General features: G+C 46.9%; 4 protein-coding genes across 4 annotated transcripts; 2 read left to right on the top strand and 2 right to left on the bottom strand.

Annotated features, from left to right (window-relative positions):
* Nucleotides 1–14,732: 14,732 nt before the first annotated feature.
* Nucleotides 14,733–30,876, bottom strand: LOC131577707 (TOG array regulator of axonemal microtubules protein 2-like). The gene is made up of 12 exons (XM_058835753.1): nt 30,798–30,876; nt 29,781–29,939; nt 28,123–28,255; nt 26,313–26,418; nt 25,351–25,586; nt 23,674–23,826; nt 22,375–22,492; nt 21,318–21,421; nt 19,742–19,946; nt 18,343–18,559; nt 17,171–17,257; nt 14,733–14,968 (listed from the first exon to the last, which is right to left on the bottom strand). The coding sequence occupies exons 1-12, from the start codon at nt 30,874–30,876 to the stop codon at nt 14,733–14,735; spliced, it is 1,833 nt and encodes a 610-aa protein (XP_058691736.1).
* A 25,055-nt stretch (nt 30,877–55,931) lies between these two features.
* Nucleotides 55,932–85,358, top strand: LOC131577706 (TOG array regulator of axonemal microtubules protein 2-like). Its single transcript, XM_058835752.1, has 18 exons — nt 55,932–55,936; nt 56,474–56,525; nt 61,097–61,243; nt 65,721–65,867; nt 66,558–66,639; nt 67,881–67,927; nt 69,770–69,920; nt 70,972–71,133; nt 73,270–73,402; nt 74,032–74,137; nt 74,739–74,974; nt 76,503–76,655; nt 77,809–77,926; nt 78,873–78,976; nt 80,171–80,375; nt 81,555–81,771; nt 82,857–82,943; nt 85,123–85,358. The coding sequence occupies exons 1-18, from the start codon at nt 55,932–55,934 to the stop codon at nt 85,356–85,358; spliced, it is 2,388 nt and encodes a 795-aa protein (XP_058691735.1).
* Nucleotides 85,359–87,961: 2,603 nt separating this feature from the next.
* LOC131577705 (uncharacterized) lies at nt 87,962–97,881 on the bottom strand. The gene is made up of 5 exons (XM_058835751.1): nt 96,924–97,881; nt 96,552–96,728; nt 96,215–96,336; nt 94,686–94,749; nt 87,962–88,161 (listed from the first exon to the last, which is right to left on the bottom strand). The coding sequence occupies exons 1-5, from the start codon at nt 97,879–97,881 to the stop codon at nt 87,962–87,964; spliced, it is 1,521 nt and encodes a 506-aa protein (XP_058691734.1).
* An 18,881-nt stretch (nt 97,882–116,762) lies between these two features.
* On the top strand, nt 116,763–138,628 carry LOC131577704 (TOG array regulator of axonemal microtubules protein 2-like). Its single transcript, XM_058835750.1, has 14 exons — nt 116,763–116,867; nt 117,411–117,494; nt 120,856–121,006; nt 122,107–122,268; nt 124,405–124,537; nt 126,230–126,335; nt 127,399–127,634; nt 128,946–129,098; nt 130,258–130,375; nt 131,319–131,422; nt 132,794–132,998; nt 134,821–135,037; nt 136,123–136,209; nt 138,393–138,628. Exons 1-14 carry the CDS (start codon nt 116,763–116,765, stop codon nt 138,626–138,628), a joined length of 2,097 nt encoding a protein of 698 aa, XP_058691733.1.
* The last annotated feature ends 2,731 nt before the right edge of the window (nt 138,629–141,359 follow it).

Here is a 141,359-nt window from a genome sequence, read left to right as displayed (position 1 = left end):
CTTTCGCCCCCTGTTCAATAGGTTTTTTCCCTGAGCAGATCCATTTTTCTTTGACAGAGCATTCTCCCAATAGTTTCTGTTTAAAATTCTCTATGTTTTCAGAAAGCCAATACGTGTTGCTGTCCTGAAGACAGGTGGTTATTTGTGAAAAGTTGATACAGGAGGGGTTTGGATTAGAATGTGTTCTGAGGACGGCTATCCACGAGTCTCCTGCATACAGGGGGCAGTAGCATCTATCACACAACACGGTCTCTCCTTGCCAGCTATTCATTAATAGGAGGACTGATATTAACGGGGGTCTGGTACAGGACTCTTTCCCACCCATATCCTTTACCTTTCTGAAGGTTCTGTGACTCTGTGGCAAAAGTGCTTCCTGACCCGGTCTTGCTCCCTGCAATACTTTTTTATTGGCTACTACTTCTTTTTCTGTTGCAGGAGCTCACTCCCCTCTTGTATCCACTTGTCTCGTTCCTCCTTTTGTAGCCTGATTGCTAAGTGCATGGAAAAATGCTCTATCCTCTTTCCAGACTCTTTGGATCTGTAACAAGGAATATCAGAAGTTAAGAACATATTTTTATACAACATCTTATAGTTAGTAACACTAAAAGCATTTAAATCACCTGAGGTTTTAAAAGTTATACAATTAAATAAGTCAATGCCTTTTAAATAAGCTGGGATAGCTCATTAAACATCATTGCAGCTTATGGTTCAAATCTAGCAATCTGTTATTCCGTTCCTCCTGATGGTTCAGCCAGTTTCTTCTTCTAAACCAGCTTAGTGTCCGTTTCTTTGATCGAGGTCCGTTCGGTGGAATCGGAGGGTTGCTGCATAGGGGCAGGGACAGGTCCTTTTACCCTTCAAACATGTGTCCATCCCTTCTGTGTGTGAACAGCTGTTTCCGTGATTAACAGGACCTGAAATGGACCTTCCCAACTTGGAATTAATGGTTGCTCTTTCCAGGTTTTAATCAAAACCCAGTCCCTGGGTTGGGACTTGTGGATTTTAAAATCGATAGGCAACCTCTGAGGGAGATATCCTTTCTGTCTTAATTCCTCTAAGGTGCTGGCTATAGTTTGGATATACTTTCTCACGCTCTGCTCTCCTTCCTCATGGTTTCCAATATTAGCCGGGGTAGTTAAGAAGGGTAAACCAAACATCATCTCGTAAAGGGGTGAAACCCCTAAGTCCATCCTAGGTTTAGTCCTCCCTCTCATTAGAGCTAAGAGAAGACACCTCAGCCAATTCATTTTCATCTCCTCGACTAACTTTCTAAGGGCCACCTTTACTGCATGGTTGTCATGGGGTTAGTTTACCTTTAAGGAAGTTAAAGTTGCTGGGGGCTCCTGGGAGTCTTTTCTCCTGACCAATTATCGGTCATTGCTGAGAATTGACAGCAGTTTTAGCCATTGAAAAGTAAAATCAACTTGTGAACCCCACTTTAAAGTGTACAACCAGAAGTCTGTGGTGTTCTTTGTTTCCTGACTGTGAAGGGTGGCGGAGCTCCGGCTGGCCTCCGGTTCTCTGCCCAGGCCATGCGGCCAGGCAGGGGCCGGGCCGGGCCCGCCGCGTCTCTCGTCTCCCGGCCAGGAGATGAGGCTTGCCTCGAGCTAGGTCGGGCTGGGCCGGGCCCGGCCCGATCTCTGGCTCGGCTGCAGGTTTTGCTGTAACTACATTCACTAGAAAACTGCCGAGTGAAGAAGGAGAAGAGCTCTGAACCTGCTGCAAGCAGAGATGGAGACCACGCTCTCTAAAAGCAGCTATAAAGAACTTTTCATCGCAAACGGCTCCAGCTCCTGTTCAGCAGAGATTATCGAGCCATCTACAAAAGCTTGGGCAAGATTTTAACTCTTTCTTATCCAGATGAGACTTGCGGATTAATCTTTTCATCCAGAGAGAGAAAAGGAGAGTGATCAACATGAAAAGAGACTTTATAAACTACTAGTGGCAAGAAAGAAAAGAAACTTCAAGAAAGGTAGAGAATTAAGAAGATGCTTTAATTAAGCTGAAATATCTTTCTGTTAAAACTATGGAGATGGACAATGAAGTCCTGAAAAGAACTCCTTTAATTCATAATAGAGTATGAGGAGGAATAAGGTGTTCAAAGTGTAAATTTGAGTAAAAAGTGGAGTAGTTGTGGTATAGTGAAGTGCTGAGAGATTTGAAGCCTTGAGAGGCAATGAGAAAACTGTTTTCTAGTGAAGCTCACAGAAACAGATGAAGAATACTTTTTTGCCTTTGACTAACTTATCCTTAAAAATGCTATCCTCAAACTCATGACCCATAACACATTTCAGAGTGATGTAAAATGGGAGGGGTGGGCTTTAATAACAGTAACTCTGAGCAGCTGATATCAGAGAAACGAGAAACTATAACAAAAATAGTTTTCTTGTGACAAACTCCATAAATTAACAGAAAGGAACTTCTGTTTCTTTACAGAAACTGATGGAAAGACTGTAAAGAGAATTGAGATTATTTAAACCATCAAAATTATAAAGTTTTTGTCTCTGTTATCATGTGAACAAAAGAATAGTAGGCAGTGAGAAATGAAAAGGTTTTTTTTTCTAAAAGTTTATTCTGGTGTTCTTATAGTTTGTCAATAAACTTTCTTTACTCCTTTTAAGTTTTATGCCTGGTTTGCTCTCATTTTAATCCATATCTCACAGCAAGAGATAAATAATTCTTTTTTTCCCCTTTTTGTTAATTACTGGTTCAAAACCACGACAATGGTTCACCAAACTGTTTGGTTTGACCCTTTCTGAGCTTTGTGGTCTCCAAGGAGTATGGAACTTCCAGCTGATGTTCAATGCATTTGTTGTTTGCTGTAAAATTCTTGCAAGAAAATGTGGGCCTCTATCCCAATCAACGATATTGACGATTCCACAGCTTGGTATAATGTTTTCTAATAGAATCTTACTGACCACCTCTGCTGTCACCTTGGTAGCTGGATATGCTTCAACCCAATGGGTTAGATGATCCACTATGACTAATAGGTATTTAAACCTTTGTATTTGAGGTAACTCTGTGAAATCAATTTGTACATTTTGAAAGGGTCTCCTAGCCAATCCTCTTCCTCCTTGAGGCAATTTTCACATAACTTTCTTTCATACCATTTCGGGTCAGCACTGTTGCAATTTCAAACATTCCAATACAAACATAAGTTTTCATAGAATGATCACAGACGGCTTGGGTTCCCCAATGGCTTGAAGCATGTAGATTTTCTAATATTTTCCTACTTAGTGCTTTATTCACCACTTGTCTGCCATCAGGCATTCTCCATTTCTCTTTCCCATCTTTATTAGCACCATGTTTTTGTAATTCCTCAATTCTTTTTCATTAAATACAGGATCTTCATCCTTTTCATCTCCATCATCTCTGCCTTTTAGATCTATTATTCTAAAGACTTTCTCAATACTGCCCAGAGCAGCTTTCTTTGCTATTTGATCTGCTAAGTGGGTCCCTTTGACCTCCACTGAGTCTCCCTTCTGGTGTCCTTTCACATGCACTGCTACCACTTCCAAAGGTCCTTTCAGAGCCTCTAATACTGCTTTAATTAGGCCCTCATGCAGCAATGCTTTCCCCTTTGAGTTTATAAAACCCTTCTCAATCCAAATCTTTCCAAACGTGTGTACTACCCCACAGGCGTATTTGGAGTCCATGTAGATGGTTCTGCTCTTTTGACTGAGCCATTGCAATCCTCTCAACAACGCGTAAATTTCACAACACTGCGCAGACCGTGCCGTAGGAAGTCTTCCCTCCTTGATAACTGTCATGTCTTGTCTGTTTACAACTGCATATCCCAATACCTGCTTCCCTTTTATGACCCTTGATGAACCGTCTATAAAAAGGACCTCTCCTTCAGTTAATGGGTGCCCTTGCAGATCCTCGCTAACTTTTGTCTGCAGGTCAATAACTCCAAGGCACCAATGTTCTAGCTCCCCCTCTGGTTCCCCATATAGGAACTGGACTGGATTTTGAACCTTCGTGGTAGCTAACTCCAAATTTTCCTTATTCCTCAGGATTAGCTCGTATTTTAAAAGCCTGTTCTCTGGGACCCACTGACTAGCCCTTTTATTCAGTATGCTTTTAAGATCATGTGGGGTATACACTTTAACTTTGTTTCCAAATGTTAATTTATAGCTTTTCTCCACTAGGGTTACAGTAGCAGCAACAGCTTGCAGGCAGGTCAGCCATCCTCTTACAACTGGGTCGAACAACTCGGACACCTACGCTACGGGTTTCTGACTCCATACCATTCTTGCACAAGGACGCCATAAGCTACTCCTTCTTCAATATTTACAAACAGTTCAAAGAATTGGTTTAAATTGGGTAGGCTTAACACTGGAGCTGTCACCAACTTCTCTTTCAATTCCATTAACTTTCTCTTGTCTGCTTTGTTCCAGTTTATGGGATCATCCCCTACTAAGTTTTCATCTAAAAATTTAACTAATTTTGTATGCCCATCTATCCTTAACTTACAATATCCAATTAATCCTAATAATTTCCTTATATCTGTTTTGGCTTTTGGTGCTGGTAGTAATAATATTCCAATTTGAATCTAACTTCTTGTAACCTTCTCCAATTAAATGACCCAAATACTTCAGATTCTACAAACTGTAATGTCTTTTTGGGTACTTTCAAACCCTTTTCTCCCTGACAGTTCAATAAATTAACAGTTGTTTCTTGAACCTCTTCCTTCATTTTTCCCAAAGCCAATAAATCATTCGCAAATTGCAAGACTTGTGTTTCCCCACTTGGTGTAAACTCCTTCATAATTTCTTCCAGGGCCTGGCCAAATAGATGGGGGAACTCTGTAAATCCCTGAGGTAATCTGGTCCATTGCAATTGTTGTCTTCTCCCAGTTTCCTCATCCTGCCATTTGAAAGCAAACAACCCCCAACTCTCCTCTAATGGACAGGACCAGAAGGCATCTTTCAAATCTATCATGCTGAACCATGCATGCTCTGATGGTACTTTATTTAATAGGTGGTATGGATTAGCCACGACCGGATAATGTGTAATGGTTTGTTTGTTCACCTCCCTTAGATCTTGCACTGATCTGTACCTGCCATCTGCCTTTTGAATGGGTAGTATAGGAGTATTGTGTGGAGACATGCACGGTTCCAAAATTCCATTTTCAATCAGTTCTTTAATTATAGGTGCTAATCCGTGTCTGCCCTCTGCCAAAATGGGATATTGCTTAAGTCTTATAGGAGGTGTATCTAGTTTTATTTTCATTTTTAGGGGGGGAATGATTAATAATCTGTGATTTCCTTTCTCTGCCCACACCTTTGGATTTATTCCTTTCTCATCCTCCTCCTTCAGCACTAACATTCTTACAACCACGTATCCCCCTTCTGGCACCACTCCTATATTTATTTGTACCTGGAGGTCCCAACCTAATAGATTGCACTCTAGCCCTAGTATAAACAACAAGTCTGCACATCCTTCTCTAAAATTTCCTTTTATTGACACTTTCTCTACAATAAAAGCATCAAAGGCATTGTTCTCAGCACCTTTCACTTTGCACTTGCTGTTACTCAACTTACATCCTTCGGGTCCTTCTGATATACTTGATTTATCAGCTACAGTATCTACCAAAAATTCATCTTCTTTGCTCTGGGGGCCTACTTCCAAATTTACCAGAAGCTCTCATTGGTGTCCTATTTCATTCCCCAGAGCATAGAGCCTCTCACAGCCCTAATCTTCACCTTTTAAGATCTTTTCCAATACATCCTGCTCATTTGCTATTACCTCATCCATTCTCCTTTTCTTATAGACTCTCCTGGTATGACCTTTCTCCTTGCAATAGAAACAAATCATGTCTGCCAATGGGTTTCATCCATCCTTGTCTGAATCTCTCCTCTCTTCTACCCCTTCTTATGGTCCACTACCTCCTGCTCCCGCCGACTCACTTTTCCCAGCTCTTATGCTTCCCTTTGCCACTGCTACCATAATTTTGGCCTTCGTTTTTGTCTTTTCCTCTTCCCTCCTTAAGTACACTCCCTGCGCTTCCTTCAACCATTCATTTAGACCTTTCTCCTGCCAGTCATCTAACTTCTCTTGCTTTCTTCTGATATCAGTCCAAGCCTTACTTACAAATTGAACTTGCACTAACACTTGGCCTTCTGGATTTTCCGGGTCCACGCTAGAAGGAAGTTGGAAATGTCTTTTTAACCTCTCGAGCCAAGTACTAGGGGACTCATCTTTCTCTTGCTGGCTGTCAAACGCTAGCTTAGCGTGGTTGGCTCTCGGTAATGCCTCCCTTATTCCTCTTATTATCAATGTCCTATCATCTCTCATGTTCCATCTTTTGGACTCATTTGGGTCCCCATTTGGCTGGACGAGCGGTACCTTTTCTTCTCCCCTTGGGCCTGCCCGATTTTCCCGTTCCCAGATTCTCACGGCAGCCTCAAATCAACCGTGTCTCTTCTGAACAGAAGAGCACGCCTAGTATCGAATTTAATTCTTCCCAAGTGAATATACTTGGGCCTAAAAATTGATCTAATTGATTTGATATTCCAGTTGGGTCCTCCAATAAATTTTTGATTTTCTTCCTAAAATTTCTTACCTCGGAGGCAGTTAATGGAGCATTAACAAAACCTATTCCCCCTTGAGCACCTCCCATCAGTATTTCCTTCAAGGGAAATAGTTTTTCAGCTCTCTCCTTTTCATTCTGACTCTTCTTGGCCTGGAACCTCGTGTTGTAACTGTGATATCTTGAGCCTTCATCTGGCCTCCCCTGCTCTGTTTCTATTTGATTTTCACAACACCAAGCTTTATCTGCTTTGTGCGTCCTTGCTATACACGCACTTTCCTTTTTACTACCTGTACTCAGGTTAGCTTCCTCTCCAGGGAGCTGGGACGTGGGGGAAAAATGAAGAGGGACATTTTGAAAGGGGCTTGGGGCAAGAATGGGTGTACAGTGAATCCCTGGGGTGTTACGTAGAGATCTGAGGGACTAAGCTGTGTTATGGGAGGCCCTGAAGGAGTGGGTACAGGGGTGACTGGTGAACTTTGGAGGCCTGAAGGGGCACTTAAGGGGGAAAGATGTGGTAGGAGGGAGGTTGGGGGCAAAGCGAGGTTCACGGAAGGGGTAGAAAGGGTAGGGATTGTAATGGTGAAAGAGTGAGAGATAGAGTGGGCTATGCTGGTAAAGGAATAGGTTGAATAGGTTGGGTTGAGGGAGGGGGTGGTGGAGAAGGAAGATGGGACTCGGGTGGAGTTGGACGAGGGGGGTGGTGGAAGATGGTCAAGGGGGTCCCATTTTTTCTCGGGTGGCTCAACCTCACTCCTCTCCTTTTCCTGCTCTTTGGATACCTTATACACTTTTGTCTTTACCCTTTGCTCTATTTCTTAACCAGCACGCTGCATACCTTATTTCCTCCTCATTTTGGATCTCCTTTAAATTAACATACCTGTTCAAAGCCATACGTGACCACTTTTCTTTGGACCCGTACCATGGCAAATATACAGGGCCCTTGGCTACGCTTTCTTTAGGCCATACTTCTATGGAATACTTTATCATTTTGATTTTATCTCGGTCCTTTGAAGTTTCCTCGTTTTCCCACTTCTCAAGCATCTCCCCCAAAGGACTGGTAGGGGAAATATCTTTGAGCAAAGCCTTCTCTTTCTTTGACCTATGAGCCCTATGGGCATTCTTTCCAGCACACTGCCCCATGGTCGAGCCACTCAAATATTAATTTGACACTTTCAATATTAATTCAAACTATTTGTATAATATTGCCCTATAAATTTTAATAAAATAGGCTAGGGAGCAGAAATTGAGAAGAAAAGAGTATGTTTCTATGTGAAATAATGTTATTTAATCTACAGGGGTTTGAGGGCTATAAAGGTGACTATTGGTGTGGGGGAATGAAAGAAAGACGGCGGAATTTATGAAATAAAATGGCAGATCCTAAATAAAAATGGTGTGGGAAACAAAAGAAAGGTGGCAGAATCTTAAATAAAGGTGGCGTGGGAAATGAGATAAAGATGGCGGCTACAGAATATAATAATTGTGGGAAGTGAAACAAAATTGCAGAAGCTAAGAAGCAGAATGAAATAAAATGGCTGGGTTTTAACTGAAATAATCGTGGGAGGACACACCCCTCCCCTAAGGAGATCCAGCCTCCTGCAAAATGGCCACTGCTCTTCACCGTCTAAGCTTCCCCTTCTTAATCCCTGAGATGGCGTCTCCTATAACAAAGGCATTACAAGATGGCAGATTCCTCTTTTTCTCCTGAGGAGCGGTCTGAGGACTCTTGGCTAGCCCTCGCCCCAGAACCTCACCCATCAGGGGCCCACTGCTTTGCAAACCAGAATCTTTATTGCTAAGAGCTAGCAATAAAAAGAAAGGGCTAGTTGAATTAAAACTAATATATGGCAAACAGACGATAGACACAAAACATTACCCAAACCAAAACTAGTTTTAAAACAAAAGCAACCTGTACAGCAAACCACCAACTGCTAAAAAAAGAATTCTATTTGAATTAAAACCAAAGCAAGGAATTCTATTTGAATTAAGTATCTTAAACAGACGATAGACATGAGATGCTACTTAGACCAAAACTAGTTTTGAAACAAAAGCAACCAGTAACACAAAAACCCGACACCACGCAAGTAACCATAAATCCCTATGATGATATGTTCTCTTCCCCCCCACCCTCCCCCCGTCCTAATGATTGAGAGGGCCCTCCCACAACAAGCAGCTTCCCTTTCCCCTACAAACCCCTCCAGCACCTTTTAAGCCCTCTGGGTTTCTGATTCAAGGCCCCACAAGTCACTGGTTTGTGAGGTATTCCGCCCTATGACCTCCTTTGGCACCTTTTAAGCCCCTGAGTTCCCAGCTCAGGGGGTCTCCCACTAGCCAGGGGTCCCCAGGGCTGCACTCACTCAGCTGTCCACACTTGCTTCGGGGGTCTGCACTGACAGTCCCCGTCTCATTCACACACACTCGCTTTGTACCGCCTTTTACCTTTAACCCCGCTCAAGACTTACCCTGAACACCTTGAGCCCCGCTCCCTCTCGGAGGCTCCGTACACTGCAGGCTGCTATGCCCTCTGTGCTTCTTCAGGCGTAGCCGGCACCTCCTTCCTCGGTCGAGAAGGAATTCAAGCCCAGGCAGCCAAAAAGAAAAACAGCTGGGTGTACACTTCCACGGGCTCTTCTTACCACGGGACCGCCTCTGGGCATGGCTGTCCCAGACTAGTGCCCAGAATTCTGGTAAATGAGGCTCAGATGTTCTTCAGAAGTCAACTCGTTTATTTAAAAACGAGCAACCACTGAGGGCTGAGGACGAGATAAGCCCGACCCCAAATAGCAGTCTGGATCAAGAGCTACAGCCGCACGACAGGCTGGGTGCTTCCTCCAGAAACAGAGTTCCTCAGGAAGAGCCGGTGCTGGGCACCCCAGAGGTTTTAAAGTCTCTCGCAATGTCGGATTGGTGCGTTTTTCAATCCGCAGTTTGATTGGTCTAAATACAGTCCTTTGATTGGTCTTTAAGATCACGCAACCTCCACCAATCATTTCCAAAACTCGACGCTCCATTGGTCCGTTCCTTCAGCCAATGAGGATGCACACGTCATCTGGGGTTGAGACTTCATTTTCCTAGAAGGTTCCATTCTGCTCTGCCTTCGTTAACCTCAAACCCCCCCTTCTATTGTTCAAAACCGGCTACCTCATGTTTCCGTACACCCGTACAATCATACGCAACAAACAAACATCGGTATAACTTTAACTTTCTTAACCAGCTAGGGAGTTGCATTATTTATAACATCCGAGACCAGGGACATCATGCTGGCACAAACCACGCTGCTCTCAGCCCAAGAGTCTGTGAGCTGATCCGTGCCAGGGAGAAAAGACACCGAGGGGCTCCAGCCCAGCTGCTTCACCTGCTGTGACTGTTCCGCAGAGCTCTGCCATTGGGAGAAACTCGATGCCAGAGGAGCCACGGAGCTTTCATCTGCCCCTTGAACAGCTCTGTGATAGCTCCTGTTTTTCCTGAGAGAGAACCTGGCTCCACTTTGTAATGCGTATCATGGGGGGATTTTCCTTTGGCATTTTGGGTCTTTGTTCCAGTGGGGGGACGATGAGGTCTGACAGTTTGATATCTAAAAGTTACTCACTTTTTTCCTTGCTTTGTTGGCATTCTGTTTGTTAGTAAACTGTTGGGTTTTTTCCACTTCCATCTCTTAGTATTCATTTCTTATTGCTGGAAAGGGATGGTTGGAACACTTTCAAGGAAATGACTTATTCCAGAGTCTGCTGTTTTCAGAGGTCTCAAACTGCGTGAGACAGGTGGCTTCACACAGGAAGATCCCCAAGGCTGCTGAGAAGAAGGCACAGAGGAAGACAAACCCAGTATTTCTGAGGGAAATTCCTTGACACCAAACCAACCTGAGTTGTCAAACAGCTGACCTGACGTTTCCAGCCATGGGCCAAAGGGGAAAGCTTTCAGTGTGTTTGGGCAAGGCCGGGTTATGCTCAAGGCAAAGGTGTGTCTGTCAGTGCACTTGGCTCCTTCTCTCCTCCTTGTGTCTGGCACACTCCGGAGCCCACAGCTCCTGCAGAAACCATCACAGCACTCAACGGGAGCAACCTTGTGTCCAGTCCTCACACAGAGCTGTGGTGTCCAGCACTCCACCTCCTTGGAATGAGGAACTGTTGCAGCCCCTTTAGAAGGAGCTGAGGAGGTTTGGCCTTCAGATCAGCTCCTTCCCACCTCTTGATTTGCTGCCCTGGCCAAGCTGCTGCTTGTGGCAGCACTTGTTTCACAGCTGAGAGCCCTGCTCTGCTGGCGTGCAGCCATTGCAGGAGCTTTTGCTAGGGACATTGAGCCTTTCAGATCCTCCTAGGGAAAGCTCGGGGCAGAATTTGTCAAAAGATCATTGCATGGGCGATGCTTTTGCCATTAAATCCTTTCTCTGTGCTCCATGCCTTGCACAGTTAATATTTGAGGAAACAAGTTTGCTGCTCCAGAAATTCCTCAGATCAGTCAGTTTGCCCATACAAGTACACAATTTTGGATGTGCAATTGTGGACAGGGCCCACAGTGGGCTGGGGGTCAGACTAAGGAGTTGACAGAAAGAGGAAGCCAGCAAGATTCCTGTGTGTCCATGAGAAGAAGAGAGTGAAGATAAAGGTAGAAGGAAACAAAGAACATCTATGCTGCAAAGAACACCATGGAAAAACAGGATTTATCTGTAATTTTGATTTTTGGGGATGCTTTCTCAAAACAGTGGTTAGATCAATGGACTTGAGGGGTGGTGTGATGATGGCCAATGAGATGGGATGCATTATGAGGTCAGAAGGCTATAAAAATGCTATGTATGAGCACAATTAAAAAATTTGGAAGAAGTTTCTTTGTGTCGTGTCTGCTCCGACAACGACATGTAATCTCACTTTAATTCATTGTGCAGAAAAACAGAAGAGCGCTTCTTGTGATCTGTGTGTCTAGCCTAAGCGACCTTGCTTCCAAGAACTTGGAAAAGTGGGGAGAGATGGAATCAGTAGCACAAGGATCTGCACAGTGATTCTCCCTCAGGCCTGAGGAAACAGCCCACTTCCACTGGGCCACGGCTTTTTACCCTACATCAAAACTTCATGCTTCAGGTTGTGGTGGTGAATCCCCCCAGCCTTGTCAGGCCACACTGTGATGACCTGAGAAACGCTGGTTAGTCCTTGGCCTTGCTGAACAGCCCTTGGGCTCAGCTCCTCTTGAGCTTATCAGAAACACTGAGCGCCGCCAGGAACTTGTGCTGTCTAACGAGCTCCTGGGGTTTTCTATGAACAGCCTGGGAAATTACTTTTCTTGCCTGAATGGCATAACATCCTTCTTCTCACACTTTCAAAGGCCGGCTGCTGACCCAAAGTGCGGCCACGATGAAGCATTTTATGACTGAGGCCCACTCTCTTGTGGCCCATGAACAGCGGTCCAAAGGAGGCCCTTGGAGCTCTCCTGGACCACAGTGGCTGCCAGCAGCAACCGCCCTCGGAGTGGGGCCTCTCAGAGCCAGCGAGCTCTGACGCTTGCTGCACTCGCAGGATCGCCCATCAACAATGGATCCTGGGCCAATACCCCCACTCCTGGAGGCTCCAGTTTAACTACTGTTAAGCTTGAGTGCTGTTAAGCTTTTAGGCCATGTTCCTTTTTATCCTTGTCCTTTATGTTCCTTTGTCAAACACACCTAAACACACCTAAACACACACACACACACACACAGACACACACACACACACAGAGATAGTTCTTGGTTCATTTCTGCTTTCATTGCCTGCATTTTGTTTGTTGCTTTTTTCCTTGTTTTCCTTACCTTAACTGATTCGTAAGTAAGAGTGTGAATGTTGCCAATGAATTTTGTTGAGCTATTGTTTCATATTCCATCTGGTTTTTACCAATAACCTTGCTGGAAAACTTTTAAGCAATCTCAAACACTTGTTTGTAACAAGCTGTGGGAGCATTAGGTACAACCTCGGTTGACACTGAAAAGCAGGAGAGTCATTCTAAAGTGACAAGTTTAATTGCCCATTTTATTACTCTTCTATTTCTTTGACTCTAGTAAGTGAGGCCAAGCTTTTCTTGGAGGCAGAATGTGTGTGAGATGCACTTTGGGATTATCCCATAGCTCTGGGCTGAATGGCACCCAGGAGTACAGACAGATTTGAGGAACCCTCATCACTGGTTGTTGGCCTCACATCCACTCATCCTTCTGCAAACAAGTAGCAAACAAGACTGTTGAACTGCTGTCCTGGATAAATATCCATTCAGATACTTTTCCAAAGCAGTGCATCTTTTCCCACGTGCTCTTCTTACCTATGAAATTGTGATTGAAGACACCTCTGAGCCAGATCGGTGTGAGATTGCAAAGGAGCAAAGCTTTGGGATTTGGGCACACTTCTCTTTGTTTCTTTGCTCAGGCCTTTTGTGAGCACAGAATACATGTAGGTCGAAAACTTTTGACTATACAGGATCTTTTGGGTCTATTGTCCCCTGTCTTAGTTTAGGGCAGATTTGGGAGAAAAGCTCCAAATGGGGGTTTCCCCAGGGAAAAAAATTCAAATGACCACTCCCCTCAACTGGTCCGGGAAAAATAATTTCCTTGGAGAGAAGTGGAAAAAGCTGTTTATTTAACAGAAATTGAGTAATATTAAACAATAAAACCTCTTGCTGTTCGATGGGATGGTGAATCTAGGAAGAAAAGTCCTTTTTATGTGGTGTAGTTTGGATTGCTCAGGTTCTTCTCAGTCCTTTTGGCGCTGGATAGTGCCAAGGCCCAGGCCCCGGTGGGCCAAGGGCTTGAGCTCCTGGGGTTTGTCTGGGTGTTTTTCAGTCCAAAGCAGGTTTGCACAGATCCAGGAAAAAAAGAAAAAAAAGGTCCAGGGAACTCCTCTGCCTCAGCTAGCTAAAACTAACTAAAAGCCAAAGAGAAGCTCTGTCCCGCTGTCTGTCCGTGCTGCAGAGAGCACAATCCAGGAGCAGGATGCACGGGGGGTGAGTTTTCTTTCAACACAAGCTGCGCGCTTCTTCTACCCCCCTTTGCTCTCAGAGCCAGTCTCAAAGGTGAGAGGCCCAGCGAGGAAAGAATGTGGTGAGTCACTGGGACATCAAGTGAGCTGTACTCCCATAACCTCAGCACATCTCCTCTAGCCTAGCAGGTCCTAGTCTCACATTCTCTGCTTGTTTTTTTAAAAATTTAACTTACATAACATTAAAAAAAACACTGTATCTACAAAAATATATATAAAGAATTAAAATATGTGATCACAATTTAAAAAATACAATCAAAATGTATCCTCAAATGTACATTAAAATATCAGAACACTTCATCCCTACTATACTATATCCCTATACTGTACTACTATCCCTATACTATATCCTACATAACTAATTCTAAAGCCTAAGGCATTAAACCTATTCTTCAACCACTCTTCGGAGAGGCAGAAGCTTCTTCCTCAGCTCCGGGGAAAGAGGGCTCTTCTGGATGGAAGGCAAGGACTTTATGGGTAGGAGCACACATGAAGCATGGAGAGAAAAATTCTTCGTAAGAGAGGAGCCTGTCAGGTCTGCAAAATGGAAACACAAAGTGTAACAGAGAATGCAGTGCAAACCTAAAGCATCTGGAGCTCCATATTTCATGGGAGAGACTTTCTGCAAACTACTAAATAGCTGCACAGGGAAACATGCTCCTCCCTGCAGCCACTTGAGGCAGGCCAGGGGACACCCTGCCCCACTTGCACACAGCTACCACAGGAACAGCCTGGCCTCTGGGCTGGCCTGGGACAGCAGGGAGCCCAGAGCCCTGGGCTGTGCAGCCATGGCTCAGCTGCACATGCAGCCTCCTGCTCCTGGCCCTGCCCCACAGCTGAGCAGCCCTACAGCTACACGGGGCACTGGCAGCAGCACAGCTCATTGCAGGGGGCACATGCAGGGCAGAACTGTTCCCTGGGGATGAGCACAGGCTCTCTAGGCTGGCACAAGACCCTTCCTCCTGCCAGAGAGTGGCCCAGCCCCACCCCTCACCTGTGTGTGAGGCTGAGCCCTGCTCAGCCTTCATCTTGTCCTCAGTTAGGAGTTGCTTCAGGCCCCCCATGCCTTGACTAGGAAGGGCAGTGGAGAGAGTGGGGGCGGATGCAAACCCTTCCTCAGGATTTTGTCGTTGTTGGCACAGCAAAAAAGTCACGTCCGGAGGTGTCCAACTCAGCTCTTTGTCAGCTTCCTGGAGAGCATCGGTTCCTCACCAGCCCAAGATGCTGGAGAGGTTTTCCCGCACATGTGGAGGCTGGCTGGCAGCACACTTCCTTAGCTTGGTGCCCATCACCTTGTAGAGGGCAGAGGCAAGCTTGGTGACCACAGTGCGGACATTGGCGCTTCGCACAGGCAGCGCCTTGTTCCCCAGGAAGGACCAGAGCACGGGCAGGGCGTAGCGCTGGACAACTTCAGGGCTCCTGGGATAAACCCATTCCACAAGCACTGCCGGGAGAGAGACACAAGCTTCTTAACCACCAACCTTAATGCAAACAAGGATCTATTTCTAAGTTTTGCCTCTTGGAAGCCTCTCTGGCTAAGATCAGAGAAAGAGCACACAGTCTCCCATGAGCCAGAAATGGGCAAAGCAGCTGATCCTCCCAGAAACAGAATCACCAACTCCCCAGGATTAATTTCTCCAAACAGGGCCTTGTAGCTGTGGCAGACTTTCTACTTCTACTAAACTACTTTATGATCTGTTTCTGCAGGGACAATGCCTGAATATGACAAATTGCCTTTTATTTCCATTAAGAACTTGTCTAAACCCACACTGAAAATCTGGACATGCACCGTAGAGAAGCAAATGTGGGATTCCTAGTAAAAAGGATGATTCCATTTTTGTGACCTCTAATGTCAAGTGCCAAAAGTCTAATCTGGCTCTTCCCTTAAGTCTAATCTGGCTCTTCCCTTTGCTCAGTGGCACACAGCAAAGGGCAGTATTAGACCACACTTCAAAACTCCAGCCCACCAGAGGTGGGTGCTGCTTGACACTTGGAGTAGAAACATCAGTGACTGGCTGGTGTCATTGGCAGAATGCTTTTGTGGCTTCCAACAAACAGCTGTTCCAAACCCCAGGGTGTCTTAGATAATGACCCAGACCCCATTGCCATGGCATCTGAACATCTCCACATTTTAATGGCATTTCCCCTCCCAAAGTTAATGGCATTTTTTCTTACAATGTGCCCAGAAATAGAGGAAGAGAGAGAGAAAACTGTTACCCAGGGGACTGCAATTTAACCAAAACATGAGTGTTTTCTCACATTGTGTCTGAAGCATCCTCTCTGCTCATTTTCTGAACTGAGCTATATCAAACACAGGCAAAAATTGACTACCAACAGGTTCCTTGCATGGAAGATATGTCTGAGAGATCAAAAACTGAAACGGTCTGGAGACCATTCTCATTTTCTAAACAGGCAAAATGTTGTGTAGGAGCCATTTATTATACTGTGGTGGAAGAGACTTCATTTTCTCTATGGTGTTAATTCACCAGTAGTCATCAGCATTTCAACAGCTCCTGGAAGTACCCAAAACCAATGCTTCTAAGTGGGAAAAGGGTTATGGTATCCATTTAAAAACGGGGGTTCACTTGAGTGTAAATGCAATTAAAGACCTTGGTCAGTATGGAAGTTGAGAAGAGAAAGAGCTGTGTGTTCCTGCTAAAACTCAGAGAGCGCATCTGCTCTTTCTAAAGTAGCCCTAATTTATGTTTAATTCCTTCATTTGAAAAAGAGATCAAAATAAATGCAAAACTAAACTCCCTATTCCTGGAGATCTACTTTATTCAACTGCTCTTTAACACGTCTTTGACATTCCCAATCGCTGAACATGCCCGTTTGAGATCCACAATGAAGACACAAAGTGTATTAAACCTTGCATTTAAAGATGCTGGCAGAATTAGTGGTGGATTTAGCCCCAGTTAAAGCAAGGCCATAAATCATCTTCTCTACTATATATTGAGATGATCATGTTTCCATTCCTTGTCTGTTGCTGCCATAGCAAGCTCCTCTGAGGAATCAATTAGCAGCTGCATTTGTAGCATTTTGGACAGCGCTGACATAGGAAGACACTGTTTGCACTCCCTGAAATGCTCAGCCCAAGGCCACTTTGACAGCACAGGCAGGGAGCCTCAGCACTCTGCTTCTGCCCCTCTGCCCACAAAGGCTACCCTTGCACTAAATCTGTGCCTCTAATATGTGTGTTGAGTTTTGAGCTAAGCTGAGAGCCCCAGGCCCTGCAGGGTTCAGCCTCAAAACCTTCCAAAAGCAAAACAAGGATTCTGTGAGGACAAAACAAACAGATCCCCTGAAACAGCATTTGCCACCACTTTCCCTCGAGGGTCACAGATGCCCCTGAACGTCCAAGAGAGGAGCCAGCTAGGGTATTTTTAGCCCTTCCCTTTCCTGAAGGTGGCTTCTGAGATGCCCCAGTGAGAGCTCAGCCACGAGGCCCAGCACTGCCCCCGTCTCAGATGCTGCACACCACGGCAGCAGCCAGGAAAACCTGCCCAATACACCTGCCATGGGTGTTGGGCAGGAGGGACAAGCTCAGCAGGTCCTGATTTGGAGGAGTTACTCTACTGTCTATTCACAGGCATTCCCTGTACATTCTTCCTTGGAAGACCTCTTGGCTTAGAAGGGTTGGCCATACCTGTGATACGCTCTGTGACATCCAGCAGAGCTTGGCCACTCAGTTGACTCCATCTGTGACCAAACTCTTTCATCAGTGATACTTTATCTACAAGAGAAACACACGTTTCTGCTCACTCTTTGGAGGTCATAGGAGAAAGGACATTGGGGTGGGAAAGGGCAGGGGCAAGCCCTTATTTTATAAAATAAAGTCAATTTCTGCTGATTCTTGAATGCATTTCTTCTTTCCTTCCAGCCTCCTAGGGAGGGTTTTTAATTCCAAGAAAAAAGCTCTCCTTGCACAACTGTAGATCCAAAGTTTTCTGCTGTACCAGGAGCTACGTTAAACATTTCACATCAGTGATCTCAAGAGTTCATTCACATGTAAAGTGGGAAAAGGGTTTGCATCCCAGAGCAAAAAGGAAGAATCCCATACTTGGAACACAGAAAGGCACTGAGTCAGGCAGTTCATGAGCTCACAGAGCAGCTGAGGTGGAGAAAGTGGAAACTGCCCTGGAAGACCTGCCTTTTTAACACTTCATTTCTCATGCATATTCCCCAGTGCAGCATTTTCAGAGCTGACATAAATCTGTGTGGCAAAGGAATTTGCAGCAGCCCTTGCCTAGGTAGCTATTTGCTACAGCCATCTTGCACCATACAAAACAACATGTGGAACAAGGCATCATTGACACCTGGATTTCTACCTGTTTGTTATAAGGAAATGAACTTGGTGAATCAAAAGTTCTCCTTTGAAAAAAGAAGCCAAAGAAGAAAGGTGGGAAATGGGCAGCTAATGCCTATAATGCAGAGCCTCCCAGGAGGCTGTTCTGCCATAGCTCTGATGGGCCTGTGCCCCTCCATGCCAACAGCAAAGCTATTTATTTGGGAAGTCAAATGGGGCCCAAGCAAACTCCAAAACCCCCTTGGTCCTGAATTCTAGCAAAGCTGTAGTCCAGGACTTCCTCTTCAGACAAGCAGCACAGAGCCAAGGTCTCCTGGGACCTTTGGGAAATGCTGATGCACATTCAAGCCTGTTGGGGGACTGGTGTGTAAGGACTGCAGCTCCACAGCTTCTGGTGGATGTCAGCTGCAGCGTTCCACAGACAACAAGAGCTATCAAGGCTCTCAGCATTCTCTTGTGTGGGAGAGGCAGAGACGCAGCTGAGGAGAGTCCATGTCAGGGGTCAGCCTTACCTAAATGAGAAATGGATTCTTCCAGAGCTTTCACAGCTGCAGAATGAACCCCGGGATCCTTTGAGTTCAAGTTGTTTGTAATTCCTTCCACCAAATGGATGATCACCGGGCTCAAGTTATCTTCCAGGATGCCAATGATTTCTGCCAGCGCGTCCAGCGCTTTCTGCTTCACCCTCTTGTGGCTGTCAGATATTCTCAGGACAAAATAATCAAAAATCTGTGGAGAGAACAAACAAAATGACAGCTGGATTACAATGTCCTTGTTTGAAGAGGGGATGTGGACATGTGCACTCAGCAATGTAAAAGATGGATCTGATCCTTTTGGACAGGTCAGCACTCGCTTGCACAATTTCACTGTTTTCCTGGGGACCACTCACTGGAGTGGTTGCACAACCTCATGCTGGTTGAAAGATTTTCATCTATTTTGAAGCAGTTTGGGTGGGGACAGAATAATTCCTATGGTGTTTCCCTCCGCCTGTAAATCATTAAATTAAATAAATTAATTCATTTATTAATTCAAAAAGATGACCTTTGCTTTAGAAGTATGGAACCAGATATTTACAGTGCTCATTTTTCTGTACACTTGCCTCAAGTACTGAGGGCAATTTTGATATTGCCAAAACTATGGCTGGGGGAGATCTATGTTTTCTTTTCCCTGTCTCTATCTCTGTGTCTGGAGATGTGCAGGGCTCTGATCAACTCTTCCAGGAACCACACCTTTTGTCTAACTAACACGTAGGCTTCAGAAATTTAATGTGCTGTACAGTTCTCATTACAGTAGGTTCAGTCCCTTGACAGCCACATTATCAGGCACCAATTTCTGGAGAAAGGGAAAAAGCAGCTTCTGGGAGGAGAAGGCACAGATCTGTTCTTATTCATTTTCCTCCTTTTCCAGAGAGAAGAAAAGGACCCTCCAATAAGGTTGAGCACCGTCTTTCCCAAGAGGAATAGGGAATGGAAATGAGTAGCCAGATGTGTGCCTGTGCAAGACAAGATGAAGTTTACAGAAGTATCCTTTAAAACCATCTTGGTTTAATCCAACCCAGCCTGATACTTCTCCATCCAAAGCCATGTTTTATTTAAGGAATAATTGCCATGCTTTCAGTGCCGCTATTCCCTTCACTTAACCCAGCTGCGAGTAGGAGACAACTGAAGCTACAGCAGCAGCAAACTCTGTCATCATCTGATGAACAGCATCAATAGGCACCTGCCAAACAAATACAGCTGGACTGAAAGAACTTGTTCTGAAGCCTGGACCTGAATGAAATTTGTCTGTGTAAGAGGGACCAGTCTGGCCCAAACTGCCAGGATGTAGTGCTAAGACACACGGAATGAACTTCACTGCTCCAGGCTTGGGAAAGGAGCTAAAGGAAAGGAACAATGAAGATACCCTACATACTTGGACAATGTTAGTGGAGATGAGCTGGGGGCGGGTTTTGCACAGCTCGAGAAGGAATGCCACTCCTTCCAGCCGTGTCTGAAACCCCTTGGCTTCCAGGAGATCGTAAAGCTTCTGGAGCGGCTCCGTTTCTTCCACAGCTGGAGGTAACGTGACCTGGGCTTTTGCACGGTGTAGGAGGCGTCCCTCAGAGGTAGACTTCACCCTGGAAAATAAAACCAAATTAGAACTTGGTGGTGGTAAGACCTTCAGTTAATGGAGAGCAAAACATCTCGAGGAGCATCCCTAATGATATGATTTCCAGCTAGAAAATCATGAGGCTCTGAAAAACAACGTGGACCTCATGACAATCATTACAGGAGACAATCTGCGAGTAACATTCTCGACAGTGCTCACTCAGGAAAACCAAGGATGAGATGTATCTGATCGACCTTCAGATGGCTTCCCAGGCACACAGGTCTCATTGCTTTGTGGGGAAACAGAATTTAAACTTGCAAGTTTAAATGCCTCCTCATATGGGACATGTGTGTCTTATAGTAAGGAAACTCATCACTCTGGAGAAGTACCACTACACCAGGCATGACAATCTGTAACAGTAGCTCCGATACCTCTGGACAGATGAACAGGGTCATATCTGAAGGATCCAGGAAATCAGTAACAGAGGTAAAAAGAGAAGGCAGACATCCCAGCACTATGCTAACTTTATGTTTGCTTCCCCAGAGACTAGATCCACAGCTTAACAAACCCACAGGGAACAATTCTCCTGCATCAACCTGTCTCTTCCATGAGCATTCCAAGATCTTAGCTATGCTACTGAGGCATGTGGTCACTCTTCTGCCACCATTGAGCATGACAGAGCTAAATAACTCTCCTCTGTTATCACAGGAGAACAGGTACAAGTAGCTCTGCCCCTGGCAGAAAGGACAGCAAGGACCAAATTGCTGTCTTAAATTTGGACTGCAGTACAAGGGGAAATAAACCAAACATGCTGTCTATCAAGCAAACAGTGTGAAGGACAGGAATATCATAACAAAACATCCACATTGAGACAGCTGTTGACCAATGTCGCTTAGGAATTGCCTTGATACTTACTACTCAAACTTGGTACTGTTTGAGAGTAAGAAAGCCATGAATCAGCCAGGCCAAACCACTTGCATGGGAGTTGCTTGTTTGGGGAATGGCATCTTGTTTCGTGACTGGGACTTCTCATCAAGACACCAATCTGAAAAAGACTCCTCTCTGATGAAAAAAACCAACCCTGATTGAATTTACTTGTCCCAAGTCAGGCAGCAGAGACACAGCCCTCTCCATGCCTCCACAACACTGCCCTTGCCAGTGCACTGCATCGTCTGAGCCACAACCAATGGGTGTCTTTTTGTTGCCCAATTTCTGTGGAAACCTCTCCAGAGAAGCTGTGTTCAGTGTAAGGCAGAAGTAGCCAATTTTTATCATAGAGCATTTGTAGGGAATGGAATGAATCTCTGGCACAGGTCATCTCCCCCAGAAAGAGTTTCCTGAGGAAGGACATGTAAAGCTTGTCACGTGCTTTGTCCCATCTAACAAAAGTGCTCAGTACCGTTTACTAGAAGGCAATGTGGCCTGGGGCTTCTTTGAGGAATCGCTGCTCTTCTTCACCGGCATCTTGACAGATGGGCCTTCACCCTTCTGGTTTTCCATCTCCTACAAAGACATAAAGAAACCCCATGACTCTTTAGAAAATTCAATAGGAAACTTCCTGTTTAAAACACAAGTTAGAACCTCAGGATCACGGCTACCAAGGCTTAGGGAGACATTTCCTAGCTTACAGAAGGCAACAGACCAGAGACTCAGTGATGTCGACTCTTTGTTCTCAGTAGCCCAAGGCAGGTTATGGGTGCTGCCATACTGAGCAGCACTCTAAAATCCCAATTTCATTAGGCTTGAGCAGAAATGGGAATAATGCAAACTGGTAGGCAATGAGTGTTCTTAAAGGAAGCAGCAGAAAACTTTGGACTCTCTGGGGGCTGGCCCATTGTGTTGGAAGTTGATTCAACACTCGCCCTCCCTGTTCCACCACAACATCACGCTCTCTTCTATAATGTAGATAAGAAGAATAAAATAAACCCACAAAAAAACAGATGGTTTTCCACTGGACGCTGCTGAATTCCAGCTCCAAAGAGCTTGAGAGCAGGACAGTATTCCCAGCAGACAGACAGTAATTGTAGTAATTGGGGTTGATGTACATTTTTTGCATATTTGGAAATTTTCTTGTATATTTGGAAATTTTCAAGGCACTACTACGTCCAGTGTCTTTTGCATAGACTCTGTTATCTTCAGAAGCACTACTCTTACTTAATTCCTTTACTGGGGGCACAGTAGGGAGAGCATGGTGAGGGGTTACACTTAAATGAAAACCCTTTTTCTCCTCTTCCCCTTTCCCCTTTGTGATATTCAAAATATTCAAAACCCCACTTTTTCCCTAAGAATATCAGTCCATTTGTAGTCTGCAGATGAACTAGCTGAGGATTAACAGCTCATTCCCAGGAGCAAAGAGATTCAGAAGAATGAGATAAAGACCAATTAGGTATGTTTGATCTCATATTAGCAGTGGCAATCCTTGCACAAAGGAGTCATTTCTCCTGCCAAGCACTTACTTTCTTCTTAATTCTTGTCACAATATCTTCCAGGTCACGGGTAGAAACAGATTGCTCCAAAAGCCTTTTAAATTTTGGATGACTTAGCATCATCTTCACCATCTCCTGTCCATAGTGCCTAAGGAACAAAGGAAGGGAAAGAAAGAAAAGTGAACAAACATAGGAAGAGTGTTAACAGAAGAGGCTGATAACTTAAACTCATCAGGTGCAATCCTTGTATATGAAGGCATTACCTACTCAGCAAGGAGAGACATTTACCTCCACTTGTCGCTGCACAGTGCTGTCAGCTGAACACAAGAGGCAAGAGGAGAACGTGGGGCAAGAGAAAATACCATTTCATTCTGAAACTGTGTGAGTGCTTCTGTGGGATCAATGGATCCCAGGGAACAAGCAAAACACATCTGCTTTGATGTCAGAGCCTATTAGCAGTGTCTTGCTTGCACTGCACAATAATTTGCCTTCCTTTAAGAGGCAGGGAAGCCAGGACAAAACACCTCTTGCTTCCTATTGATTATTCTATACCGTATGTATGGACAGGGGCAGCTAGTTGCTCCTGTGTTCTTGGCAGCTATTAATGGGAATTTAATCATCAATGCAAAAGAATTCAATTATCAAAGTAAGGGGATTTTGGTGGCTTGGGTTGATTTTGCCACTAGGAAACCACAGTGCTCTTCAAGAACAAATTTGGAGGCCATTCAGCCACAGATAACAACATTATAGATTTCTTCAGAATAGGTTTAGAAAGACTGAATACATTGGCTAAAGACCCCTGAAGTATTTCTAGGATAATCTTAAGTTAATGAGAAATATACATTTGGGATCCTTCAGTGATGAAAAGTGGACAACACTTTGGCTTTGTGTGGTGCACCTAAGGCCAAACAAAACTGTTAGTCTGGCTAATCTGAGCTTTTCTCATCTCAGCCAAGAATTCTTCAAGTCAGAGGAAGCTGGCAATGCTCCTTCATGCTGAACAACCTCAGGTTACCCAGTACAATCATTTCCCCGGGGAACCCAGAGCACTGGTCACAACACCAAGGCTGACAGAGCTCAAGAAGGGTTTGGACAATCCTCTTGGGCACATGGAGTGTCTCTTGGGGTGTCCTGCACATGGCCAGGAGCTGGACCTGATGACCCTGATGAGTCCCTTCCAACTCAGCGTATTCCATGATTCTATGCCCCTTATCCACATGGAGAGGTAACATATTATTTCCTGTAGTTTCTACAATTTTGTGGGTTTCCCTTTTAAAGCCAGACACCAAACAGATTTCCTGTTTTAGGAGGTGAAATGAAGATCGTTACCTTGTGTCCTTGTGACAGTCCTGAGCAAGCTTCCCCACCACCTGCGCCAGGCTCTCAGCCCTGGGTGTGCCTGCGAGCTTTGTGACTCCAATTTTCCCCATCAAGGACAGGAGGAGTTTGGCCGCACACTTCCGCACCTCAACGTAGCGGCTCCTGGGAAGAAGAGAGCAAACACTGGGACACAGGGAGAAGGAGGCACAGCAGCACAGGCCTTGGCCACAGAATGCTCCCTGTCCTTGCTGGGCAAAGGAGGCCTGGGTTCTCCCTGCAACTTTAGACACGTGTAGGAGGTTCTGTCCTCAGATAAACACAAAGTTAGCATTGTACAGAAGGACTGCCTGCAAGGAAGAGGGAGGAATTCAGTCTCCCTGCATTATCTGATGCTCAATTTCTTTCCCAAAATTTACTCTGAGAAAGATTAAAATATAGATTACATATGAATAATTTAGAAATTAATGACAACTCATGCTGACCCATCAGAGACACCCACTACACAAAGCAGCAGCAGCAAGACTGAGGCTGTTTCCTCCCATTTATCCCCAATTCTAGAGACCTCTTGAGAAAAACAAATGCAGGGAAAATGCCCCATGCTGTGGGGTGTGAGGTTGCAGAATATCCAGCAATGCTGCCTGTTCCTTCTGTGAGGCTTGGCAAGGGATACATCTGAATATTTTACCCTATTCCAAAGCTGAGGAAGGAGTGGCAGGCAGTTCAGCCAGGTTGTTCTGTTCTAGAGACTGTCTCTTGGGAACTATCAGGCCCAGCACCAACACTTAAGCAGCATTTGCTTCAGCTGTCCCATGGCAGTCAGCCTGTGAAGGTGCCTGTAAAGTGATCATCTCCAAGCTAACATGAAACATCAGTTTGAATAGAAAGTAAAGCTCTAAGGCCAGGACAGTCCTACAAGACTCCTTTTGGCAGGAACTGCACCTGCTGTGCTGTCTGTGCCCCACCCAGCACATTCTCTCCCATGTGCTCCATGCCCCAGCAAGTCCTCTCCTTCTTTCTCAAGCTAATGGCATAATGAGGATGCATGGTTTGTCCCAGGGCCTCTGTGCTTAGCACAGTGAAATATCAAAGAGCGCTCACAGCTACAACTTCAATTGTCCCTCTTCCCACAAAAGCATGAGGCTCTATCTGTAGCCTTTGCAGGCACTATCCTTTTCCCACAGTTCACCAGTTCTGGGAAGCTCTGACAGGCTGGGAGAATTCCAGGAAGCAGCAGGAAGCTGAGTCAGAGGAGGTTTAGGTTGGATATGAGGAAAAGGTTTTTCACCCAGAGGGTGGTTGAGCACTGGAACAGGCTCCCCAGGGCAGTGGTCATAGCACCAAGCCTGACAGAGTTGAAGAAGCATTTTAACAACAATCTCAGGCACTTGGTGTGATCCTTGGGGTGTTCTGTGCAAGGCCAGGAGCTGACCTTGGTGCTCCTGATGGGCCCCTTCCAACTCCCCATATTCTACAGCTCTGTGATTCTGTGAACTAATAGGCTGTAGGAGGGCAGAAACAGGTGACAAGAGGAAGGAAGTGAGGTTGATAGGAGAAGGAAGTCACTGACTTCACAGAAGATGCAGGATGCAGAAGCCTTCCCTCCCACCATTCCCATTCTGTCTCTCATCCCTTCCCCCATGCACACATCAGAAGGTGAAGGAGATCACTAAAAGAAGAAGAACCTACTTGGCTCCCCTGTCCATGAGAGTAGCCAGTGCTCGTGCAGGAGTCACGTTCTCCACCATGATCCCCAGGGTCTGATTGGCTGCTTTCTCAAGAAACTCTGGGGAATTCCAAACCATCGGGAGCAGGACCTGAGCAATCTCATCCACCTCGGAGTCCATGTCCTTCTTCAAGGCTGCAAAGAGCTCTCCAAGAGTGACGATTGCAGCATAGGACACCTTGGAGCGGAGGTTGCTCACCTGGGGAAGTGATGAGAGAAACGTAAGAATCACCTTGAAAAGAAAACCAGTGGCCTTAGACAACAGTCCCAGGAAGTGACAACACCTCCCACTGTTTCCAGAGAAAGATGAAAGCACAATAAGAGCAGGAGAGCATAGGCACACAAAGGCATTTAGTCTGGCACCAGTTTCTGGCCTCAGACCTGCTGATAGCAGGCCTAAAAACAAATCATTTCAATTAACTCTTCTATCATCTCCACCCCTTTGATTTTAGGCCCGTTTATTCGGAAACAAACAAATTAAACAAGGGCTGTTAGCAAACGATAAGGCACAAGTCGTAAAGACAAAACAATCATGTGCTCCTGTTCAAAAAAGCAACACCAGTAGTTCAAGAAAGTAGCCAAGAAATGGAAAGCACAGACTCAAGTCTACAGACTAATTGGCAGTGTTGAATTACAGCTCAGGCAGAGATTAGGACTCTGGAAAATAATGTATTTAGTGTCTCAGTTTGTGCATTTGCACCTTGCATTACAATGACACCTTACTCAAAGATGAGTGTCAGACAGTCAAACGACCAGGAAATACAGCTACATGCACACACAGATCCTAGCTGACAGACATTAGAAATACAAGGTCTAGAAACAGAAATGAAGGCAATCCCTGGGCACACATGGACATGAACATGCACATATCTACTCTACACACCATGTATGAGGTACAGGGGACAATTCAGAAGAATGTTCTCACCTCGCTGGTAACTGCCAGGCAAATTTCACGAAGTCTACAAAGCACGACTTCTGAATGGGACCCAGCCAGCTGTCCAATGCTGGAGAGCGCCTTCTCCTTCAGCTCCCTGAAAGGCAAGTCCCAAAAAGATTGGTTTTTCTCTCCACCCAAGAACTAGGCAGCACCCTCTGAAATGACCAGGCTGGCAGCGCAGTGGGACCTCAGTGGGAGGTGCTTTTCATGGAGATTTTTTGCTGCTTTTCAGGAAATTGTGGAACTCATGGCCACAGGATGCTGTGGCTGTCAAAAGCATACACAAATCCAAGAGGCAAAGAGAGGGATTTCAGAGTCTTCATTTGTGGTCGTTTTACAAGACAGCCTTTCTGAAACCTCTGGCCCATGAAGTCCGTGTTTCACTGCTTCTTAGAAGCTGTGAGACCGGACCAGGCAGCTGTTTCCTGTCACCTCCCTGTTTCTGTCCCTGAGACACAGTCCCATGGGGCTGTTACTGGGTCATTTTCCTTCTTTACCAGCCCCAGCAGGCAGTTCAGCAGTAAGAGACTGCACTGGCACTCTGGAGCTGACTTTCCATTCTGCAATCCAGGCCTGTCTCTCACCCACTCCACTCCTCCTCCACATTGCCCAAAAAAGCAGCAGGATGTCCCAGAAGATTCCACACCTGGGCAAGAACAGCTAAAACTCTGGCAAAACCCACTACCTAAAACAACCCCCACAACAGCAACATGTTATTGAAAAGGTGCAAACAACTCCATCTCCCAGCACCTGCTTTGTGCAGGCCCTCAGCTACAGGAAGGTTTGTGGGGCATCAGGGCTGCAGCACAGGGCTGGTGATTGATCCCACAGGAACCCCTGAGTGTCACCCAGACCCCCCCACAACTCCAGAGGCTCTCTGTACCTCACAGAGCACCAAGGAGAAATGGGGAAGAGAAAGCAGAAGAGAAAGGACAAAGCAAAGGTGACTTCACAAGGAGATGCATTGTGGCAGATTTTTCATGTTTATCCCAGTGGGAATGGAGTCCTTATCCCTGTGTGAATGAAGCATCCGACAGCAAGTGGATGCTAACCTAGACATCAAAAAGACAACCAATACCACCCAACATCCATCAGGTTAGCACCTCTGGGCCTTCTTCTGTCTGTGTCAAATTTTGGGACACGATGTGAGTTTTAACCAAGTATCTCAGACCCATGTGATGCGGTGAGAAGGAAAAAGTTGAATTCCAAAAGATTCCTAGAGGATTATATTTCTTTTTCCTTCTCTTCTGCCATGAGACCTTCAGGAGTAATGACAGGCTGAGGGACTTGAAAGCACAAGTCAGGCCATTTCTCAGAAAGAGGAACTCCCTGGAGCTGCTTCTGGCATTCAAATGCAGGAGGTCCCAGGGAGACCCTGTCACCTGCCATTGCTGTCAGCAGTGGGACCAGAGAGAAGAAATCTTACTCAGTCCCACTGGACCAGTGCTCCAAAGCACCCAAATCTCTACATTCAAAAGTGCTGCCATCCTGCTTCTGCCTTCAGCCAGCAAATCATCTTCTCCCACAGCTTTCTCTCTTCCCTCAAGATTGCCTTTGCAGCTCCATGGAGCAGCAGGCAAAGCGAGCAAACAGCAGGGACCTGCTGCAGCTGGAGCACTGCTGCAGACCAAGGCCAAGAAAAGGCTGCTGTCAAATCTTTATCCTCCCACGGCTCTGCAGTGGTTTCACTGGTGCCCCTTGGCCCTCTGGGCTGTCGGGGCTCAGAGGCACTAGCAAGATACACTTCTGAGCTACCTTAACGCTGAGAGGGAGACAGAGTGAACGGGGCCTTTCTTACCAGTCATCGCTGCCCAGCAAGGAGAGTGCCTTGAGCAAGGCCTGCTGTGGGTCACAAGAGGCTGTGTCCTTCTGCCTGTTCCCACGCAGTGGCTCCTCTCGACGCTTGGCACCAGAGGCCGTCTGCGAGGTCACTGTGAGGAGAGGGTCAGCCATGAGCGCTGCAGCCCCGGGCAAGGCACCCCGCCATGGAGCGGCCTGCAGCCCCATCTCCCAGCCAGGCTTCCATGTGGGACAAAGTGGCACTGGGTCAGACACTTCCCTGCTGCCTGGCTCCTTGGGCTGCTTGCTTTCTCCCAGCCCCCCCAGCTGGGCACAGCTCCAGGCTAAACCTGACAGCTGCCCACACAGCGCCAGCTCCCAAGTGCCACAGCTACCACAGGCAGCGGCAGCTTCCTGAGGCCGCAGAGCTCCCACTGCCTGCCAGACAGCGCCCACCAGCAGGACTTGCTACCCCAGGAGGGAACCCCTCAGCTGCCTCTCTTGTCTCAGCGCCCTGATTTCCCCCAGCCCCGACGACAGAGGCACTCTGCAACTCCCTGAGGAAAGACCTGCAGCTGCCTCGCCACAGCACCAAGCCAAGCCTGAACAACCCAGCCCTGCTGGGCCCGGCTGAATCCCCACGGAGCAGCTACCAGGGAGCAGCGATACCTGACCCTTCACTCCTGACAGCGCCTCTCTTCCCATTGCCTTCAAATCTTCTAGACAGCAGGCACCTGACTGCACATACATTGTAGCCTACTGTTGGCCAGGGAGTACTTTATGGATTTTGTCCTTTCCAAGCATCATGAGTCTTTGCTCTTTCAGAGGTATACACACACGCTGTATTTCAAAGATGCTGAAGTGGAATTTCTTTGTCATCAAATGGATGTGTTTGTGAACTCAGCAGTGCCTAAGCCTTCATTTGTGGAAAAATGACGTTTCCAGTCTAGACAGTTGATATAAAAGCCTTCCAAATGCAAACTGAGGATAAAAATATGCAAATACAGCTGCAAATTGTTGCCACACACATGCTCTTGATAATCAGGTGTCCTGGCAGCCCCTCCTGGCTGTCACCTGCTACATACGGCCACTGTATTTGGCTGGGTTGACACAGGAGGCACTGCTTGTTCCCTCTTGGCATTGCAGGCTGTGGGATGGCAGCAGTGAGGAGCCACTGGGCACTTCTGGGAGCAGCAGCACGACTGCACCAAGCTGCTGACTGCCATGCAGAGACAGCCCTTGCTGGGATAGCAGGAAAGCTGTCTGCAAAGCCGGACAGCAGCACAGGCAGAGGGATGAGATGGTGAGTGGACAACTGATCGTGGTGGTACTCGTAGGTGCCTAGTGAGCACACCCTGGCACACTGCCCCACAGCTCATCCCTGCAGTTACGGCTGCCTCCTGCACCAGTGCTGTGGTTTGGACTATGAGGAGGGGCAAAAGCCAGAGCTTAGGCCTTTACCACGACTTTATTCCGCTCCACTTTCCAGTGGATCTCTAAGAACCAACTGCTCCACTACTGCAGAGCTGGACTAACTCAGAAGTACATTTGCTGTTCATTCTCAGGACAGGCTATGGATTCAAGATTCCAGGTGTGCTGGGTGAGGCAGGTGGCAGTTTGTGCTCCTTGGGCAAGGAAAAACCCATGTAAGAAAAAGCTGCCTCAGAGCAGGCTTACCTGAGGAGTTGCGTGGGAAGCTGCCATCCCCGTGGATGGTGGGCATATTGGGCAGTGAGGGCACGTTGTCCTGCTTCCTTAAGACCTTCTTCAAGGCACTACCAGGGTGTTTTCTCTGCACACTGGAAGCTGTGCCATTGACAGGCGGTAGGCTAAAGCCTGTGGGGAGACCAAAGAGGAGCTTGTAAGTGGAGCCTGCTGCACAGGGTGACGATGGAAAGGGCCAGAAAACTTGCTGGACTTGGGTAACATCTCTTTGTTATCCCAAAGAACTTCAAGTATAACACTGGCATGCTAACGTGGGACAGTGATCACAGAATCACAGAATCCTAGAAGAGTTTGGCCTGGAAGGCACCTCTGAGCACCATCTAGTCCAACCCCTGTGAGCAGGGACATCTTCATCTAGATGAGATTGCTCAGTGCCCCATGTAAATTGGATTTGAACACCTTCAAGAATGGATCAACAGCAGCTTCTCTGAGCAAACCCTTCCAGTGCTTTATCCCCTTCATTATAAAAACATTCCCCCTAGAATCTAATCTGAATCTGCCCTCTTCTAGTTTAAAACCAAATTGCAGTGATGCTTCCCTTAAGAAAGAAGGAAAACCCAGTATTGCTTTGCTTTTGTTTTCCTGTTTCAGTGTCGGGCTGGGGAAGTTACCAAATGAAAGTGCAGATAGCCTTGAGTGATGCCCTTGGGCTGAGTGCTGCCTCCTAAGGTCCCTGCTGCCACCCTGGGGGCAGCACACACAGCACTGCAGTCAGAGCCCCTCAGCCAGGATTCAGTCAGGAATGCTGCTTGCTTCCTCAGGGCTTCAGCACAGCTCTACAGTGCCAGCTCCTCAGCAGGCTGTGGCAGGAGAAGGATCTCCGGTGTTTTCATTAGAAGCAGTTGAATTTTGTTTCTTCTCAGTTCCACCATGGCTGAGAAGCATTCTTCTGGACTCCCCTGCCCTGGAGGCTGCTCTCCCAGAGAGAGTCTGAAGCCCCAGTCAACTTTGCAAGACAAAATTCTCTACTCTGAAAGACTTTGGAGATGACGGTGGGAAGCTGATATTCTGTTACTGAGTCAGTGAGGCCATGGGCATGACTCTTCATGCCTCTGTATTTTTTATGGGGGAAAGGAAAGAACTCCTCTTCAAGCTTCCACTCAGATGCAAGCAGAACAGCCTGACTGCAGCACCGTGCAAAGGGCAAGCAAGTGGTCAAAAAGGACCACAGGTGTAGTCTGCACTTCCTTGCTTCTTCTGCATCCCCAGTGTCAACTGTCTGTGGAGGCAGCTGCAAGGATGTTTCTGTTTGCCTCCTTCTCTTGAGCTCCTTCTCAAACAGCTCCATTTTCTTCCGCTCTAAGTTCTTCTGAGCCAACTTGCACAATGCAGGATGGACCTAGTTGTAATGGAAATACATCACAAATGTAAGCAGAGACACCCAAACCAGACACAACATCTCATCAGGAACACAGGGTCCACAGAGTGCCACAGTCTTTAATGCAGCTCCGTATTCATTCCAAGTGTTTCAGAAGAATGTCTTCTACCCTCATCTTGCCAATTACACACAGGGAAGTGGAAGACTTTAGGGCCACAACCTTACACTGCTCCAGCTGCAACCTATGACAGGAAGCCCTGCTTGAAGCACAAAAGTCATACGAGTGCTCCAAGACAGGTGAAGAGCTCACATGACCAGTGAGCAGGCAGTTCAGTTCCTACAGGCCATGGCAGCAGAATAAAAATCATGTGCAATACGCAGCAAGAAGGGGTAATTAGCTCTTGCTTAACACTCATGGTCAGGAATGGCAGCTGTTTCTCACTTCCTGGCTTCTGAAGAGCTCAGCTCTGAAGGTCTCTGTAGGACCTCAAGCAAAGGACTCATATGAAAACAATTTGCAGAAACACTGATACTAATAAGCAGAAAAATTGGGAAAGAGAGGGCTGTGAGATACAGCCAGAAAGGTTACCACGAAAAATCAAACTCTCATTTTATTTTTCAGCCTTGCTTATGCTTAACATTACAATCTTTGCTTCTCTGCTTCCGAGGGTGCAATTTGCACACATTCACTGGTCTGCAGCTTGCTCTGCCATTCAGAACTTCTCTAAAATGACCTTGGCACCTAAAGAATGCTTCTGGCATGACCTTAGCACCATCTCCAAATCAGTCACCTTTTCACCTCTGGTCACGCAATTGCTTCTTAACTGTCAAATATATTCCCAGGAGAATCCCCATCCCCCAGGAGTGGGAGATTGTGATTGACAGTGACATTTTGGGCCAAGCAGTAACAGGCACTGGAAAGGAAATCTGTTCATCCCTGTCTTTAACCCTTACCTTTCCAGAGCTGTCCCTCAGGTCTTTGTCACTCATAAGACCAGGACTGGTGGGATGATCTGTCCCCCTGGCTTGGCTCAGTGGGAGGCCTGGGAATGGAAGGAAAGGTTGGTGTAAATCTCTGGCAGACCTCAGGCCCTCAAAAACACCATGCTGGGCAACAGGCAAGAAAGATTCCAGATTGCAGAGGTCTCATAAAACACAGGGATTCTGTATAGGTTAGTAAGGTACATATGCCTCGACCCTCTCCCAATGAATGGGCTACTGGCACAGGCAGAGAAATTCGGGGAAGAGATTTGTCATGGTGAACGTGCCATAGGTGGCTTTGGGCTTGTGCTGTCAGAGGATGACAAACTCAGACCCTGCATAGGCTGCATCCATTTAGAAACCGCCTTCTCCTTAACTGGAAATTTCACAAGGACTTTCCCTCAGAGGAGGTTTCCCTATTTCTCCCAGTGCAGAACCAGGCAATGTCCATGAATCTTATTCAGATCTCAAAGGGTTCAGCTCAGAAAGTCCCCCAGGGAAAGGTTTTCTCCTTCAAGCGCAGGAAGAAGGACTGGGAACATTCCCCATTTCAAGGTCAATGCCTTCTTTTTCTCTACTGATTGTGACACTGTAAAGTGTTCAGGGAAATAAAGGGCAAGTGCTGGATGGAGAGGAATACTTCCTTTTCCTGCACTGCATTTCCAGGGCCCAAAGGTACCACTCCAGCTCTAGTCACTCAGCACTTCACACTGGAGGACTTTTCCCTGCACCACCACAGCACACTCCCAGTGACTGGGGTCTTGAATTGTCCAGTGAGCCCATCAAGGTATTGAAATCAATTTAAAGAAATTTAAAAAACAACTATTTTTAAACCAAGCTTTCAAAATGTCACCTCTGAATCAAAATTCCAATGGACATTGGAGGACAGACATGCCCTCTACCTACCTTCTTCTTCAGAGTGGTCCTCTTCACTTCTGCTGTATCTGGGCCTTGAAAGAATATATGAGGAGGAAGAAAGAGAAAGGAGGGAATGTGTGTAGCATGAAAAGATGCAACCCTTCTTAGCATGGTCACTCTGATGAAGGAGGAAATGCAACACAGAAAGCCAACAAGTTGCAAAGCTGATTCATTGTCCTTAAGCTCTCAGTTGCTGGAGTCAGACAAAGCTGGCCAAGCTCCGGCTGAAACACAGCAGTCATTCTTCAACTTGCATCATAACCCCCCAATTCTGCTGTCTCTCCTTTTGGAGCCAAGTGGCTCCTACAGCCTCTCTGAAGCAGCAAGAGCTGCTGAGCTGAGACACGAGTCTCTGTGGAGGGCAGCTCCTTTTGTACTGCTGCCGAAGCTTGACTTTGCCTGTTTGTGCCTTACACTGGTGACAGTCTCGTGCTCCATGTGGTCAGAGCACTGCTGTCTCCTGAGAATGATGTTACACCTCCTTGCTCTTTCAAGAAGTAAAAGGTTTTTTCACACACAGCTGTTAGAGAAGGATATTCAGATTGCACTTTAAAAGCCCTACAGAAGATTTTCAATGTGAATGATAGTTCTGTGATTTTTCCTTCATTATTGTTATCACTCAGATAAGCTTGACAGCTACATTTTCTCACACTTCTCCAAGCCAATATTTTGCCATGAGGTGCAGTCCTATAACTCTTCTCCAGTGTCTTGCTCTTTTTGAACTTAAGCCTGTAGGAGTCTAGAAATGCAGGAAAAATTTCTCTGCTTGTGTAATTCTCTGAAAAATACATCAATTGTATATAATACTGATAAAAAGGCTTCCAAATATCCCTGAATAAGCCAGAGTTTGTAGGAGATTGAATAAGAAGTAGAAAAATAGTTTTTTTGACACAGAGGTGAAAGTATAAGTTTTAAGAGGGTTCCACATGTGGAGTAAAGATGGAGGAAAAAGGGTGTAGTTTTTAGTCCTTCTTCTTCCTTCTTCTCCATGCTTCTGCAGTTTATAAAAGCACAGAATATAATTGGTTTAGAGTTAGTCGCACTTTAATTACGTTAGTAGATATAGAAAACTTATTTGTTAAAGTATGATAACAATATACGTGTCAGTAGTTAATAGGATAGAAATTAGTATAAGAGTGAAAAGGCCGCGTGTTTCGGGGCCATTTTGTATCATTAGAACAAGATGAGCCAGGCTGTGGCGATTTAAGCTTGTGCAGTTAGTCTGGATGGACCTGCCAAGTTCTGTAAAAATCCTTTAATAAACCCGAGAAATCAGAACCTAATGAGTCCGGGAGCTTTCTTCGAGTGACGAAGACGGAGATAAGTGGAACTCCCCACGAGGGAGGATCCCAGGAGAATTCAGCCCAGAGGAGGCTGGGGAATTAAAGAGAGACTGTATCTACAGAGAAGTCAGCCCAGAGGAGGCTGGGGAGTAAGAGAAAATTGTATCTTAAAAAGAATTCAGCCCAGAGGAGGCTGGGGGACTATAGAGAGCTGTATCAACAGAGAATTCAGCCCAGAGGAGGCTGGGAGAATATAGAAAGTTATATCCACAGAGAACAGAGCCCAAAGGAGGCAAAGAAAAGAGAGACAGAGGTAACAAAGCCTGCATATAAATATTAAATGTCAATTGGATTATACACATACACCCCAAAACATATCTGGGATCTCATTTAACAGTGGAGGCCTGCGCACAGAGAAGTTACATCTGACATTTACAGAAACAATTCCCAAATTTGCAGACCCCTCTAAAGTAGCCATTATTTGCCCAAACATGTTAATGTGGCTGCAGAAGTTGACAGTCAAGGATCAGAGTATTCAAAGATCTGCAGCATCCAGACCCATGCAATACAGTTCCCAAATGACACCACAAACATTAAAGAGGGAATCAACAGCCACGTCCAGAAGAGGACCTGTCTTGAGGAGCTTTTCAGTCCTGCCTCCTCTTCCCCACCAGCACCTCTACTCTTGGGCCATATGGTGGTGGGTTTGACATTGGGCTGGATCACCAGAGATGGGGCCAAAGGCTGAATACACAGAGGTTTGCCTAAATACATGGGAGAGCTGACTGTGCAAAATAAACTCACAAGATGGGAAGGGCGAGGTGAACAGCACACTGGAGCAGCAGACACCTTGGCTTACCTCATCTCCTGGGACTCTTGCACATCCAGCTGCAGAGAGCTTTGCAGAGACCCTGCAGCACTGCCAACATAGGGACTTCCTGCCTTGTGTATCAGGGGGATCAAAGGCAGTCCCAGTGACCCCTTCTTCTTATCCCCTACAGTGGGATACAGCAAAGAAGTCTGCAGAGTATAGAACAGAGTGCTCACATCAAGCATCCAGCCTTGTCTCCCCTCAGGACATGCCTCAAGACATTTAGCCTCATTCTTCACTGGGACCTGGCAGGAAAAGACAAGTCAGACTGATGGAGCAGCTTGGCCCAGGATGGAGAATGGTTTCATAGGAACGGGAGGTGGTGAGGGAGAGATCATGTCACACATTTACCACCTCTCCCCTCATGCTCACATATGTACAAGTCTGGCTACATTCCCAGTTGGCATCCACATGTTTGACATCAAGATGTGCTCTGGTGACAGTGCCTCCACTGACTTTTGGATGTATGGGTAAGTGCTTAGATCCAAATTCTCTCCTTGCCCCTAAAGCATCTAACAGCCACTGCTGATCTCCAGTCAAGTCCCCACAAAGCCATTCTGCAGGATGGCAAAACCTGCTTTTCTCAAGCCCATCATTCCTTCTGCTGCTGCCCTTCCCTCCTACAGTTCCCCAGCAGCCTTTGAGCCCAGATGCTGCTGAGCTCTCAGGATGCTCAGAGCTCTCCAGCTCCCACACATCCAGCTCACTGGCATTTAGGAAGTTCAGCAGAGCTCCCTGATCTGCGGCTCTCTGGAAGGTCTCTGCCTGCCCAAGTTGCTTTAGAGTGCCCATGCCATGACCAGGAAGGGGGGTGGAGGAAGCAGGGACAGATGGATACTCTTCCTTAGTATCCCATCATTTCTGGCACAGCTAAAAAGCCAAATCAGGACCTGTTCACACTTCAGTGAAAGCATCAGTTCCTGTCAGGGATACACGGGGACCTTCCTCAGCAAGGCTGAGACCAAGTACCCAAGCCTTTGACTGGACATTCAGTCTGCCAAAGCTCTTGTCCATCTGCCTCCTCCTGCACCCCATGGCAAACCCAAAACAACTGCAGCTCCTGGCTTTGCTGCAAAGCTAATGGTGTGGCTGGGCTCTGGGCTCTTCCCTCCGTGGCCACCTCCCACCCCTTCCCTATGGACAAAGCCACGCCAGAGCACACAGCTGCCCAGAAGCTGATGAAGTCTAGAAACAGCATCAGAGACAACTGTGCAGAAGGCCATGGCTGTACAACTCAAAAGCTGAGACAACCTGGAACTGACTGTGCAGGACTGCCTGTTCCAGCAAACATCCAAACCAGATACAGTTGAGAGAAAACATCACCCAGACATAGAGATGCTTCACAGATACTCATAGGTTACTAAATGTAGAAGGATTGCTTGGCCAGAGTGGACAACTTTACATGCTCTGACTGCTTCTGGGTGTTCTCTCAGCCACAAGACAGAGGAGGAACCACGGCATAGCCCAGAAACCATTCAAAGGCCTCTCCTGCTCTTGAGAGACGCTGAGGATATGAAGTCTGCACCACACACCCATTGCAAAGACATGCTGATCTGCAGTGTCCAGCTGAGCTCTTCTCATGGTGCCTAAAGGCTTAGCTGCCTAAATTCAGCACACAGAACCTAATGGAGGCCAGCTAAGTGATATGGAAAACACCAAAAGTAAAGCTAGGTACCCCTTTCTCACTTGCAATGAAACCCCTGCAGCTGGAATGACCACAGCAAAGCAATATGCCTGCAGCCTGGGGGAGCCCTGGATGTGCAGGATTCACCTTCTGCCTGTGCTGGTCAGTGTGGAAGCTCAGGACTTCTGAACAAGGAGCTAATATGAATACATAGAAGCTGTTTATTGTTTACATTATGCACTTATTTATAGATTCTAAAACTACTGTTCACATGATCATGCATTACTTGATTGGTGCCTCTCTTGGTTACACGTTCTGCATGCACTTCTTAGGATACATGATTTGTTACAGTCTAGGTGTTTAACTGCCCCCTGCTATCTGGTTCTTGTAGTCTTGTTTTTCTGTTTCTCAGCTTCTTCTTTCTTATTTTCAAATGATTTATGTCTTAGCAACTTTGACAATTTCTAGAGGGTCTGATAAGAAATTCTACAGATGGTTTGGCTGGAGCACACTATGGCCTAAGTTGTTCAGGTCCATTGCTACAGGTCGGAGCATGGAAAATGGGCTGGGGCTGTTCTTGGTACAGAGGAGGCCAGTGGCAGTCATTCACTGCTGAATGAAAAAAGGTGCTTCAAAATGACTTTCTGAAGAGGGAAAACCAAACACAGCTGCACTTAAACAGCTCCAGGCCCTGGAGATGTTTCAGTAGACAAGAACTGAACTCCATGTCATTCTTCTGCTGGTTTCATCAAAGGGAAATGAATCCTCTGGAATTTCCAGCTTCTTACGATCATTAGCACCCAGTAAACCAAACACAGTCTATTTAATGCTACCCTGATTTTCCTGCCCAACTAACAAGTTGTTTATCTCATGTCTTCCCAGTGCCCCAAACATACAGTAATGTTATATGAAACACGGTGATTCCAACCATGCGACAGAACTCATCAAGATTGGAGTGCTGTGGAGGTCAAATGCAGTTTATCACCAGTCCAAGACTTGTTGGGTAGATAAACTGGAGTGAAGAGAGTTCTTTAAGGCTTTTCTGACCCCTAAAATTTCAGCTTAGACATCATGTATCTTGAAACGAATGGCAGGTTTGTCTTTACAAACAAGCTGTGGGTCTGCTGATAAGATGAAAGTATCACTGACAGATATCAAGAAACAATGGGATGGATTCCACTGAAGGATTAAAGAGACACTGAGGAAACACCACAAATTCCACAAGAGTTAAGAATTAAGAAGGGGATTATGCATTGGGGGGTGGTATCCTAGGTATTAGGCATTCCGGGAAGTCTGCACCTCCCAAGTACCTCAGCCTATGGGGAAGGAGAGAGGGACATAGGGCCAGGAAATTCAGAGAAAAAGGAGGCTGTGCCCTCCAAAAATTTGAGAGACCCCAGGGGAATGGCCCATGGCTTCTCCTTTTATTTGAATAAAGTAAAAGGACTTCTCTGTCTTCTTTTTGGACATAAACCTCTGGTGTTTGTGGATTAATTTTCCTGACAATCTGAAGCATGATGTTTTGATGTAGGGTTAAAAAGCCTAATGGAACACAGCAGATCCCTCAGGCCTGTGGGAGAATCACTGAGCAGATCCTTGTGCCACTGATTCCATCTCTCCCCACTTTTCTAAGTTCTAGATGGCAAGCTCACTTAGATCACAAGAAGTCCTCCTGTAGTTATCTGCACAATAAATGAAAGTGAGATTACACAACCCGAATATGTGTTCTCTTACAGGTGAACTGACTGATCTGAGGAATTTCTGGAGCAGCAAACTTGTTTCCTCAAATATTAACTATGTGAGGCATGGAGCACAGAGAAAGGATTTAATGGCAAAAGCATCTCCCATGCAATGATCTTTTGACAAATTCTGCCCCGAGCTTTCCTTAGGAGGATCTGAAAGGCTCAATGTCCCTAGCAAAAGCTCCTGCAATGGCTGCACGCCAGCAGAGCAGGGCTCTCAGCTGTGAAACAAGTGCTGCCACAAGCAGCAGCTTGGCCAGGGCAGCAAATCAAGAGGTGGGAAGGAGCTGATCTGAAGGCCAAACCTCCTCAGCTCCTTCTAAAGGGGCTGCAACAGTTCCTCATTCCAATGAGGTGGAGTGCTGGACACCACAGCTCTGTGTGAGGACTGGACACAAGGTTGCTCCCGCTGAGTGCTGTGATGGTTTCTGCAGGAGCTGTGGGCTCCGGAGTGTGCCAGACACAAGGAGGAGAGAAGGAGCCAAGTGCACTGACAGACACACCTTTGCCTTGAGCATAACCCGGCCTTGCCCAAACACACTGAAAGCTTTCCCCTTTGGCCCATGTCTGGAAATGTCAGGTCAGATGTGTGAGGGATAAAAAATAATGTTTTCCTTCGGCCATGGTAGGTAGCCATAGGAAGGAGAGCTCATGTCAGGCAGGCAAAGACGTGAGGAGCAGCAGGCCGGGCCTGGTGAGTGTGGGCAGGAGGAAAAGGGCAGTGAAGCCAGGCTTGTTACCGGGCAGAGAAAGGGGAGGGGAAAGGAGGTGCTGGTTGGAGCCTGGTAGGCGGTCGGAAAGAAGGGAAGTTCCTGAGTAGCAGCCAGGGGGAAAGGGGACAGGCACCCCCACGGGCCCGGGAAGTGCATAAAGGTTTGTGCATTTGAGGGGAGGTGTGCCTTGTCAGCAGAATGCACCTGGCTCAGCTGACTCGTTTATATTCATAAAGAGTTTTGCTTAGATGGCTTTCTCCTCTTTCAGCTTTACCAGTGAGTGAGTATTTCTCACAGCTGGTTGACAAGTTGGATTGTTGTCAAAGATATTCCCTCAGAAATATGAGGGCTGTCTTCCTCTGGGCCTTCCTCTCAGCAGCTTTCGCGTTGCTGTGAGAAGCCATCGCAGGGGACTCCTAAAATATGATTGCTGGCCAGGCATTTTCTGCTAGGAGAGCCCTGCATACTGTTCCACACATCTTTCATAAACACCATAAAACCAACTCCAAACACTTTACCTACAGCAACTTTTCACAAAGGGCTGCCAAAATCCAGGACAACTGCAAGTGAGTGTCAGAAGACTTTTGCCTTGTTCCTGCCAGCAGAATTCTCAATGATCTGATGCAGTTATATTCAGAAATAATATGGGATCTGAGTTTTTTCTATTAAACTGTTTCATGATGAGTAACAAACCGTGGAAGCATGAGATGCAAGGCTGACATACGAAAGCATGAGTATGTACTCCACAGTGAGCAGTTTAATTGTCCATTTTATTACTCTAGTATTTATTCCACACTAAGAAGCAAACCCAAGCTTTTCTTGGAGCCAAAACGTGCATGGTATACACTACAGTCCCTCGCAGGATCACCAGGGCAGGCAGGGATAAAGCAGGCAATCTGTGTCATTGTGAACCACAAGAGAGCTACATCCCAATGTGGGTTTAAGTAGCACGATATTATCAAGAATTCCTTTCCTGCAGGAGATACAAACAGAAGGTACCAAATGATCTTCCTGCAAGCATGCACTAAAGAACTGATCCTGCCATCCTAATGAAGAACCTACACGAAGAGCCTATAATGTCTATAATGTAGAGCCTTCCAGGAGGCTGATCTGCAGAAGCTCTGATGGGCCTGTGTCCCTCCATGCCAACAGCAAAGCTATTCACTTGGGAAGTCACATGGGGCCCAAGCAAACTCCAAAACACCCTTGGCTCTGAATTCTAGCAAAGCTGTAGTCCAGGACTTCCTCTTCAGACAAGCAGCACAGAGCCAAGGGCTCCTGGGACCTTTGGGAAATGCTGATGCATATTCAAGCCTGTTGGGGGACTGGTGTGTAAGGACTGCAGCTCCACAGCTTCTGGTGGATGTCAGCTGCAGTGTTCTACAGACAACAAGAGCTATCAAAGCTCTCAGCATTCTCTTGTGTGGGAGAGGCAGAGATACAGGTGAGGAGAGTCCATGTCAGGGGTCAGCCTTACCTCAATGAGAAATGGATTCTTCCTGCACTTTGTTTTTCTTTCCTGACTTTTAGGCTTATGATGTGTTGCAGCATCCCAAAGCATGGTGTATAGTTGAAATGTTTTTCATAGACATAATTAAAGTTGCTTTCAACATTAAATCTTTATGCTCATTGCCTCACAGTGTAATATTTGAGGAAAAAAGTTTGGTGCTTCAGAAATTCCTTAAATCAGACAGTTTGACAGTAGGGCAACATAGATTTAGCATATGTAATCTTACATGTATTAGTAGTGCAGAAAAATAGAGGAACACTTCTTGTAGGCTGTGTAGCTAACCTAAGTGACCTTACCTCCAAGAACTTAGAAAAATGGGGAGAGATGGAATCAGTAGCAAGAGGATCTGCACAGTGATTCGCTCGCAGGTCTGAGGTCTCTGTTTTGATTTACTGGGTGCTAATGATCCTAAGAAGCTGGGAATTCCAGAGGATTCATTTCCATTTGGTGACATCAGCAGGTTTTCTGCACATCCAGGGCTCCCCCAGGCTGCAGGCATATTGCTTTGCTGTCGTCATTCCAGCTGCAGGGGTTTCATTGCAAGTGAGAAAGGGGTACATAGCTTTACTTTTGGTGTTTTCCGTATCACTTAGCTGGCCTCCATTAGGTTCTGTGGGCTGAATTTAGGCAGCTAAGCCTTTAGGCACCATGAGGGGAGGTTCCATAAGTAATGCCCTTCCTGGTGCCACTGTACAACAGGCTAGTTTGGAGCTAGAACTGCCTGGGAGAGGAAAAAACTGGAGGCATGTGGAAGCTGGCTTTGTGTTACAGGTAAGCCAGTGGCAGAGGCAGCTACAGGATGCACTAATTTCTGGTATTTAACTTTCACTTGGTCGTTTTTAATACCTTAGGCAAGAGGGCATGGTCCTCCTCATGTAGGAGATGAACTTAACCAGGCAAGAATTGCCATTGAGATATTTCCTAGCTATTGTTCCTATGAAATGAGACCTAGGAGGACAGACCTGACTCCGTGCTTTCTGTACGAGTCCCACTGGCAATGGGTTCCACAGAGAGCTCTGGCTGGAACACAGGAGAACGGGAGAGTTTATCGTCTTTGGAGAAAGGGGCAGGCAACTCAGGAGGACTCTAAGGATGTTGTGAGGTTTTGCAGGGACAACAAAATTTGAAGGGACAAAGCCCAAGTTTAATCTGGCTACAGCAGTGAAATCATAGAATCCCTGGATGATTTAGTTTGGAAAGGACCTGAAAGATTGTCGACTTCCAAACCCCTGGATGCGGGCAGGGGCACCTTCCACTAGGTCAGGTTGCTCAGGACTGCATCCAAACTGGCCTTGAATGCTTCCGAGCTTGGGGCATCCATAGCTTCTCTGGGTAACCTGTTCTCAGTGCCTCACCAGCCTCACAGGAAAGAATTTCTTCCTAGAAACTTGCAACTTAGAGTAAAACTATTTCTGCATCAGCAACAAAAGGAGGGCTAAGGAGAATTTCTGTCTTCTGTTGGATGTGGAGGGAAACATAGAACAAAGGACGAGGAAAAGACTGAAGTACTTAATGCACTCTTTCCTGGGTAAAAACGGTCAGTATGGGCAGGCCCAGGGAGTGGTGGAATTCAATGGAATTAAATCCAGCTGGTGCCTGGTCACAAGTGGTATTCTCCAGGGCTCAGCACTGGGGCCAGTTGTGTTCATATCTTTATCGGTGATGTGGAGGAGAGGATCAAGGGCACCTCAGGCAGTTTGCAGACGACACCAAGCTGGGTAGGGTTGTTGATCTGCTGGAGTGTAGGAAGTTTCTGCAGAGAGATCTGGACAGGCTGGATCATGGGCTGAGGCCACTTGTTTGAGGTTCAACAAGGTGAAGTTGTCTGTCCTGATTTTGGGCCACAACAACCCCATGGAAGACTAGAGGCTGGGGGCAGCGTGGCTGGAAAGCCACCCAGTAGACAAGAACCTGGGGGTGCTGGTTGGCAGTGGCTGAAGTTGAGCCTGTGCATGCCCAGGTGGCCAAGAAGGCCAATAGCATCCCTTCCTGGGATATGCTGCAGTGGTGGCCTTGGCAGGGTTAGCGGTCTCAGGTTATTGGGGGAGACTCATTATGATCTTAAAAGTCTTTTCCAGTGGAAGCAGTTCTGCAATTCTAAACCTCCACTCCTTGTTTTGAAGGATGCAGTCCCAAATAGACCCACATTTATGTTTTTAAGGAATTTAGCATCCACCTTTCCTTGAAAGTAATAGGAACCAGGCTTTAAATGCTCTTGAAACACCTTTATTCCTTGATCTAAAGCTGTGTGTTTGAATTGAGGTACTTTTGTGTAGAAAGGTAGGACCATGGGATAAACACAGGCCATTTAGCTTCAATGGCGCTTTTTTCATCTGCTTTTCTGCTTCCTTTACTTATGGGGGGCAGATTTGGGAGTATCTGTCTTGTGCTTTGAGTTCTGGCACAGGCTTGCTCGTTAAAGTTCTGTAAAATTTATCTACATGTACGGCTTCCTCCATTCTGCCTCCACCATGTGCACTGTATGGCCATGATTTTGTCAGAATGTGGAAAAGGCATCGTTTGAACATATTTTGATGTTGGCCACCATCACCTGACTGGAGCAGTTTGGTAGGCAGGATGCCCTGTGGGCAGGGCCACGGCCAGGATGGGTGGCTGTCACTTGCACTGGCAGTGTTACTTTTCCAGGCAGGCTCCTGATACAGCTGTGGGGGAAGGCACCAGCAGCTGTTTCAGGCCCAGCGAGCAGCAGCACATGGAGGAGACCCTCATCTGGCTGGCTGTCCTTGGGAAGGGAAAGGGATGGGGTTGGGGTGGGGGTTTTGTAGCCATGGAAACAGAACCGTGGGCGAGCGCATCACAAAGGGGCAGCCACGAGCTGGGGTTGTGACGGTTGTGGTTGACACGGACACAGCGGCAGGAGACGCGTCTGGCTCTGCCTCTCTGTGCCGACTGCTGGCGATTGGAGTCACGAGACCTTGCTCTACGGCTGGGTACCAAGCTCCATTCGCTGTCTACTCGGAGACCGTTCTCAAATTCAAACCCAAATACTTCTGCGAGGCAGAAGCACGGGTTCCAACATGAACTTCACTGGAAAAGGAAAGAGCATGGAAGGAAAAGGTGAGGATAGAAAGGAGCTGAAAGGTCTGAGTGAAATGGGAAAATGTTCCACCAGATTTCAGGGAAAACTGGTCCATGGTGGTCAGTTCTGGCTCTGTGTCAGTGTAGGTGGCTGACAGCTACAGATGATCACGCAAGGATGCCAATGGCATCACAAAATTCTATCATTAGTTTACTATGCTTTCTGCTTTTTGACAGTAGCCAAATTATTCATCCTGCCAGCCAGGACAGGGACGGTGGCCACAGCTGACCACAAATTGGACATGGCCATGAGATGCAAGTCCTGTTTCATTCTTTGCCATCAATGTCGGGTCTCACTACAGATCAATTTCCTGTCCTTGCTCTGCTTGCTGATCGGGTCTAACCCTGAGGATGCTATTACTGTGTTGTAACAACACCAGCAAGGGCTCATGCGGAGAAGTTTTGTGGTTTTCAGAAACTGCAGACACAGTTGTGTAGGGCTTTAATGGGTACTCGCAGAAGGCCAAACCTCAAGAAGGGATCTTTTTCACCTCTCATTTTTGTACCCTTCCACATTTCCCATCTGACTTGATAAGTCAATAATACTCAGAATTACATGCAGGTTAGTTACATGAGAAATAAAACATTGAAGACAATTTCTCAATAGTTAAAAAATTCTCTCTAGCATCTCGTCAAAGAAATATGTTGATGATAATGGTGGAAGTTCACCTAACTCACTTCTTCAAAGACTTTTGAGCATTCCTCAGCCTCACACAAAAAATGAGGTGGGACCTGGGCTGCTCTCTGTCAGAAGGAAGGGTCTTGTGCCAGCCTAGAGAGCCTGTGCACATCCCCAGGGAACAGTTCTGCACTGCATGTGCCCCCTGCAATGAGCTGTGCTGCTGCCAGTGCCCCGTGTAGCTGTAGGGCTGCTCAGCTGTGGGGCAGGGCCAGGAGCAGGAGGCTGCATGTGCAGCTGAGCCATGGCTGCACAGCCCAGGGCTCTGGGCTCCCTGCTGTCCCAGGCCAGCCCAGAGGCCAGGCTGTTCCTGTGGTAGCTGTGTGCAAGTGGGGCAGGGTGTCCCCTGGCCTGCCTCAAGTGGCTGCAGGGAGGAGCACGTTTTCCTGTGCAGCTTTCTAGGAGTTTTCAGGAAGTCTGTCCCATGAAATATGGAGCTCCAGATGCATTAGGTTTTCATTGCAACCTGTGTTATATTTTGTGTCTCCACTTTGCAGGCCTGACTGGCTACCCTCTTGCCAAGAGGATTTCTTTGGCAAATCCGTCTATGCTTCTTCCATCCAAGCCAATGCCCCTCATCCCAAAGAGCTCTTCCAAGCAAATCAAGAGCTGCAGCGGAGAGCAGGGCACTGGGAAAAGTGGCACCAGCAACGACAATTACACAAGAAAAGAACAGGAGTCACGTTCAGAGGGAAAAGGACGTAAGGTAAGGAGACCAAGCTAAGTCATGTGTGGGAGATTTTCAGTTTCTGTGCTGTAGACAGAGCTCGGAGAGCTTTGCCTGTGGAAGCTGCTGAGCCAAGGAAGAGCTCAGCTGGACACTGCAGGTCAGCATGTCTTTGCAATGGGTGTGTGGTGCAGACTTCATGTCCTCAGCGTCTATCAAGAGCAGGAGAGGCCTTTGAATGGTTTCTGGGCTATGCCGTGGTTCCTCCTCTGTCTTGTGGCTGAGAGAACACCCAGAAGCAGTCAGAGCATGTAAAGTTGTCCACTCTGGTCAAGCAATCCTTCTAAAGCAATTCCTTTAGTAACCTAGGGGTATCTGTGAAGCATCTCTATGTCTGGGTGGTGTTTTCTCTCAGCTGTGTCTGGTTTGGATGTTTGCTGGAACAGGCAGTCCTGCACAGTCAGTTCCAAGTTGTCTCAGCTTTTGAGTTGTACAGCCATGGCCTTCTGCACAGTTGTCTCTGATGTTGTTTCTAGACTTCATCAGCTTCTGGGCAGCTGTGTGCTCTGGCGTGGCTTTGTCCATAGGGAAGGGGTGGGAGGTGGCCATGGGGAGAGCAGCCCAGAGCCCAGCCACACCATTAGCTTTGCAGCAGGGCCAGGAGCTGCAGTTGTTTTGGGTTTGCCATGGGGTGCAGGAGGAGGCAGAGGGACAACAGCTTTGGCAGACTGAATGTCCAGTCAAAGGCTTGGGTACTTGGTCTCAGCCTTGCTGAGGAAGGTCCCCGTGTATCCCTGACAGGAACTGATGCTTTCACTGAATTCTGAACAGGTCCTGATTTGGCTTTTTACCTGTGACAGAAATGACAGGATTCTAAGGAAGGGTGTGCATCTGTCCCCGCTGCCTCCACCCCCCTCCCTGATCATGGCATGGGAGCCCTGGGGCAACTTGGGCAGGCAGAGACCTTCCAGAGAGCCGCAGATCAGGGAGCTCTGCTGAACTTCCTAAATGCCAGTGAGCCTGAGATGCTGGATGTGTGGGAGCTGGAGAGCTCTGAGCATCCTGAGAGCTCAGCAGCATCTGGGCTCAAAGGCTGCTGGGGAACTGTAGGAGGGAAGGGCAGCAGCAGAAGGAATGAGGGGCTTGAGAAAAGCAGGTTTTGCCATCCTGCAGAATGGCTTTGTGGGGACGTGGCTGGAAATCAGCAGCGGCTGTTTGGTGCTTTAGGGGCAGGGATAGAACAGGGATCTAAACAACTTCCCATACATCCAAATGGCCAGTGGTGAAGTGCCACCTGAGCACATCTTGATGTCAAACATGTGGATGCCAGCTGGGAATGGAGTCACACTTGTACAGAAGTGAGCATGAGGGGAGAGGTGGTAAATGTGTGACATGATCTCTCCCTCACCACCTGCCTGTCCTAGGGCACCATTCTCCATCTTGGGCCAAGCTGCTCCATCAGTCTGCCTTTTCCTGCCAGGTGCAATTGAAGAATTTGGCTAACTATATTGAGGCATGAGGGGTACAAGGCTGGATGCTTGATGTGAGCACAGTGTTTTGCTCTTTTCAGGCTTCCTTGCTGTATCCCACTGAAGGGGATAAGAAGAAGGGGTCACTGGGACTGCCTTTGATCCCCCCGATATGCAAGGCAGGAAGTCCCGCTGTTAGCAGTGCTGCAGGGTCTCTGCAAAGCTCTCTGCAGCTGGATGTCCAAGAGTCCCAGGAGATGAGGTAAGCCAAGGTGTCTGCTGCTCCAGTGTGCTGTTCACCTCACTCTTCCCATCTCGTGAGGTTATTTTGCACAGTCAGCTCTCCCATGTATTTAAGCAAACCTCTGTGTGTTCAGCATTTGGCCCCATCTGTGGTGATCCAGCCCAAGTCAAACCCACCACCATATGGCCCAAGAGCAGAGGTGGTGGTGGGGAAGGGGAGGCAGAACTGAAAAGCTCCTCAAGACAGGCCCTCTTCTGGACCTGGCCATTGATTCCCTCTGTAATGTTTGTGGTGTCATTTGGGAACTGTATTGCATGGGTCTGGATGCTGCAGATCATTGAATACTGTGATCCTTGACTGTCAACTTCTGCAGCCACATTAACATATTTGCAAAAATATTGGCTACTTTAGAGGTGTCTGCAAATTTGGGAATTATTTCTGTAAATGTCAGATGTAATTCTCTGTGCGCAGGCCTCCACTGTTAAATGAGATCGCAGAGAAATTTTGGGGGGTGTGTGTGTAATCTGATCGACATTTAATATTTTGGCGATGGCCTAAGATCAAAGAAGGCAAGGCGCTAGATAAGAGGTATAGGACTGTACCTGATAGAAAGATATTAGCTTGGAGAAGTGTGAGAAAATGTAGCTGTCAAGCTTGTCTGAGTGATAACAATAAAGGAATCACAGAAGTATCACTCACATTGAAAATCTTCTGTAGGGCTTTTAAAGTACAGTCTGATTATCCTTCTATAGTAGCTGTGTGTGAAAAAGCCTTTTTCCTCTTGAAGGAGCAAGGAGGTGTAATATCATTCTCAGCAGACAGCAGTGCTCTGACCACATGGAGCATGAGACTGTCACCAGTGTAAGGCACGAGCAGGCAAAGTCAAACTTTGCAGCAGTACAAAAGGACCTGCCCTCCATAGAGACTCGTGTCTCAGCTCAGCAGCTCTTGCTGCTTCAGAGAGGCTGTAGGAGCCACTTGGCTCTAAAAGGAGAGACAGCAGAATTGGGGGCTTATGATGCAAGTTGAAGAATGACTGCTGTGTATCAGCCGGAGCTTGGCCAGCTCTGTCTGACTCCAGCAACTGAGAGCTTAAGGACAATCAATCAGCTTTGCATCTTGTTTAGTTTCTGTGTTGCATTTCCTCCTTCATCAGAGTGACCATGCTAAGAAGGGTTGCCTCCTTTCATGCTACATACATTCCCTCCTTTCTCTTTCTTCCTCCTCATATGGTCTTTTGTCTTCCATTTTCTCAAGGCCCAGATCCAGCAGCAGAAGCAAGGACTTGAAATATCAACATACCGGTAGGTACAGGGCATGTCTGTCCTCAAATGACCATTGGAATTTTGACACAGAAGTGACATTTTGAATGCTTGTTTTAAAAATAATTATTTTCACAAATTCTTCAAATTGATTTCAATTCCTTGATGGGTTCACTGGACTCTTCAAGACCCCAGTCATTGAGAGTGTGCTCTTGTGGTGCAGTGAAATATCCTCCAGTGTGAAGTGTTGTGTGGCTGGAGCTGGAGTGGTACCTTTGGGCCCTGGAAATGCAGTGCAGGAAAAGGAAAAGGAAACATTCTGCTCCATCTAGCTCTTGCCTTTTATCTCCCTGCAGCATTTCCAGTGTCACAATTAGTAGAGAATAAGCAGGCATTGAGCATGAAATGGGAAATGTTCCCAGTCCTTCGTCCTGCGCTTGAAGGAGAAACCCTTTCCTTGGGGCACTTTCTGAGCTGAACCTTTTGAGATCTGAAGGAGATTCATGGACATTTCCTGGTTCTGCACTGGGAGAAAAAAGGAAACCTTCTCCGAGGGAAAGTCCTTGTGAAATTTCCAATTAAGGAAAAGGAGGTTTCCAAATGGATGCAGCCTATGCAGGGTCTAAGTTTGTCATCCTCTGACAGCACAAGCCCAAAGCCACCTATGGCAGGTTCACCATAACAAATCTCTTCCCTGACTCTCTCTGCCTGGGTCAGTGCTGCAGGCTGAGGCTGCAGGAGGAGATGCCTTCTGCCTTGGCCCTCCCTGCCTGCCTTGCCTGATCCCTGACAAGAAGAATTGTGCCAGACAAAATGCACTCTCTCGTGCATCTGTGTCAGCCAATGCTTTCAAGTTGAAAGCCTCAATGAAAGTCTGTTTTTGTTCCTTTGCCATCTCTGGGCATTTACTGATAGGAGTGATGAGACTTGAAGACATAATTTTGCTGCTGCAGGAAAAGGGATTAGATGTCCTGGTCCCTTTGCTTAGGGTTTGTTCTGCCAAATCCTGGCTACAGCCCCTTTGGAAAGACTCCTTAATTGCTGATATGCAGCTGGGATGCTGAATGCAGTTGGGGAGAATTACTGCTCAGAATTGATCAGGTGACATTTTTGCTGGATTAATTCTGGCCTAGAAATTACCTATCTCATCAAAGGTTGTCAGATGCTCTTTTGTAAATGATATCATCATTGTACTGGGATAAAGAAACACAGATTTAAGCAGAGTCTTGTTTTTATGCTCTACACTCTGCTGTTTCCATTTAGGAAATTCTTAATGGTTTTTAACTGCCATGATCAGAAATGTTTTGTTGCAGGTGATCTTTGTGTTGGTATTTGGTGTCTCTGTAAGGAAAACAAGCAGGGAATAAACCCCAGGGGCAGGGAATCTGAGCAAATTGCAATGTTGGAAAACCATTTTTTCCCTTACATATTTGGGCTCCTTGAACACTGAGGACATGTGAAGGGGAGTACAAAGCTCCATTCTCTTCTAACATGGGATGCCACTGTTCATGTGCCAGCACTTCCTTTGCTGTGTGCAGAAATAAAAGCAACCAACAAAACCCCACCCTGAACTGAGTGGGAGTTATAGAAACAAAAGCCATAAAAACTAGGTTTGGAAAGCAATTACTTCCTAGGTGTAGTTGTCAAATTCTGGAGACCACTGTGTCTGGCAACTCTTTGGAGGAAGGAAAGAGATCCCAAAGTAGTGGATGGGCAATGAGCAACACATAAGCAAAGTAGTAGAAGCTGTGTCTCCTGGCTTGCCAGCTCCATACAGTTCAGAGGAATTCTAGTGATGCTAGTTTCATGAAAAATAACAACCAAATCGATCTTCGGAATAATTCAAAAACCTCCTGGCTGGCTCATGCATTAGATGGATTGATTGCAAAGGTGGGAGTTCACCTAACTCACTTCTTCCCTTTTGAGCATGCCTCAGCCATGAGGTAAGGTGGGAGCTGGGCTGCTCTCTGTCAGGAGGAAGGGTCTTGTGCCAGCCTAGAGAGCCTGTGCTCATCCCCAGGGAACAGTTCTGCACTGCATGTGCCCCCTGCAATGAGCTGTGCTGCTGCCAGTGCCCCGTGTAGCTGTAGGGCTGCTCAGCTGTGGGGCAGGGCCAGGAGCAGGAGGCTGCATGTGCAGCTGAGCCATGGCTGCACAGCCCAGGGCTCTGGGCTCCCTGCTGTCCCAGGCCAGCCCAGAGGCCAGGCTGTTCCTGTGGTAGCTGTGTGCAAGTGGGGCAGGGTGTCCCCTGGCCTGCCTCAAGTGGCTGCAGTCAGGAGCATGTTTCCCTGTGCAGCTTTCCAGGAGTTTTCAGGAAGTCTGTCCCATGAAATATGGGGTTCCAGATGCATTAGGTTTTCATTGCAACCTGTGTTATATTTTGTGTCTCCACTTTGCAGGCCTTACTGGCTACCCTCTTGCCAAGAGATTTTCTTTGGCAAATCCTTCTGTGCTCCTTCCATCCAAGCCAATGCCCCTCATCCCAAAGAGCTCTTCCAAGCAAATCAAGAGCTGCAGCGGAGAGCAGGGCACTGGGAAAAGTGGCACCGGCAACGACAATTACACAAGAAAAGAACAGGAGTCACGTTCAGAGGGAAAAGGACATAAGGTAAGGAGACCAAGCTAAGTCATGTGTGGGAGATTTTCAGTTTCTGTGCTGTAGACAGAGCTCGGAGAGCTTTGCCTGTGATGTGATCCCAGGGAAGCTGCTGAGCCAAGGAAGAGCTCAGCTGGACACTGCAGGTCAGCATGTCTTTGCAATGGGTGTGTGGTGCAGACTTCATGTCCTCAGCATCTGTCAAGAGCAGGAGAGACCTTTGAATGGTTTCTGGGCTATGCCGTGGTTCCTCCTCTGTCTTGTGGCTGAGAGAACACCCAGAAGCAGTCAGAGCATGTAAAGTTGTCCACTCTGGTCAAGCAATCCTTCTAAAGCAATTCCTTTAGTAACCTAGGGGTATCTGTGAAGCATCTCTATGTCTGGGTGATGATTTCTCTCAGCTGTGTCTGGTTTGGATGTTTGCTGGAACAGGCAGTCCTGCACAGTCAGTTCCAGGTTGTCTCAGCTTTTGAGTTGTACAGCCATGGCCTTCTGCACAGTTGTCTCTGATGTTGTTTCTAGACTTCATCAGCTTCTGGGCAGCTGTGTGCTCTGGCGTGGCTTTGTCCATAGGGAAGGGGTGGGAGGTGGCCATGGGGAGAACAGCCCAGAGCCCAGCCACACCATTAGCTTTGCAGCAGGGCCAGGAGCTGCAGTTGTTTTGGGTTTGCCATGGGGTGCAGGAGGAGGCAGATGGACAAGAGCTTTGGCAGACTGAATGTCCAGTCAAAGGCTTGGGTACTTGGTCTCAGCCTTGCTGAGGAAGGTCCCCGTGTATCCCTGACAGGAACTGATGCTTTCACTGAATTCTGAACAGGTCCTGATTTGGCTTTTTACCTGTGACAGAAATGACAGGATTCTAAGGAAGGGTGTGCATCTGTCCCTGCTTCCTCCCCGCCCCCCTTCTTGATCATGGCATGGGAGCCCTGGAGCAACTTGGGCAGGCCAAGACCTTCCAGAGAGCTGCAGATCAGGGAGCTCTGCTGAACTTCCTAAATGCCAGTGAGCCTGAGATGCTGGATGTGTGGGAGCTGGAGAGCTCTGAGCATCCTGAGAGCTCAGCAGCATCTGGGCTCAAAGGCTGCTGGGGAGCTGTAGGAGGGAAGGGCAGCAGCAGAAGGAATGATGGGCTTGAGAAAAGCAGGTTTTGCCATCCTGCAGAATGGCTTTTTGGGGTCGTGGCTGGAGATCAGCGGTGGCTGTTTGGTGCTTTAGGGGCAGGGAGTTTATAGGGATATAAACGCCTTCCCGTACATCCAAAAGTCCAGTGGTGGCACTGTTTTTGGAGCACATCTTGATGTCAAACATGTGGATGCCAGCTGGGAATGTAGCCAGACTTGTACATTTGTGAGCATGAGGGGAGAGGTGGTAAATGTGTGACATGATCTCTCTCTCACCACCTCCCTTTCCTAAGAAACCATTCTCCATCCTGGGCCAAGCTGCTTCATCAGTCTGACTTGCCTTTTCATGCGAGGTCCCAGTGAAGAATGAGGCTAAATGTCTTGAGGCATGTCCTGAGGGGAACAAGACTGGATACTTGATGCGAGCACTGTGTTCTACTCTTTGCAGGCTTCCTTGCTGTATCACACTGAAGGGGATATGAAGAAGGAATCACTGGGACTGCCTTTGATCCCCCCGATACGCAGGGCATTAAGCCCCGATGTTGGCAGTGCTGCAGGGTCTCTGCAAAGCTCTCTGCAGCTGGATGTGCAAGAGTCCCAGGAGATGAGGTAAGCCAAGGTGTCTGCTGCTCCAGTGTGCTGTTCACCTCACTCTTCCTATCTTGTGAGGTTATTTTGCACAATCAGCTCTCATGTATTTAAGCAAACCTCTGTGTATTCAGCATTTGACCCTATCTCTGGTGATCCAGTCCAATGTCAAACCCTCCACCATGTGGCCCCAAGAGCAGAGGTGGTAGTGGGGAAGAGGGGGCAGGACTTAAAAGCACCTCAAGACATTTCCTCTTCTGGACCTGGCTGTTGATTCCCTCTGTAACGTTTGTGGTGTCATTTGGGAACTGTATTGCATGGGTCTGGATCCTGCAGATCATTGAATACTGTGATCCTTCACTGTCAACTTCTGCAGCCACCAGAAAATGATTGGACAAATATTGGCTAATGTTAAGGTGTCTGCAAATTCCAGTGCTCATTCCTTTAAAGTCAGGTGCCATAGTTCATGTGCCAGCATTTATAAAACAATAAAATTTTTTTTTTGCAAATATACTGACAAACCCAAACACAGAACTGAGTAAGAGTCACAGAAACAAGGGCCATGAAAAATAGCTTTGGGAAGCAATTACTTGCTAGATTAATTGTCAAATTCTGGAGATCATTGTGTGTTGCCAACTGTTTGGAAGAAAAGAGATCCCAAAGTAAACCTAAGGTGCAATTTCTCTGTGCCTGGACCATCGCTATGAAATGAGATCCCAGAAATGTTATGGAGTATAGATGTATAATCTGATCGACATTTAATATTTCGATGAGTTCTTAAGATCAAAGAGGGAAAATTGCTAGAGAAGAGTAATAGGACTATAACTGATGGAAAGATATTGCCTTGGAGAAGTGTGAGAAAATGTAGCTGTCAAGTTTGTCTGAGCGATAACAATAAAGAAGGAGTCACAGGACTATCAATCACATTGAAAATCTTCTGTAGGGCTTTTAAAGTGCAATCTGAATATCCTTCTATAACATCTGTGTGTGAAAAAGTCTTTTTCCTCTTGAAGGAGCAAGGAGGTGTAATATCATTCTCAGGAGACAGCAGTGCTCTGACCACATGGAGCACGAGACTGTCACCAGTGTAAGGCACAAGCAGGCAAAGTCAAGCTTTGGCAGCAGTACAAAAGGAGCTGCCCTCCATAGAGACTCGTGTCCCAGCTCAGCAGCTCTTGCTGCTTCAGAGAGGCTGTAGGAGCCACTTGGCTTTAAAAGGAGAGACAGTAGAATTGGGGGGTTATGATGCAAGTTGAAGAATGACTGCTGTGTTTCAGCCGGAGCTTGGCCAGCTCTGTCTGACTCCAGCAACTGAGAGCTTAAGGACAATCAATCAGCTTTGCATCTTGTTTAGTTTCTGTGTTGCATTTCCTCCTTCATCAGAGTGACCATGCTAAGAAGGGTTGCCTCCTTTCATGCTACATACATTCCCTCCTTTCTCTTTCTTCCTCCTCATATGGTCTTTTGTCTTCCATTTTCTCAAGGCCCAGATCCAGCAGGAGAAGTGAAGAGGACGACTCTGAACAAGCAGGTAGATACAGGACATGTCTCTCCTCAAATGACCATTGGAATTTTGACTCAGAGGTGACATTTTGAAAGCTTGGTTGAAAATAATTAATTTTAAAATTTATTTGATTTCATTTCAATACCTTGATGGGCTCAGTGGGCTCCTGAAGAGCCCAGTCACTGGGAGTGTGCTGTGGTGGTGCAGTGAAATATCCTCCAGTGTGAAGTGTTGTGTGGCTGGAGCTGGAGTGGTACCTTTGGGCCCTGGAAATGCAGTGCAGGAAAAGGAAACATTCTGCTCCATCTAGCACTTGCCCTTTATCTCCCTGAAGCGTTTCTAGTGTCACAATTAGTAGAGAATAAGCAGGCATTGAGCATGAAATGGGAAATGTTCCCAGTCCTTCGTCCTGCGCTTGAAGGAGAAAACCTTTCCTTGGGGCACTTTCTGAGCTGAACTGTTTGAGGTCTGAAGGAGATTCATGGACATTTCCTGGTTCTGCACTGGGAGAAAAAAGGAAACCTCCTCTGAGGGAAAGTCCTTGTGAAATTTCCAGTTAAGGAGAAGGAGGCTTCCGAATGGATGCAGCCTATGCAGGGCCTGAGTTTGTCATCCTCTGACAGCACAAGCCCAAAGCCACCTATGGCACGTTCACCATAACAAATCTCTTCCCGGACTCTCTCTGCCTGGCTCAGTGCTGCAGGCTGAGGCTGCAGGAGGAGATGCCTTCTGCCTTGGCCCTCCCTGCCTGCCTTGCCTGATCCCTGACAAGAAGAATTGTGCCAGACAAAATGCACTCTCTCGTGCATCTGTGTCAGCCAATGCTTTCAAGTTGAAAGCCTCAATGAAAGTCAGTTGCTGTTCCTTTTTCATCTCTGGGCATTTACTGATAGGAGAGATGAGACTTGAAGACATAATTTTGCTGCTGCAGGAAAAGGGATCAGAGGATCTGGTCCCTTTGCTTAGGGTTTGTTCTGCCAAATCCTGGCTACAGCCCCTTTGGAAAGACTCCTTAATTGCTGATATGCAGCTGGGATGCTGAATGCAGTTGGGGAGAATTACTGCTCAGAATTGATCAGGTGACATTTTTGCTGGATTAATTCTGGCCTAGGAATTACCTATCTCATCAAAGGTTGTCAGATGCTCTTTTGTAAATGACGTCACCATTGTACTGGGATAAAGAAACACAGATTTAAGCAGAGTCTTGTTTTTATGCCCTACACTCTGCTGTTTCCATTTAGGAAATTCTTAATGGTTTTTAACTGCCATGATCAGAAATGTTTTGTTGCAGGTGATCTTTGTGTTGGTATTTGGTGTCTCTGCAGGAAAGCAAGCAGGGAATAAACCCCAGGGGCAGGGAATCTGAGCAAATTGCAATGTTGGAAAACCAATTTGTTCCCTACACATTTGGGCTCCTTGAATACTGAGGACATGTGAAGGGGAGTACAAAGCTCCATTCACTTCTAACATGGGATGCCACTGTTCATGTGCCAGCACTTCCTTTGCTGTGTAGAGAAATAAAAGCAGTCAACAAAACCCCACCCTGAACTGAGTGGGAGTTATAGAAACAAAAGTCATAAAACTAGGTTTGGAAAGCAATTACTTCCGAGGTGAAATTGTCAAATTCTGGAGACCACTGTGTCTGGCAACTCTTTAGAGGAAGGAAAGAGATCCCAAAGTAGTGGATGGGCAATGAGCAACACATAAGCAAAGTAGTAGAAGCTGTGTCTCCTGGCTTGCCAGCTCCATACAGTTCAGAGGAATTCTAGTGATGCTAGTTTTATGAAGAATACAAAACAAATCGATCTTCTGAATAATTCAAAAACCTCCTGGCTGGCTCATGCATTAGATGGATTGATTGTAAAGGTGGGAGTTCACCTAACTCACTTCTTCCCTTTTGAGCATGCCTCAGCCATGAGGTAAGGTGGGAGCTGGGCTGCTCTCTGTCAGGAGGAAGGGTCTTGTGCCAGCCTAGAGAGCCTGTGCTCATCCCCAGGGAACAGTTCTGCCCTGCATGTGCCCCCTGCAATGAGCTGTGCTGCTGCCAGTGCCCCGTGTAGCTGTAGGGCTGCTCAGCTGTGGGGCAGGGCCAGGAGCAGGAGGCTGCATGTGCAGCTGAGCCATGGCTGCACAGCCCAGGGCTCTGGGCTCCCTGCTGTCCCAGGCCAGCCCAGAGGCCAGGCTGTTCCTGTGGTAGCTGTGTGCAAGTGGGACAGGGCTTTCCCTCTGGAGTGCTTCAAGGGTCTTCATGCCTGGAAATGTCAACTTGTGCAGCTATTTAGGAGTTTTTCGGGAGTCTCTCCCACAAAATATGGAGCTTCTGATGCTTTAGGTTTGCTTTGCCACCTCAGTTATATTTTTTTTTTCTTCTTTGCAGCCCTGACTAGGTTCATTTTTTCCAAATCTTTCCGGCGATCTCCTTCTATGCTCCTTCCCTCCGCTCTGTTTCCTCCCAGCTGGAAAAACTCTCAGTCTTCCAAGAGAAGAGAAATGTGCAACGTTGAGAAGGTGAGTGGGAAAAAATGGCTCTAGCTACTATGCTCACACTAGAAAAAGAGAGGAGCTGAGGTCAGAAGCAAAAAGTTGTAAGGTAAGGAGACCAAGCTAAGTCATGTGTGGGAGATTTTCAGTCGATGTGCTGCCGGCAGAGCTTGGAGACCTTTCCCTGTGAAGTGAGCTCAGGGAAGCAGCTGAGCCAAGGAAGAGCTCAGCTGGACACTGCACTTCAGAATGTCTTTGCAATGGGTGTGTGGTGCAGACTTCACATTTTTAGTGTGTAACAATAGCAGGAGAGGACTTTGAAGGGTTTCTGGGTTCTCCCTCAGCACTTCCCTTTCCATTCCCAGTCCTGGGCCAAGCTTCTCCATCTGTCTGACTTGGCTTTTCCTGCAAGGCCACAGTGAAGAACATGACTAAATGTCTTGAGGCATGTCTTGAGGGGGACAAGACTGGATACTTGATGTGAGCACTATGTTCTACTCTTTGCAGGCTTCCTTGCTGTATCCCACTGAAGGGGATATGAAGAAGGAATCACTGGGACTGCCTTTGATCCCCCCAATACGCAGGGCATTAAGCCCCGATGTTGGCAGTGCTGCAGGATCTCTGAAAAGCTCTCTGCAGCTGGATGTCCAAGAGTCCCAGGAGATGAGGTAAGCCAAGGTGTCTGCTGCTCCAGTGTGCTGTTCACCTCACTCTTCCCATCTTCTGAGGTTATTTTGCACAGTCAGCTCTCCCATGTCTTTAGGCAAACCTCTGTGTATTCAGCATTTGGCCCTATCTCTGGTGATCCAGCCCAATGTCAAACCCACCACCATATGGCCCAAGAGCAGAGGTGGTGGTGTTGAAGAGGAGGCAGGAATGAAAAGCGCCTCAAGACAGGCCCTCTTCTGGATGTGGCTGTTGATTCCCTCTTTAATGTTTGTGGTGTCATTTGGGAACTGTATTGCATGGGTCTGGATGCTACAGATCTTTGAATATCGTAATCCTTCACTGTCAATTTCTGCAGCCACCAGAATATGATTGGACAAATATTGGCAAATGTTAAAGTGTCTGCAAATTCCAGTGCTCATTCTTTTAAAGTCAGGTGCCATAGTTCATGTGCCAGCATTTATAAAACAATAAAATTCTTTTTTTGCAAATATACTGACAAACCCAAACACAGAACTGAGTAAGAGTCACAGAAACAAGGGCCATGAAAAATAGCTTTGGGAAGCAATTACTTGCTAGATTAATTGTCAAATTCTGGAGACCACTGTGTGTTACCAACTGTTTGGAAGAAAAGGGATCCCAAAGTAAACCTAAGGTGCAATTTCTCTGTGCCTGGACCCCAATATGAAATGAGATTCCAGTGGTGTTTTGGTGTATAGATATATAATCTGATCGACGTTTAGTATTTTGATCTGGGTTTAAGATCAAAAAGAGCAAGGTGCAGGAGAAGAGGTATAGGACTGTACCTCATGGCAAAATATTGCCTTGAAGAAGTGTGAGAAAATGTAGCTGTCAAGCTTGTCTGAGTGATAACAGTAAAGAAGGAGCCACAGAAGTATCACTCACATTGAAAATCTTCTGTAGGGCTTTTAAAGTGCAATCTGAATATCCTTCTATAACATCTGTGTGTGAAAAAGCCTTATTCCTCTTGAAAGAGCAAGGAGGTGTAATATCATTCTCAGGAGACAGCAGTGCTCTGACCACATGGAGCACGAGACTGTCACCAGTGTAAGGCACAAGCAGGCAAAGTCAAGCTTTGGCAGCAGTACAAAAGGAGCTGCCCTCCATAGAGTCTCGTGTCCCAGCTCAGCAGCTCTTGCTGCTTCAGAGAGGCTGTAGGAGCCACTTGGCTCCAAAAGGAGAGACAGTAGAATTGGGGGGTTATGATGCAAGTTGAAGAATGACTGCTGTGTTTCAGCCGGAGCTTGGCCAGCTCTGTCTGACTCCAGCAACTGAGAGCTTAAGGACAATCAATCAGCTTTGCATCTTATTTAGTTTCTGTGTTGCATTTCCTCCTTCATCAGAGTGACCATGCTAAGAAGGGTTGCCTCCTTTCATGCTACATACATTCCCTCCTTTCTCTTTCTTCCTCCTCATATGGTCTTTTGTCTTCCATTTTCTCAAGGCCCAGATCCAGCAGGAGAAGTGAAGAGGACGACTCTGAACAAGCAGGTAGATACAGGACATGTCTCTCCTCAAATGACCATTGGAATTTTGACTCAGAGGTGACATTTTGAAAGCTTGGTTGAAAATAATTAATTTTAAAATTTATTTGATTTCATTTCAATACCTTGATGGGCTCAGTGGGCTCCTGAAGAGCCCAGTCACTGGGAGTGTGCTGTGGTGGTGCAGTGAAATATCCTCCAGTGTGAAGTGTTGTGTGGCTGGAGCTGGAGTGGTACCTTTGGGCCCTGGAAATGCAGTGCAGGAAAAGGAAACATTCTGCTCCATCTAGCACTTGCCCTTTATCTCCCTGAAGCATTTCTAGTGTCACAATTAGTAGAGAATAAGCAGGCATTGAGCATGAAATGGGAAATGTTCCCAGTCCTTCGTCCTGCGCTTGAAGGAGAAAACCTTTCCTTGGGGCACTTTCTGAGCTGAACTGTTTGAGGTCTGAAGGAGATTCATGGACATTTCCTGGTTCTGCACTGGGAGAAAAAAGGAAACCTCCTCTGAGGGAAAGTCCTTGTGAAATTTCCAGTTACGGAAAAGGAGGTTTCCAAATGGATGCAGCCTATGCAGGGCCTGAGTTTGTCATCCTCTGACAGCACAAGCCCAAAGCCACCTATGGCAGGTTCACCATGACAAATCTCTTCCCCGACCCTCTCTGCTTGTGTCAGTGCTGCAGGCTGAGGCTGCAGGAGGAGATGCCTTCTGCCTTGGCCCTCCCTGCCTGCCTTGCCTGATCCCTGACAAGAAGAATTGTGCCAGACAAAATGCACTCTCTCGTGCATCTGTGTCAGCCAATGCTTTCAAGTTGAAAGCCTCAATGAAAGTCAGTTGCTGTTCCTTTTTCATCACTGGGCATTTACTGATAGGAGTGATGAGACTTGAAGACATAATTTTGCTGCTGCAGGAAAAGGGATTAGATGTCCTGGTCCCTTTGCTTAGGGTTTGTTCTGCCAAATCCTGGCTACAGCCCCTTTGGAAAGACTCCTTAATTGCTGATATGCAGCTGGGATGCTGAATGCAGTTGGGGAGAATTACTGCTCAGAATTGATCAGGTGACATTTTTGCTGGATTAATTCTGGCCTAGGAATTACCTATCTCATCAAAGGTTGTCAGATGCTCTTTTGTAAATGACGTCACCATTGTACTGGGATAAAGAAACACAGATTTAAGCAGAGTCTTGTTTTTATGCTCTACACTCTGCTGTTTCCATTTAGGAAATTCTTAATGGTTTTTAACTGCCATGATCAGAAATGTTTTGTTGCAGGTGATCTTTGTGTTGGTATTTGGTGTCTCTGCAGGAAAGCAAGCAGGGAATAAACCCCAGGGGCAGGGAATCTGAGCAAATTGCAATGTTGGAAAACCAGTTTGTTCCCTACACATTTGGGCTCCTTGAATACTGAGGACATGTGAAGCGGAGTACAAAGCTCCATTCTCTTCTAACATGGGATACCACTGTGCATGTGCCAGCACTTCCTTAGTTGTGAAGTGAAATAAAAGCAACCAACAAATCCCCCCCCTAAACAGAGTGGGAGTTACGGAAACAAAAGCCATGAAAACTAGGTTTGGAAAGCAATTACTTCCTAGGTGAAATTGTCAAATTCTGGAGACCACTGTGTCTGGCAACTCTTTGGAGGAAGGAAAGAGATCCCAAAGTAGTGGATGGGCAATGAGCAACACATAAGCAAAGTAGTAGAAGCTGTGTCTCCTGGCTTGCCAGCTCCATACAGTTCAGAGGAATTCTAGTGATGCTAGTTTTATGAAGAATACAAAACAAATTGATCTTCTGAATAATTCAAAAACCTCCTGGATGGCTCATACATTAGATGGATTGATTGTAAAGGTGGGAGTTCACCTAACTCACTTCTTCCCTTTTGAGCATGCCTCAGCCATGAGGTAAGGTGGGAGCTGGGCCGCTCTCTGGCAGGAGGAAGGGTCTTGTGCCAGCCTAGAGAGCCTGTGCTCATCCCCAGGGAACAGTTCTGCCCTGCATGTGCCCCCTGCAATGAGCTGTGCTGCTGCCAGTGCCCCATGTAGCTGTAGGGCTGCTCAGCTGTGGGGCAGGGCCAGGAGCAGGAGGCTGCATGTGCAGCTGAGCCATGGCTGCAAAGCCCAGGGCTCTGGGCTCCCTGCTGTCCCAGGCCAGCCCAGAGGCCAGGCTGTTCCTGTGGTAGCTCTGTGCAAGTGGGGCAGGGCTTTCCCTCTGGAGTGCTTCAAGGGTCTTCATGCCTGGAAATGTCAACTTGTGCAGCTATTTAGGAGTTTTCCGGGAGTCTCTCCCACAAAATATGGAGCTTCTGATGCTTTAGGTTTGCTTTGCCACCTCAGTAACTTTTGGTTTTTTTTTCTTCTTTGCAGGGCTGACTAGGTTCATTTTTTCCAAGTCTTTTCGGCGATCTCCTTCTATGCTCCTTCCCTCCGAGCCGTTGCCTCCCATCCGGAAAAACTCTCAGTCTTCCAACAGAAGAGAAATGTGCAGCGTTGAGACGGAGAGTGGGAAAAATGGCACCGGCTATGATGATGACACTAGAGAAAGAGAGGAGCTGAGGTCAGAAGCAAAAAGTTGTAAGGTAAGGAGACCAAGCTAAGTCATGTGTGGGAGATTTTCAGTCGATGTGCTGCCGGCAGAGCTTGGAGACCTTTCCCTGTGAAGTGAGCTCAGGGAAGCAGCTGAGCCAAGGAAGAGCTCAGCTGGACACTGCGCTTCAGAATGTCTTTGCAATGGGTGTGTGGAGCAGACTTCACATTTTTAGTGTGTAACAATAGCAGGAGAGGACTTTGAAGGGTTTCTGGGTTCTTCCTCAGCACTTCCCTTTCCATTCCCAGTCCTGGGCCAAGCTTCTCCATCTGTCTGACTTGGCTTTTCTTGCAAGGCCACAGTGAAGAAAATGACTAAATGTCTTGAGGCATGTCTTGAGGGGGACAAGACTGGATACTTGATGTGAGCACTATGCTCTACTCTTTGCAGGCTTCCTTGCTGTATCCCACTGAAGGGGATATGAAGAAGGAATCACTGGGACTGCCTTTGATCCCCCCAATACGCAGGGCATTAAGCCCCGATGTTGGCAGTGCTGCAGGGTCTCTGCAAAGCTCTCTGCAGCTGGATGTCCAAGAGTCCCAGGAGATGAGGTAAGCCAAGGTGTCTGCTGCTCCAGTGTGCTGTTCACCTCACTCTTCCCATCTTCTGAGGTTATTTTGCACAATCAGCTCTCCCATGTATTTAAGCAAACCTCTGTGTATTCAGCATTTGGCCCTATCAGTGGTGATCCAGCCCAGTGTCAAACCCACCACCATATGGCCCAAGAGCAGAGGTGGTGGTGTTGAAGACGTGGCAGGACTGAAAAGCTCCTCAAGACTCATTCTCTTCTGGACCTGGCTATTGATTCCCTCTGTAGTGTTTGTGGTGTCATTTGGGAACTGTATTGCATGGGTCTGGATCCTGCAGATCTTTGAATACTGTGATCCTTTACTGTCAACTTCTGCAGCAACAAGAATATGATTGGACAAACATTGGCAAATATGGAGGTGTATGCAAATTCCTGTTCTGATTCTTTTACTTTTATAGTCGGGTGCTGTAGTTTATTTGCCAGCACTTATAGCTTGAGAAGAAAAATATACTGACAATACACAACGCAGAACTGAGTGGGTGTTACAGAAACAAGGGAGATGAAAACTAGCTTTGGGAAGCAATTACTTCCTAGATGTAACTGTCATTTTCTGGAGATCATTGTGTGTTACCAACTGTTTGGAAGAAAAGGGATCCCAAAGTAAACATAAGGAACAATTTCCCTCCCAGTGCATGAGCCTCCACTGTGAAAAGAGTTTCCAGAGATGTTATGAGGTATAGCTTCATAACCCAATTGATGTTTAATATTTCAATCTGGGCTTAAGATCAACAAGAGCAAGGTGCTGGAGAAGAGGTATATGTCTGTACTTGATGGAAAGATATTAGCTTGGAAGAAGTGTGAGAAAATGTAGCTGTCAAGCTTATCTGAGTGATAACAATAATGAAGGAAATTCACAGAACTATCAATCACATGGAAAATCTTCTGTACTTTTAAAGTGCAATCTGAATATCCTTCCATAGCAGCTGTGTGTGAAAAAGCCTTTTTCTTCTTGAAAGAGCAAGGAGGTGTAATATCATTCTCAGGAGACAGCAGTGCTCTGACCACATGGAGCACGAGACTGTCACCAGTGTAAGGCACAAACAGGCAAAGTCAAGCTTCGGCAGCAGTACAAAAGGAGCTGCCCTCCATAGAGTCTCGTGTCCCAGCTCAGCAGCTCTTGCTGCTTCAGAGAGGCTGTAGGAGCCACTTGGCTTTAAAAGGAGAGACAGCAGAATTGGGGGGTTATGATGCAAGTTGAAGAATGACTGCTGTGTATCAGCCGGAGCTTGGCCAGCTCTGTCTGACTCCAGCAACTGAGCTTAAGGACAATGAATCAGCTTTGCATCTTGTTTAGTTTCTGTGTTGCATTTCCTCCTTCATCGCAGTGACCATTCTGTTAAGGCTCGCTTCCTTTCATTCTACATACATTCCCTCTTTTCTCTTTCTTCCTCCTCATATGGTCTTTTGTCTTCCATTTTCTCAAGGTCCACATCTAGCAGCAGAAGCGAAGAGGACGACTCTGAAGAAGGAGGTTGGTAGAGGACGTCTGTCCACAAATGACCTTGGAATTTTGACACAGAGTTTGTATTTTGGAAGCTTGGTTAAAAATAATTCTTTTCAAAATTTCTTCAAATTGATTTTAATTCCTTGATGGGCCCAGTGGACTCTTGGAGAGACCAATCTCTGGGAATGTGCTCTGGTGGTGCAGTGAAAAGTCCTCCAGTGTGAAGTGCTGAGTGGCTGGAGTTGGAGTGGTACCTTGCGGCCCTGGAAATGCAGCACTGAAAAAGGAAACATTCTACTCCATCCAGCACTTGCCCTTTATCTCCCTGCAGCCTTTCCAGTGTCACGATTAGTAGAGAATAAGCAGGCATTGAGCATGAAATGGGAAATGTTCCCAGTCCTTCGTCCTGCCTTTGAAGGAGAAAATCATTCCTTGGGGCACTTTCTGAGCTGAACATTTTGAGATCTGAAGGAGATTCATGGACATTTCCTGGTTCTGCACTGGGAGAAATAGGAAAACCTCCTCTGAGGGAAAGTCCTTGTGAAATTTCCAGTTAAGGAAAAGGAGGCTTCCGAATGCAGCCTATGCAGGGTCTGAGTTTGTCATCCTCTGATGGCACAAGCCCAAAGCCACCTATGGCAGGTTCACCATGACAAATCTCTTCCCCGACTCTCTCTGCCTGGGTCAGTGCTGCAGGCTGAGGCTGCAGGAGGAGATGCCTTCTGCCTTGGCCCTCCCTGCCTGCCTTGCCTGATCCCTGACAAGAAGAATTGTGCCAGACAAAATGCACTCTCTCGTGCATCTGTGTCAGCCAATGCTTTCAAGTTGAAAGCCTCAATGAAAGTCAGTTGCTGTTCCTTTTTCATCTCTGGGCATTTACTGATAGGAGAGATGAGACTTGAAGACATAATTTTGCTGCTGCAGGAAAAGGGATCAGAGGATCTGGTCCCTTTGCTTAGGGTTTGTTCTGCCAAATCCTGGCTACAGCCCCTTTGGAAAGACTCCTTAATTGCTGATATGCAGCTGGGATGCTGAATGCAGTTGGGGAGAATTACTGCTCAGAATTGATCAGGTGACATTTTTGCTGGATTAATTCTGGCCTAGGAATTACCTATCTCATCAAAGATTGTCAGATGCTCTTTTGTAAATGACGTCACCATTGTACTGGGATAAAGAAACACAGATTTAAGCAGAGTCTTGTTTTTATGCCCTACACTCTGCTGTTTCCATTTAGGAAATTCTTAATGGTTTTTAACTGCCATGATCAGAAATGTTTTGTTGCAGGTGATCTTTGTGTTGGTATTTGGTATCTCTGCAGGAAAACAAGCAGGGAATAAACCCCAGGGGCAGGGAATCTGAGCAAATTGCAATGTTGGAAAACCATTTTTTCCCTTACATATTTGGGCTCCTTGAACACTGAGGACATGTGAAGGGGAGTACAAAGCTCCATTCACTTCTAACACTGGGTGCCATTTTTTATGTGCCAGCACTTCCTTTGCTGTGTAGAGAAATAAAAGCAACCAACAAATCCCCCCCCTAAACAGAGTGGGAATTACAGAAACAAAAGCCATGAAAACTAGGTTTGGAAAGCAATTACTTCCGAGGTGTAGTTGTCAAATTCTGGAGACCACTGTGTCTGGCAACTCTTTGGAGGAAGGAAAGAGATCCCAAAGTAGTGGATGGGCAATGAGCAACACATAAGCAAAGTAGTAGAAGCTGTGTCTCCTGGCTTGCCAGCTCCATACAGTTCAGAGGAATTCTAGTGATGCTAGTTTCATGAAAAACACAAAACAAATTGATCTTCTGAATAATTCAAAAACCTCCTGGCTGGCTCATGCATTAGATGGATTGATTGTAAAGGTGGGAGTTCACCTAACTCACTTCTTCCCTTTTGAGCATGCATCAGCCATGAGGTAAGGTGGGAGCTGGGCCGCTCTCTGTCTGGAGGAAGGGTCTTGTGCCAGCCTAGAGAGCCTGTGCTCATCCCCAGGGAACAGTTCTGCCCTGCATGTGCCCCCTGCAATGAGCTGTGCTGCTGCCAGTGCCCCGTGTAGCTGTAGGGCTGCTCAGCTGTGGGGCAGGGCCAGGAGCAGGAGGCTGCATGTGCAGCTGAGCCATGGCTGCACAGCCCAGGGCTCTGGGCTCCCTGCTGTCCCAGGCCAGCCCAGAGGCCAGGCTGTTCCTGTGGTAGCTCTGTGCAAGTGGGGCAGGGCTTTCCCTCTGGAGTGCTTCAAGTGTCTTCATGCCTGGAAATGTCAACTTGTGCAGCTATTTAGGAGTTTTCAGGAAGTCTCTCCCACAAAATATGGAGCTTCTGATGCTTTAGGTTTGCTTTGCCATCTTAGTTAAAATTTTTGTTTTTTCTTTACAGGCCTTACTAGGTTCATTTTTTCCGAATCTTTCCGGCTATCTCCTTCTATGCTCCTTCCCTCCGAGCCATTGCCACCCATCCGGAAAAACTCTCAGTCTTCCAAGAGAAGAGAACAGGGCAGAGTTGAGAAGGTGAGTTGGAAAAATGGCTCTGGCTACGATGATGACACTAGAAAAAGAGAGGAGCTGAAGTCCAAGGGAAAAAGGTGTAAGGTAAGGGGACCAAGCTAAGTCATTTGTGGGAGATTTTCAGTCTATGTGCTGCCGGCAGAGCTTGGAGAGATTTCCCTGTGAAGTGAGCTCAGGGAAGCAGCTGAGCCAAGGAAGAGCTCAGCTGGACACTGCGCTTCAGAATGTCTTTGCAATGGGTGTGTGGTGCAGACTTCACATTTTCAGTGTGTAACAATAGCAGGAGAGGACTTTGAAGGGTTTCTGGGTTCTCCCTCAGCACTTCCCTTTATATTCTCCATCCTGGGCCAAGCTGCTTCATCAGTCTGACTGGCATTTTCCTGCCAGTGAAGAACGTGGCTAAATGTCTTGAGGCATGAATGGGGACAAGACTGGATGTTTGATGTGAGCATTGTGCTCTACTCTATGCAGGCTTCCTTGCTGTATCCTACTGAAGGGGATATGAAGAAGGAATCCTTGGGACTGCCTTTGATCCCCCCGATACGCAGGGCAGGAAGTCCCGCTGTTGGCAGTGCTGCAGGATCTCTGCAAAGCTCTCTGCAGCTGGATGTCCAAGAGTCCCAGGAGATGAGGTAAGCCAAGGTGTCTGCTGCTCCAGTGTGCTGTTCACCTCACTCTTCCCATCTTCTGAGGTTATTTTGCACAGTCAGCTCTCCCATGTCTTTAGGCAAACCTCTGTGTATTCAAACTTTGGCCCCATCTGTGGTGATCCAGCCCAATGTCAAACCCACCACCATATGGCCCAAGAGCAGAGGTGGTGGTGTTGAAGAGGAGGCAGGACTTAAAAGCACCTCAAGTCAGGTCCTCTTCTGGACCTGGCTATTGATTCCCTCTTTAATGTTTGTGGTGTCATTTGGGAACTGTATTGCATGGGTCTGGATGCTGCAGATCTTTGAATACTGTGATCCTTCACTGTCAATTTCTGCAGCCACCAGAATATGATTGGACAAATATTGGGAAATGTTAAGGTGTCCTCAAATTCCAGTGCTCATTCTTTTAAAGTCAGGTGCCATAGTTCATGTGCCAGCATTTATAAAACAACATTTTTTTTTTTAAAATATACTGACAAACCCAAACACAGAACTGAGTGAGAGTTACAGAAACAAGGGCCATGAAAAATAGCTTTGGGAAGCAATTACTTCCTAGATGTAACTGTCAAATTCTGGAGACCACTGTGTGTTGCCAACTGTTTGGAAGAAAAGGGATCCCAAAGTAAACATAAGGAACAACTTCCCTGTGCATGGGTCTCCACTTAGAAATTAGATCGCTGATATGTTATGAGGTACAGCTGCATAACCCAACTGATGTTTAATATTTCAATCTGGGCTTAAGATCAAAAAGAGCAAGGTGCTGGAGAAGAGGTATATGACTGTACTTGATATAAAGATATTGGCTTGGAGAAGTGTGAGAAAATGTAGCTGTCAAGCTTGTCTGAGTGATAACAATAACGAAGGAAAAATCACAGAACTAGCAATCCCATTGAAAATCTTCTGTAGGGCTTTTAAAGTGCAATCTGAATATCCTTCCATAGCAGCTGAATGTGCAAAAGCCTTTTTCTTCTTGAAAGAGCAAGGAGGTGTAATATCATTCTCAGGCGACAGCAGTGCTCTGACCACATGGAGCACGAGACTGTCACCAGTGTAAAGCACAAACAGGCAAAGTCAAGCTTCGGCAGCAGTACAAAAGGAGCTGCCCTCCATAGAGACTCGTGTCTCACCTCAGCAGCTCTTGCTGCTTCAGAGAGGTTGTAGGAGCCACTTGGCTCCAAAAGGAGAGACAGCAGAATTGGGGGGTTATGATGCAAGTTGAAGAATGACTGCTGTGTTTCAGCCGGAGCTTGGCCAGCTCTGTCTGACTCCAGCAACTGAGAGCTTAAGGACAATGAATCAGCTTTGCAACTTGTTTAGTTTCTGTGTTGCATTTCCTCCTTCATCAGAGTGACCATGCTAAGAAGGGTTGCCTCCTTTCATGCTACACACATTCCCTCTTTTCTCTTTCTTCCTCCTCATATGTTCTTTTGTCTTCCATTTTCTCAAGGTCCACATCTAGCAGCAGAAGCGAAGAGGACGACTCTGAAGCAGGAGGTAGGTACAAGACATGTCTGTCCTCAAATGACCATTGGAATTTTGGCACAGAATTTGTATTTTGGAAGCTTGGTTAAAAATAATTCTTTTCAAAATTTCTTCAAATTGATTTCACTTCTTTATTTGGCTCAGTGGACACTGGCATAGCCCAGTCACTGGGAGAGTGTTGCAGTGAGAATTCCTCCAGCGCGGAGAGTTGAGTGGCTGGAGCTGGAGAGGTACCTTTGGAAATGCAGTGCAGGAAAAGGAAAAGGAAATACTCCTCTCCATCCAGCACTTGCCCTTTATCTCCCTGAAGCATTTCCAGTGTCACAATTAGTAGAGAAAAAGCAGGCATTGAGCATGAAATGGGAAATGTTCCCAGTCCTTCGTCCTGTCCTTGAAGGAGAAAACCTTTCCTTGGGGCACTTTCTGAGCTGAACCCTTTGAGATCTGACAGAGATTCATGGACATTGCCTGTTTCTGCACTGGGAGAAATAGGGAAACCTCCTCTGATGGAAAGTCCTTGTGAAATTTCCAATCAAGGAGAAGCAGGCTTCCGAATGGATGCAGCCTATGCAGGGTTTGAGTTTGTCATCCTCTGGAAGCACAAGCCCAAAGCCACCTATGGCAGGTTCACCATGACAAATCTCTTCCGTGACTCTCTCTGCTTGTGCCAGTAGCCCATTGGGAGGATGTCTAGGCATACGTGCCTTGCTGGTCTCATACACAATCGCTATTTCTTATGAGAGCTCTGCAATCTGGAACCTGTCTTGCCTGTTCCCCAGCATGGTGTTTTTGAGGGATTGAAGTCTGCCAGAGATTTACACCAACCTTTCCTTCCATTCCCAGGCCTCCCACTGAGCCAAGCCAAGGGGACAGATCATCCCACCAGTCCTGGTGTTATGAGTGACGAAGACCTGAGGGACAGCTCTGGAAAGGTAAAGGTTAAAGACAGGGATGAGCAGATTTCCTTTCCTTATTGCTTGGCCCAAAATGTCACTGATAATCATAATCGTCCATTCCTGAGGGACGGAGATTCTTGGAATATATTTTCTTGTTAAAGAGCAATTGCATGGCTTTTACTAGTGGTGAAAAGGTCAGTGATTTGGAGATGGTGCTAAGGTCACGCCAGAAGCATTCTTTAGGTGCCAGGGCCATTTTTGAGAAGTTCTGAATGGAAGAGCAAACTGCAGACCAGTGAATGTGTGCAAATTGCACCCTCGGAAGCAGAGAAGGAAAGATTGTAATGTTAAGCGTAAGCAAGGCTGAAAAATAAAATGAGAGTTTGATTTTTCGTGGTAACCTTTCTGGTTGTATCTCACAGCCCTCTCTTTCTCAGTTTTTCTGCTCATTAATATCAATATTTCGGCAAATTGTTTTCACATGAGTCCTTTGCTTGAGGTCCTACAGAGACCTTCAGAGCTGAGCTCTTCAGAAGCCAGGAAGTGAGAAACAGCTGCCATTCCTGGCCATGAATGTTAAGCAAGAGCTAATTACCCCTTCTTGCTGCGTATTGCACATGATTTTTATTCTGCTGCCATGGCCTGTAGGAACTGAACTGCCTGCTCACTGGTCATGTGAGCTCTTCACCTGTCTTGGAGCACTCGTATGACTTTTGTGCTTCAAGCAGGGCTTCCTGTCATAGGTTGCAGCTGGAGCAGTGTAAGGTTGTGGCCTTAAAGTCTTCCACTTCCCTGTGTGGCAAGATGAGGGTAGAAGACATTCTTCTGAAACACTTGGAATGAATATGGAGCTGCATTAAAGACTGTGTCACTCTATGGACCCTGTACTCCTGATGAGATGTTGTGTCTGGTTTGGGTGTCTCTGCTTACATCTGTGATGTCTTTCCATTGCACCTAGGTCCGTCCTGCATTGTGCAAGATGGCTCAGAAGAGCTTAGAGCGGAAGAAAATGGAGCTGTTGGAGAAGGAGCTCAAGAGAAGGAGGCAAACAGAAACATCCTTGCAGCTGCCTCCACAGACAGTTGACACTGGGGATGCAGAAGAAGCAAGTAAGTGCAGACTACACCTGTGGTCCTTTTTGACCACTTGCTTGCCCTTTGCATGGTGCTGCAGTCAGGCTGTTCTGCTTGCATCTGAGTGGAAGCTTGAAGAAGAGTTCCTTCCTTTCCCCCACAAAAAATACAGAGGCATGTATGGCCTCACTGAGTCAATAACAGAATATCAGCTTCCCACCATCATCTCCAAAGTCTTTCAGAGTAGAAAATTTTGTCTTCTAAAGTTGACTGGGGCTTCAGACTCTCTCCTGGAGAGCAGCCTCCAGGGAAGGGGAGTCCAGAAGAATGCTTCTCAGCCATGGTGGAATTGAGAAGAAACAAAATTCAACTGCTTCTAATGAAAACACCAGAGATCCTTCTCCTGCCACAGCCTGCTGAGGAGCTGGCACTGTAGAGCTGTGCTGAAGCCCTGAGGAAGCAAGCAGCATTCCTGACTGAATCCTGGCTGAGGGGCTCTGACTGCAGTGCTGTGTGTGCTGCCCCCAGGGTGGCAGCAGGGACCTTAGGAGGCAGCACTCAGCCCGAGGGCATCACGCAAGGCTATCTGCACTTTCATTTGGTAACTTCCCCAGCCAGACACTGAAACAGGAAAACAAAAGCAAAGCAATACTGGGTTTTTCTTCTTTCTTAGGGGAATCATCACTGCAATTTGGTTTTAAACTAGAAGAGGGTAGATTCAGGTTAGATTCTAGGGGGAATGTTTTTATAATGAAGGGATGAAGTACTGGAAGGGTTTGCTCAGAGAAGCTGCTTGAAGGTGTTCAAATCCAATTTACATGGGGCTCTGAGCAATCTCATCTAGATGAAGATGTCCCTGCTCACAGGGGTTGGACTAGATGGTGCTCAGAGGTGCCTTCCAAGCCAAACTCTTCTAGGATTCTGTGATTCTGTGATCACTGTCCCATGTTAGCATGCCACTGTTATACTTGAAGTTCTTTGGGATAACAAAGAGATGTTACCCAAGTCCAGCAAGTTTTCTGGCCCTTTCCATCGTCACCCTGTGCAGCAGGCTCCACTTACAAGCTCCTCTTTGGTCTCCCCACAGGCTTTAGCCTACCGCCTGTCAATGGCACAGCTTCCAGTGTGCAGAGAAAACACCCTGGTAGTGCCTTGAAGAAGAAGGTCTTGAGGAAGCAGGACAACGTGCCCTCACTGCCCAATATGCCCACCATCCATGGGGATGGCAGCTTCCCACGCAACTCCTCAGGTAAGCCTGCTCTGAGGCAGCTTTTTCTTACCCAGGTTTTTCCTTGCCCAAGGAGCACAAACTGCCACCTGCCTCACCCAGCACAGCTGGGATCTTGGGTCCATAGCCTGTCCTGAGAATGAACAGCAAATGTACTTCTGAGTTAGTCCAGCTCTGCAGTAGTGGAGCAGTTGGTTCTTAGAGATCCATTGGAAAGTGGAGCTGAATAAAGTCGTGGTAAAGGCCTAAGCTCTGGCTTTTGCCCCTCCTGATAATCCAAACCACAGCACTGGTGCAGGAGGCAGCTGTAACTGCAGGGATGAGCTGTGGGGCAGTGTGCCAGGGTGTGCTCACTGGGCAGCTATGAGTACCACCACGATCAGTTGTCCACTCACCATCTCATCCCTCTGCCTGTGCTGCTGTCTGGCTCTGCAGACAGCTTTCCTGCTATCCCAGCAAGGGCTGTCTCTGCATGGCTGTCAGCAGCTTGGTGCAGTCGTGCTGCTGCTCCCAGAAGTGCCCAATGGCTCCTCACTGCTGCCATCCCACAGCCTGCAATGCCAAGAGGGAACAAGCAGTGCCTCCTGTGTCACCCCAGCCAAATACAGTGGCCGTATGTAGCAGGTGACAGCCAGGAGGGGCTGCCTGGTGCTCCCAGGCTGTTTGCTGCCTGCAGTAAATACCCAGCAGATAGTCCCTAGTGGCTCTTGTCTCTCCCTTGTGGGTAGAGTGCCTGTGCTAGCATTCCAGGTAGGATGAGATAAGAAGAAAGGAGCTAGGAATGTTACTTGGAATGCTCCTTTCTAGAGGTGCTACTTCCATGTTGAGAATTGACCAGAACTAGCCTGACGTGGCTCTCCATTCATAGTGAATCTAGATGTGTATGTCTACACACTTCTGCAGTGACATCACTGATGTCCGTGTCTGGGGTACATCAGTGACATCCATATTAGCCCCTGTCTGAATATTTTTGATGTTATGGTATACTTTGTGAGAACATGCAAGGTAGCACAGAAACCCTACAGAGTCTAGAGCAGTTAATCTGGGTTCTGTGCATTGTTTATAGTCCATCATTGTAGACAGCTCTGATGTTTTCACCTACACTTTAGGAAATGAGCTATTGAGTGCATGACATGAAATTTTGGATGCACAGTGCTTTTGATGACGAATGGGTTTCATAAGAAACGCATTTATCATCTGATTTTTCTCATACCTTGTACATTTTTTTCTGTGCCACAAAATTCAATTAAGGCAAAGCCAGGACACCTGATTATCAAGAGCATGTGTGTGGCAACAATTTGCAGCTGTATTTGCACATTTTTGTCCTCAGTTTGCATTTGGAAGGCTTTTATATCAACTGTCTAGACTGGAAATGGCATTTTTCCACAAGTGTAGGCTTAGGCACTGCTGAGTTCACAAACACATCCATTTGATGACAGACAAATTTCACCTTAGCATCGTTGAAATACAGCGTGTGTGTACCTCTGAAAGAGCAAAGACTCATGATGCTTGGAAAGGACAAAATCCATAAAGTACTCCCTGGCCAACAGTAGGCTACAATGTATGTGCAGTCAGGTGCCTGCTGTCTAGAAGATTTGAAGGCAATGGGAAGAGAGGCGCGGTCAGGAGTGAAGGGTCAGCTATCGCTGCTCCCTGGTAGCTGCTCCGTGGGGATTCAGCCGGGCCCAGCAGGGCTGGGTTGTTCAGGCTTGGCTTGGTGCTGTGGCGAGGCAGCTGCAGGTCTTTCCTCAGGGAGTTGCAGAGTGCCTCTGTCGTCGGGGCTGGGGGAAATCAGGGCGCTGAGACAAGAGAGGCAGCTGAGGGGTTCCCTCCTGGGGTAGCAAGTCCTGCTGGTGGGCGCTGTCTGGCAGGCAGTGGGAGCTCTGCGGCCTCAGGAAGCTGCCGCTGCCTGTGGTAGCTGTGGCACTTGGGAGCTGGCGCTGTGTGGGCAGCTGTCAGGTTTAGCCTGGAGCTGTGCCCAGCTGGGGGGGCTGGGAGAAAGCAAGCAGCCCAAGGAGCCAGGCAGCAGGGAAGTGTCTGACCCAATGCCACTTTGTCCCACATGGAAGCCTGGCTGGGAGATGGGGCTGCAGGCCGCTCCATGGCGGGGTGCCTTGCCCGGGGCTGCAGCGCTCATGGCTGACCCTCTCCTCACAGTGACCTCGCAGACGGCCTCTGGTGCCAAGCGTCGAGAGGAGCCGCTGCGTGGGAACAGGCAGAAGGACACAGCCTCTTGTGACCCACAGCAGGCCTTGCTCAAGGCACTCTCCTTGCTGGGCAGCGATGACTGGTAAGAAAGGCCCCGTTCACTCTGTCTCCCTCTCAGCGTTAAGGTTTTGCCAGAGTTTTAGCTGTTCTTGCCCAGGTGTGGAATCTTCTGGGACATCCTGCTGCTTTTTTGGGCAATGTGGAGGAGGAGTGGTGTGGGTGAGAGACAGGCCTGGATTGCAGAGTGGAAAGTCAGCTCCAGAGTGCCAGTGCAGTCTCTTACTGCTGAACTGCCTGCTGGGGCTGGTGAAGAAGGAAAATGGCCCAGTAACAGCCCCATGGGACTGTGTCTCAGGGACAGAAACAGGGAGGTGACAGGAAACAGCTGCCTGGTCCGGTCTCACAGCTTCTAAGAAGCAGTGAAACACGGACTTCATGGGCCAGAGGTTTCAGAAAGGCTGTCTTGTAAAACGACCACAAATGAAGACTCTGAAACCCCTCTCTTTGCCTCTTGGATTTGTGTATGCTTTTGACAGCCACAGCATCCTGTGGCCATGAGTTCCACAATTTCCTGAAAAGCAGCAAAAAATCTCCATGAAAAGCACCTCCCACTGAGGTCCCACTGAGCTGCCAGCCTGGTCATTTCAGAGGGTGCTGCCTAGTTCTTGGGTGGGGAGAGAAAAACCAATCTTTTTGGGACTTGCCTTTCAGGGAGCTGAAGGAGAAGGCGCTCTCCAGCATTGGACAGCTGGCTGGGTCCCATTCAGAAGTCGTGCTTTGTAGACTTCGTGAAATTTGCCTGGCAGTCACCAGCGAGGTGAGAACATTCTTCTGAATTGTCCCCCGTAACCTCATACATGGTGTGTAGAGTAGATATGTGCATGTTCATGTTCATGTGTGCTCAGGGATTGCCTTCATTTCTGTTTCTAGACCTTGTATTTCTAATGTCTGTCAGCTAGGATCTGTGTGTGCATGTAGCTGTATTTCCTGGTCGTTTGGCTGTCTGACACTCATCTTTGAGTGAGGTGTCATTGTAATGCAAGGTGCAAATGCACAAACTGAGACATTAATTACGTTATTTTCCAGAGTCCTAATCTCTGCCTGAGCTGTAATTCAACACTGCCAATTAGTCTGTAGACTTGAGTCTGTGCTTTCCGAATAAACGGGCCTAAAATCAAAGGGGTAGACATGATAGAAGAGTTAATTGAAATGATTTGGTTTTAGCCCTGCTATCAGCAGGTCTGAGGCCAGAAACTGGTGCCAGACTAAGTGCCTTTGTGTGCCTATGCTCTCCTGCTCTTATTGTGCTTTCATCTTCCCCTGGACACAGAGGGACTTGTCACTTCCTGGGACTGTTGTCTAAGGCCACTGGTTTTCTTTTCAAGGTGATTCTTATGTCTCTCTCATCACTTCCCCAGGTGAGCAACCTCCGCTCCAAGGTGTCCTACGCTGCAATCGTCACTCTTGGAGAGCTCTTTGCAGCCTTGAAGAAGGACATGGACTCCGAGGTGAATGAGGTTGCTCAGGTCCTGCTCCCGATGGTTTGGAATTCCCCAGAGTTTCTTGAGAAAGCAGCCAATCAGACCCTGGGGATCATGGTGGAGAACGTGACTCCTGCACGAGCACTGGCTGCTCTCATGGACAGGGGAGCCAAGTAGGTTCTTCTTCTTTTAGTGATCTCCTTCACCTTCTGATGTGTGCATGGGGGAAGGGATGAGAGACAGAATGGGAATGGTGAGAGGGAAGGCTCCTGCATCCTGCATCTTCTGTGAAGTCAGTGACTTCATTCTCCCATCAACCTCACTTCTTTCCTCTTGTCACCTGTTTCTGCCCTCCTACAGCCTATTAGTTCACAGAATCACAGAGCTGTTGAATATGGGGAGTTGGAAGGGGCCCATCAGGAGCATCGAGGTCAGCTCCTGGCCTTGCACAGAACACCCCAAGGATCACACCAAGTGCCTGACATTGTTGTTAAAATGCTTCTTCAACTCTGTCAAGCTTGGTGCTATGACCACTGCCCTGGGGAGCCTGTTCCAGTGCTCAACCACCCTCTGGGTGAAAAACCTTTTCCTCATATCCAACCTAAACCTCCTCTGACTCAGCTTCCTGCTGCTTCCTGGAATTCTCCCAGCCTGTCAGAGCTTCCCAGAACTGGTGAACTGTGGGAAAAGGATAGTGCCCGCAAAGGCTACAGATAGAGCCTCATGCTTTTGTGGGAAGAGGGACAATTGAAGTTGTAGCTGTGAGCGCTCTTTGATATTTCACTGTGCTAAGCACAGAGGCCCTGGGACAAACCATGCATCCTCATTATGCCATTAGCTTGAGAAAGAAGGAGGGGACTTGTTGGGGGATGGAGCACATGGGAGAGAATGTGCTGGGTAGGGCACAGACAGCACAGCAGGTGCAGCTCCTGCCAAAAGGAGTCTTGTAGGACTGTCCTGGCCTTAGAACTCTACTTTCTATTCAAACTGATGTTTCATGTTAGCTTGGAGATGATCACTTTACAGGCACCTTCACAGGCTGACTGCCATGGGACAGTTGAAGCAAATGCTGCCTTAAGTGTTGGTGCTGGGCCTGATAGTTCCCAAGAGACAGTCTCTAGAACAGAACAACCTGGCTGAACTGCCTGCCACTCCTTCCTCAGCTTTGGAATAGGGTAAAACATTCAGATGTATCCCTTGCCAAGCCTCACAGAAGGAACAGGCAGCATTGCTGGATATTCTGCAACCTCACACCCCACAGCATGGGGCATTTTCCCTGCATTTGTTTTTCTCAAGAGGTCTCTAGAATTGGGGATAAATGGGAGGAAAGAGCCTCAGTCCTGCTGCTGCTGCTGGTTTGTCTAGTGGGTGCCTCTGATGGGTCAGCATGAGTTGTCTTTAATTTCTAAATTATTCATATGTAATCTATTTTTTAATCTATCTCAGAGTAAATTTTGGGAAAGAAATTGAATATCAGATAATGCAGGGAGACTGAATTTCTCCCTCTTCCTTGCAGGCAGTCCTTCTGTACAATGCTAACTTTGTGTTTATCTGAGGACAGAACCTCCTACAGGTGTCTAAAGTTGCAGGGAGAACCCAGGCCTCCTTTGCCCAGCAAGGACAGGGAGCATTCTGTGGCCAAGGCCTGTGCTGCTGTGCCTCCTTCTCCCTGTGTCCCAGTGTTTGCTCTCTTCTTCCCAGGAGCCGCTACGTTGAGGTGCGGAAGTGTGCGGCCAAACTCCTCCTGTCCTTGATGGGGAAAATTGGAGTCACAAAGCTCGCAGGCACACCCAGGGCTGAGAGCCTGGCGCAGGTGGCGGGGAAGCTTGCTCAGGACTGTCACAAGGACACAAGGTAACGATCTTCATTTCACCTCCTAAAACAGGAAATCTGTTTGGTGTCTGGCTTTAAAAGGGAAACCCACAAAACTGTAGAAACTACAGGAAATAATATGTTACCTCTCCATGTGGATAAGGGGCATAGAATCACGGAATAGAATCATGGAAGGGACTCATCAGGGTCATCAGGTCCAGCTCCTGGCCATGTGCAGGACACCCCAAGAGACACTCCATGTGCTGAAGAGGATTGTCCAAATGCTTCTTGAGCTCTGTCAGCCTTGGTGTTGTGACCAGTGCTCTGGGTTCCCCAGGGAAATGACTGTACTGGGTAACCTGAGGTTCTCCAGCATGAAAGAGCATTTCCAGCTTCCTCTGACTTGAAGGACTCTTGACTGAAATCAGAAGAGCTCAGATTAGCTAGTCAGCTTTGTTTGGCCTTAGGTGCACCACACAAAGCCAAAGCGTTGTCTACTTTTCATCACTGAAGGATCCCAAATATATATTTCTCATTAACTTAAGATTTTCCTAGAAATACTTCAGGGGTCTTTAGCCAATGTATTCAGTCTTTCTAAACCTATTCTAAAGAAATCTATAATGCTTTTATCTGTGGCTAAATGACCTCCAAATTTGTCCTTGAAGAGCACTGTGGTTTCCTAGTGGCAAAATCAACCCAAACCACCAAAATCCCCTTACTTTGATGGTTAAATTCCCATTAATAGCTGCCAAGAACACAGGAGCAACTAGCTGCCCCTGTCCATACATACGGTATAGAATAATCAATAGGAAGCAAGAGGTGTTTTGTCCTGGCTTCCCTGCCTCTTAAAGGAAGGCAAATTATTGTGCAGTGCAAGCAAGACACTGCTAATAGGCTCTGACATCAAAGCAGATGTGTTTTGCTTGTTCCCTGGGATCCATTGATCCCACGGAAGCACTCACACAGTTTCAGAATGAAATGGTATTTTCTCTTGCCCCACGTTCTCCTCTTGCCTCTTGTGTTCAGCTGACAGCACTGTGCAGCGACAAGTGGAGGTAAATGTCTCTCCTTGCTGAGTAGGTAATGCCTTCATATACAAGGATTGCACCTGATGAGTTTAAGGTATCAGCCTCTTCTGTTAACACTCTTCCTATGTTTGTTCACTTTTCTTTCTTTTCCTTCCTTTGTTCCTTAGGCACTATGGACAGGAGATGGTGAAGATGATGCTAAGTCATCCAAAATTTAAAAGGCTTTTGGAGCAATCTGTTTCTACCCGTGACCTGGAAGATATTGTGACAAGAATTAAGAAGAAAGTAAGTGCTTGGCAGGAGAAATGTCTCCTTTGTGCAAGGATTGCCACTGCTAATATGAGATCAAACATACCTAATCGGTCTTTATCTCATTCTTCTGATTCTCTTTGCTCCTGGGAATGAGCTGTTAATCCTCAGCTAGTTCATCTGCAGACTACAAAGGGTCAGATATTCTTAGGGAAAAAGTGGGGTTTTGAATATTTTGAATATCACAAAGGCGAAAGGGGAAGCGGAGAAAAAGGGTTTTCATTTAAGCGTAACCTGTCCCCGTGCTCTCCCTACTGTGCCCCCAGTAAAGGAATGAAGTGAGAATTGTGCTTCTGAAGATGACAGAGCCTTTGCAAATTATGCTGGATGTAGTAGTGTCAGGAAAACTTCCAAATATGCAAAAGATGTACATGTCAATCCTGATTACTGCAATTACTGTCTGTCTGCTGGGAATACTGCCCTACTGCCGAACCCTGTGGAGCTGGAGGAAGATTGGTGAATTCAGCAGCATCCAGTGGAAAACCATCTGTTTGTTTGTGGGGTTTTTTTATTCTTCTTATCTACATTATAGAAGAGAGCGTGATGTTGTGGAGGAACAGGGAGAGTGAGTGTTGAATCAACTTCCAACACGATGGGCGACCCCAGAGAGTCCAAATTTTTCTGCTGCTTCCTTTAAGAACACTCATTGCCTACCAGTTTGCATTATTCCCATTTCTGCTCAAGCCTAATGAAATTGGGATTTTAGAGTGCTGCTCAGTATGGCAGCACCCATAACCTGCCTTGGGCTATTGAGAACAAAGAGTCGACATCACTGAGTCTCTGGTCTGTTGCCTTCTGTAAGCTAGGAAATGTCTCCCTAAGCCTTGGTAGCCATGATCCTGAGGTTCTAACTTGTGTTTTAAACAGGGAGTTTCCTATTGCATTTTCTAAAGAGTCATGGGGTTTCTTTATGTCTTTGTAGGAGATGGAAAACCAGAAGGGTGAAGGCCCATCTGTCAAGAAGCCGGTGAAGAAGAGCAGCGATTCCTCAAAGAAGCCCCAGGCCACATTGCCTTCTAGTAAACGGTACTGAGCACTTTTGTTAGATGGGACAAAGCACGTGACAAGCTTTACATGTCCTTCCTCAGGAAACTCTTTCTGGGGGAGATGACCTGTGCCAGAGATTCTTTCCATTCCCTACAAATGCTCTATGATAAAAATTGGCTACTTCTGCATTACACTGAACACAGCTTCTCTGGAGAGGTTTCCACAGAAATTGGGCAACAAAAAGACACCCATTGGTTGTGGCTCAGACGATGCAGTGCACTGGCAAGGGCAGTGTTGTGGAGGCATGGAGAGGGCTGTGTCTCTGCTGCCTGACTTGGGACAAGTAAATTCAATCAGGGTTGGTTTTTTTCATCAGAGAGGAGTCTTTTTCAGACTGGTGCTTTGATGAGAAGTCCCAGTCACGAAACAAGATGCCATTCCCCAAACAAGCAGCTTCCATGCAAGTTGTTTGGCCTGGCTCATTCATGGCTTCAATGGAAATTGGTCCTTGCTGTCCTTTCTTCCAGGGGCAGAGCTACTTGTACCTGTTCTCCTGTGATAACAGAGGAGAGTTATTTAGCTCTGTCATGCTCAGTGGTGGCAGAAGAGTGACCACATGCCTCAGTAGCATAGCTAGGATCTTGGAATGCTCATGGAAGAGACAGGTTGATGCAGGAGAATTGTTCCCTGTGGGTTTGTTAAACTGTGGATCTAGTCTCTGGGGAAGCAAACATAAAGTTAGCATAGTGCTGGGATGTCTGGATTCCGTTTTTATCTCTGTTACTGATTTCCTGGATCCTTCAGATATGACCCTGTTCATCTGTCCAGAGGCATCTGAGCTACTGTTACAGATTGTCATGCCTGGTGTAGTGGCACTTCTCCAGAGTGATGACTTTCCTTACTATAAGACACACATGTCCCATATCAGGAGGCATTTAAACTTACGAGTTTAAATTCTCTTTCCCCACAAAGCAATGAGACCTGTGTGCCTGGGAAGCCATCTGAAGGTCGATCAGATACATCTCATCCTTGGTTTTCCTGAGTGAGCACTGTCTAGAATGTTACTCGCAGATTGTCTCCTGTAATGATTGTCATGAGGTCCACCTTGTTTTTCAGAGCCTCATGATTTTCTAGCTGGAAATCATATCATTAGGGATGCTCCTCGAGATGTTTTGCTCTCCATTAACTGAAGGTCTTACCACCACCAAGTTCTAATTTGGTTTTATTTTCCAGGGTGAAGTCTACCTCTGAGGGACGCCTCCTACACCGTGCAAAAGCCCAGGTCACGTTACCTCCAGCTGTGGAAGAAACGGAGCCGCTCCAGAAGCTTTACGATCTCCTGGAAGCCAAGGGGTTTCAGACACGGCTGGAAGGAGTGGCATTCCTTCTCGAGCTGTGCAAAACCCGCCCCCAGCTCATCTCCACTAACATTGTCCAAGTATGTAGGGTATCTTCATTGTTCCTTTCCTTTAGCTCCTTTCCCAAGCCTGGAGCAGTGAAGTTCATTCCGTGTGTCTTAGCACTACATCCTGGCAGTTTGGGCCAGACTGGTCCCTCTTACACAGACAAATTTCATTCAGGTCCAGGCTTCAGAACAAGTTCTTTCAGTCCAGCTGTGTTTGTTGGGCAGGTGCCTATTGATGCTGTTCATCAGATGATGACAGAGTTTGCTGCTGCTGTAGCTTCAGTTGTCTCCTACTCCCAGCTGGGTTAAGTGAAGGGAATAGCGGCACTGAAAGCATGGCAATTATTCTCTAAATAAAAATGGTTTAGCATAAAGAAGAGAAATATCAGGCTGGGTTGGTTTAAACCACTTCTCTTCTCTTAACTTCACCTTGTCTTGCACATGCACATGTCTGGCTACTCATTTCCATCCTTGTCCCTATTCCTCTTGGGGAAGATGGTGCTCAACCTTCTTGTGGGGTCCTTTTCTTCTCTCTGGAAAAGGAGGAAAATTAATAAGAATATATCTATGCCTTCTCCTCCCAGAAGCTGCTTTTTCCCTTTCTCCAGAAAATGGTGCCTGATAATGTGGCTGTCAAGTGACTGAAGCTGCTCCAATAAGAGCTGTACAGCACATTAAATTTCAGAAGGCTACGTGTTAAGTTAGACAAATGGAGTGGTTCCTGGAAGAGTTGATCAGAGCCCTGCACTTCTCCAGACACAGAGACAGAGACAGGCTAAAGAAAACATAGATCTCCCCCAGCCATAGTTTTGGCAATATCAAAATTGCCCTCAGTACTTGAGGCAAGTGTACAGAAAAATGAGCACTGTACATATCTGGTTCCATACTTCTAAAGCAAAGGTCATCTTTTTGAATTAATAAATGAATTAATTTATTTAATTAAATTATTTACAGGCTGAGGGAAACACCATAGGAATTATTCTTTCCCCACCCAAACCTCAGCAAAATAGATGAAAATCTTTCAACCAGCATGAGGTTGTGCAACCACTCCAGTGAGTGGTCCCCAGGAAAACAGTGAAATTGTGCAAGCGAGTGCTGACCTGTCCAAAAGGATCAGATCTATCTTTTACATTGCTGAGTGTGCATGTCCACATCCCCTCTTCAAACAAGGACATTGTAATCCAGCTGTCATTTTGTTTGTTCTCTCCACAGATTTTTGATTATTTTGTCCTGAGAATATCTGACAGCCACAAGAGGGTGAAGCAGAAGGCGCTGGACGCGCTGGCAGAAATCATTGGCATCCTGGGAGATGCCTTGAGCCCAGTGATCATCCATTTGGTGGAAGGAATTACAAACAACTTGAACTCAAAGGATCCCGGGGTTCATTCTGCAGCTGTGAAAGCGCTGGAAGAATCCATTTCTCATTTAGGTAAGGCTGACCCCTGACATGGACTCTCCTCAGCTGTGTCTCTGCCTCTCCCACACAAGAGAATGCTGAGAGCCTTGATAGCTCTTGTTGTCTGTGGAACGCTGCAGCTGACATCCACCAGAAGCTGTGGAGCTGCAGTCCTCACACACCAGTCCCCCAACAGGCTTGAATGTGCATCAGCATTTCCCAAAGGTCCCAGGAGCCCTTGGCTCTGTGCTGCTTGTCTGAAGAGGAAGTCCTGGACTACAGCTTTGCTAGAATTCAGAGCCAAGGGTGTTTTGGAGTTTGCTTGGGCCCCATTTGACTTCCCAAGTGAATAGCTTTGCTGTTGGCATGGAGGGGCACAGGCCCATCAGAGCTATGGCAGAACAGCCTCCTGGAAGGCTCTGCATTATAGGCATTAGCTGCCCATTTCCCACCTTTCTTCTTTGGCTTCTTTTTTCAAAGGAGAACTTTTGATTCACCAAGTTCATTTCCTTATAACAAACAGGTAGACATCCAGGTGTCAATGATGCCTTGTTCCACATGTTGTTTTGCATGGTGCAAGATGGCTGTAGCAAATAGCTACCTAGGCAAGGGCTGCTGCAAATTCCTTTGCCACACAGATTTATGTCAGCTCTGAAAATGCTGCACTGGGGAATATGCGTGAGAAATGAAGTGTTAAAAAGGCAGGTCTTCCAGGGCAGTTTCCACTTTCTCCACCTCAGCTGCTCTGTGAGCTCATGAACTGCCTGACTCAGTGCCTTTCTGTGTTCCAAGTGTGGGGTTCTTCCTTTTTGCTCTGGGATTCAGACCCTTTTCACGCCTTACATGTGATTGAACTCTTGAGATCACTGATGTGAAATGTTTAACATAGCTCCTGGTAGAGCAGACAACTTTGGATCTACAGTTGTGCAAGGAGAGCTTTTCTTTTGGGATTAAAAACCCTCCCTAGGAGGCTGGAAGGAAAGAAGAAAAGGATTCAAGAATCAGCAGAAATTGACTTTATTTTATAAAATAAGGGCTCGCCCCTGCCCTTTCCCACCCCAATGTCCTTTCTCCTATGACCTCCGAAGAGTGAGCAGAAACGTGTGTTTCTCTTGTAGATAAAGTATCACTGATGAAAGAGTTTGGCCACAGATGGAGTCAACTGAGTGGCCAAGCTCTGCTGGATGTCACAGAGCGTATCACAGGTATGGCCAACCCTTCTAAGCCAAGAGGTCTTCCAAGGAAGAATGTACAGGGAATGCCTGTGAATAGACAGTAGAGTAGCTCCTCCAATTCAGGACCTGCTGAGCTTGTCCCTCCTGCCCAACACCCATGGCAGGTGTATTGGGCAGGTTTTCCTGGCTGCTGCCGTGGTGTGCAGCATCTGAGACGGGGGCAGTGCTGGGCCTCGTGGCTGAGCTCTCACTGGGGCATCTCAGAAGCCCCCTTCAGGAAAGGGAAGGGCTAAAAATACCCTAGCTGGCTCCTCTCTTGGAAGTTCATGGGCATCTGTGACCCTCGAGGGAAAGTGGTGGCAAATGCTGTTTCAGGGGATCAGTTTGTTTTGTCCTCACAGAATCCTTGTTTTGCTCTTGGAAGGTTTTGAGGCTGAACCCTGCAGGGCCTGGGGCTCTCAGCTTAGCTCAAAACTCAACACACATATTAGAGGCACAGATTTAGTGCAAGGGTAGCCTTTGTGGGCAGAGGGGCAGAAGCAGAGTGCTGAGGCTCCCTGCCTGTGCTGTCAAAGTGGCCTTGGGCTGAGCATTTCAGGGAGTGCAAACAGTGTCTTCCTATGTCAGCGCTGTCCAAAATGCTACAAATGCAGCTGCTAATTGATTCCTCAGAGGAGCTTGCTATGGCAGCAACAGACAAGGAATGGAAACATGATCATCTCAATATATAGTAGAGAAGATGATTTATGGCCTTGCTTTAACTGGGGCTAAATCCACCACTAATTCTGCCAGCATCTTTAAATGCAAGGTTTAATACACTTTGTGTCTTCATTGTGGATCTCAAACGGGCATGTTCAGCGATTGGGAATGTCAAAGGCGTGTTAAAGAGCAGTTGAATAAAGTAGATCTTTAGGAAGAGGGAGTTTAGTTTTGCATTTATTTTGATCTCTTTTTCAAATGAAGGAATTAAACATAAATTAGGGCTACTTTAAAAAGAGCAGATGCGCTCCCTGAGGTTTAGCAGGAACACACAGCTCTTTCTCTTCTCAACTTCCATACTGACCAATGTCTTTAATTGCATTTAAACTCAAGTGAACCCTTGTTTTTAAATGGATACCATAAGCCTTTTCCCACTTAGAAGCATTGGTCTTGGGTACTTCCAGGAGCTGTTGAAATGTTGATGATTGCTGGTGAATTAACAGCATAGAGAAAATGAAGTCTCTTCCACCACAGTATAATAAATGGCTCCTACACAACATTTTGCCTGTTTAGAAAATGAGAATGGTCTCCAGACCATTTCAGCTTTTGATCTCTCAGCCAAATCTGCCATGCAAGGAACCTGTTGGTAGTCAATTTTTGTCTATGTTTGATATAGTTCAGTTCAGAAAACAAGTAGAGAGGATGCCTCCAACACAATGTAAGAAAACACTCATGTTTTGGTTAAATTGTAGTCCCCTGGGTAACAGTTTTCTCTCTCTCTTCCTCTCTTCAGTGCACATTGTAAGGAAAAATGCCCTTCACATTCAGGAGGGGAAATGCCATTAAAATGTGGAGATGCTCAGATGCCATGGCAATGGGGTCTGGGTCATTATCTAAGACACCCTGGGGTTTGGAACAGCTGTTTGTTGGAAGCCACAAAAGCATTCTGCCAATGACACCAGCCAGTCACTGATGTTTCTACTCCAAGTGTCAAGCAGCACCCACCTCTGGTGGGCTGGAGTTTTGAAGTGTGGTCTAATACTGCCCTTTGCTGTGTGCCACTGAGCAAAGGGAAGAGCCAGATTAGACTTTTGGCACTTGACATTAGAAGTCACAAAAATGGAATCATCCTTTTTACTAGGAATCCCACATTTGCTTCTCTACGGTGCATGTCCAGATTTTCAGTGTGGGTTTAGACAAGTTCTTAATGGAAATAAAAGGCAATTTGTCATATTCAGGCATTGTCCCTGCAGAAACAGATCATAAAGTAGTTTAGTAGAAGTAGAAAGTCTGCCACAGCTACAAGGCCCTGCTTGGAGAAATTAGTCCTGGGGAGTTGGTGATTCTGTTTCTGGGAGGATCAGCTGCTTTGCCCATTTCTGGCTCATGGGAGTCTGTGTGCTCTTTCTCTGATCTTAGCCAGAGAGGCTTCCAAGAGGCAAAACTTAGAAATAGATCCTTGTTTGCATTAAGGTTGGTGGTTAAGAAGCTTGTGTCTCTCTCCCGGCAGCGCTTGTGGAATGGGTTTATCCCAGGAGCCCTGAAGTCGTCCAGCGCTACGCCCTGCCCGTGCTCTGGTCCTTCCTGGGGAACAAGGCGCTGCCCGTGCGAAGCGCCAATGTCCGCACTGTGGTCACCAAGCTTGCCTCTGCCCTCTACGAGGTGATGGGCACCAAGCTAAGGAAGTGTGCTGCCAGCCAGCCTCCACACGTGCGGGAAAACCTCTCCAGCATCTTGGGCTGGTGAGGAACCGATGCTCTCCAGGAAGCTGACGAAGAGCTGAGTTGGACACCTCCGGACGTGACTTTTTTGCTGTGCCAACAACGACAAAATCCTGAGGAAGGGTTTGCATCCGCCCCCACTCTCTCCACTGCCCTTCCTAGTCAAGGCATGGGGGGCCTGAAGCAACTCCTAACTGAGGACAAGATGAAGGCTGAGCAGGGCTCAGCCTCACACACAGGTGAGGGGTGGGGCTGGGCCACTCTCTGGCAGGAGGCAGGGTCTTGTGCCAGCCTAGAGAGCCTGTGCTCATCCCCAGGGAACAGTTCTGCCCTGCATGTGCCCCCTGCAATGAGCTGTGCTGCTGCCAGTGCCCCATGTAGCTGTAGGGCTGCTCAGCTGTGGGGCAGGGCCAGGAGCAGGAGGCTGCATGTGCAGCTGAGCCATGGCTGCAAAGCCCAGGGCTCTGGGCTCCCTGCTGTCCCAGGCCAGCCCAGAGGCCAGGCTGTTCCTGTGGTAGCTGTGTGCAAGTGGGGCAGTGTCCCCTGGCCTGCCTCAAGTGGCTGCAGGGAGAAGCATGTTTCCCTGTGCAGCTATTTAGAAGTTTGCAGAAAGTCTCTCCCATGAAATATGGAGCTCCAGATGCTTTAGGTTTGCACGGCATTCTCTGTTACACTTTGTGTTTCCATTTTGCAGACCTGACAGGCTCCTCTCTTACGAAGAATTTTTCTCTGCATGCTTCATGTGTGCTCCTACCCACAAAGTCCTTGCCTCCCATCCAGAAGAGCCCTCTTTCCTCGGAGCTGAGGAAGAAGCTTCTGCCTCTGCGAAGAGTGGTTGAAGAATAGGTTTAATGCCTTAGGGTTTAGAGTTAGGGATGTAGGATATAGTATAGAGATAGTAGTATAGTATAGGGATATAGTAGAGTAGGGATGAAGTGTTCTGATATTTTAATGTACATTTGAGGATACATTTTGATTGTATTTTTTAAATAGTGATGACATATTTTAATTCTTTATATATATTTTTGTAGATACAGTGTTTTTTTTTAATATTATGTAAGTTAATTTAAAAAAAAAATAAGCAGAGAATGTGAGACTAGGACCTGCTAGGCTAGAGGAGATGTGCTGAGGTTATGGGAGTACAGCTCACTTGATGTCCCAGTGACTCACCACATTCTTTCCTCGCTGGGCCTCTCACCTTTGAGACTGGCTCTGAGAGCAAAGGGGGGTAGAAGAAGCGCGCAGCTTGTGTTGAAAGAAAACTCACCCCCCGTGCATCCTGCTCCTGGATTGTGCTCTCTGCAGCACGGACAGACAGCGGGACACAGCTTCTCTTTGGCTTTTAGTTAGTTTTAGCTAGCTGAGGCAGAGGAGTTCCCTGGACCTTTTTTTTCTTTTTTTCCTGGATCTGTGCAAACCTGCTTTGGACTGGAAAACACCCAGACAAACCCCAGGAGCTCAAGCCCTTGGCCCACCGGGGCCTGGGCCTCAGCACTATCCAGTGCCAAAAGGACTGAGAAGAACCTGAGCAATCCGAACTACACCACCTGAAAAGAACTTTTCTTCCTAGATTCGCCATCCCATCGAACAGCAAGAGGTTTTATTGTTCAATATTGCTCAATTTCTGTTAAATAAACAGCTTTTTCCACTTCTCTCCAAGGAAATTATTTTTCCCGGACCAGTTGAGGGGAGGGGTCATTTGAATTTTTTTCCCTGGGGAAACCCCCATTTGGAGCTTTTCTCCCAAATCTGCCCTAAACTAAGACAGGGGACAATAGACCCAAAAGATCCTGTATAGTCAAAAGTTTTCGACCTACATGTATTCTGTGCTCACAAAAGGCCTGAGCAAAGAAACAAAGAGAAGTGTGCCCAAATCCCAAAGCTTTGCTCCTTTGCAATCTCACACCGATCTGGCTCAGAGGTGTCTTCAATCACAATTTCATAGGTAAGAAGAGCACGTGGGAAAAGATGCACTGCTTCGGAAAAGTATCTGAATGGATATTTATCCAGGACAGCAGTTCAACAGTCTTGTTTGCTACTTGTTTGCAGAAGGATGAGTGGATGTGAGGCCAACAACCAGTGATGAGGGTTCCTCAAATCTGTCTGTACTCCTGGGTGCCATTCAGCCCAGAGCTATGGGATAATCCCAAAGTGCATCTCACACACATTCTGCCTCCAAGAAAAGCTTGGCCTCACTTACTAGAGTCAAAGAAATAGAAGAGTAATAAAATGGGCAATTAAACTTGTCACTTTAGAATGACTCTCCTGCTTTTCAGTGTCAACCGAGGTTGTACCTAATGCTCCCACAGCTTGTTACAAACAAGTGTTTGAGATTGCTTAAAAGTTTTCCAGCAAGGTTATTGGTAAAAACCAGATGGAATATGAAACAATAGCTCAACAAAATTCATTGGCAACATTCACACTCTTACTTACGAATCAGTTAAGGGAAGGAAAACAAGGAAAAAAGCAACAAACAAAATGCAGTCAATGAAAGCAGAAATGAACCAAGAACTATCTTTGTGTGTGTGTGTGTGTGTGTGTGTGTGTTTAGGTGTGTTTAGGTGTGTTTAGGTGTGTTTGACAAAGGAACATAAAGGACAAGGATAAAAAGGAACATGGCCTAAAAGCTTAACAGCACTCAAGCTTAACAGTAGTTAAACTGGAGCCTCCAGGAGAGGGGGTATTGGCCCAGGATCCATTGTTGATGGGCGATCCTGCGAGTGCAGCAAGCGTCAGAGCTCGCTGGCTCTGAGAGGCCCCACTCCGAGGGCGGTTGCTGCTGGCAGCCACTGTGGTCCAGGAGAGCTCCAAGGGCCTCCTTTGGACCGCTGTTCATGGGCCACAAGAGAGTGGGCCTCAGTCATAAAATGCTTCATCGTGGCCGCACTTTGGGTCAGCAGCCGGCCTTTGAAAGTGTGAGAAGAAGGATGTTATGCCATTCAGGCAAGAAAAGTAATTTCCCAGGCTGTTCATAGAAAACCCCAGGAGCTCGTTAGACAGCACAAGTTCCTGGCGGCGCTCAGTGTTTCTGATAAGCTCAAGAGGAGCTGAGCCCAAGGGCTGTTCAGCAAGGCCAAGGACTAACCAGCGTTTCTCAGGTCACAGTGTGGCCTGACAAGGCTGGGGGGATTCACCACCACAACCTGAAGCATGAAGTTTTGATGTAGGGTAAAAAGCCGTGGCCCAGTGGGAGTGGGCTGTTTCCTCAGGCCTGAGGGAGAATCACTGTGCAGATCCTTGTGCTACTGACTCCATCTCTCCCCACTTTTCCAAGTTCTTGGAGGCAAGGTGTTATAAATGCAATAGCAAAATAAGGTCAATAAAAAGCAATTTATTATAAAACAATTTAAGCACCTGCAACGAAAGAGAAAAACCACAATAAATAGGTCAGCGCAGCGCTGGGTGGACAGGGCTCTATACCCAAGGTATAGGTGTTCCCAAATCCACACCGTATGGGCTGCAGTCGGGGGTTCTTATAGGGGTTTTGTGCCCTGAGGCCAAAACTCCGAGCAGTTACTGTTCAACAAAGTGTCTTGATGGTTGGTTGAATGGATTTCCTGGAACCAGCGAACTGAATCAATAGACAGTGGGGCAGAGTCTCCTCATATGTAAAAAGGTTTTGGATGTTCCTCGATTTTTGGGCCATCAGGACGGAGTGGTTGGCTCCGGGGTTGGGGCCGATGAATATCTCGACTGGGCTTCTTTCTTTGTCTAGTTTGATTGCTCCCCACCTGTAGCTTGTCAGGCGGGGTGTTCAGGTCCGGTGATGAGTATCTCGTCCGGGCTTGTTTTTTTTGTCCAGCCTGATGGCCTGTGTCCTGCTTATTCTTTTAGGCTGATGGGTGCTGGCTAGGATCATTATCCCGATGCCGGTAGAATTGTTCTCTCTAAAATGGATGTTTGCAGCTGGAGGAATCCCTAGCCACACTATGTTTTTTATTTTCTCATGTTATTATACTACAGATATATTTATTTAGGTCTTTATGAATTTTTATTCATAACTATATTTATTACAAAGGTCACTTAGGTTAGACACACAGATCACAAGAAGTGCTCTTCTGTTGTTCTGCACAATGAATTAAAGTCAGATTACACATCCCAAATCTGTTTTCTCTTACTGGCAAATAGAGTGATTTGAGGAATTTCTGGAGCAGCAAACTTGTTTCCTCAAGTACTTACTCTGTGAGGCATGGAGCATTGTTTTCTGCTAGGAGATCCCTGCATACTGTTCCACACACCTTTCATAAAGGCCCAAACCAATTCCAAACACTCTGCCTATAGTAAGTTTTCACATAGGGCTGCAGAAATCCAGGACAACGGCAAGTGAGTGTTGGAAGGGTTTTGTCCTGTTCATGTCATAAGAATTCTTAATGATCTAAAGCAATTCCGTTCAGATGTAACATGGAATCTGAGTTTTTTCTATTAAACTCTTTCATGATGAGTAACAAACCTTGGGAGCATGAGGTGCAAGGCTGACATACGAAGCATGAGCATGTCCTCCACAGTGAGCAGTTTAATTGTCCATTTTATTACTCTAATATTTATTCCACACTAAGAAGCAAACCCAAGCTTTTCTTGGAGCCAAAACGTGCATGGTATACACTACAGTCCCTCGCAGGATCACCAGGGCGGGCAGGGACAAAGCAGGCAATCTGTGTCATTGTGAACCACTACAGAGCTACATCCCAATGTGCGTTTAAGTAGCACAGTATTATTAAGAGCTCCTTAAATACTAGCAGAAGCAGCTGGGCATGCCAGGTGGGGCTAAGGTGAGGCCCAGAGGGTGGGAGGTCTGAGCATCAGCCTTCCAGCCAGGCAGGGGAGGGAGGCCACCTGGATGGAGAGGCTGCAAAGGGCTGCTCTTTATGGGAGGTGTCCACCCACTTCTTCCTTGACATTGTGTCTCTAGAAGAAGCTGTAGATCAGATACAAGGGAAGAAATGAGTTAGCTGAACTCCCACCTTAAAAATCAATGCATCCAAAAGGTGAGGCATTCAAGGGTTTTTGAATTATTCAGAAGATCACTTTCTATTTATTTTTCAAGAAATTATAATCACTAGAATTTCTCTGAACTGTATGGCAAGCCAGGAGACAGAGCTTCTACTGCTTTGCTTATGTACTGTTTGTTGTCCACCGACTACTTTGAAATCCCTTTCCTTCCAAACAGTTAGCAACCCACAGTGGTCTCCAGAATTGGACAATTAAACCTACACAGTAATTGCTTTTAAAAGCTAGTTTTCACGGTCTTCATTTCTGTAACTCCCACCCAGTTCTAGGTTTGGTTTTTTTTGGTTGTTTATATTTTCCTTCATAAAGAAGGAAATCCTGTGACACAAACAAAGGCTTCATGTATCAGAGGTAAAAGAAGCTTTGCACTCCCCATTGGATGTCCCCTGTATTCAGCGAGCCTACTTCAGTAGGCAACAAATTGGCCATCCAAATGTTCCACTTTTCTACTTCATTGTTACAGAGGTTTACTTCCTGCATTCATTTCTGCAGACACACCCAAAACAAATACAAACATGACCTGCCTCAAAACACTACTGATCATCGCAGTTCCAGACAATTCAAAAAAAGGAAATAGAGACGGGCAGGTCATTTTTAAACACTCTTAAAAAGAACTGTTAGAACTCTGAAAGCTAATCATTCTTTACATGGCATCACAGAGGAAAAAATCAAGTGGAAGCCAGACAATAAAAAAAGGACATATTTCTTAAATCTGAACTATTTTTTCCTGAAGAATGATATGGTCAGTAATAAAAGCAAAACAGGTCAGGTTTAATAAAATAGCTCATTTTCCACAAGTAATCAAGCAAAAATGTCACCTGATCAATTCTGAGCAGTAATTCTCCCCAACTGCATTCAGCATCCCAGCTGCATATCAGCAATTAAGGAGTCTTTCCAAAGGGGCTGTAGCCAGGATTTGGCAGAACAAACCCTAAGCAAAGGGACCAGATCCTCTGATCCCTTTTCCTGCAGCAGCAAAATTATGTCTTCAAGTCTCATCTCTCCTATCAGTAAATGCCCAGAGATGAAAAAGGAACAGCAACTGACTTTCATTGAGGCTTTCAACTTGAAAGCATTGGCTGACACAGATGCACGAGAGAGTGCATTTTGTCTGGCACAATTCTTCTTGTCAGGGATCAGGCAAGGCAGGCAGGGAGGGCCAAGGCAGAAGGCATCTCCTCCTGCAGCCTCAGCCTGCAGCACTGACCCAGGCAGAGAGAGTCGGGGAAGAGATTTGTTATGGTGAACCTGCCATAGGTGGCTTTGGGCTTGTGCTGTCAGAGGATGACAAACTCAGACCCTGCATAGGCTGCATCCATTTGGAAACCTCCTTTTCCTTAATTGGAAATTTCACAAGGACTTTCCCTCGGAGGAGGTTTCCCTGTTTCTCCCAGTGCAGAACCAGGCAATGTCCATGAATCTCCTTCAGATCTCAAAGGGTTCAGCTCAGAAAGTGCCCCAAGGAAAGGTTTTCTCCTTTAAGGGCAAGACAAAGGACTGGGAACATTTCTCATTTCATGCCCAGTGCCTGCTTTTTCTCTACTAACTGTGACACTGGAAAGGCTGCAGGGAGATAAAGGGCAAGTGCTGGATGGAGCAGAATGTTTCCTTTTCCTGCGCTGCATTTCCAGGGCCCCAAGGTACTACTCCAGCTCCAGCCACTCAGCACTTCACACTGGAGGAATTTTCACTGCACCACCACAGCACACTCCCAGTGATTGGGCTTTTCAAAGAGTCCACTGAGCCCATCAAGGAATTTAAAACAATTGAAAGAAATCTTGAAAAGAATGGTTTTATCCAAGCTTTCAAAAAGTCACCTCTGAGTCAAAATTCCAATGGTCATTTTCGGACAGACATGCCCTGTACCAACCTGCTTGTTCAGAGTTCTCCTCTTTGGATGTGCTGGTGATCTTGGCCTTATGAAAATGGAGGACAAAAGAACATGTTAAGAGGAAGAAAGAGAAAGGAGGGAATGCGTTTAGCATGAAAGGAGGAAAACCTTCTCAGCTTGGTCACTCTGATGAAGGAGGAAATGCAACACAGAAACTAAACAAGTTGCAAAGCTGATTCATTGTCCTTAAGCTCTCAGTTGCTGGAGTCAGACAGAGCTGGCCAAGCTCCGGCTGAAACACAGCAGTCATTCTTCAACTTGCATCATAACCCCCCAATTCTGCTGTCTCTCCTTTTGGAGCCAAGTGGCTCCTACAGCCTCTCTGAAGCAGCAAGAGCTGCTGAGCTGGGACACGAGACTCTGTGGAGGGCAGCTCCTTTTGTACTGCTGCCGAAGCTTGACTTCGCCTGCTTGTGCCTTACACTGGTGACAGTCTCATGCTCCATGTGGTCAGAGCACTGCTGTCTCCTGAGAATGATATTACACCTCCTTGCTCTTTCAAGAACAAAAAGGCTTTTTCACACACAGCTGTTAGAGAAGGATATTCAGATTGCATTTTAAAAGCCCTACAGAAGATTTTCAATGTGAGTGATACTTCTGTGACTCCTTTATTGTTATCACTCAGACAAGCATGACAGCTACATTTTCTCACACTTCTCCAAGCCAATATCTTTCCTTCAGGTACAGTGCTATAACTCTTTGTCGTGGTTTTAAACCCGTAACTAAAAAAAAAAAACTTATTTCTTGCTGTGAGATATGGATTAGAACAAGAGCAAAACAGGCTTAAAACTTAAAAGGAATCAAGACAGTTTATTAACAAAACTACAGGAATAAAAATAAATAAACTTCAGAATAAACTTCCAGAAAACCCTTTTATCCCCCACTACTTGACCAGTCTTTTGTACACGTGACAACATAGAGACAAAAAACTTTAGAACTTTGGTGTTTAAAACAGTCCCAATTCTTGCTACAGTCTTTTCATCAGTCTTTGTAGAGAAACAGAAGTTTCCTTCTGCTAATCTATGGAGTTTCTCACAAGAAAGCTATTTCTGTTATAGCTTTCTATTGCCCTGATGTCAGCTGCCCAGAAGTGCTGTCATCAGAGCTCACTCCTCCCATTTCACATCACTCTGAAGTGTGTATGGGTCAATGAGTCTAGGGATGTCATTTTAAGGATGAGTTATTACTCAAAGGCAAAAGTCTTCTTCATCTGTCTCTGTGAGCTCCACTAGAAAACAGTTTTCTCATTGCCCCCCAAGGCTTCAAATCTTCGCTTCACTCTTTTCTAGTACTTCACTGTATCGCAATTACTCTACTTTTTGCTCAAAATCCACACTTTGAACACTCCATTCCTCCCTATATACCCTATTATGAATTAAAGGAGTTTTTTCAGGACCTTATTGTCCATTTCCATAGCTTTAACAGAAACATATTTCAGCTTATAAAGCATCTCCTTATTCTCTACCTTTTTCCTCTCTCTGGATAAAAGGATTAATCCGCAAGTCTTATCTAGGTAATGAAAGAGTTAAAATCTTGCCCAGGCTTTTGTAGATGGTTCTGTTAATTCTGCCGGAGCAGCAGCTGGAGCTGTCTGCGATAGAAGATTCTTCATGGCTACTCTGGAGAGTGTGGTCGTTGTCTCAGCCTGCCGCAGGTCCAGAGCTTTTTTTTCCTTTCTTTACTCGGCAGTCTCTGGTGAATTCCGTCACGGCAAAAAAACTGCAGCCGAGCCAGGGACCAGCCTGGCCCGGCCAGAGCCCGGGGCAAGCCCCGCAGGCCCCATCTCCCGGCCGGGAGCCGCTGGGCCCAGCCCAGCCCCTGCTCGGGCCGCATGGCCAGGCAGGGAACAGGAGGCCAGCCAGAGCTCTGTTACCTTTCACAGCCAGGAAACAAAGAGAACAAGAGAGCTCTGGCTTTACATCTTAAGGAGGGGTTCACAAGTTGATCTCCCTTTTCAATGGTTAAAACTGCTGTCAATTCTTAGAAATGACTGATAATTGGTCAGGAGAAAAGACTCCAATCAGCCACCAGCAACTTCAACTTCCTTAGCTCCCAAAACTACCTTAAAGGTAAAGTCACCCCATGACACTCTTCTCTAGCAGCTCACCTTCTCTGATCTTAAGCTTTGACCTTAATATTAGACATTGATCGGATTATACATCTATACCCCAGAATTTATCTGGGATCTCACTTCACAGTGGAGGCCCAGGCACAGAGAAGTTACATCTGACATTTAAAGAAACAACACTTAAATTTGCAAACACCTCTAAAGTAGCCAATATTTGCCCAAACATGTTCTCCTGGCTGAAAAAATTGACAGTCAAGGATCAGAGTATTCAAAGATCTGCAGCATCCGGACCCATGCAATACAGTTCCCAAATGACACCACAAACATTACAGAGGGAATCAATAGCCAAGTCCAAAAGAGGACATGTCTTGAGGAGCTTTTCAGACCTGCCTCCTCTTCCCCACCACCACCTCTACTCTTGGGCCATATGGTGGTGGGTTTGACATTGGGCTGGATCACCACAGATAGGGCCAAATGCTGAATACACAGAGGTTTGCCTAAAGACATGGGAGAGCTGACTGTGCAAAATAACTTCACGAGATGGGAAGAGCGAGGTGAACAGCACACTGGAGCAGCAGACACCTTGGCTTACCTCATCTCCTGGGACTCTTGGACATCCAGCTGCAGAGAGCTTTTCAGAGACCCTGCAGCACTGCCAACATCGGGACTTACTGCCCTGCGTATCGGGGGGATCAGAGGGAGACCCAATGACTCCTTCTTCACATCCCCTTCAGTGAGATTCAGCAAGGAAGCCTGAAAAGAATAGAATATTATTAATATATATTTCTATATACATTATTATAATATTTTTTGTTTATGTATTAATTCTAATATATTATTTTAATAGTATTCAGCTTAAACATCCAACTCTCCCCCTTTGATGCCTCATGACATTTAGCCATGCTCTTAGCTAGAACTTGGCTGGAAAAGAATTGTCAAGCTGATGCTGCAGCTTGGTCTAGGACAGGGAATGGAAAGAGAAGTGGTGAGGGAGACACCATGTTGCACATTTGCCACCTCTCCCCACGCGCTCACTTCTGTACAAGTCTGGCTACATTCCCAGTTGGCATCCACATACTTGACATCAAGATGTTCTCAGGTGACAGTGCTTCCACTGGACTTTTGGATGTATGGGAAGCTGTTTAGATCCCTATAAACTCCCTGTCCCTAAAGCACCTAACAGACACTACTGATTCTCCAGTCAAGTCCCCACAAATCCATTCTGAAGGATGGCAAAACCTGCTTTTCTTAACCCCTCATTCCTTCTGCTGCTGCCCTTCCCTCCTACAGCTCCCCAGCAGCCTTTGAGGCCAGATGCTGCTGAGCTCTCAGGATGCTCAGAGCTCTCCAGCTCCCACACATCCAGCATCTCAGGCTCACTGGCATTTAGGAAGTTCAGCAGAGCTCCCTGATCTGCGGCTCTTTGGAAGGTCTCTGCCTGCCCAAGTTGCTCCAGGGCACCCATGCCATGTTCAAGAAGGGGGGTGGAGGAAGCAGGTACAGATGCACACCCTTCCTTAGTATCCCTTCATTTCTGGCACAGCTAAAAAGCCAAATCAGGACCTGTTCAAACTTCAGTAAAAGCATCAGTTCCTGTCAGGGATACACGGGGCCCTTTCTCAGCAAGGCTGAGACCAAGTACCCAAGACTTTGACTGGACATTCAGTCTGCCAAAGCTGTTGTTCATTTGCCTCCTCCTGCACCCCATGGCAAACCTGGGCTCTGGGCTGTTCTCCCCATGGCCACCCTTCCCTCTGGTAACAGCCTGAAGTGCAGTGTCCAGCTGAGCTCTTCCTTGGCTCAGCAGCTTCCCTGGGCTCACTCCACAGGGAAAGCTCTCCGAGCTCTGTCTACAGCACAGAAACTAAAAATCTACCACACAGTAAATCCTGTGGACTTAGCTTGGTCTCCTTACCTTATGTCCTTTTCCCTCTGAACTCAGCTCCTGTTTTTTCCTACTGTCATTATCATAGCAGTTGGCCTTTTTCCCATTCTCCTGCTCTCTCTTCCATGGGGAGCTCTGAGGAAGGAGAGCTCCTCTGGATGGGAGGCAAAGTTTTTGTAAGTGCATATAAGAAGCGCAGCCTCCAAATATTGTGAACATCACAGGATTTCTCCCAGAATAAATGTTCTAGTATCTAGGACTCTGGGTGCTCTTGAAGCCCCAAACACCACCTCTGGCCTGACCTCGAGACACTGGACGGCTGAATTTTGTTTCCCGTAGAAAAGTTTGTGAGGAGGCATATCCCCACCTTGAGATGCCCGGGGTGGGAAGAAGAGCTGGCCCCGGATGATGTCCTCATTGTTGTGGAAAGGAAGGTGCCCGCAGACCAGGTCGTAGAGCAGGATACCCAGGGACCAGATGGTGGCTGGCTGGCCACGGTAGCAGCCGAAGAGGATCCATTCCGGTGGGCTGTATTCTGGTGTTCCTATGGGACAGGGGCGCAGCTCATCAGGCTGATGCTGCTCCCTCCCTCCCAGCCAGCTCCCATTCCACAACAGCCAGCCCCTGCCCCAGTGAAAAGTAACTTGGCTACAGCCGGCTGAAGAAGGATTCCCCCCTTCCTCCCTCTTCCCCCTCTGCCAGCAAAGGGGAATACTGAAAAACCGCTCAGGCTACTCACGAGTCTCCACAGAAGTATAGTGAGCGCCGTTTATTTCTATCTGTAGCACACTTTTATAGGGTCTGACAGGGTCCGTCGGCGAGCCGGGTCCCGGAGTAAACGCTGCCGCAGCCGCCGCTCCCCAGCAGCGAGCCCTGCCGGTAGAGCTGCTCCAGGGGAGGCTTCTCCGCCCGTCCGGGCGGCATCGCGCTCTCGGCATTCTGCCCGGAGCACCCGACCGCCCCGGGCACTGCTGCTTCCCGAGCCGCTCCGGGCTCCGGCGACTCGGGGCCGGCGGCCCAGCTGACGAGCGGCCGGGCTCGGCTCGGGGACGCTGCCGGCGACGGGGCGGGAGCCGGGCGGCAGCGGGGCGGCTCTGGCAGGGGCCTCGTTCGGGGCTGGGCCAGGGCCCGCACCAGGCGGAGCCAAAAGACGGTGCCGCTCCCCCACCACCAGAGGGAGGAACTCTTCCAGAAACTCTTCCAGAGGCGCCACAAGCAGTGCGGAGAGAACCTGGCGGAGGTGGGACCGAGGCGGGCCCGACAGGGGCGGGCCGGGGGCCGACTCGCCCACGGGCGCCTTGCGGGACGCGGCATAAGCCGGGCTGGGAGAGGCTGAGAGGGACGGCACGGCACGTCACGGGACGGCAGTAGAGTGAGTGTGAGAGGGAGAAGGGAACGGAGAGCGAGCGGAAAGTCGAGCGGAAAACCGATCGAGAGAGGCGCTGCCGCTGCCGCTGCCGCTGCCGCTGCCGCTGCCGCTGCCGAGCCGCCGGAGCGCGCGGCCGTTCGTCCGTTTCCTCAGCGAGCCCAACGGAGGAGCCGCCGCGCGCTCCGCGGAACGAAAGAAACAAGCGGAGAAATAAATACCTATGAAAGAAATAACCAAATAAATCAATACAGAAATGCATAAAAATGTTGGCTTGTAGGTTTCTTCTTCCTTGGGTGAATGAAGCATTTCCGTGGTGAAACAGGGACATTAAGAATTAGGAATCAAGCATAAAAAAGTGCTTTGACTAAAAGAGGGGAGGCTGACCAAACCGTATGAAATCCTTACTGCTCCCATAAGAGCAGGAGGAGAGCAAGACTACAAGATAAGATAAAGAACTAGAATGTGCAAATAGGATACAAGGACAAAGGCACCACAGGATAAGGGGGTTCTTTGGACCCCTAAGCTGGGAGAAATGGTATCAAAGTCCGAAGGATGGTCAAAGGACTAAAAGGAGCATGCATAAGGAGACAAGGTGATAAGTTCAACTGAGAGGAAAATTGCTGACTTCATCCCAAAGACCCCCAGACAACCACCAGAGTGACCAACAAGGAGCAGTGGGCAATCGCAAAGAGGTGTGGAGCTAATTTTAATATGAAGTGGGGACAGGCAGGGTTAGGAAATGAATGTGTATTAGGCGTATTGTGTAGCCCGAGTTTGTAGAGAATAAAAAGAGAGGGGCAAGTCTCTAGGGTGTGCATGTCTTTGGAGGAGATACCTCCATGCTGAATAAATACATACCTAATCTTATAACTTACTCTGTGGGTTATAGAGTTTTCTTTCCACATATCACTGGGGAGAATTCCCTGTCCTGATGGTTATGTGAGAGTGGACAAGAGTGGAGCCTTTAATTTTCAAGTAGAAAGGATAAATTGTGTCAGTAATGGCATCTCTTTTCATCCTCTGTTGAGACAGTTGCAGGCTGCCAAATGAGTCTGCAATGTGGAACTTGCTCTCAAGTTTCTTTTTCTGACAGAGACTGAGGAGGGGAGGTATCCCAGAATCATGAAGTCATGGCATGGTTTGGCTTGGAAGGCACCTGAAAAATCACATCGTTGCAACCCCCTGCTGTGGCTGGGGACCCCTTGCACTAGACCAACTTGTCTAGAGCTCCATCCAGCCTGGCCTTGAACACTGTCAGGGATGAGGCATCCACACCTTCTCTGGGAAACCTTTTCCAAGAGAGTATTTTTTCTGAATCCCTCATCTAAACCTACTCTCTTTCAGCTTGGATCCATTCTCCCTTGTCCTTGTCTCTGTCTGCCTTTGCACAAAGTCCCTGTCCAGCTTTCTTGTAGGTTGCTATCACGTACTGGTAGGCCACAGTTCAGTCAAGCCTATGCCTAAGTCTCTTTTTCAGGCTAAAGAAGCCCATCTCAGGCTTTCCTTGCAGGAGAGGCATTGGGGTCAGAGATACAGAGAATAGGCCCTTATTTGTGGTGCTTGGCTCTGACACCCAAGAGAGCACTGAGTTTAGCACAACACCATGGAGACAGCTTTCAAAGTTAAGTGGAGAAACTGGAAATGTGAGTGTGTAGACTAGGTAGAGTTTTCTTAAGTCACTGAGTGAGAAAGTTAAGAGTTTAGGGTTTAAGCTATATTAGAAAACAAAAGACAATATAGGGTGTTGTGATTTAGCGTGTTGTCCCTTTCTTCTTCCTTCTTCATCTTCTTCTTCTAAGAGTTTTTAGGTAATAGTGGTTGGATAAAGAAATCTGCAGTGCAGAACACAGGTGTTGGGTCATTGGGTCACTAAGAAAAATAACTTACTTGGCATTTGATTATTGGATAAATTGACACATAAAAGACCTTGGAAAGATTCTTCACTCTCTGTTTTGCACCTTTCTATCTTAGTGTATGTAGCTCCTTGTACTCTGTATATACGTAATATAGATAAGGAAAGAATAAACAACTAAGCCCGAACATGAGAAAGCAGCCTCTTTCTTGTCAGTCTCGGTCCTGGGGAACCCAGGGGAACCCAGCCATCAATGTCAACTCCAACAGAGAGGTGCTCCAGCTCTCACATCACCTCAGTGTCCCTCCTCGGCACCTGCTCCAGCTCGTCTGTGTCCTTGCCGTCCATGCTGCAGAGCCCGGCAGAGCTGGATTCAGCCCTGCAGGTGCAGTGTCAGTGGCATGGAGAAGACATGGCCCTGCCAGTGGCTCTGGGAGCCAGAAACTCATGCTTGGTCTCCTGCTTCCCAGCGATCTGGGGCCTTTCTGTCTGCCCTTCTCCCCGTGCCTTTCTCTGCTGCTCACCCGCTCACTTGCCCTTGGCTGTCACCTTTGGTGCTCACCCAAAGGCCATGGAAAAGCAGATAAAAACACACACCCAGAAAGTGCTCTATGATTCCAAGGACAATGTTTTGGCTACAGCATCCGTTTGCTTTCAGAGTCTTGAGAGGAAAGCTAATGTTTTTACAACTAATGTGATGCCTGAAAGTATTTGTGTTAATATCTTTTAAACTGGTTTTAAGGTCTCTACTAACTTAGGGCAGCAAGTTGTTACTAAGCCCAGACATCTTGGCTTGTGAAACACAGAAGTGAGTCTGCACAAGCCTGAACTTCTGAACTTTTGGGTAAAATGACAGGTTCAAGGGGAGATATGTGGTAGGCAGTTCAGGAAGGCTGCACCTTCCTAGTTCAGCCAAGTTTAGTTTGCACCCACCTTAGCCAATGATTGAAGCAAGAGGGCAACATGCAGCTGGGAGTTTAGGATAAAAGGAGGCTGCCCCCTCTGAAGCCTTGCAAGAGAAACCACTGTTGGCATGTGTCCTGGTGGACTCTCTCTGTTTATTTGCATAAAGGACTCCTCTGTCTCCTTTTTGGATGTAAACTTCCGGCATTTGTGGATTTTCCTACAAACTGGGATCTCATCCATGATCCTTCCACCATCTGGGTCCAGCATGTGGCAAGAGAAGCTGGAGGCAGCCAGTTTTGGTGGCCAGCTGCCTTTGGTGCTGGCCAGCACCAGGCGATTGGTTGGGTTCCCAAGACTGTCTAGGAAACAGATGAGAGGTGGAACAGGGAGGGTCCCTGTAGAATCAACAGGATATAGACACCCAGAGAGGATGGTAAGGGAAAGTCAAGAAGGGTCTTGGCAAATCTCACTGGGGAGTACAATTTCAGGGAGTAAAGCATGGCATGATTCCCAGGGTGGGCAACAAAAAAGTTGAAAAAAGGTTTCGACTCTAGGGATGATGATCCCAAAATACCTCCAAAGGGTCCTTTGGGAGAATGCTGAGATGGTTTGCACATTCTTCTGAAGGTAGTTAAGGACATGGAAGCCCAGAGGGTCAACAAGAGGTGCTGAGAAAGGGTCTCAAGAACCCATACCCAGAGGGGCCAATATGGTGTTAGTTTGGGAAAGAGTTGATTGGAGTGTGGAGAAATATGGTTAAGGCAGACAGCAGCAGGAGTCTATGTGATAAGGAAAGAACTGTAAGGACTGGGAAGTTCTCTGCTTTATCTTCAAAATCCGCAGTATCGTACAGGGCCAGCTGCAAGTCTTTTGTATTCCTTGTTTCCAAGAGAGGGAAAACAGGGAGGTATTGTTCTTGAGCCCCCACCCCTCCTCAGGATGTTATAGAGCCAGGGTGGAGGATTTGGGTTTGTCTGCTTGCTACTCAGGACTTAATTGAGTTTCTCTGTGGTGAGGAGTATGGATTCTCCAGGTGTGGAAGTGCAGGTCCGGCAGCATGGGCTGTGGACCAGTGCAGGAGGTGCAGGACCAAGCTGAGGCTGTGGGGCAGCTGGCACACAGTGCTGGGGAGTGTCTGACCCCACCACCCCTGTGGGCGGGGGCTGCTCCCCAGCCCCATGAAGTTGCAGGATGCCCCAGCCACCTGCCCGTCCCTGTGCACTCCCAGCTGTGCCTGCCTGCTGAACTGGGCCAGCAGCTGGTTCTGTACAGAGCTTGTGATGCTGGAAGAGCAGCCTGGGGGCATGGACAGGTGTGCTGCAATGGGGCGTCAAGACACTGTGGCTGGGTGGGGGAACAGATGGCAGAGTGGGGCCTTGCAGGAGTTGGATAGACATACGGACTATGAAAGATATGAAAGGAGGGATGAGGAAAAGGTAAAGGTACAGGCAAGAAAAATGGCACTCAGACCCCAAGTGGGAATGAGTTAAGGAAGTGTTAAAGGTGACAATATAGTCACCTTTAACTTTTTGCATTTATGTATTAGCTTTTTCCTATTATTAATCACAAAGATTTTAATATGGTACAATTTATATTTCCTTTTAACTGCTTTTTAGTATAGTATAATCTGTCAATTTATGTATGCACCGTATAGTGTATATAAACAGTAGTAGTAGTAGAATATATGATATTGTACGCCTTAACTAAACACTGGGTGTTAAAATACCTCTACATAACAAAAATAAGTGGTGTAAAGCAATCATGTTAACACCCCTTCTCCACTGACTGAATTCTCCAAGTGATAAGATAACCATGACACAAACCAGAGCACTGGAGGACAATTAGAAAAAGTACCATGTTAAATTTAAGGAGGACATTATAAATCCTTATCAGAGGATGCAGACCCACAGGATGGAGACACAAGAAGGAATAAAATATATTAACTTGACACACAGGATGTCATGCAGATAAACCAGAGTATGAAGAAACCAAACAGAAGAATTCCCATAACTTCAAACAGTTGGCAAGAATGTGTGAATAATGTATGGACATTATGAATACGCATGTATCTCAATAATGTCAGACTATAAAGATAACACTATTGGTGACTATTGGCGTGTTCTTTGGCTGCTTGCCAGCAGCACCCCAGCGCTGGACTTCTGTCTCTTATTTTATTTCCTATTAAACTTTTTAAAAATCCTGAAGAGTTACTCTGTTTCTCACAAAAGTTCTATTGAGAACGATAAGAAAATTCACAAAGTAAAAGGGACAGCACTGGGAATGTGGCTGACTGCCAGAGGCTCATCCACAAGATGGTGGCTCCTCCTTTTATACCCCTGGTGTTACATCAGCTTGATGTATATTCATTTTGATTTTACATGGTCTTGGTCCATGGCACTCTCCTCAGCGCTGACACAGTTTTGTCACTGTGGTCCTCAGGGCCATCATTGGATGAAGTTCTGCTCCTTTTAAGGTCATGTCCCAAAGGCTTGGCCAACAACAGTCTGTCCAATGTAATCCCACACCACAACACACAAAACTATCCCCGTGAAAACCAACCTTGCAACCAGGCCACCGCAACAACATCAACCACTCCACAACACATATCCCAACACTATCACAATATTTAATCAACAATATAATCAGTAATGTAATATCAATTCATATAATACCCAGCAAAAGTCAACTTCCATTAGCTTGTTTCTCACAGCACAGGTTTTACTACTCTTGATGGAAAAAGTGCAGAGAGCCCCAGGACAAAAGGGAGGGGTCAGCCATCATGACAGCCATTGGGAAGGAATCAATGTGGTGTTTGTAAAAAATAATATTAGAAATGGATTGTTAAGGGTATCAGGATGTCACCAAAGCTACGAGAAAAACAAAAACCCTCTGTTATAGATACATAGTATAATTTTGGCTTTTTGCAAGTATTAAGGTGAATGCTATATGTATAATGTTAAAATGGCTTTGCTGTGATAGTCGATAGAGTACGTTTGAACTGTCTGCTTAGTTAGGATAAAATTCAACGAACAGATGATGGGGACCCTGCTGATTATCAACACTCACTGTCTGTGGAAAGAAGGTACTAAGACCCAAATTAAAAGGTGATAAGAAGAGGATTGAAACCACAAGCCAAGAAACACACATGCTCTAAAAAACATGGACCCAAGGAGTGGCCATGCTAAAAAGTTCCTGGAAAATGTAAACTAGTTAATAGAAAAGTTTGAATGTGCATAAAGTCTATGAATATGTATCAAGTTGATGCAATAGAAATGGTATATAAAGGGTGTTTCCAAAACCACCAGGTGTGCTCTTGACAGAGTGCCAAGCACCTGGCCATTTTAACCCTTGGCTCTATTGTCTTTGTCTCCTATTGCCTTTTTTTTATTAAACCTTTTAAAATTTACCAGAACAGTGAACGTCATTTTTCACACACTCCAACAATATTTTTAGTGTTAGAGAATCGAGGCATTACTTTATTGTGGCCAGGATATTGTTCTAGCTAGGATGCACAACAGAAATCACTTCATCCACACATAGCCCCAGTGTGCAGAGAAAATCATTCCATGACACATGAATGTTACCAGATTTTTTACAAACTTTATACAGTCAAAACCCATAGAAATTCATTGGTTCAATGTTCATTGGTTCTAAGTTAAGTAGTTCTTAGTATTTGGTTTCCTATTGGTTACAGATCTCTTTGCCTCCGATGCTGATTAGGTCCTCATCTCCTTTTCCAGACCAGGTATCTCCAATGCTGCCAGGGCTGTTGTTTGGAGCTGATGGTCAGTTGATGGCCCTTGATGGCTGTTATTTTTTGTGTCTTCTTTGCTACTCACAAAGTTGAGATGTTAAACACATCGGGTCTCACCTGGTGGAACAATGCACTAGAAAGGAACTTAAGTTCCCTCACCCCCAGCGTGTAGGTTGGGCTTCATGATCTCAAAGTTTTTTTTCCAGACTAGTTCATTCTGTGATTCTGGGAAAACTGACTAAAGTTATAAAAAAAATTTAAACTTGGTATATTTTCCAACACTGGGAATGAACTGTTAGTCCTCAGCCTGTTCATCTGCAGACCACAAAGTGGGGAAAAAGTGGGGTTTTGAATATTTTGAATGTCAGTCACAAACAGGAAAGGGAAAGTGGAGAAAATGGGTTTATATTTAGGTGTAACCCCCACACTGCGTTATCCCTACTGTGCCCCCAGTGAAGCAATTAAGTGAGCATAGTGCTTCTGAAGATAACAGAGTCTTTGCAAAAGACACTGGAAGTAGTACCACCAAGAACATTTTCAAATATACAGAAGATCAATCCTGACTACTACAATTGCTTTCTGTCTTCTGAGAATACTGCCCTGCTGTCAAGCCCTGTGGAGCTGGACGAAGCTTGGTGAATTCAGCAGCATCCAGTAGAAAATCATCTGTTTGTTTTGGGGGTTTTTCAGTTCCTTTTCATCTTCATTCTAGAAAGGAATGTACCTTTGTGCAGGAACAGGGAAGAGTGAGTGTTGAACCAAATCAACTTCCAATAAATTGGGCCAATCTCCAAATAGTCCAAACTTTTCATCTTTTACATTGCAGAGTGCTGATTTCTACAACCTGTCTTAAAATTAACACATTTTAATCCAGCTTTCTTATTGTTTTATTTATAGATTTTTGATTCTTTTGTCCCTTGAAGTTGTGACACACACAAGAAAGTGAAGCAGCAGGTGCTGGAGGTGCTGACTTAAATGATAGCCATGTTCATGACACACAAACTTTGAAGAATTCAAGATTTTAGACAAGCTAAGGTCTTAATTAAAAATAAGCCTTGCTAAAGCTAATTAAAAGAAATAGATGGGCCTTGCTAAAATTAAAGGTAGATAAAGAGGCCTTGCTAAAATTAGAGGTTAATCACTGGCTAATAACAAATTGTCAACTTTATGCTTGTTCAGCTGGGCTTATAATGAGAAACAAAGAACCTGGTAGGGAACTTCAAGAACATAAGACAATTGCAAATCAGAAACCCACTGAAGACATGAAACTCGGAGCCCAGCCAAGGGTCCATTTGTCACTTTGCATTGAAAAGGTAGAAAGGTCAGAACGAGGAAGAGCCATATCCCTTCCTCCCTTTTGTGACCCCTACTCATAAAAAGAACACCGACCCATTTCAAGGAACAAACAAGCATGTTTAATTGCTTTTTCCTAATTAGCATAGGAAGCAGAGAGTGGGTGGCAACCGAGTTATGAATATGTATTTGCATTCAATACTTTTGTAAATAAAAAGCCTGTATTCACCTGTATTCGGGATCATGTGTATTAAGGGGTGACCCAACACATTGGCCCAGCACTGCTAATAAACATACACTCTGTAACCCTGAAATGGTTAAAGAGTCTTTGTCCATCTCAGCTGGATACTGATACTAGATCATATCCATATTTTGGTAAATCATTCAGAGATGGCTTAAAAGCAGTGCTGATCTGTGTGGTAGAAGAAGTGACCAACAAGCTGCACTCAAAGCACTCAGTGATTTCTGCTGCAGCTGTGAAAGCACTGGAAATGTTGAAAATTGTAAAAAGTTGTTGGTTTTTTTTTTTTTTTTTAAATTTTAGTCAGTTTTGTTTACTTATGCACCAGGGGAAGGGAATTGAAGTTTCTTGTCAGGGGACTGGTCTACTAGGCAAGGTCTGATGAACTTAACATCTCAGCAGAATGGGAGTAGCACAGAAGATACACAAAAGATGACAACCATTCACAACCATGAACGAACATCAGCTCCAGACATCACCCCTTGCATAGTCAGAGACACCTGGTCTGGGAAAAGGGAGATAAGAACAAGAACCCTATTAACAGCTGAGACGAAAAAATCCTTATTCAACAGGAAACAAAACACTTAGAACTGCACAACTTGGGACCAATGAACATTGAACCAAAAAATTTCTACAGGTTTTGACTGTATAAAATATATAATATATATTTTATATATAATATGTATAATGAAATATAATACATTCCTGTATAATATATATAATGAAAAATCCAGTAAAGAATTACGGGCATGGAATGATTTTCTCTGCACAACCCAAGCACTGTGTGGATGAAATGATTTCTGTTACACATCCTGGCCAGAACAACATCCTGGCCAGAGAAACATAATGCCTTAATTCCCTAACCCTAAAAATGTTGTTGAAGAGGTTTTTCTTCGTTTTGTTTTCCTGTCAGTTTTGGTTACAGAAATATCCATTGCTCACTTCAGTACGGCTGATCCCTGACATGGACTCTCCTCAGCTGCGTCTCTACCTCTCCCCCACAAGAGAATGCTGAGAGCCTTGATAGCTCTTGTTGTCTGTGGAACGCTGCAGCTGACATCCACCAGAAGCTGTGGAGCTGCAGTCCTTACACACCAGTCCCCCAGCAGGCTTGAATGTGCATCAGCATTTCCCAAAGGTCCCAGGAGCCCTTGGCTCTGTGCTGCTTGTCTGAAGAGGAAGTCCTGGACTACAGCTTTGCTAGAATTCAGAGCCAAGGGGGTTTTGGAGTTTGCTTGGGCCCCATTTGACTTCCCAGGTGAATAGCTTTGCTGTTGGCATGAAGGGACACAGGCCCATCAGAGCTATGGCAGAACAGCCTCCTGGAAGGCTCTACATTATAGGCATTAGCTTCATTAGGATAGCAGGATCAGTTCTTTAGTGCATGCTTGCATGAAGATCATTTGGCACATTCTTTTTGTATCTCCTGCAGGAAAGGAGCTCTTGATAATATCGTGCTACTTAAACCCACATTGGGATGTAGCTCTGTTGTCGTTCACAATGACACAGATTGCCTGCTTTATCCCTGCCTGCCCTGGTGACCCTGCGAGGGACTGTAGTGTATACCATGCACGTTTTGCCTCCAAGAAAAGCTTGGATTTGCTTCTTAGAGTGGAATAAATACGAGAGTAATGAAATGGACAATTAAACTGCTCACTGTGGAGGACATGCTCATGCTTTCATATGTCAGCCCTGTACCTCATGCTCCCAAGGCTTGTTACTCAACATGAAACATTTTAATAGAAAAAACTCAGATCTCATATTACTTCTGAATAAAATTGCATCAGATTATCGAGAATTCTGCTGGCAGGAACAAGGCAAAAGCCTTCCGACACTCACTTGCAGTTGTCCTGGATTTCTGCAGCCCTTTGTGAAAAGTTGCTATAGGCAGAGTGTTTGGAGTCGGTTTTATCAGGAAAATCAATCCACAAACACCAGAGTTTTATGTCCAAAAAGCAGACAGAGGAGTCCTTTTACTTTATTCAAATAAAGGGAGAGGCCATGGGACATTCCCCTGGGGTCTTTCAAATTTTTGGAGTACGCAGCCTCCTTTTCATCCTAATTTCCCGTCTGCACTTCCCTCTCTCTTTCCCCATTGGCTGAGGTACTGGAGAGGTACAGACTACCCGGAATGCCTGATACCTAAGATTTCCCTCTAATGTATAACCCTCCCTTTTAATTCTTAATTCTTATGGAATTTGTGTTTTTCCCCCATTGTTTCTTTCATCTTTCACTATACAATTTCATTTATCAGCAAACCTACAGTTTGTTTGAAAAGGCAAATATCTTTTTCTCCATTCATCAATCAGTGGAATCCTTCTCATTGTTTCTTCTATCTCTCAGTGCCAGTTTTATCTACCAGCAGATCCAAAACAAACAAGACTTGTTTGTAAAGACAAATCTGTTGTTCCTCTCAGTTTTATGGCCTGTATGAAAGATGTGTGGAACAGTATGCAGGGCTCTCCTAGCAGAAAATGCCTGGCCAGCAATCATATTTTAGGAGTCCCCTGCGATGGCTTCTCACAGCAACGCGAAAGCTGCTGAGAGGAAGGCCCAGAGGAAGACAGCCCTCATATTTCTGAGGGAATATCTTTGACAACAATCCAACTTGTCAACCAGCTGTGAGAAATACTCACTCACTGGTAAAGCTGAAAGAGGAGAAAGCCATCTAAGCAAAACTCTTTATGAATATAAACGAGTCAGCTGAGCCGGGTGCATTCTGCTGACAAGGCACACCTCCCCTCAAATGCACAAACCTTTATGCACTTCCCGGGCCCGTGGGGGTGCCTGTCCCCTTTCCCCCTGGCTGCTACTCAGGAACTTCCCTTCTTTCCGACCGCCTACCAGGCTCCAACCAGCACCTCCTTTCCCCTCCCCTTTCTCTGCCCGGTAACAAGCCTGGCTTCACTGCCCTTTTCCTCCTGCCCACACTCACCAGGCCCGGCCTGCTGCTCCTCACGTCTTTGCCTGCCTGACATGAGCTCTCCTTCCTATGGCTACCTACCATGGCTGAAGGAAAACATTATTTTTTATCCCTCACACAGCTGACCTGACGTTTCCAAGCTTTCAGCGTGTTTGGGCAAGGCCGGGTTATGCTCAAGGCAAAGGTGTGTCTGTCAGTGCACTTGGCTCCTTCTCTCCTCCTTGTGTCTGGCACACTCCGGAGCCCACAGCTCCTGCAGAAACCATCACAGCACTCAGCGGGAGCAACCTTGTGTCCAGTCCTCACACAGAGCTGTGGTGTCCAGCACTCCACCTCATTGGAATGAGGAACTGTTGCAGCCCTTTTAGAAGGAGCTGAGGAGGTTTGGCCTTCAGATCAGCTCCTTCCCACCTCTTGATTTGCTGCCCTGGCCAAGCTGCTGCTTGTGGCAGCACTTGTTTCACAGCTGAGAGCCCTGCTCTGCTGGCGTGCAGCCATTGCAGGAGCTTTTGCTAGTGACATTGAGCCTTTCAGATCCTCCTAAGGAAAGCTAGAACTTAGAAAAGTGGGGAGAGATGGAATCAGTAGCACAAGGATCTGCTCAGTGATTCTCCCACAGCCCTGAGGGATCTGCTGTGTTCCATTAGGCTTTTTAACCCTACATCAAAATGTCATGCTTCAGATACATGATGTCTAAGCTGAAATTTTAGGGGTCAGAAAAGCCTTAAAGAACTCTCTTCACTCCAGTTTATCTCCCCAACAAGTCTTGGACTGGTGATAAACTGCTTTTGACTTCCACAGCACTCCAATCCTGATGAGTTCTGTAGCACGGTTGGAATCACCGTGTTTCATATAACATTATTGTATGTTTGCTGCACTGGGAAGACATGAGGTAAACAGCTTGTTAGTTGGGCATGAAAATCAGGGCAGCATTAAATAGGCTGTGTTTGGTTTACTGGGCGCTAATGATCATAAGAAGCTGGAAATTCCAGAGGATTCATTTCCCTTTGATGAAACCAGCAGAAGAATGACATGGAGTTCAGTTCTTGTCTACTGAAATATCTTCAGGGCCTGGAGCTGTTTAAGTGCAGCTGTGTTTGGTTTTCCCTCTTCAGAAAGTCATTTTGAAGCACCTTTTTTCATTCAGCAGTGAATGACTGCCACTGGCCTCCTCTGTACCAAGAACAGCCCCAGCTCATTTTCCATGCTCCGACCTGTAGCAATGGACCTGAACAACTTAGGCCATAGTGTGCTCCAGCCAAACCATCTGTAGAGTTTCTTATCAGACCCTCTAGAAATTGTCAAAGTTGCTAAGACATAAATCATTTGAAAATAAGAAAGAAGAAGCTGAGAAACAGAAAAACAAGACCACAAGAACCAGATAGCAGGGGGCAGTTAAACACCTAGACTGTAACAAATCATGTATCCTAAGAAGTGCATGCAGAACATGTAACCAAGAGAGGCACCAATCAAGTAATGCGTGACCGCGTGAACAGTAGTTTTAGAATCTATAAATAAGTGCATAGTATAAACAATAAACAGCTTCTATGTATTCATATTAGCTCCTTGTTCAGAAGTCCTGAGCTCCCACACTGACCAGCACAGGCAGAAGGTGAATCCTGCACATCCAGGGCTCCCCCAGGCTGCAGGCATATTGCTTTGCTGTGGTCATTCCAGCTGCAGGGGTTTCATTGCAAGTGAGAAAGGGGTACCTAGCTTTACTTTTGGTGTTTTCCATATCACTTAGCTGGCCTCCATTAGGTTCTGTGTGCTGAATTTAGGCAGCTAAGCCTTTAGGCACCATGAGGGGAGGTTCCATAAGTAATGCCCTTCCTGGTGCCACTGTACAACAGGCTAGTTTGAAGGTAGAACTGCCTGGGAGAGAAAAAGACTGGATGCATGTGGAAGCTGGCTTTGTGTTACAGGTAAGCCAATGGCAGAGGCAGCTAGAGGATGCACTAATTTCTGGTATTTAAATTTCACTTGGTCATTTTTAAGTCCTTAGGCAAGAGGGCATGGTCCTCCTCATGTAGGAGATGAACTTAACCAGGCAAGAATTGCCATTGAGATATTTCCTAGCTATTGTTCCTATGAAATGAGACCTAGGAGGACAGACCTGACTCCGTGCTTTCTGTACGAGTCCCACTGGCAATGGGTTCCACAGAGAGCTCTGGCTGGAACACAGGAGAACGGGAGAGTTTATCGTCTTTGGAGAAAGGGGCAGGCAACTCGGGAGGACTCTAAGGATGTTGTGAGGATTTGCAGGGACAACAAAATTTGAAGGGACAAAGCCCAAGTTTAATCTGGCTACAGCAGTGAAATCATAGGATCCCTGGATGATTTAGTTTGGAAAGGACATGAAAGATTGTCTACTTCCAAACCCCTGGATGCGGGCAGGGGCACCTTCCAGTAGGCCAGGTTGCTCAGGACTGCATCCAAACTGGCCTTGAATGCTTCCGAGCTTGGGGCATCCACAGCTTCTCTGGGTAACCTGTTCTCAGTGCCTCACCAGCCTCACAGGAAAGAATTTCTTCCTAGAAACTTGCAACTTAGAGTAAAACTATTTCTGCATCAGCAACAAAAGGAGGGCTAAGGAGAATTTCTGTCTTCTGTTGGATGAGGGGGGAAACAGAACAAAGGACGAGGAAAAGACTGAAGTACTTAATGCACTCTTTCCTGGGTAAAAACGGTCAGTATGGGCAGGCCCAGGGAGTGGTGGAATTCAATGGAATTAAATCCAGCTGGTGCCTGGTCACAAGTGGTATTCTCCAGGGCTCAGCACTGGGGCCAGTTGTGTTCATATCTTTATCGGTGATGTGGAGGAGAGGATCAAGGGCACCTCAGGCAGTTTGTAGACGACACCAAGCTGGGTAGGGTTGTTGATCTGCTGGAGTGTAGGAAGTCTCTGCAGAGATATCTGGACAGGCTGGATCATGGGCTGAGGCCACTTGTTTGAGGTTCAACAAGGTGAAGTGGTCTGTTCTGCTCTTGGGCCACAACAACCCCATGGAAGGCTACAGTCTGTGCAGCTGCATGGCTGGAAAGCCGCCCAGCAGACAAGGACCTGGGGGTGCTGGTTGGCAGTGGCTGAAGGTGAGCTTGTGTGTGCCCAGGTGGCCAAGAAGGCCAATGGCATCCCTTCCTGGGATATGCTGCAGTGGTGGCCTTGGCAGGGTTAGCGGTCTCAGGTTATTGGGGGGAGACTCATTATGATCTTAAAAGTCTTTTCCAGTGGAAGCAGTTCTGCAATTCTAAACCTCCACTCCTTGTTTTGAAGGATGCAGTCCCAAATAGACCCACATTTATGTTTTTAAGGAATTTAGCATCCACCTTTCCTTAAAAGTAATAGGAACCAGGCCTTAAATGCTCTTGAAACACCTTTATTCCTTGATCTAAAGCTGTGTATTTGAATTGAGGTGCTTTTGTATAGAAAGGTAGGACCATGGGATAAACACAGGCCATTTAGCTTCAATGGCACTTTATTCATCTGCTTTTCTGCTTCCTTTCCTCATGGGGGGCAGATTTGGAAGTATTTGGCTTGTGCTTTGAGTTCTGGCACAGGCTTGCTCGTTAAAGTTCTGTAAAATTTATCTACATGTTTGTACGTAAAAAATCTTGCAGACTGGTGGGACTTGCTAGAGACAAGGCTTACAAACCAGTCCCCAATATGATCAGCCCAATGTCCCTGCTAAAGTCCAGTTATGCTTGTATTAAGAAGGAGTAAACTTTTCTAACTCCCCTGACCCCTCCCCCCCCCTTTTTTTTTTTTTTGTTTTTTTTATGTAGCTCTTGGGGCAAGTCCTGTGTGCCATTCCAACTCTCTGTTATCAAATGTGTGAAGTGATGTTGCTGCTGTAGCAGCAGCCTGAGTTGAGCGGGAGCAACTCCAAAGCAGTGGGCACGGTGAGAGACTTGCCTCTGCTGCCGTGGCCATCCAGCCGTGGGGAGAGCAGCTGCTGGGGCTTCCCTCATTCTGCCAAGAGCAGTCTGCCTCCACCATGTGCACTGTATGGCCATGATTTTGTCAGAATGTGGAAAAGGCATCGTTTGAACGTATTTTGATGTTGGCCACCATCACCTGACTGGAGCAGTTTGGTAGGCAGGACGCCCTGTGGGCAGGGCCACGGCCAGGATGGGTGGCTGTCACTTGCACTGGCAGTGTTACTTTTCCAGGCAGGCTCCTGATACAGCTGTGGGGGAAGGCACCAGCAGCTGTTTCAGGCCCAGCGAGCAGCAGCACATGGAGGAGACCCTCATCTGCCAAGAGTCCTCCACCCCTTTACTCCCCCCATGGCAGCGCAAGGTGATTCTGCCGCAGGTGAAGGGCTGCAGCAGACAGGAGACTCCTTCAGCCAGGACTTGTTGCAATCTCGTTCCTGCAGCTGTGCCTGGAGGATGTTGGCCCACAGAGGCAGTGCAGATGCCCAGGAATGCTGCTCGGCTGAGGGAGGCAGAGTGTGTACAAAAGCCGCATTCAAAGCGCTGATGGCGAGACCCTGGTGCTGCTGGCATGTGCAGCAGCTCTTCTTCATCCCATGCAGGTGAGAGCCCAGCCTTGGAGCCTGTCCCTGGGGACAGGCCAAGAACTGTATTTGTCCTGTTTTAGGGCAAAACTGGGAGAGAACCTCCAAATGGGGTTCCCCTAGAAAAGCAAATTCAAACAGCCCCTCCCCCCAACTGGTTCAGGAAAAGACATTTCCTTGGAGAGAAGTGGAAAAAACTGTTTATTTAACAGAAATGGAATAATACTAAACAAAAATACCTCTCGCTGTTTGATGAGATGGCAAATCCAGGAAAACAGATCCTTTTCATGTGGTGTAGCTCAGCTTGCTCAGGTTCTTCTCAGTCTCTCCAGCACTGGAAAATGTCAAGGCCCAGGCCCCGGTGGGCCAAGGGCGTGAGCTCCCGGGGTTTGGCTGGGTTTTTTTCAGTCTACAGCATGTTTGAACAGATCCAAGAATAAAGGAAAAAATAAAAAAATGCTCTTAGTATAGCTTTGAATTTTCAGGGACAGTCAAAGTGCGAATTGTTTTGAGGCCGGTTTTGTAATGTTTGGTTTGGGTGTGTCTGCAGGAAAGAAAGCAGGAATAAAGCGCAGCCACAATGAAGGAGAACTTTGCATGGCCAATTTATACCCTACAGATACAATGATCATATTGGCCAACTGAATACTGGGGGCATCTAATGCAGACTGCAAAGCTTCTTTGAACATATTGGAGACATGAGACTTGAAGAAATAATTCTGCTGATGGAGAAAAAGGGATGAGACCCACTGGACCTTTGGCTCAGGCTTAGTTCTGCCAAATCAAGCATGATTAGTTTTAACTGCTCTGTGAGAGAGTATTTCAGAATGACCTGCCCCATGATATTTCCATTAAGGAGATTTTGAATTGTCAGGAACTGCCAAGATCAGAAAAGTTTTGAGGCAGATCATATTTTTGTTGGGTTTGGGTGTCTCTGCAATATGGAAAGCAAGGAATAAACCCCTGGAACAGTGAAGTGGAGCAAAAGTGGAACATTTGGGTGGTTATATTCCTCCTTACAGATATTGGCTACCTGGATTCTGGACTCATCTGCTGGGGGGTGCAAAGCTTCTTTTACTTGCAACTCCTGGTGCCATTGTTTGTGTCCCTGCACTTTGTTTGACGTGAAGAGAAATAAACAAAATCCCACACCAGCAAGCTGCAACCCAGAACTGCATGGGAATTACAGAAATAAAGGCCTTGGAAAGTAGCTTAGGAAAGCATTTACTTCCTAGACAGTGTGAAGCCCTCCAGCCTGGCCTGGCTGGGCCCAGGGAAGGGAAGGGAAAGGGATGGGGTTGGGGTGGGGGTTTTGTAGCCATGGAAACAGAACCGTGGGCGAGCGCATCACAAAGGGGCAGCCACGAGCTGGGGTTGTGACGGTTGTGGTTGACACGGACACAGCGGCAGGAGACGCGTCTGGCTCTGCCTCTCTGTGCCGACTGCTGGCGATTGGAGTCACGAGACCTTGCTCTACGGCTGGGTACCAAGCTCCATTCGCTGTCTACTCGGAGACCGTTCTCAAATTCAAACCCAGATACTTCTGCAAGGCAGAAGCACGGGTTCCAACATGAACTTCACTGGAAAAGGAAAGAGCATGGAAGGAAAAGGTGAGGATAGAAAGGAGCTGAAAGGTCTGAGCTAAATGGGAAAAAGTCCCACCAGATTTGAGGGAAAACTGGTCCATGGTGGTCAGTTCTGGCTCTGTGTCAGAGTAGGTGGCTGACAGATGATCCTGCAAAAATGCCCATGGCATCACAGAATTCCATCATTAGTTTACTCTGCTTTCTCCTTTTTGAGAGTAGCCAAATCATTCATCCTGTCAGCCAGGATGGAGACTGTGGCCACAGCTGACCACAAATTGGACATGGCCATGAGATGCAAGTCCTGTTTCTTACTTTGCCATCAATGTTGGGTCTCCTTAGAGATAAATTTCCCATTCTTCCTCTGCTTGCTGATCAGGTCCAACCCTGTGGGTTACTGATCAAAGTAATAAAACAGAGGGTAGTTACAGAAAAAATACACCAGAGATATTTTTTCGATAATTTAAAAACCCCCTTGAGAGCCTCACACCTTAGATGTGTTGATGTTAAAGGTCGGAGATCACCGAACTCACTTCTTCCCTTTTGAGCAGGGCTCAGCCTCACACACAGGTGAGGGGTGGGGCTGGGCTGCTCTCTGTCAGGAGGAAGGGTCTTGTGCCAGCCTAGAGAGCCTGTGCTCATCCCCAGGGAACAGTTCTGCCCTGCATGTGCCCCCTGCAATGAGCTGTGCTGCTGCCAGTGCCCCGTGTAGCTGTAGGGCTGCTCAGCTGTGGGGCAGGGCCAGGAGCAGGAGGCTGCATGTGCAGCTGAGCCATGGCTGCAAAGCCCAGGGCTCTGGGCTCCCTGCTGTCCCAGGCCAGCCCAGAGGCCAGGCTGTTCCTGTGGTAGCTCTGTGCAAGTGGGACAGGGTGTCCCCTGGCCTGCCTCAAGTGGCTGCAGGCAGGAGCATGTTTCCCTGTGCAGCTATTTAGAAGTCTGCAGCAAGTCTGTCCCATGAAATATGGAGCTCCAGATGCATTAGGTTTTCATTGCAACCTGTGTTATATTTTGTGTCTCCACTTTGCAGGACTTACTGGCTACCCTCTTGCCAAGAGGATTTCTCTGGCAAATCCCTCTATGCTCCTTCCATCCATGCCATTGCCTCCTATCCCGAAGAGCTCTTCCAAGACAAGCAAGATGTGCCACGGAGAGCAGGGGACCGGGAAAATTGGCACTGGCTATGACAATGACGACAGCAGAAAAAACCAGGAGCTGAGTTCAGAGGGAAAAGGACGTAAGGTAAGGAGACCAAGCTAAGTCATGTGTGGGAGATTTTCAGTTTCTGTGCTGTAGACAGAGCTCGGCGAGCTTTGCCTGTGGTGTGATCCCAGGGAAGCTGCTGAGCCAAGGAAGAGCTCAGCTGGACACTGCAGGTCAGCATGTCTTTGCAATGGGTGTGTGGTGCAGACTTCATGTCCTCAGCGTCTCTCAAGAGCAGGAGAGGCCTTTGAATGGTTTCTGGGCTATGCTGTGATTCCTCTTCTGTCTTGTGGCTGAGAAAATGCCCAGAAGCAGTCAGAGCACGTAAAGTTGTCCACTCTGGTCAAGCAATCCTCCTACGTTTAGTAACCGAGGGGTATCTGTGGAGCATCTCTATGTCTGGGTGATGTTTTCTCTCAGCTGTGTCTGGTTTGGATGTTTGCTGGAACAGGCAGTCCTGCACAGTCAGTTCCAGGTTGTCTCAGCTTTTGAGTTGTACAGCCATGGCCTTCTGCACAGTTGTCTCTGATGCTGTTTCTAGACTTCATCAGCTTCTGGGCAGCTGTGTGCTCTGGCGTGGCTTTGTCCATAGGGAAGGGGTGGGAGGTGGCCATGGGGAGAACAGCCCAGAGCCCAGCCACACCATTAGCTTTGCAGCAGGGCCAGGAGCTGCAGTTGTTTTGGGTTTGCCATGGGGTGCAGGAGGAGGCAGATGGACAAGAGCTTTGGCAGACTGAATGTCCAGTCAAAGGCTTGGGTACTTGGTCTCAGCCTTGCTGAGGAAGGTCCCCGTGTATCCCTGACAGGAACTGATGCTTTCACTGAATTCTGAACAGGTCCTGATTTGGCTTTTTAGCTGTGCCAGAAATTACAGGATTCTAAGGAAGGGTGTGCATCTGTCCCTGCTTCCTCCACCCCCCTTCCTGGTCATGGCATGGGCACTCTGGAGCAACTTGGGCAGGCAGAGACCTTCCAGAGAGCTGCAGATCAGGGAGCTCTGCTGAACTTCCTAAATGCCAGTGAGCCGGAGATGCTGGATGTGTGGGAGCTGGAGAGCTCTGAGCATCCTGAGAGCTCAGCAGCATCTGGCCTCAAAGGCTGCTGGGGAGCTGTAGGAGGGAAGGGCAGCAGCAGAAGGAATGAGGGGCTTGAGAAAAGCATGTTTTGCCAACCTGTAGAATGGCTTTGTGGAGTTGTGGCTGGAAATCAGCAGTGGTTGTTAGGTGCTTTAGGGGCAGGGAGAGAATAGGGATCTAAACACCTTCCCATACATCCAAAAGTCCAGTGGAGGCACTGTTTGTGGAGCACATCTTGATGTCAAACATGTGGATGCCTTCTGGGAATGTAGCCACATTTGTATGAAAGTGAGCATGAGGGGAGAGGTGGTAAATGTGTGACATGATCTCTCCCTCACCACCTCCCGTTCCTACGAAACCATTCTCCATCCTGGGCCAAGCTGCTCCATCAGTCTGACTTGTCTTTTCCTGCCAGGTCCCAGTGAAGTCCATAGCTAAATGTCTTGGGGCATGCGTGGGGGCAAGACTGGATGCGTAAAGTGAGCACTGTGTTCTGCTCCTTGCAGGCTTCCTTGCTGCTGTATCCCACTGAAGGGGATGTGAAGAAGGAGTCATTGGGTCTCCCTCTGATCCCCCCGATACGCAGGGCAGTAAGTCCCGCTGTTGGCAGTGCTGCAGGGTCTCTGCAAAGCTCTCTGCAGCTGGATGTCCCAGAGTCCCAGGAGATGAGGTAAGCCAAGGTGTCTGCTGCTCCAGTGTGCTGTTCACCTCGCTCTTCCCATCTCATGAGGTTATTTTGCACAGTCAGCTCTCCCATGTATTTAGGCAAACCTCTGTGTATTCAGCCTTTGGCCCTATCTCTGGTAATCCAGCCCAATGTCAAACCCACCACCATATGGCCCAAGAGCAGAGGTGGTGGTGGGGAAGAGGAGGCAGGACTGAAAAGCTCCTCAAGACTCGTCCTCTTCTGGACCTGGCTGTTGATTCCCTCTGTAATGTTTGTGGTGTCATTTGGGAACTGTATTGCATGGGTTTGGATGCTGCAGATCTTTGAATACTGTGATCCTTCATTGTCGACTTCTGCAGCCACATTAACATGTTTGGGTAAATACTGGCTACTTTAGAGGTGTCTGCATATTTGGGTGTTGCTTCTGTAAATGTCAGATGTAACTTTTCTGTGCCTGGACCCTCACTGTGAAATGAGATCCCAGAGAAGTTTTGGTTTACAGCTGCGTAACGCTATTGATGTTTAATATTTCAATCTGGGCTTAAGATCAAAAAGAGCAAGGTGCTGGAGAAGAGGTATAGGACTGTAGCTGATGGAAAGATATTGGTTTGGAAAAGTGTGAGAAAATGTAGCTGTCATGTTGTCTGAGTGATAACAATATAGAAGGAGTTACAGAAGTATCACTCACATTGAAAATCTTCTGTAGGGCTTTTAAAGTGCAATCTGAATATCCTTCCATAGCAGCTGCGAGTGAAAAAGCCTTTTTTTTCTTGAAAGATCAAGGAGGTGCAATATCATTCTCAGGAGACAGCAGTGCTCTGACCACATGGAGCATGAGACTGTCACCAGTGTAAGGCACAAACAGGCAAAGTCCAGCTTCGGCAGCAGTACAAAAGGAGCTGCCCTCCATAGAGTCTCGTGTCCCAGCTCAGCAGCTCTTGCTGCTTCAGAAAGGCTGTAGGAGCCACTTGGCTCCAAAAGGAGAGACAGCAGAATTGGGGGGTTATGATGCAAGTTGAAGAATGACTGCTGTGTTTCAGCTGGAGCTTGACCAGCTCTGTCTGACTCCAGCAACTGAGAGCTTAAGGACAATGAATCAGCTTTGCATCTTGTTTAGTTTCTGTGTTGCATTTCCTCCTTCATCAGAGTGACCAAGCTAAGAAGGGTTGCCTCCTTTCATGCTACATGCATTTCCTTCCTTCTTTTTCTTCCTCCTCATCTGTTCTTTTGTTTTCCATTTTCTCAAGGTCCACACCCAGCTGCAGAAGTGAAGATGACGACTCTGAAGAAGGAGGTTGGTACAGGGCATGTCTGTCCTCAAATGACCTTAAGAATTTTGACACAGGAATGATACTTTGAAACCTTGGTTTAAAAATAATTCTTTTCAAAATTTCTTTAAATTGTTTTCAATTCCTTGATGGGCTCAGTGGACTCCTGAAGAGCCCAGTCACTGTGAGTTTGCTCTGGTGGTGCAGTGAAAAGTCCTCCAGTGTGAAGTGCTGAGTGACTGGAGCTGGAGTGGTACCTTGCGGCTGTGGAAATGCAGTGCAGGAAAAAGAAACATTCCTCTCCATCCAGCACATACCCTTTATCTCCCTGCAGCCTTTCCAGTGTCACAGTTAGTAGAGAAAAAGCAGGGATTGAGCATGAAATGGGAAATGTTCCCAGTCCTGCTTCCTGCCTTTGAAGGAGAAAACCTTTCCTTGGGGCACTTTCTGAGCTGAACCCTTTGAGATGTAAAGGGGATGCTTGGACATTGTCTGGTTTTGCACTGGGAGAAATAGGGTATAGAGAGACCTCCGAGCTGTTCACCAGTCTTCACAGAAGTAATTGTGAATGCCGCTTATTTCTATCTTTAGCACACCTTTTATAGGGTTTTACAGGGTCTGCGGGCACGGCAAGCTACTATTGGCTAACACACACAGTTTACATTTTTTCTCTTACACACAAGGATATTGTTTTGCTTTACTCTCTCTTCTGCAGGAAGGTTTCAAGGACTTTAGCCCTTAATATCATGACTTATTTCAAAGGCTGGTTTGTGCATACAGGCTTTTACTAATATATAAAATATATCAACAATAGGGAAACCTCCTTTGTGGGAAAGTCCTTGTGAAATTTCCAGTTAAGGAGCAGGAGGTTTCTATACACAATCCCTGTGCTTTCTGAGACCTCTGCAATCTGGAATCTTTCTTGCCTGTTGCCCAGCATGGTGTTTTTGAGGGATTGAAGTCTGCCAGAAATTTACACCAACCTTTCCTTCCATTCCCAGGCCTCCCACTGAGCCAAGCCAAGGGGACAGATCATCCCACCAGTCCTGGTGTTATGAGTGATGAAGACCTGAGGGACAGCTCTGGAAAGGTAAGGGTTAAAGACAGGGCTAAGCGGACTTCCTTTCCTTACTGCTTGGCCCAAAATGTCACTGATAATCATAATCGTCCATTCCTGAGGGACGGGGATTCTTCTTGGAATATATTTGCTTTTTAAAGAGCAATTGTGTGGCTTTTACTAGTGGTGAAAAGGTGACTGTTTTGGAGACGGTGCTAAGGTCATGCCAGAAGCATTCTTTAGGTGCCAGGGCCATTTTTGAGAAGTTCTGAATGGCAGAGCAAGCTGCAGACCAGTGAATGTGTGCAAATTGCACCCTCGGAAGCAGAGAAGCAAAGAGTGTAATGTTAAGCGTAAGCAAGGCTGAAAAATAAAATGAGAGTTTGATTTTTCGTGGTAACCTTTCTGGTTGTATCTCACAGCCCTCTCTTTCTCAATTTTTATGCTCATTAATATCAATATTTTGGCAAATTCTTTTCACGAGTCCTTTGCTTGAGGTCCTTCAGAGACCTTCAGAGCTGAGCTCTTCAGAAGCCAGGAAGTGAGAAACAGCTGCCATTCCTGGCCATGAATGTTAAGCAAGAGCTAATTACCCCTTCTTGCTGCGTTTTGCACATGATTTTTATTCTGCTGCCATGGCCTGTAGGAACTGAACTGCCTGCTCCCTGGTCATGTGAGCTCTTCACCTGTCTTGGAGCACTCGTATGACTTTGGTGCTTCAAGCAGGGCTTCCTGTCATAGGTTGCAGTTGGAGCAGTGTAAGGTTGTGGCCCTAAAGTCTTCCACCTCCCTGTGTGTAATTGGCAAGGTGAGGGTAGAAGACATTCTTCTGAAACACTTGGAATGAATATGGAGCTGCATTAAAGACTGTGTCACTCTATGGACCCTGTACTCCTGATGAGATGTGTCTGGTTTGGGTGTCTCTGCTTACATCTGTGATGTATTTCCTTTGCACCTAGGTCCGTCCTGCATTGTGCAAGTTGGCTCAGAAGAACTTAGAGCGGAAGAAAATGGAGCTGTTTGAGAAGGAGCTCAAGAGAAGGAGGCAAACAGAAACATCCTTGCAGCTGCCTCCACAGACAGTTGACACTGGGGATGCAGAAGAAGCAAGTAAGTGCAGACTACACCTGTGGTCCTTTTTGACCACTTGCTTGCCCTTTGCGCGTTGCTGCAGTCAGACTGTTCTGCTTGCATCTGAGTGGAAGCTTGAAGAGGAGTTCTTTCCCTTCACCCCCAAAAAATACAGAGGCATGAAGAGTCATGCCCATGGCCTCACTGACTCAGTAACAGAATATCAGCTTCCCACCTTCATCTCCAAAGTCTTTCAGAGTAGAGAATTTTGTCTTGTAAAGTTGACTGGGGCTTCAGACTCTCTCCTGGAGAGCAGCCTCCAGGGAAGGGGAGTCCAGAAGAATGCTTCTCAGCCATGGTGGAATTGAGAAGAAACAAAATTCAACTGCTTCTAATGAAAACAGCAGAGTTTCTTCTGCTGCCACAGCCTGCTGAGGAGCTGGCACTGTAGAGCTGTGCTGAAGCCCTGAGCCAGTGCTTCTGTTGTCGCCCCAGGAGCAAGCAGCATTCCTGACTGAATCCTGGCTGAGGGGCTCTGACTGCAGTGCTGTGTGTGCTGCCCCCAGGGTGGCAGCAGGGACCTTAGGAGGCAGCACTCAGCCCAAGGGCATCACTCAAGGCTATCTGCACTTTCATTTGGTAACTTCCCCAGGCAGACTCTGAAACAGGAAAACAAAAGCAAAGCAATACTGGGTTTTCCTTCTTTCTTAAGGGAAGCATCACTGGAATTTGGTTTTAAACTAGAAGAGGGTAGATTCAGATTAGATTCTAGGGGGAATATTTTTAATATGAAGGGGATGAAGCACTGGAAGGGTTTGCTCAGAGAAGCTGCTGTTGATCCATTCTTGAAGGTGTTCAAATCCAATTTACATGGGGCTCTGAGCAATCTCATCTAGATGAAGATGTCCCTGCTCACAGGGGTTGGACTAGATGGTGCTTAGAGGTGCCTTCCAAGCCAAACTCTTCTAGGATTCTGTGATTCTGAAATCACTGTGCCATGTTAGCATGCCAGTTTTATACTTGAAGTTCTTTGGGATAACAAAGAGATGTTACCCAAGTCCAGCAAGTTTTCTGGCCCTTTCCATCGTCACTCTGTGCAGCAGCCTCCACTTACAAGCTCCTCTTTGGTCTCCCCACAGGCTTTAGCCTACTGCCTGTCAATGGCACAGCTTCCAGTGTGCAGAGAAAACACCCTGGTAGTGCCTTGAAGAAGAAGGTCTTGAGGAAGCAGGACAATGTGCCCTCACTGCCCAATATGCCCACCATCCACGGGGATGGCAGCTTCCCACGCAACTCCTCAGGTAAGCCTGCTCTGAGGCAGCTTTTTCTTACCCAGGTTTTTCCTTGCCCAAGGAGCACAAACTGCCACCTGCCTCACCCAGCACAGCTGGGATCTTGAATCCATAGCCTGTCCTGAGAATGAACAGCAAATGTACTTCTGAGTTAGTCCAGCTCTGCAGTAGTGGAGCAGTTGGTTCTTAGAGATCCATTGGAAAGTTGAGCTGAATAAAGTCGTGGTAAAGGCCTAAGCTCTGGCTTTTGCCCCTCCTGATAATCCAAACCACAGCACTGGTGCAGGAGGCAGCTGTAACTGCAGGGATAAACTGTGGGGCAGTGTGCCAGGGTGTGCTCACTGGGCAGCTATGAGTACCACCACGATCAGTTGTCCACTCACCATCTCATCCCTCTGCCTGTGCTGCTGTCTGGCTCTGCAGACAGCTTTCCTGCTATCCCAGCAAGGGCTGTCTCTGCATGGCAGTCAGCAGCTTGGTGCAGTCGTGCTGCTGCTCCCAGAAGTGCCCAGTGGCTCCTCACTGCTGCCATCCCACAGCCTGCAATGCCAAGAGGGAACAAGCAGTGCCTCCTGTGTCACCCCAGCCAAATACAGTGGCCGTATGTAGCAGGTGACAGCCAGGAGGGGCTGCCTGGTGCTCCCAGGCTGTTTGCTGCCTGCAGTAAATACCCAGCAGATAGTCCCTAGTGGCTCTTGTCTCTCCCTTGTGGGTAGAGTGCCTGTGCTAGCATTCCAGGTAGGATGAGATAAGAAGAAAGGAGCTAGGAATGTTACTTGGAATGCTCCTTTCTAGAGGTGCTACTTCCATGTTGAGAATTGACCAGAACTAGCCTGATGTGGCTCTCCATTCATAGTGAACCTAGATGTGTATGTCTACACACTTCTGCAGTGACATCACTGATGTCAGTGTCTGGGGTACATCAGTGACATCCATATTAGTCCCCATCTGAATATTTTTGATGTTATGGTATACTTTGTGAGAACATGCAAGGTAGCACAGAAACCCTGCAGAGTCTAGAGAAGTTCATCTAGATTCTATTGAGTGTTTATACTCCATCATTTTAGAGAGCTCAGATGTTTTCACCCACACATTAGGAAATGATCTTTTGAGTGCACAACATGAAATTTTGGATGCACAGTGCTTTTGATGACAATTGGGTTTCATAAGAAACGCATTTATCATCTGATTTTTCTCATACCTTGTACATTTTTTTCTGTGCCACAAAATTCAATTAAGTCAAAGCCAGGACACCTGATTATCAAGAGCATGTGTGTGGCAACAATTTGCAGCTGTATTTGCACATTTTTATCCTCAGTTTGCATTTGGAAGGCTTTTATATCAACTGTCTAGACTGGAAATGGCATTTTTCCACAAGTGTAGGCTTAGGCACTGCTGAGTTCACAAACACATCCATTTGATGACAAACAAATTACACTTCAGCATCTTTGAAATACAGCGTGTGTGTACCTCTGAAAGAGCAAAGACTCATAATGCATGGAAAGAACAAAATCCATAAAGTACTCCCTGGCCAACAGTAGGCTACAATGTATGTGCAGTCAGGTGCCTGCTGTCTAGAAGATTTGAAGGCAATGGGAAGAGAGGCGCTGTCAGGAGTGAAGGGTCAGCTATCGCTGCTCCCTGGTAGCTGCTCCGTGGGGATTCAGCCGGGCCCAGCAGGGCTGGGTTGTTCAGGCTTGGCTTGGTGCTGTGGCGAGGCAGCTGCAGGTCTTTCCTCAGGGAGTTGCAGAGTGCCTCTGTCGTCGGGGCTGGGGGAAATCAGGGCGCTGAGACAAGAGAGGCAGCTGAGGGGTTCCCTCCTGGGGTAGCAAGTCCTGCTGGTGGGCGCTGTCTGGCAGGCAGTGGGAGCTCTGCGGCCTCAGGAAGCTGCCGCTGCCTGTGGTAGCTGTGGCACTTGGGAGCTGGCGCTGTGTGGGCAGCTGTCAGGTTTAGCCTGGAGCTGCGCCCAGCTGGGGGGGCTGGGAGAAAGCAAGCAGCCCAAGGAGCCAGGCAGCAGGGAAGTGTCTGACCCAGTGCCACTTTGTCCCACATGGAAGCCTGGCTGGGAGATGGGGCTGCAGGCCGCTCCATGGCAGGGTGCCTTGCCCGGGGCTGCAGCGCTCATGGCTGACCCTCTCCTCACAGTGACCTCGCAGACGGCCTCTGGTGCCAAGTGTCAAGAGGAGCCACTGCGTGGGAACAGGCAGAAGGACACAGCCTCTTGTGACCCACAGCAGGCCTTGCTCAAGGCACTCTCCTTGCTGGGCAGCGATGACTGGTAAGAAAGGCCCCGTTCACTCTGTCTCCCTCTTAGCGTTAAGGTAGCTCAGAAGTGTATCTTGCTAGTGCCTCTGAGCCCCGACAGCCCAGAGGGCCAAGGGGCACCAGTGAAACCACTGCAGAGCCGTGGGAGGATAAAGATTTGACAGCAGCCTTTTCTTGGCCTTGGTCTGCAGCAGTGCTCCAGCTGCAGCAGGTCCCTGCTGTTTGCTCGCTTTGCCTGCTGCTCCATGGAGCTGCAAAGGCAATCTTGAGGGAAGAGAGAAAGCTGTGGGCCAAGATGATTTGCTGGCTGAAGGCAGAAGCAGGATGGCAGCACTTTTGAGTGTAGAGATTTGGGTGCCTTGGGGCACTGGCCCAGTGGGACTGAGTAAGATTTCTTCTCTCTGGTCCCACTGCTGACAGCAATGGCAGGTGACAGGGTCTCCCTGGGACCTCCTGCATTTGAATGCCCGAAGCAGCTCCAGGGAGTTCCTCTTTCTGAGAAATGGCCTGACTTGTGCTTTCAAGTCCCTCAGCCTGTCATTACTCCTGAAGGTCTCATGGCAGAAGAGAAGGAAAAAGAAATATAATCCTCTAGGAATCTTTTGGAATTCAACTTTTTCCTTCTCATTGCATCATATGGGTCTGAGATACTTGGTTAAAACTCACATTGTGTCCCAAAATTTGACACAGACAGAAAGAGGCCCAGAGGTGCTAATGCAACAAATGTTAGGTGCTATTGGTTGTCTTTTTGATGTCTGGGTTAGCATCCACTCACTGGTGGATGCTTCATTCACACAGGGATAAGGACTCCATTCACACAGGGATAAACATGAAAAATCTGCCACAATGCATCTCCTTGTGAAGTCACCTTTGCTTTGTCCTTTCTCTTCTGCTTTCTCTTCCCCATTTCTCCTTGGTGCCCTGTGAGGTGCAGAGAGCCTCTGGAGGTGTGGGGGGGTCTGGGTGACACTCAGGGGTTCCTGTGGGATCAATCACCAGCCCTGTGCTGCAGCCCTGATGCCTCACAAACCTTCCTGTAGCTGAGGGCCTGCACAAAGCAGGTGCTGGGAGATGGAGTTGTTTGCACCTTTTCAATAACATGTTGCTGTTGTGGGGGTTGTTTTAGGTAGTGGGTTTTTCCAGAGTTTAGCTGTTCTTGCCCAGGTGTGGAATCTTCTGGGACATCCTGCTGCTTTTTTGGGCAATGTGGAGGAGGAGTGGTGTGGGTGAGAGACAGGCCTGGATTGCAGAGTGGAAAGTCAGCTCCAGAGTGCCAGTGCAGTCTCTTACTGCTGAACTGCCTGCTGGGGCTGGTAAAGAAGGAAAATGACCCAGTAACAGCCCCATGGGACTGTGTCTCAGGGACAGAAACAGGGAGGTGACAGGAAACAGCTGCCTGGTCCGGTCTCACAGCTTCTAAGAAGCAGTGAAACACGGACTTCATGGGCCAGAGGTTTCAGAAAGGCTGTCTTGTAAAACGACCACAAATGAAGACTCTGAAACCCCTCTCTTTGCCTCTTGGATTTGTGTATGCTTTTGACAGCCACAGCATCCTGTGGCCATGAGTTCCACAATTTCCTGAAGTGCTCCTTGAAAAGCACCTCCCACTGAGGTCCCACTGAGCTGCCAGCCTGGTCATTTCAGAGGGTGCTGCCTAATTCTTGGGTGGAGATAAAAACCAAAATTTTTGGGACTTGCCTTTCAGGGAGCTGAAGGAGAAGGCACTCTCCAGCATCGGACAGCTGGCTGGGTCCCATTCAGAAGTCGTCCTTTGTAGACTTCGTGACGTTTGCCTGGCAGTTACCAGCGAGGTGAGAACATTCTTCTGAATTGTCCCCCGTACCTCATACATGGTGTGTAGAGTAGAAATGTGCATGTTCATCTCCATGTATGCTCAGGGATTGCCTTCATTTCTGTTTTCAGACCTTGTATTTCTAATGTCTGTCAGCTAGGATCTGTGTGTGCATGTAGCTGTATTTCCTGGTCGTTTGGCTGTCTGACACTCATCTTTGAGTGAGGTGTCATTGTAATGCAAGGTGCAAATGCACAAACTGAGATACTAATTACATTATTTACCAGAGTCCTAACCTCTGCTAGAGCTGTAATTCAAGACTGGAATTTTCTGTAGACTTGAGTCTGTGCTTTCTGTTTCTGGTCTGAGTCCTTCGACTGCTGGTGTTGCTTTTTTGGAGTAGAGCACATGACTCCTTTGTTGTTATGACTTGGGCCTTTATGGTTTCAAGAAGCTCTTGCTTTAATTTGTTTGTTTTTCAAGTAAAAGGGCCTAAAATAAAGGTAGTGGACATTATGGAAGTGTTAAGTGAAATAATTTTTTTCTAGGCCTGCAGTCACCAGGTCTGAGGCCAGAAACTGGTGCCAGAGTAAGTGCTTTTCTGTGCTTGTGCTCTCCTGCTCTTATTGTGCTTTCATCTTCCCCTGGACACAGTGGGATGTGTGTCGCTGTACTGGGGACGGCAAGAAGCACGACACAGACTCTGGTGCATTGAACAGGAGAGCAAAGTTTACTATTCTTGATCTTCTTTTATAGACACGTTAGAGAAATCCTGAGAGGTAAAACTCTCATTGGTCATTACAGCAACACATCTACCATCATTGGTTAAGTGTAACATCAGCCTCTGACTGTTTTCCTAAACACCACCTATAAAGATTGTTGTCCTTTACCAAGGACTCTTTGGATTCTTATGCTTTCTCAGGCCAGAATGAGAAGACTGTGACTTGGTTTCACACAGGCTCTGCTCCCTTCTTTTGGCATTTAGCATCCACAGGACGTGTTGTCATTTCCTGGGACTTTTGTCTAAGGCCACTGGTTTTCTTTTCAAGGTGATTCTTATGTCTCTCTCATCACTTCCCCAGGTGAGCAACCTCCGCTCCAAGGTGTCCTACGCTGCAATCGTCACTCTTGGAGAGCTCTTTGCAGCCTTGAAGAAGGACATGGACTCCGTGGTGAATGAGGTTGCTCGGGTCCTGCTCCAGATGGTTTGGAATTCCCCAGAGTTTCTTGAGAAAGCAGCCAATCAGACCCTGGGGATCATGGTGGAGAACGTGACTCCTGCACGAGCACTGGCTGCTCTCATGGACAGGGGAGCCAAGTAGGTTCTTCTTCTTTTAGTGATCTTCTTCACCTTCTGATGTGTGCATGGGGGAAGGGATGAGAGACAGAATGGGAATGGTGAGAGGGAAGGCTCCTGCATCCTGCATCTTCTGTGAAGTCAGTGACTTCATTCCCCCATCAACCTCACTTCTTTCCTCTTGTCACCTGTTTCTGCCCTCCTGCAGCCTATTAGTTCACAGAATCACAGAGCTGTAGAATATGGGCAGTTGGAAGGGGCCCATCAGGAGCATCGAGGTCAGCTCCTGGCCTTGCACAGAACACCCCAAGGATCACACCAAGTGCCTGAGATTGTTGTTAAAATGTTTCTTCAACTCTGTCAGGCTTGGTGCTATGACCACTGCCCTGGGGAGCCTGTTCCAGTGCTCAACCACCTTCTGGGTGGAAAACCTTTTCCTCATATCCAACCTCAACCTCCTCTGACTCAGCTTCCTGCTGCTTCCTGGAATTCTCCCAGCCTGTCAGAGCTTCCCAGAACTGGTGAACTGTGGGAAAAGGATAGTGCCCGCAAAGGCTAAGGATAGAGCCTTGTGCTTTTGTGGGAAGAGGGACAATTATAGCTTTACTTTCTGTTCAGACTGATGTTTCATGTTAGCTTTGAGATGATGAATCACTTTACAGGCGCCTTCACAGGCTGACTGCCATGGGACAGCTGAAGCAAATGCTGCCTTAAGTGTTGGTGCTGGGCCTGATAGTTCCCAAGAGACAGTCTCTAGAACAGAACAACCTGGCTAAACTGCCTGCCACCCCTTCCTCAGCTTTGGAGTAGGATAAAACATTCAGATGTATCCCTTGCCAAGCCTCACAGAAGGAACAGGCAGCATTGCTGTATATTCTGCAACCTCACGCCCCACAGCATGTTTTCCCTGCATTAGTTGTTTTCCAATGGTCTGCAGATTTGGGGATAAATGGGTGGGAAGAGCCTCAATCCTGCTGCAGCTCTGTGTAGTGGGTCAGCATAGGTTGTCATTAATTCATGGGTTGTTTTTAATTTCTAAATTATTCATATGTAATCTATTTTTTAAATTTTTCTCAGAGTAAATATTGAGAAAGAAATTGAGTATCAGATAATGCAGGGAGACTGAATTCCTCCCTCTTCCTTGCAGGCAGTCCTTCTGTACAATGCTAACTTTGTGTTTATCTGAGGACAGAACCTCCTACAGGTGTCTAAAGTTGCAGGGAGAACCCAGGCCTCCTTTGCCCAGCAAGGACAGGGAGCATTCTGTGGCCAAGGCCTGTGCTGTTGTGCCTCCTTCTCCCTGTGTCCCAGTGTTTGCTCTCTTCTTCCCAGGAGCCGCTATGTTGAGGTGCGGAAGTGTGCGGCCAAACTCCTCCTGTCCTTGATGGGGAAAATTGGAGTCACGAAGCTCGCAGGCACACCCAGGGCTGAGAGCCTGGCGCAGGTGGTGGGGAAGCTTGCTCAGGACTGTCACAAGGACACAAGGTAACGATCTTCATTTCACCTCCTAAAACAGGAAATCTGTTTGGTGTCTGGCTTTAAAAGGGAAACCCACAAAATTGTAGAAACTACAGGAAATAATATGTTACCTCTCCATGTGGATAAGGGGCATAGAATCATGGAATACGCTGAGTTGGAAGGGACTCACCAGGGTCATCAAGTTCATCTCCTGGCCATGTGCAGGACACCCCAAGAGACACTCCATGTGCCCAAGAGGATTGTCCAAACCCTTCTTGAGCTCTGTCAGCCTTGCTGTTGTGACCAGTGCTCTGGGTTCCCCGGGGAAATGATTGTACTGGGTAACCTGAGGTTGTTCAGCATGAAGGAGCATTGCCAGCTTCCTCTGACTTGAAGAATTCTTGACTGAGATCAAAAGAGCTCAGATTAGCCAGACTAACAGTTTTGTTTGGCCTTAGGTGCACCACACAAAGCCAAAGCGTTGTCTACTTTTCATCACTGAAGGATCCCAAATATATATTTCTCATTAACTTAAGATTTTCCTAGAAATACTTCAGGGGTCTTTAGCCAATGTATTCAGTCTATCTAAACCTATTCTGAAGAAATCTATAATGCTGTTATCTGTGGCTGAATGGCCTCCAAATTTGTTCTCGAAGAGCAGTGCGGTTTCTGAGTGGCAAAAACAACCCAAACCACCAAAATCCCCTTACTTTGATGGTTAAATTCCCATTAATAGCTGCCAAGAACACAGGAGCAACTAGCTGCCCCTGTCCATACATCTGGTATAGAATAATCTATAGGAAGCAAGAGGTGTTTTGTCCTGCCTTCCCTGCCTGTCAATGAAAGGCAAATTATTGTGCAATAGTAGCAAGACACTGCTAATACGCTCTGACAACCAAGCAGATGTGTTTTGCTTGTTCCCTGGGATCCATTGATCCCACAGAAGCACACACACAGTTTCAGAATGAAATGGTATTTTCTGTTGCCCCACGTTCTCCTCTTGCCTCTTGTGTTCAGCTGACAGCACTGTGCAGCGACAAGTGGAGGTAAATGTCTCTCCTTGCTGAGTAGGTAATGCCTTCTTATACAAGGATTGCACCTGATGAGTTTAAGTTATCAGCCTCTTCTGTTAACACTCTTCCTATGTTTGTTCACTTTTCTTTCTTTCCCTTCCTTTGTTGCTTAGGCACTATGGACAGGAGATGGTGAAGATGATGCTAAGTCATCCAAAATTTAAAAGGCTTTTGGAGCAATCTGTTTCTACCCGTGACCTGGAAGATATTCTGATTAGAATTAAGAAGAAAGTAAGTGCTTGGCAGGAGAAATGTCTCCTTTGTGCAAGGATTGCCAATGCTTATATGAGATCAAATATACCTAATCAGTCTTTATCTCATTCTTCTGAATGACTTTGCTCCTGGGAATGAGCTGTTAATCCTCAGCTAGTTCATCTGCAGACTACAAAGGGACTGATATTCTTAGGGAAAAAGTGGGGTTTTGAATATTTTGAATATCACAAAAGGGAAAGGGGAAGCGGAGAAAAAGGGTTTTCATTTAAGTGTAACCCCTCACCATGGTCTCCGACTCTGCCCCCAGTAAAGGAATGAAGTGAGAATTGTGCTTCTGAAGATAACAGAGTCTATGCAATAGACACTGGATGTAGTAGTGCCAGGAAAACTTCCAAATATGCAAAAGATGTACATGTGAATCCTGATTACTTCAATTACTGTCTGTCTGCTGGGAATACTGCCCTGCTCTCAAGCTGTGGAGCTGGAGGAAGATTGGTGAATTCAGCAGCGTCCAGTGGAAAACCATCTGTTTGTTTGTGGGGTTTTTTTATTCTTCTTATCTACATTATAGAAGAGAGTGTGACGTTGTGGTGGAACAGGGAGGGCGAGTGTTGAATCAGCTTCCAACACGATGGGCCAGCCCCCAGAGTCCAAATTTTTCTGCTGCTTCCTTTAAGAACACTCATTGCCTACCAGTTTGCATTATTCCCATTTCTGCTCAAGCCTAATGAAATTGGGATTTTAGAGTGCTGCTCAGTATGGCAGCACCCATAACCTGCCTTGGGCTATTGAGAACAAAGAGTCGACATCACTGAGTCTCTGGTCTGTTGCCTTCTGTAAGCTAGGAAATGTCTCCCTAAGCCTTGGTAGCCGTGATCCTGAGGTTCTAATTTTTGTTTTAAACAGGAAGTTTCCTATTGCATTTTCTGAAGAGTCATGGGGTTTCTTTATGTCTTTGTAGGAGATGGAAAACCAGAAGGGTGAAGGCCCATCTGCCAAGATGCCGGTGAAGAAGAGCAGCGATTCCTCAAAGAAGCCCCAGGCCACATTGCCTTCTAGTAAACGGTACTGAGCACTTTTGTTAGATGGGACAAAGCACGTGACAAGCTTTACATGTCCTTCCTCAGGAAACTCTTTCTGGGGGAGATGACCTGTGCCAGAGATTCATTCCATTCCCTACAAATGCTCTATGATAAAAATTGGCTACTTCTGCATTACACTGAACACAGCTTCTCTGGAGAGGTTTCCACAGGAATTGGGCAACAAAAAGACACCCATTGGTTGTGGCTCAGACGATGCAGTGCACTGGCAAGGGCAGTGTTGTGGAGGCATGGAGAGGGCTGTGTCTCTGCTGCCTGACTTGGGACAAGTAAATTCAATCAGGGTTGGTTTTTTTCATCAGAGAGGAGTCTTTTTCAGATTGGTGCTTTGATGAGAAGTCCCAGTCACGAAACAAGATGCCATTCCCCAAACAAGCAGCTCCCATGCAAGTGGTTTGGCCTGGCTGATTCATGGCTTTCTTACTCTCAAACAGTACCAAGTTTGAGTAGTAAGTATCAAGGCAATTCCTAAGCGACATTGGTCAACAGCTGTCTCAATGTGGATGTTTTGTTATGATATTCCTGTCCTTCACACTGTTTGCTTGATAGACAGCATGTTCGGTTTATTTCCCTCTGTGCTGCAGTCCAAATTTAAGACAGCAATTTGGTCCTTGCTGTCCTTTCTGCCAGGGGCAGAGCTTCTTGTACCTGTTCTCCTGTGATAACAGAGGAGAGTTATTTAGCTCTGTCATGCTCAGTGGTGGCAGAAGAGTGACCACATACCTCAGTAGCATAGCTAGGATCTTGGAATGCTCATGGAAGAGACAGGTTGATGCAGGAGAATTGTCCCCTGTGGGTTTGTTAAGCTGTGGATCTAGTCTCTGGGGAAGCAAACATAAAGTTAGCATAGTGCTGGGATGTCTGCCTTCTCTTTTTACCTCTGTTACTGATTTCCTGGATCCTTCAGATAAGCCCCTGTTCATCTGTTCAGGGACATCTGAGCTACTGTTACAGATTGTCATGCCTGGTGTAGTGGCACTTCTCCAGAGTGATGACTTTCCTTACTATAAGACACACATGTCCCATATCAGGAAGCATTTAAACTTGCAAGTTTAAATTCTCTTTCCCCACAAAGGAATGAGACCTGTGTGCCTGGGAAGCCATCTGAAGGTCGATCAGATACATCTCATCCTTGGTTTTCCTGAGTGAGCACTGTCAAGAATGTTACTCGCAGATTGTCTCCTGTAATGATTGTCATGAGATCCACGTTGTTTTTCAGAGCCTCATGATTTTCTAGCTGGAAATCATATCATTAGGGATGCTCCTCGAGATGTTTTGCTCTCCATTAACTGAAGGTCTTACCACCACCAAGTTCTAATTTGGTTTTATTTTCCAGGGTGAAGTCTACCTCTGAGGGACGCCTCCTACACCGTGCAAAAGCCCAGGTCACGTTACCTCCAGCTGTGGAAGAAACGGAGCCACTCCAGAAGCTTTACGATCTCCTGGAAGCCAAGGGGTTTCAGACACGGCTGGAAGGAGTGGCATTCCTTCTCGAGCTGTGCAAAACCCGCCCCCAGCTCATCTCCACTAACATTGTCCAAGTATGTAGGGTATCTTCATTGTTCCTTTCCTTTAGCTCCTTTCCCAAGCCTGGAGCAGTGAAGTTCATTCCGTGTGTCTTAGCACTACATCCTGGCAGTTTGGGCCAGACTGGTCCCTCTTACACAGACAAATTTCATTCAGGTCCAGGCTTCAGAACAAGTTCTTTCAGTCCAGCTGTGTTTGTTGGGCAGGTGCCTATTGATGCTGTTCATCAGATGATGACAGAGTTTGCTGCTGCTGTAGCTTCAGCTGTCTCCTACTCCCAGCTGGGTTAAGTGAAGGGAATAGCGGCACTGAAAGCATGGCAATTATTCCTTAAATAAAACATGGCTTTGGATGGAGAAGAGAAGTATCAGGCTGGGTTGGATTAAACCCAGATGGTTTTAAAGGATACTTCTGTAAACTTCATCTTGTCTTGCACAGGCACACGTCTGGCTACTCATTTCCATTCCCTATTCCTCTTGGGAACGACGGTGCTCAAACTTATTGGAGGGTCCTTTTCTTCTCTCTGGAAAAGGAGGAAAATGAATAAGAACAGATCTGTACCTTCTCCTCCCAGAAGCTGCTTTTTCCCTTTCTCCAGAAAATGGTGCCTGATAATGTGGCTGTCAAGGGACTCTCTAATAAGAGCTGTACAGCACATTAAATTTCAGAAGCCTACCTGTTAGTTAGACAAATGGTGTGGTTCCTGGAAGAGTTGATCAGAGCCCTGCACTTCTCCAGACACAGAGATAGAGACAGGGAAAAGAAAACATAGATCTCCTCCAGCCATAGTTTTGGCAATGTCCTGGGTTGATTATGATGTTAAATTGTATCCCCATTCGTCCACCTAACCCAGAGACAGGTTTTATATTCTTAAAATTCCATCTGAGACTGAAAGTGAGTGGAAAAGAAGCACCGAGTCTGTTATCAGAGACTGTACTTGCTCCCCCCCGCATCGGGAGTTTTGACTACAGCACAGACAGACAACAAGACACAGATCGCCTTGGCTTTCCAACTAGCCGGAGCAGAGAGGTCTTCCTGGACTGTTTTCTTTCCCTTTTTCTGAAACGAATCGAACCTGCTCTGGACTAGGGACTCGGGGGAGCACCGGGAGCTTGCACCCGTGGACTACCGGGAGCCCAGCCTGGGCAGCGGCATTTTCCAGCACCAGAGGGACTGATAACAGAGCGAACACCCACAGGAAAAAGACCCTCTGAAGTTTGTCATCTTTTCTGAAGGGCGAGAGGTTTTGTAACTTGATATCATTCATTTTTGTGCTGGGGTGGTGCTGTGCCTGTGAAATAAACAGGTTTTTTCCAATTCTCTCAGAGAAATCTCCTCCTGAACCGGTTGGATGGTGGGGGAAAAGGGCCACGTGGGTTTGCTTCCCGGGTGGAGGGAAGCCCCACTGGAAGTTTTCTCCTAAATTTGTCCTAAACCAAGACAGGCAAGATCAAAATTGCCCTCAGTCCTTGAGGCAAGTGTATAGAAAAATGAGCACTGTACATATCTGGTTCCATACTTCTAAAGCAAAGGTCATCTTTTTGAATTAATAAATGGAATTAATTTTATGATTTACAGGTGGAGGGAAACACCATAGGAATTATTCTTTCCCCACCCAAACCGCTTCAAAATAGATGAAAATCTTTCAACCAGCATGAGGTTGTGCGACCACTCCAGTGAGTGGTCCCCAGGAAAACAGTGAAATTGTGCAAGCAAGTGCTGACCTGTCCAAAAGGATCAGATCCATCTTTTACATTGCTGAGTGTGTATGTCCACATCCCCTCTTCAAACAAGGACATTGTAATCCAGCTGTCATTTTGTTTGTTCTCTCCACAGATTTTTGATTATTTTGTCCTGAGAATATCTGACAGCCACAAGAGGGTGAAGCAGAAGGCGCTGGACGCGCTGGCAGAAATCATTGGCATCCTGGGAGATGCCTTGAGCCCGGTGATCATCCATTTGGTGGAAGAAATTACAAACAACTTGAACTCAAAGGATCCCGGGGTTCATTCTGCAGCTGTGAAAGCTCTGGAAGAATCCATTTCTCATTTAGGTAACGCTGACTCCTGACATGGACTCTCCTCAGCTGTGTCTCTGCCTCTCCCACACAAGAGAATGCTGAGAGCCTTGATAGCTCTTGTTGTCTGTGGAACGCTGCAGCTGACATCCACCAGAAGCTGTGGAGCTGCAGTCCTTACACACCAGTCCCCCAACAGGCTTGAATGTGCATCAGCATTTCCCAAAGGTCCCAGGAGCCCTTGGCTCTGTGCTGCTTGTCTGAAGAGGAAGTCCTGGACTACAGCTTTGCTAGAATTCAGAGCCAAGGGTGTTTTGGAGTTTGCTTGGGCCCCATTTGACTTCCCAAGTGAATAGCTTTGCTGTTGGCATGGAGGGGCACAGGCCCATCAGAGCTATGGCAGAACAGCCTCCTGGGAGGCTCTGCATTATAGGCATTAGCTGCCCATTTCCCACCTTTCTTCTTTGGCTTCTTTTTTCAAAGGAGAACTTTTGATTCACCAAGTTCATTTCCTTATAACAAACAGGTAGAAATCCAGGTGTCAATGATGCCTTGTTCCACATGTTGTTTTGCATGGTGCAAGATGGCTGTAGCAAATAGCTACGTAGGCAAGGGCTGCTGCAAATTCCTTTGCCACACAGATTTATGTCAGCTCTGAAAATGCTGCACTGGGGAATATGCGTGAGAAATGAAGTGTTAAAAAGGCAGGTCTTCCAGGGCAGTTTCCACTTTCTCCACCTCAGCTGCTCTGTGAGCTCATGAACTGCCTGACTCAGTGCCTTTCTGTGTTCCAAGTATGGGGTTCTTCCTTTTTGCTCTGGGATTCAGACCTCTTTCACGGCTTACACGTGATTGAACTCTTGAGATCACTGATGTGAAATGTTTAACATAGCTCCTGGTAGAGCAGACAACTTTGGATCTACAGTTGTGCAAGGAGAGCTTTTCTCTTGGAATTAAAAACCCTCCCTAGGAGGCTGGAAGGAAAGAAGAAAAGGATTCAAGAATCAGCAGAAATTGACTTTATTTTATAAAATAAGGGCTCGCCCCTGCCCTTTCCCACCCCAATGTCCTTTCTCCTATGACCTCTGAAGAGTGAGCAGAAACGTGTGTTTCTCTTGTAGATAAAGTATCACTGATGAAAGAGTTTGGCCACAGATGGAGTAAACTGAGTGGCCAAGCTCTGCTGGATGTCACAGAGCGTATCACAGGTATGGCCAACCCTTCTAAGCCAAGAGGTCTTCCAAGGAAGAATGTACAGGGAATGCCTGTGAATAGACAGTAGAGTAGCTCCTCCAAATCAGGACCTGCTGAGCTTGTCCCTCCTGCCCAACACCCATGGCAGGTGTATTGGGCAGGTTTTCCTGGCTGCTGCCGTGGTGTGCAGCATCTGAGACGGGGGCAGTGCTGGGCCTCGTGGCTGAGCTCTCACTGGGGCATCTCAGAAGCCCCCTTCAGGAAAGGGAAGGGCTAAAAATACCCTAGCTGGCTCCTCTCTTGGAAGTTCAGGGGCATCTGTGACGCTTGAGGGAAAGTGGTGGCAAATGCTGTTTCAGGGATTCAGCTTGTTTTGTGCTCACAGAATTCTTGGTTTGCTCTTGGAAGGTTTTGAGGCTGAACCCTGCAGGGCCTGGGGCTCTCAGCTTAGCTCAAAACTCAACACACATATTAGAGGCACAGATTTAGTGCAAGGGTAGCCTTTGTGGGCAGAGGGGCAGAAGCAGAGTGCTGAGGCTCCCTGCCTGTGCTGTCAAAGTGGCCTTGGGCTGAGCATTTCAGGGAGTGCAAACAGTGTCTTCCTATGTCAGCGCTGTCCAAAATGCTACAAATGCAGCTGCTAATTGATTCCTCAGAGGAGCTTGCTATGGCAGCAACAGACAAGGAATGGAAACATGATCATCTCAATATATAGTAGAGAAGATGATTTATGGCCTTGCTTTAACTGGGGCTAAATCCACCACTAATTCTGCCAGCATCTTTAAATGCAAGGTTTAATACACTTTGTATCTTCATTATGAATCTCAAACGGGCATGTTCAGCGATTGGGAATGTCAAAGACGTGTTAAAGAGTAGTTGAATAAAGTAGATCTTTAGGAAGAGGGTGTTTAGTTTTGCAGTTATTTTGATCTCTTTTTCAAATGAAGGAATTAAACATAAATTAGGGCTACTTTAGAAAGAGCAGATGCGCTCTCTGAGATTTAGTAGGAACACACAGCTCTTTCTCTTCTCAACTTCCATACTGACCAATGTCTTTAATTGCATTTAAACTCAAATGAACCCGTTTTTAAATGGATACCATAACCCTGTTCCTGCTTAGAAGCATTGGTCTTGGGTACTTCCAGGAGCTGTTGAAATGTTGATGATTGCTGGTGAATTAACAGCATAGAGAAAATGAAGTCTCTTCCACCACAATATAATAAATGGCTCCTACACAACATTTTGCCTGTTTAGAAAATGAGAATGGTCTCATGGCCCTTTCAGCGTTTGATCTCTCAGCCAAATCTGCTGTGCAAGGAACCTGTTGATAGTCAGTTTTCTTCTGTGTTTGATATAGTTCAGTTCAGAAAACAAGTAGAGAGGATGCCTCAGATTTCTCACATTTCTCACAATGTGAGGAAACACTCATGTTTTGGTTAAATTGTAGTCCCCTGGTAACAGTTTTCTCTCCCTCTTTCCTAATTTCATTGTGCATTGTAAGGAAAAATGCCATTAACATTGGGAGGGGAAATGCCATTAAAATGTGGAGATGCTCAGATGCCATGGCAGTGGGGTCTGGGTCATTATCTAAGACACCCTGGGGTTTGGAACAGCTGTTTGTTGGAAGCCACAAAAGCATTCTGCCAATGACACCAGCCAGTCACTGATGTTTCTACTCCAAGTGTCAAGCAGCACCCACCTCTGGTGGGCTGGAGTTTTGAAGTGTGGTCTAATACTGCCCTTTGCTGTGTGCCACTGAGCAAAGGGAAGAGCCAGATTAGACTTTTGGCACTTGACATCAAAGGTCACAAAAATGGAATCATCCTTTTTATTGCAGATCTCTCAATTGCCTCTCTACGGTGCATGTCCAGATTTTCAGTGTGGGTTTAGACAACTTCTTAATGGAAATAAAAGACAATTTGGCATTTCAGACATTGTCCTTCCAGAAACAGATCATAAAATAGTTTAGTAAAAGTACAAAGTCTGCCAGAGCTACAAGTTTGGAGAAATTAGTCCTGGGGAGTTGGTGGTTCTGTTTCTGGGAGGATCAGCTGCTTTGCCCATTTCTGGCTCATGGGGGTCTGTGTGCTCTTTCTCTGATCTTAGCCAGAGAGGCTTCCAAGAGGCAAAACTTAGAAATAGATCCTTGTTTGCATTAAGGTTGGTGGTTAAGAAGCTTGTGTCTCTCTCCCGGCAGTGCTTGTGGAATGGGTTTATCCCAGGAGCCCTGAAGTCGTCCAGCGCTACGCCCTGCCCGTGCTCTGGTCCTTCCTGGGGAACAAGGCGCTGCCTGTGCGAAGCGCCAATGTCCGCACTGTGGTCACCAAGCTTGCCTCTGCCCTCTACAAGGTGATGGGCACCAAGCTAAGGAAGTGTGCTGCCAGCCAGCCTCCACATGTGCGGGAAAACCTCTCCAGCATCTTGGGCTGGTGAAGGCCTGATACTCTCCAGGAAGCTGACGAAGAGCTGAATTTGACACCACCGGACGTGACTTTTTTGCTGTGCCAACAACGACGAAATACTGAGGAAGGCTTTGCATCCGCCCCCACTGTCTCCACTGCCCTTCCTAGTCAAGGCATGGGGGGCCTGAAGCAACTCCTAACTGAGGACAAGATGAAGGCTGAGCAGGGCTCAGCCTCACACACAGGTGAGGGGTGGGGCTGGGCCGCTCTCTGGCAGGAGGCAGGGTCTTGTGCCAGCCTAGAGAGCCTGTGCTCATCCCCAGGGAACAGTTCTGCCCTGCATGTGCCCCCTGCAATGAGCTGTGCTGCTGCCAGTGCCCCGTGTAGCTGTAGGGCTGCTCAGCTGTGGGGCAGGGCCAGGAGCAGGAGGCTGCATGTGCAGCTGAGCCATGGCTGCACAGCCCAGGGCTCTGGGCTCCCTGCTGTCCCAGGCCAGCCCAGAGGCCAGGCTGTTCCTGTGGTAGCTCTGTGCAAGTGGGGCAGGGTGTCCCCTGGCCTGCCTCAAGTGGCTGCAGGGAGGAGCATGTTTCCCTGTGCAGCTATTTAGAAGTTTGCAGGAAATGTGTCCCATGGAATTTGGAGCTTCAGATGCTTTAGGTTTGCACTGCATTCTCTGTTACAATTTGTGTTTCCATTTTGCAGATCTGACAGGCTCCTCTCTTACCAAGAAATTTTCTCTGCATGCTTCATGTGTGTCCTTATCCACAAAGTCCTTGCCTCCCATCCTGAAGAGTCCTCTTTCCTCGGAGCTCAGGAAGAACCTTCTGCCTCTCTGAAGAGTGATTGTAGAATAAAATTTACATTAGGCTTTACAGTTACAGCTGTACATATGTTCTGATACTTTGATCTACATAGGAATAAATGCGTTTTGATTGTATTTTTTAAATTGTGATGATATATTTTAATTGTTTATATTTATTTTTTTTAGCTATGATTTTTTAAAAATTTAAATAAACTGAATATTTGACAAACAAGCAGAGAATGTTAAACTAGGACCTGCTAGCCTAGAGGAGATGTGCTGAGGTTATGGGAGTACAGTTCACTTGATATCCCAGTGTCTCAGCTCATTCTTTCCTCGCTGGGCCTCTCCTCTTCCTCTTTTGCCATGTTTTCTTTGTGTCATTTGTGCTGCTTTTCATGACTTGGCATTACGAGGCCACCCAGTGACATGTTTGCAGGACAATAGGCCCAAAAGATCCTGTATAGTCAAAAGTTTTCTACCTACATGTATCCTGTGCTCACAAAAGGCCTGAGCAAAGAAACAAAGAGAAGTGTGCCCAAATCCCAAAGCTTTGCTCCTTTGCAATCTCACACCGATCTGGCTCAGAGGTGTCTTCAGTCACAATTTCATAGGTAAGGAGTGGTTGAGTATTTCCCTGGAAAAGATGCACAGCTTTGGAAAAGTCAGCTATATGTACATTTATCCAGGACAGCAGTCAAGTGTGTTGTTTGCAACTTGTTTGCAGAAGGATGAGTGGTCTGTGAGCTCAACAGGTGACAAGGGTTCCTCAAATCTATCTATACTCCAGCCTGGCTGCCATTCAGCCCAGGGGTATGGGATCATTTGTTACCATGGACCTGTGCTTGCCAGCATAATCAATTCCTGCATAGCTGGAACGTGCAATCCTGGGTTCAGCTCCAGCTCTTGGTGGGCTGCATGTTCATGCTACCTTTCCAGGATTTTTTTTCGCTGCTTCCTTTTGTATTCATTTGAGGCTTTTACACTTCACATTTCAACTTAGGTTGCCTTTGGGAAAACCACTTCTTGGCCCAGTGCAAACTGGAACCTTTTGACAGCAAAGTCCTCATGGTTGCCAGCTTCTGATGTTACAGGTGAAAATGCATGTGAATGTGATAATTAGGTTTTCTGAAGCAAAAACTCCATGTTACATGGCTGCATGTGGTTGCTTATCTTTGGGTCTAGTCCTGGCCTAGTAAAGCCCAGGCAGGGTGGCATGTTGCAGGGAAAACTACTCTGTGAGCTTATGGGGTTGCCATCATCAGCAGAGTGAATGTGCCCTTTGGGGATTCCTCTGGAGAGAAAATGAGGGACCCACTCCATGCTGCAGTATTCTCTTAGATCTTTCTAAAATATCTTAGAAAAGCAGTGGAACTTCACATCTCCTTGCACACCCACTGTTTGAGAATAGGGGCATTTTTGTCCCCCCTCAAAGCCATTGCTCTTGCACACCACAAACATGAACATCCACAAATGGGAATGATGCATGGTCCCCCTGATGGTGCTTCAGAGTACTGGGAAGTGAAGATCTGGGTAGCTACCAAGATGAACTCTTAATTAGCATTTCATGCTCCTTCAAGATATCCAGATCTCAGGGCTTTTTGTTTCAAAGCAACTGCTATACTGGCTCTAGGGAAGAACAGTAAATGGGAAACAGCGACTCCCAGCTCTGCATTGCAAGAGTGTGGGGGAAGACCTGAAGTGTCTGTGTCAAAAGATGAATGGGAAGAGTGTAATTGCCAAAGCCAAAGCTTCATTAGGATAGCAGGGTCAGTTCTTTAGTGCATGCTTGCAAGAAGATCATTTGGTACCTCCTGTTTGTATCTCCTGCAGGAAAGGAGCTCTTAATAATACTGTGCTACTTAAACCCACATTGGGATGTAGCTCTGTAGTGGTTCACAATGAAGCAGATTGCCTGCTTTGTCCCTGCCTGCCCTGGTGATCCTGCGAGGGACTGTAGTGT

The sequence above is a fragment of the Poecile atricapillus genome, chromosome 3 (genome assembly GCF_030490865.1).
Source record: "Poecile atricapillus isolate bPoeAtr1 chromosome 3, bPoeAtr1.hap1, whole genome shotgun sequence".
NCBI classification, from domain to species: domain Eukaryota; kingdom Metazoa; phylum Chordata; class Aves; order Passeriformes; family Paridae; genus Poecile; species Poecile atricapillus.
Note: the sequence above shows the minus strand (reverse complement) of the source record. Positions and strands in the feature narration are given on the sequence as shown.

Bases quoted from the DNA above. Each gene is read 5' to 3' on its own strand.
- LOC131577707 (XM_058835753.1), bottom strand. From the start codon at position 30,876: ATGAAGAGTCATGCCCATGGCCTCACTGACTCAGTAACAGAATATCAG. The intron at 23,827-25,350 runs GTAGGTTCTTCT...TCTTCTTCCCAG, and splicing joins CTCATGGACAGGGGAGCCAA to GAGCCGCTACGTTGAGGTGC. The intron at 21,422-22,374 runs GTAAGTGCTTGG...ATGTCTTTGTAG, and splicing joins TGACAAGAATTAAGAAGAAA to GAGATGGAAAACCAGAAGGG.
- LOC131577706 (XM_058835752.1), top strand. The intron at 61,244-65,720 runs GTAAGGAGACCA...CTTCCCTCCGAG, and splicing joins CAGAAGCAAAAAGTTGTAAG to CCATTGCCACCCATCCGGAA. The intron at 71,134-73,269 runs GTAAGCCTGCTC...CTCTCCTCACAG, and splicing joins CTTCCCACGCAACTCCTCAG to TGACCTCGCAGACGGCCTCT.
- LOC131577705 (XM_058835751.1), bottom strand. From the start codon at position 97,881: ATGTCCCTGTTTCACCACGGAAATGCTTCATTCACCCAAGGAAGAAGA. The intron at 94,750-96,214 runs GTAAGGAGACCA...GTGGTGATCCAG, and splicing joins CAGAGGGAAAAGGACATAAG to CCCAATGTCAAACCCACCAC. The intron at 88,162-94,685 runs GTCTGAAAAGCT...GCCCATGAACAG, and splicing joins TGGTGGGGAAGAGGAGGCAG to CGGTCCAAAGGAGGCCCTTG.
- LOC131577704 (XM_058835750.1), top strand. From the start codon at position 116,763: ATGGGCACTCTGGAGCAACTTGGGCAGGCAGAGACCTTCCAGAGAGCT. The intron at 121,007-122,106 runs GTAAGTGCAGAC...GTCTCCCCACAG, and splicing joins TGGGGATGCAGAAGAAGCAA to GCTTTAGCCTACTGCCTGTC. The intron at 126,336-127,398 runs GTGAGAACATTC...TCACTTCCCCAG, and splicing joins GCCTGGCAGTTACCAGCGAG to GTGAGCAACCTCCGCTCCAA.